This window comes from Camarhynchus parvulus, chromosome 4A, assembly GCF_901933205.1.
Source record: "Camarhynchus parvulus chromosome 4A, STF_HiC, whole genome shotgun sequence".
Lineage (NCBI taxonomy): Eukaryota > Metazoa > Chordata > Aves > Passeriformes > Thraupidae > Camarhynchus > Camarhynchus parvulus.
Genome location: NC_044600.1, coordinates 17,754,111 through 17,876,006, shown reverse-complemented (window position 1 = coordinate 17,876,006; position 121,896 = coordinate 17,754,111). Strand labels below are relative to the sequence as shown.

Genomic DNA, 121,896 nt, shown 5'->3' with positions numbered 1-121,896 from the left:
AGACCCAGGGAGCAGATCATTTGAACATTGCTATTTTAGTTATCTTATTCTCACTTTGGTGTTAAAAATCTGCAGTCCTGCTCAGCAATCTTATCCTGCTATGTAAATCTTTTTAAACAAAATGCCTTATTCAAAGCTTACTATTGTTAGCTGATATCAAATCAGTGTAGCAAATTGCCATCGGAGTATCTTGATCTAATTATCTTCTGGAAAGAATTGAAATAGAACTGAAGAAAATTCAGATAATGGAACAGGCAAAACAAGAAAGGGAAAGGAGGAGCATAAACAAAAGATAAAAGAAGAACAGAGAATAAAGGATAACGCTCTGAGATACAAAAAATATGATTAAGTGATACTGAAATTGTGGGGGTATGTGCAGAGACATCCCATAAAACCCCAGGGATTTAAAATGTTCCCATCACCTACTGCAGAATATGAGATTACATAATTCACAGGGATGTGAAAACGGTGTGTTTGGGGGAAGTCAAACAACGGGGCTGAGCTGAAATCTCTGAGCAGCCAATGCTCATGGATACCCTTGATGCAGATGGAGCCCATGGAACTGAAACCTTCCCCTCCTATGGATCTGCCTATGACTGACAGCCCTGCACAGCACTCAGCAATCCAGGGGAATTTAACTGGGGGATAATGCTCACAAACAGGATAAATATCCCAAGGATATAGGAAACATATTTTTAATTTGGATGGCATTCAGTACTAAAAGGTCTGTGGGCTTTCAAAAATTGTGTTGCAATTCCATGTCTTTCAAGATAAAGGGAATAAGAGCCTCCTTCCATTTATTTTTAATGTCTAGTTTTATAAAGGTACAACAACTACAGAAGATCTTATTTTTTCCATGCACTATCCCATGCAACTTGCCTCAACATTCTGAGGATCCCAATGTTTAATGTAGAATTCTGTGAATATACCAAAATTAATTAGAAAGATTATGCTACACTTCTCAGTACAAATTCTTTCCCTAAAAAGCCCAGTCCTAAAGAGAAGAGGAATATCTTTCCTGTCTGTAAGTACACACTTAGAATCCTTTAGTGCTGGAATTAGAAGGGATGTGTGAATACGAGCAGTGTCAAAATACAAAGGATACTGAATGAAAACCCACACCTCTGTAAAGGGAAACAACTCATTGTAATTTGCACCTCTTTTGCAAGCATAGCCCTTACAAATAGCTCATTGCAAAGAAACCCATCCAAAATAAAAATACAGCGAATTCACTCCACAAATTGCAGCTACACAAGCCAGAGAGGCAATTCTAAAAGTCCTAGGGTGTGGCTTAATTCTCCTGTTAATAACAAGCTGTTAGTAACAGGATATAAAGCCGCTTTCAGAATCATTTTTCTCAGAGGGACACGAACATTGACCCGGGGAGCATCCGCGTGTCACAGAGCAGCATCACGGTACTTCTGATTCACAAACTTAACAACCCAGATGTCTCTCCCTGCTGATTTCCCTGGCCCAAGCTGCCAAGGGAAGCAGACTACAGCCAGCAGCCTCAGAGGAAGGAACCAGCCTCCTTTCAGGCAGATAAAGGTTGGCTTGAAACAGAAGCCAACAATATTCCTGGGCCTAATCAAAGACTTTTTTCACTACTTTTTACAGTCATTTTCTTTGTACTTCTGGCACCATCTTTGTTAAGAAGATTTATTGTCTGCTTTTTAAAATTTATCAGTTTGCAACGGCCACCAGATGAAGGGATCTCTTAAATCACTCTGTATGGGGAGAGTGTGAACAGAGAGTCTTACAGTCAGAGCTTTAAACTCTCCCATTCTGGAAAACCAAGATCTTACAAACATCAACAATGTGAGGAGCATTTTTGAGACATTTATACTCCAGACATGCTGTTTATAAAGTGCTCTATATTTTGAAGTTTTTGAATTACAATTATTCAAATTGACTGCATCCATTAAAGACTAAAAAGGAGATTTTAAAAATTATATGAGAAATTAAGAGAGTAACAGATTTATTTGTTGATTGATAATACCTGACAAAATAAAGGTTTCAGACAAGAATGTTAAACATTGCTATAATAGTTACTACGCTAATTTCTTTTTAAAAGGTCGATTTACTTAACTATTTAAGTTACAAATCCAAGCAACTGTTGCATCATCTTACAGGACTGGGATCACTGTTGAATATCAGGGCAGGATAATAGGATAGATAAAAGTTCTCTGAAAGAGAAAGCACCAGAACCAGCAGCAAGGTGGGGTTGGTCAGCCCTTCATTTGAATGTAAATGCAATTATGAGGCAGGCAGTTGGGCTGACGTCAGACAAGATCTTGGTAAACCATTACCACCAGCACCTGGTAACACAGTTGATAATAAAAGAGGATGAAGTAGAAGATTCCAAGCAGAGTGGCATTATTAGAGAAAACCAAACACAAATATTTTTGAGCAGTAAAAGAAGACACTGAGGACCAAGATGTTGTGACGCCGTGTTTACAGTTGGGACAGCCATGTACGTGAGCTCGCTCTTGGAGAAGGAGCCCAGCATGTACCCAGGACCTGCCAGGGCCAACAACACCCTGCCCGTGCAGAACTTCGTGTCTGCCCCAGCCTACTCCGACTACATGGGATACCACCCCGTGGCAGCCCTGGACAGCCACGGGCAGCCGGCGCCCGCCTGGGGCTCCCACTACGGCCCCCAGCGCGAGGACTGGAGCGCCTACGGCCCAGGCCCTTCCAGCGCCGCGCCTGCTGCCCACATCAATGGCTCGTCCCCTGGCCAGGGCTCCTACAGCTCTGCTGACTACAGCTCCCTGCACCCCGCTGCTGCTGCTGCGCCCTTACCTCCTGTAGATACAATTCATGCCCAGCAAATCTCTCCCAACAGCCAAAGGCACAGCTCTTATGAGTGGATGAGGAAAACCGTGCAAACCAACACTGCTGGTGAGTGCAAATTCAACTTCCAACCTCAGAAAGCATCTTCTGCTATCACTGAGCTTAGAAATAATTAACTTTACTTGAAGCACATAGGTTGGTGGGTCATTTATGACATTTATTTAGCCTACTGCTGTTTAATGCAGTTTTAACTAAATTTGTGCTAGTTTCACTTTCTCCCATAAAGGCTTTCTGTGGTTGCTGTAGTGGAATGGCTGATGTGGTCTCAGCTCCAGGAATCCCTGCTGGAACACCCTGTAAAGCATTTTGTGTGATAAACATGATAATCATGTTAAAGTGATGATAATCATGGAAGTGTTATGGAGCAATGGAGCCACATTTAACAGTTACAGACAGAAATACTACATAGTTATTTTGTGCTGCAGGGAATATATCAATATAGAATCAGGTTGATCTTTTTAAACGTTATAGACCTCTCAATAATTATAAAGAAAACCATGTGCTCTGATCTAACTGCAGTGATTATGCAATTTTCTGCAATTTTTCTGCCCAGATTTATTAGGTGAGCACAAATATTCCTAGAGAAGCAATCCAACTCAAACAATCAGCATAGACTATTTTGTTTGCAGATCACATAATTCCTTGGTTAAGCTTCTTTTTAATTTAATTTCACATCAGTTTTCCTTTCCTTACATGCCAGAATTTTCAGCTTCCACAATTACACAATTAAAAATCTTTTTTCTGCAAGTGGCACTCACTGATGTGCCTGTTCTTGCCACAAGCTGCCTGCCAGATGAACGTTTCCATGTATATTCCCAAGGTGGAAACTGGGTGTAGCAAGGTTTGCTGAATCTGTGGTTCAGGTTAAAAGTAATAAGTGTGTGCTAGGGAGCATCAAAGAAATGCTTGGAAAAAAGCAGAGCAATTACAATTGGAGCAATCTTAGAAAACACAGAAAATCTGCACTGCTGCTTGAGACAGAATCCTCCTTCAAATGGTTATTACTCAGGAGCAAAATTAGCCTGGTAATTGTTTCTTAATTATAAAGCAGACACACATTGTTTTGCCTCCATTACTAAATATAAAATGCCTGGTGAACATTAGGATATCACAATGCTCTCCTGCCACTTGGAGCCTCTACAAAGGCCTTCAAAGCCAGGCAGATTCAGTTTGCTGTCCCCCCTTCTGTATACTCATGAAAATCCCAGTAACTTCGTTAACATCATTGGAGATTGCCAGGTGTAGAAGTGATGCAAGACTTGAGTGTAGATTAAATTCAGCTGAGACTACTGAATGTCAATGAGGCAGCCCTGGCTGTGTCATGTTGGCACTGAATTTTCAATGTGTGGCGTTCTTAAAGAATAACATTCTTAAAGTTTAACACACTTAAAAATCTAAATCCTTGCTTTGCACTTGTTGAACAGTCTTGGAAGACCCTGAAAGGTTTCTCATGCACTTGTCCAAAGTTATAAAATATATTTGCAATTCAGAGACACTGTTTTGGGCCTAAATTCATCTCTAGTCTCCAAAGTGCTTACACAGGATTTACTCACATTCTGAAATACTTTATGAACCATTCGGGACAGGTGGAACAGAGCCCATCAATAGCTGCATGTCCTCAGGCTGTGCATTCCTAGAACCCAATCCTTTGAAGTGTTAAAAACAGCCGAGGACTTCACAGAAGTGAGCTCAAGGCATCAACCCACCTTAAAAAAAGAGATAGTGAGAGTGAAGCACAAATGTGGTAATTGTGCAAAACATGAAAAGTACCAGAGAGATTTAGCTTTTGATTGGTGTTTAAAAAAACAAAAACTGGAAATTTTAATCTTCACACAGAAAAAATGTGATAAATGGAAGAGAATTCAAATAAAGTACAAGGCTAAAATTATGCATGTAACTGCTCTGTACCACCTTATCAGTGTTTTCTCTAGAAGAAAACTGACTCGATGCCATTATAACCCCTCTTTGAAACACACTTGCTGTTTTTCCTTATTGCCATAATGTTATTTGGGTTATCAAAGTAGCTACTGGTTCCTCTCCTTCAATGTTATCACTGCTTAATAAAGTTCATTGCTTTAAAATCCCAGAATGACAGCCCTAAACTCTACAAATACATTTCTATGCATAAACATGTGTATGTCCTTAACTCCACCAATGTGTACACACATCAGTGTGTGTGAGCAGAATGGAGTAACAGAAACCACAACACATCTAATTAGATGTGAGAGCTCTTGAAATACTGTCCTAAAGACAGTGGGAATTATTTTGAGTGAGGAGATGTCAGTGGGAATTTTTCCTCCCTGTTCAGACTCTATTAAATACACTACATTCTGATTCAATATTCTTATTTAGCATTTGATTTAAAAAAATGCAGTTGCAGGTAAAGTGAAATTAAAATTTACCTGATCAAGTCAATTTCAGGATAAAACAAGATCAAAGACAGAAGTACTCTGTCCTTTCAACAGATAAACTGTGATTTGAAATGAAACATCCTCTGGCTAAAGGACTGTAGCTGTATGTTCAGAACCAACCCTTGTTTTGCTTCAAACACACAAACATTGCAAATATACAAGGCAATAAGACATTTTTAAAAAATCAAACATGGAAAGTGGGCTTGGTGAAGAGACCTTCCCAGTCAGGCTCTCCAAGTGAGGAAAAGAACATCTAAAGAATTCCTGAGAGTCTGATCCTGCTTTTACTGGAAATCTATGATAAAATCTGCCATCCTCTTCAGTTATGTTGGAGCAGAACTTTCAATTATTTTCTAAACTCTGTGTAATCAACAGGGTAAGATGTGTATTTTCTGAGAGCAAGAGAACCTTCAAAATGTAAAACTCACCGAAAAGGTATCTAAAGGGCCTAGAAAAAGGTTTTAAAACTTCATATGACACTTCATCAGGGAGTGACCCTTCTCAGAAAGAAGGGTCTTTAACAGGACTAAACAAAAGATCAACATGATTTTCATATGTTACAAGCTCAGCCACAGGATTTTTTTCAAAGTATATCCAAGACATTTTATGTCTTTGTTTAAACAAGCTGTGATGTACAAGTAATTCAGATTACAGAACAGCAGAAACATGGCCAGAAAGCAAAACAGAATAGCAGGAAAAAAGGCCAGGCCCCTACTTTAATGCTAATTTATTTTTCTTTGTAAATTAGTTGTGACATCTATTTTCCACTGGCCTACATTGTCTGAGGTTTTGAGGCCTATCTGTCATATTGAGGCAACAGACCCTTTTAACACTTCTCTTTGCTTTGATATGCAGTCTTGTCTCTTCCTTCTCCCTCTTTTCTTCAGGAGTTATATTGCCGGAAAGGGTGATGATTTTCACAGCAAATAAAGAGGCCTTCTCCCAGCTTTATTGTCTTCAGAAGAAATACTCTGTGAATTTTATGACCAAGGGGAATGGGGAAAACTACTCCGTTTCTCCACCCCCTCAAATCATGGTTATATTTGCTGATTATAGTGAGGCCAGAATAACCTTGTTGAATTTTAACTTGTTTTCAAAGATTCCCTCTAAGCCCTCAGTTTACAAGGAACCTGAATATCTATACTATTGTTAGCATTAGAACTATCACTGAGGGCAAATATTTCAAAGCCAATGATTTGTACCATGAAAAAAGTAAACTTAGTTAAATTATTTAGTCCTGCAAATTTAGGCAGTAAAATCTTCTGTGCTGGAAGTTGAAGTGGCAGAGGATTTGGGAAAATATCCCTATTTATGCTTATTTCAGCTATGTCTACCTTCAGATAAAAATATCCCAATCTGTCCTCGGTGTCGGTCCAAAAGTAAAGAGAACTGAGGAAAAAATATTCCTTCATCTATTTCTGTTCCCTTTTTCTTCTGCTAAGATGAAAGCGTCTGACATTTGTTTAGGGCTTGTAAATTCCAAACCAATTGGCTTGTGTTTCTGAATGTGAAAGGGGTTCTTGATAAGATCTCCTTGTCGCTCCTTTGTGTGGCGTGTGCTTCATCTTAACACCTCAATGGATTTTAGGGAACCACTTTAAAGGAGTCTTTGTCCTACAGTTTGTCCCAGAAAACTCACATCAAAAAAAAATGGGAAGATCAGAAGAAAAAAGGAAAACTATCTAGTTGGTTGTTGAAAGTGCAAAGGAGAACAAATAAGTTGAAAACTGATCTCTCTGGATTATTATTACATGAAGAATTGCTTAAAAATTATATTAAATGAGAGATACAGTCTAAACATTTAGTAATGCTTCTATTAACAGTATTGATCCAATATATCTAAGAATATTTCTTTTATACATTAGAGAGAGGGTGATCCTGTAATCCTTTTACAAGATTTTATTGCCTCATCTTACAAATTGTCAAGTACCTCCAACTCTAAAGGGAAGCCCAGCACAGAGTACCCTCAGGAATATCCTACAGGCACTCAGCACCTTGCAAGACTGGACCTTTTTGAAAAAGTACATTAAATTATTATTCAACTTCTAAATTTATCCTATGGCCACAAGAAAGGAAAAACATTTCAACATTTCTAGTAGGACATACCTTTGTGCTACAGAAGCAATCTTTAGAAACTTAGATAAAGAAATAGGCCATGGTACAACTGCACAAATTGTGACTGAAGCTCAGTCTTGAAATCCTGGGTATTTATGCTCTCAGAGACACAGAAGTCACTTCACTGAGAACTGAAATGAAACCCCTTTGAGATTAATATAGCCAGCACCAATTATGGACTGCTGTGAATTATTTAAGATGCTTCAGGGTGTTTATCACTTAAGAGCTTCACATTTAAATATATGTTTACAGAGAGGGGAAATAAAGAGGGGAAGACAATTATGGTAACCAACAGTCTGTTACTTCACCCTGCACCTCTATTCCTCCTCTGTACCACAGCAAACAATCCCATACAAGTGTCCTGTATTTTAATTAATGTCTGGGAAATGCCCGAGATGTTTGCAAGCTGCTATGGAAAATCCAACTCAATATATGAATAATCTTTCTTTTCTAACCAGGTAAAACAAGAACAAAAGAAAAGTACCGGGTTGTTTACACAGATCACCAGAGACTGGAACTAGAGAAGGAATTTCACTGCAACAGATACATTACAATCAGGAGGAAGTCAGAACTCGCAGCAAACCTGGGACTCTCCGAAAGACAGGTACAGAGAGCACCCTCAGCTGTGCCCACAGTGCCCAGGCACTGCCACTGCCAGGGGACAGGGACAGAAAGAGAGCACCCCTCAGCTGTGCCCACAGTGCCCAGGCACTGCCACTGCCAGGGGACAGGGACAGAGAGCACCCCTCAGGAGTGCCCACAGTGCCCGGGCCCTGCCAGGGGACACAGCAGCCACCTCCTGCATTTAACACAGAGAATCCACTACACAGCCCCACAGTTAGTTTGACAGAACCCCCCAGTTATATGGAACTCAACATTAGGAGTTAACTCATACTTTAAAAAGTAGTTATTCTTACATTCTAGCTTGTTAACCAGCTGGAATTTAAACAGTTCAGCTTAACAGGTCTTAGCTATGGTCCCAAGAGTTACAACATTCATAGTTTTATTTCTTCTTGAAATCACACCAAGTAATGGCCAGCAAAAAATCCAAAGCATTTGATATATTTCAGCTGGAAGACAGGAAAGTTAAAACTCAATCCAGTGAGATATCTATGGGGTTTTTTGTTACAAATATATTGCCACAATTTCCACAGGCCACATTCTTCCTCTGTCAGATTTCAGCATATTCAGGGGGGTTTTACAGCTTGGATTTTCAAGTCAGGATCTCTTTTTTGCCACTCATATGTGTAGCCAAGACTATCCATCCAGGGAATGTTCAAGTGCATACTTGGATTGCTGCTCCCTTGGAGAGCAGCTCTGCCTTCACTCCTGTCTAGTACATATTTAATGTCTGTTCTGGATAAAGCCAGGCTCCTGTTGGCCATGTTCATACAGACACTAGAGGAACTCAGGACGAGAATTCCCTAAAATCCCTGTGTGGGAGAGCACTTCTCTCAAGCACAGCTCTGCAGTGTGTGGAAATAATAACTGCTGGATCCAAACCTCCAGAATTTCAATGGTTCTGCTACAGCTGGAGGAGAAGGGCAGATTTGGTGATACTGAATTAGTCATCTCATTTAAAAACCAGATTATTGCCCTGAAGTAAATATTAACTAGAGATCTTTCTTCTTAGAATTTTACAAGCTTTTGTTCTTTCTAAATATACACATTCAGGTCTCTTAAAATGTTCCTCTTTCAGTGGCCTCCTCTGATTCTGCACTCAGTCTGTGGAAGAGCAGGGAGCAGAGAGGGACCAACAGAGGCTGGAAGTGTAGGAATGCAGAGACAATCAGTGGTGTTTTAGGATCAAGCACTGGGATTTTACAAACATATTTTAGTGCCCAGACCCAAACAGTACAGAGTGCACTGCACAGACTGTGAGTGCTCCCAGGCAGGAACAACAAAAACCAACTTTATCATGGATGGACTAAGTTTGTCACACAGTGGGATAGAGCTGCACTGGAAGATTTTCAGAGAACTGCAATTATGAGAGATTTGCAACCTCCACCTTAAAGTTCTGCAAGCTGGCTGATTTAGAACACAGACATGGCTGGACTCCCCAGTGAGCCTGCAGAAAATCAGCAGTTTTCTTTTACAGAGCTGCTGCTCCTAATGCCACCCCTTTTTTACCTGTAAAGTTCCTTCAAGTATAATACAGACAAAATACATAACTGATCAGCATTTCCACAGGACAGACAAAGCTAAATGCCTCTTCATGCCAATACCAGCAAGGTAGTAAAAAATAAATATAAATCACTGAGATTTTTAATACAAAGCAAGGGTACAACTTTCTATATTGTATTGTATTCAACACACCTTAAAGGCTGTAACAAATACTGTGAATTAAGAACACACTTAGCAAGCAGGAAAACACAAACAGAAGTTCCTCCTCATTCACACTTTCACATAAGGAAAGAAAATAGAAATACTTAAAGTAGATTTTAAACAGACAAGTGTTTCACCTGCACAATGAGCCTGGGAAATGGACTGTCTTTTAAGTAATGCTGATATATCTATTTATACACATACCAGTATAAATGTATCTGTAAAATACATGTTTAAATATATATTCCAGTAATAAACACAGTCAAAGCTTTTAAATACATAAGAATATATATGCACACAAAAATCACTCACAACATAAATGAAAAAAATAACCCTCACTGCTTGGTTTTGAATTAATCTGTAACATAGATAATAAAGAAATCTTCACAATTAATCCATAATTGCATCTTCCTAAATTATGACAGTGGCAAAGCTGAAATGATGAACTCTGTGGCCTGAGTCTCAATGAGTTCATGGATTTCTGTGTTCCTAAACAGAACGCAATGTGTTCACTTTACACCAAAGGCCCAAGAAAAAAAAGAAATCAAGAAAAAAATCAATTTTCCATTGGTTATTATGCCAAAAATTAATACAGAATAATGCAAAAACTTTTCACTGCATAGATTCAGTATTTTGTTTGTGGAGGGTTTCTTGGTTTGGTTTTAACTTTGGCGCTTTTCTTCCTCATGGTTTTTTGTTTCTTTGCTTTGGGTTTTGGGTTTTTTAAATTGTGTTTTTGAACCTACCTACATTTCCATCGCTATGATTACTGTAAAAGGTTTAGCAGCAGTTTGAATTAATCAGGTATCATTTCTTATGCCCCAGGTGAAAATCTGGTTCCAGAATCGCCGAGCAAAAGAGAGAAAAATGATCAAGAAGAAAATCTCGCAGTTTGACGGCAGTGGGGGCTCAGCTCAGAGTGACTCTGGTTCACTCAGTCCAAATGAACTGTCAAATTCTCTGTTCCCACCACCACATGGAATAAATGGATTACAGCCTAATGACATTCATCAAGTCATAGTTTCAGAATGAACAGAGGGAAAAAAACAAAACAGGAAAAAAAGAAAAAAGCAAGAATGGATTTCTCCACCACTGCCACCCCTCACCTTGGAAACTCAACTTCCCAAGGGACCATTTTCATTTATCTGCCTTCAGAGTGCTGATTTCTAAGCAGGAAATCTGAGCCCATAACCAAAATATTTTAATTATTGCAAAAATCTCAGGGATTTTATGCTGCTAAGATTCACTTCTTGGTATCTTTGCTAGCAGGTAATTTGCTTCAGACACTGACACAAAGAATGATACAGCTGAAGATTCAGTACAGGTAGTTCTAGTCTGATGATCCATATACACAGAAAACCAAGAGAACTGATTATAAAATAGAGTCCTATTGCAGAAGATATAACTATCTGGGTGTGATTGGTTTGTTCCATTTATATAATTAGAGGAAACTGTAGATGTTAATAAATATTTACACTTAAATGGACTGAGAAAGATGCTACTTTTTGAAAACAGCAAAACCATTTAAAACACTTTTAAATGCTCAAGGAACATAATAATGTTGCTATACCAACATACTGCATTTAATTAAATAACACAGATCATCTCTGTCCTATGGAATTGTATTCAAGCAACAGTTACAGACAGAGAATATACCAAACCTGCCAAGATTTGTTCCACTGTAAGAAATGCAGCAATTTCTCATATACATTAGGAAATGCCAGAAAATTGGAAGACAAGTATTACCTCAATCTTCTAGGATTGCACATATTATTGCTCAAAAATCCAAGCACAAATGGAATGGAAACAGAACTGTTACTACAAGCAAACCACCAAAAAGCAAATAAAGAATTTGCTTGATGTCTTTAAAGATTGGAAGTGAAACAGGAACAGTCTCAGGCCACTGATTTTATCCCTGACACTTATTTGGGGCTGAAGACAACAACTCTCCCAAAGTAGCTGAGAGGGTATTTTGAAACTGTCACCTGCAGCTGAGCAATCACAAAAGAAATGTTCACTTCATGGGCACTCCTGAAAGAGCACAAATTAAGGACATGATCACAGTGGGGTTTGCTTTAATTACTGCTCCATGTTGGCAGGTGAGAAGGTAGCAATAGTATCTGAGAGACAAGTGATGAGTCTGGCAAAAGTAGAAAGAAAACCCAAAGCACTAAAAAAATCCCCAAGCCCTTCATAGTACTGTTCTTTGGAATTTCTTAAGATGACCTTTTTGCAAGTATAGAAGTAAACAGCTCTATTGGGAAGATTTATAATTCCTGAAAATGTCAAGGGAGGCAAAAGTAATAAGGGAAAAAAGCAGAACACAAACAGAAAACAGCATCATGAAAATCACGCATCACATATTTCAGCAACATCAAACTCTTGCTCTCAGAAACAGCAGAATAAATTCTGCTTTTCTTTGTGTCAATGAGTATCAATAATGCACTGAACACCATGGACAGGACTTGTCAAAGCTCTCAGCATCTGGATTCAAAACACTAGATAGCAAATTTGAGGATATGCCTCATGATTCCCTGTTTATTTTACAACAACTCTGGTAGAGTAACTCCATGAAAGCAATTCTGTTGGCAGTTACAAGAATAACACTCATCAGAACTAAATTCTGAATTTTATCTTTGTAGACATAAATGTCTCAAATTAAACTAGGAAGAAATGCTGTAACATAGATTAAGACCTTACTGTAAACATCTTGTGGGTGGTTCCCCAATATATTTTCTTGTCATCTCCTATCATATGGTTCAAAGAAATGGGTGTATTCTAATGCAAACAAACTGTAAACAGAAAATCTTGTGTACATAAATAATACTAAAACTCAGCCCGATGAGAAATTGAGCCTACATCTGCTTGGCTTTAACTGAGGATCTCCTAAATCTGCTCACTGATGTTCCATTGGGATCACAGGGACATTATAGGAGCAAGAGCACATTGTGGAACAGGCACACACAGAGCTGGTTCTGTTCACACTCACAGAAATGCACATGTGACACACACAAGCCTTTTTTCTCTATTCTTCAGTCAAATAAATCCGGATTTTTTTCCTTGGGAAAGGAAGTTTCCCCTGTTCCATCAGCCCCTCTACCTGGGTTGCCCTTCTATACATGAAGGATGTAGAGGATAAAATAATCTCTCAGGAAACTCAGATATACAAGAAAAAAGGGAAGTGAACCATTACCTCAAATCAGCAGACAGGCCATTTCTATGGAAACCAGGAGAGGGCTTTTGTGAGGCTTAGCAGTGGCACAGAAATGGAGAGAAAGAAAACTTCTGGTTTTCAGATTTTTTTCTCGAATCAGTTTTTATATCAACAAGGAGGAATGGCAAGCACAGCTATAACACACAACACACCATTCATTATATTTGTGTATTAGAAATGCATTGCTTCAGATTTCCCTCCTCATTTATGATAAAATTGAAATGAAACACAGATGTTGACCAGGGTCACATTCAACATATTCAAATCATCACCTTGCAGACTCTAACCAAGCTCCAGGCAGTCAGGAAAAACCACCCTGCCCTGACAAACTGCTCAGAGGAGCCACTGAAGGCACTGACTGCACTCAGAACAAGCACAGCTGATAGAGGAATCACTCTAAACGAGCCCATTTTAGATGTTTTTAGAGTTGGAATGGGATACAAAGCACCTCCTCTGGCATGTTTAATATCAGTCTTGTCAATAAAAACTGTTTCTCTTTTTCATTATCTTAATCCTGAATTTTATCCATCAGATGTGTTTTAAATGTATCCCAAGCATATCTTAATAAATATTTAGGAGAAATTCTCTTTCATCTACTAGAAAATTATCATCTCTAAGCCTACAGAGTGGATCAGATTATCTTCTCTGACTACAGTTATGTCAAGAAGTGATTCCCCTTATCTGTTGCTGTGCATAACTACCCCCAATATGGACCATAATGTCCCTTTCAACCTAAGTGCAGTGGCACAGCTGTTTCTCAAAATAATCTAAGGAAAAAAATGTTAAACTCTTTCAGACTAATCAGGATATTTTTTAGTAAACTCCATCAGAGAGTGATTAACTGCAGTCAGAGTATCAGCTCAGAAGGCTGAGAACCCAGTGTCCTGGTTTAGGGCAAATTTTGGAGAAACCTTTGAACTGGGATTTTTTTTAGAGAGCAAATCTAAGTGGTTCTTCTTTTAATTGGTTTGGGAAAAGGTTTCTTTGGATAAAAGTGGAAAAACCCTATTTATTTAATAGGTAAAGTATTTACTAGCATAAAAAATGAACAATACAAAACAACCAAACTTCTTGCTGTTTTGAAGACATGACAAATGTAGAAAGTCTTTGTTATGAGGTGTAGCTCAGCTCACTTAGTTTGTTATCAGTCCCTCTACTGCTGGAATGCAGCATCTTGGGCCTGGTGGCCTCCAGGTGTGAGCTTTTGGTGTTTTTCTGGGTTTTTAGCCTAGAGTAGGTTTGAATAGTTCTAAGAAAAAGAAAAACCACAGTTTGGGAAACTTCTCTGCCTTAGCTAGCAAAAAAAAACTCACTAAAAAGCAAAGGAGAGCTCTCTCCTGCTGTCTACTGCAGCCAACACAGTCTAGAAGCAGGCTGGGGAGCAAGTGCAGCTTCTTCTTTCTCCCTTTGCTCTCTGAACTAGTTTTAGAGGTGCAGAACTTAATATCTAGCATGAACAGACAGTTGGGGATACAAGCATCATAAAGTCACCTCAGGACAGCCAGAGAGAGGGGAAAATGGCAAGCAGCTCAAAGAAAATCCTTACCCTGCCTCTTGCAGGCTTTAGATACTTTATCAGACTGCAGCTATGCCATGAGCCAGAAAACATCATCCCAAACCAAAATATAAATTGAGCACTTCATGCTGGCACAGTTCAAAGGGCCATTAAGGACTCCAGGCCAGCCTGGCAGGAGCCCATGGGAACACGAGATCAGGATGTGCTCTTGGATGGAGGCACCACAGACAAAGTTCTTGCATTCCACCCCCATTTTCTAGGCAGCTGTGTTTGGCTCTTCAGCATTGCTTCTGTGAAGGAGAAACTTCAGCAGATGTGATCAGCCCCTGTATTTAAATTTGTATTTACATGGATGAAACACTAAAGGCTGTAAACAACATTTTTCAATATTTGTCTTTCTTCCTTTGAAGACTGCTCTAGGGATTTTAGTTATACTCTCCCTTAGCACTGTTAAGTAATTAAAATAATAATAAATCAAATGCCATCCTTTGCACCCAGTGGGTCTCTTCCCCAAGCTCTCCAAGTTTCCTGGTTTTCACTGTAAATAGAAAGCCATCAGTATTTGAATTCAGCTGATTGACAGGTGGTTCCAGGTTGCAAGGTAGTGGAGCCCCTTTAACACCATGCTGATATCAAAAGAAAACACTGCCATCACACAACTGTCTAATTCCAGCAGGCAGCAAATCCCTTCTGACATTTATCTGAATCATCTCAATTCTTATGAGAATCCTGAGAGGTGCCAAAGCCTCGGCAGAACTGCCCTCCTCAGTCCCACTGTCCAGAAGTGCTTCATCAAGAAGGGCCTCTGGCACAAACTGCTCCTGCTGACACTCACTGTAGCACCACAGTAAATTTGCTTTAGTAATTAGCTTCTAAATATTGATCAGTGGGAGAAAATAAAGAAAAATACAGATGTGCCCTTAGTTACAGATAGCTTAGACTAGAAATGGGAAAGTACCTCATTATAAGATATTTACAGTATCAGTTTACAAAGTCAGAATAATTTAAACCCCTAATTGGTTGTTTGAAGTAGTCATCCTGGCCAAAAAAAACCCCAAAAACCCTGGATCAGAAACTTGACAGCCTCTTGAAACTTAGATGATTTTTGAAGTTTGATACATCAGGCATTTTCAGTATAGGCAGCACAGAGCTGCAGACCCCTGCACAAAGCCAAAATCCTTCCAGACACTAGAATATATTTGTATCACAAAATCAGTTTCATTGAATCTCAACACACAACTCTTGGCTTGCCTTTCTTCAACAAAAGAATATACCAACATTTGCCTGATGAGATCCACATTTCTACTTCTGAACAAAATAATGGGAACTTGCAGTGAGATGCAAATCACCTTGGGAAAAAGAGTTTGCATTAGTTAATCAGGGTTAGTTTGCATTAGTTAATGAGGGTTTGTCCACCAGACTTATAATACATTCTCCAAGAGTATATTCCCATTATCCAACAACCTCTTCCTGTCTGAAATGAGGGAATGCTGAGAGCCAACCTGACATGACTTGTTCTATGTTTTTCCTCCTGAAGAATGCCTGTGTGGGGCTGATTTGTGTAGAACAAATAGGGGAAAAGGACATTGGAAGAAAACTCAGAATCTCTCAGGCCCACATTAACATTCCCTTTCCATGCTCTCCCAAGAGTGCCTTTATTTAATACTGTGCTTTGGTTTAACTCCTGGATTTCTGCTCTTTGTGTTTCATGCTCTATAAAAGAACACTTCTGATTCCAAGAAAGGAAGTGATTTGTGTGGATAAACATTGCCAGAGACCATCATCCTTCACAAATCTTTCTGGTTTTATGGCATAATAGTTTCATCAAATAAACAGCATCCTAAGGAAGTACTAAAAATGAAGCTTCTATTTCTTCCTTTGAAGCCATAAAGTTTGATAAGTCATGCTGAAAAAATTCCCTGTAGTATTCACTTCTCAAACCCAATACTAAAAGACATTCTTTAAATACAGACATGGGACACAAAAGGTGTTTTTTCTAAAATAGTCTATTTTCAACCAGATGGTCATTGTTCCTAGGGGAGAGAACACTTACACATAAAAAAAAAATCTACTGCAACTTCAGCTGAACTTTGACTTCAATCTATTATTTAAAAGCACAAGTTGTTAAATATGAAGCTGCTATAGCAAAGTACCTTTTCCAATTAAAAACACTTTTTTCTTGGTTTGTTAACACCTCAGACACTCATTATAAAGAGGTCACACAGTAAGTGATGCTTCATTTTACACTCAATTCAGCAAGTTATTGTACCACCTGCTCTGGAGCTTAATGCCATATCACCTTCTGGCACAATGTCCATTTAAATGTCTGTAACATTGGTTTGTTTATTAAATCCAAACCCACCTTGCATTAAATTAGGTTTTTCAATTAAACACGAGACTGAACTGAATGTGTTCCTGTTTGCCACACCTTGCCCTAACCCCTGAGTGTCACCACTGTCATATTGAATGTGACAGCTGAACATCCTTGCAGACAAGTCCATGGGATTTATTCCACTTTCCAGCACACATTCTGCTTGTCCCTTGCTCTTTCACCCTTGAGAAAATTTCAAGACATTTTAATTGGAAAAACACTGAACACATGAGAGCCCTGAAGTATCCAAGGCCAGGCCGGACAGGGCTTGGAGCAGCCTGGAGAGTGGAAGGTGTCCCTGCCCATGGCTTTAAGTCAGTCCCCTTTCAATCCAGACCATTCTGTGGTTGGATGGCCTTTCCCACAGACAGGTCACCAGAGCAGCCATCTACCAAGACAGCCTCAACTGAAAATTAAAGCCCACAATGTAAATGCACAGCACCAGAACTATCATTTCCTCCAGTACTCTCAGTTACAACACTCACCTTTTTGGTTTCCACACCAGTTAAGGCAAACATCCAGAATTTAACTGAGAGTAAAATAAAGACCAGTAGCTTATGAATACCCCTTATATAAAACTTTATTTTAGTTGTTTCAACACTTTCTTTCCATTGATTATGAATCTATATAAAGATGAAGATCAGTAGAAAAAATATCAGATCCTTAAGTATAAAATAATTTTCTCTTTTTTTGTCATGTTTCTAAACAGGATGTATTTTCAGTATTTGGTCAATTACTTACCTTCTCTGCAATTTACTGCAACGTTCAACACTAAATAAGAAAAAAGTATTTTGACCAAAATAGGATAACAAAATTTTGTTTTATAACAATTTGTCTCTTAATTTTTTTCTCTAGTTTAGAATATGATTTACCTGCAGCTCCACATAAGATGGATAATGTGCTGAAGTAAGAGCACGCAGCACTGATAAAACTGTAGCTCATAAAATGTTACTTTTGGAGGCAACAAAAATTTTCACTGTTGAGTCATCTGCGTTTTTCTGCAGTCTAGAAACTCCTGAAAAACAATAAAGATGATTCATGAGGGAAGTAGTTTCCTGGAAACAACAGACAAGGATAGAGACCCGTTTTTACCTGATGCAGGAGGACGTGAGCTCATTCCCTAGAGTACCTGCAAGTCAGGAATTCTGATTTGTACACACACCAGAGCCAACACTTTGTAGGAGCTATGCTAACACTAAGAAGAACCAACCCCCCCTCATAATATCGTTTTTCACTCTTCTATTGCAATTAGAAACACCAATAGTTTTTGGGTTATTTTCCATTTGCAGTAGGTGAGTAATTAAGTTTTTATTACCTCAATAATAGCTTACACCTGTATGCTGATGGGGGCATTCCCCTGAAGTATTCTGAGAATTATTTTCCCCAGTTTTGCTGTTCCTATGTGGATCTTCTTCCCCTCTCACCACCCCATCACGCTGCACATAACTCATTTTCCAAACCCACCGACAAACCCCAAAACTCTGGGAAAACTCCACAACCCCCACCCTCCCTCATCTTCACCTCAGGTACCCCGGGGAGCGATAAAGGGCAAAAACAGGAGGGGAAGGGCAGAAAGCGCTACCCGGCTGTTTTTATTAAAACCGTCACAGAAACACACCTGGAAAAGAGATTCAGATAAAGGAGGATCAGCAGCTGCCCCCGCCTTCCCTCAGGAGCCGCCCCTCGCGCACCTGAGGGAGGCGCGCGGACGAGTTATAAATGCGGTAACAAAAGAGTACAGATATTCAGGCCCCTTGTGCGCCGAAGGTTCAGGGGTGATTTGATTTTTTTTTTGGTGGGTTTTTTTTTTTGGAAAGTAAATGAAAATCCAGTGAGGTTTTTTGCCGGCTTTCCTGTAACCAGCAAATTAAAACTCCCCTGAGGAGCCGCTCGCGCTGCCCGTGACCCTCGCGCACCAGAGGGGCGGGAAGGGGCGCGAGCGCGCACCCGAGACGGGGGCGGAGGGAAGGGAGGTCGGGGCAGTTATAAACTCTACTAACGACAGTAGAGATATTCCGCTTCCGTGTGCACGGAATGTTTAGAGCGAGTCTCTGAAAACAAGTTAAAGAGTTCAACGAGGTTATTCCGGCTTCGCTGTAACCACCAATGCTAACTCCTCTCAGCAGCATCCCCCCGAGGCGGCGAGGGGCGCGCGGGCGCAGCTGAGCGGCCTCCTCCGGCCACCAACACCGGCCGCAAGCCGCTCCCCACCGCCTCCGGGGAGCTCGCGCAGGAGGTGACGCGGAGAGCCTGGCCCCGGCTACCGCACCGCGCGGCCCGGTACGCGGCCGGGCTCCCGCGGGGCCGCGCTGCGCCTGCGCGCCGCCCTCCCGCCGCCGTGGCCGAGGCGCGGCCCCGCCCCCGGCGCGCGCTGCGCAGGCGCGGCGGGAGGGCCGGCGATGAGCGTCCTGCTGCCCAATATGGCGGACTTCGACACGATCTACGAGCTGGAGGAGGAGGACGAGGAGGAGCAGGATGAGCCCGAGCCCGTGGTGCGGAGCCAGGAGCTGCCCCGGCCCCGCGACGCGCCCGATCCCGTAGCGGTACGGGGCGCCGGGCACATCACCGTGTAAGGAAGGAGCGGGGGCAGCGTGAGGGGCCGGTGTGGCGGGGCGGTGGAGCCGGGCGGGAGCGCCGGGAGGGGTGAGGGCAGCGGCAGCTCCGTGCCCCGGCCCTGTCGGCCCCAGGCTCCCGCCCCGCGGGGCCGAGAGCCGCAGCCCTGCGCCCCTCTCCCCTCTCTGTGAGGGGAACTTGGTGAACGTGGGCATTTTCCGGTAGCTCGAGGGAACCCCCAGCCGTGAATGAACAGCCGGAGTTGGCTGTCGGTGCAGAGGCTGCAGCGCAGCCCTGGCAGCTCTCCCTGGTTGCTCCTCTTTATCCAAACAATTTGTGAGATAAAAAGCAAAGTCCACGCGATGCGAGGACGAACAGCGTGTTCAAACCATCTCGCTGTGACCCTTGTGTGCCAGAGCTGAGCCAGGGAGCCCCCACACTGCACTGCAGAGGAGGCTCCTGCCCGTGCTCTACTTTATCTGCCCCGAACTTAGTTGAGAGTTTGGTTTAGATTGAGTGTTTTTATCACTGGAACACAGCGTGAGCCAGAATGTTTGCTGCTCATTTAAACAGTTGAACAGAAGACAAGCAAGCTGTGTTTCCTTATATGTAATGTTTACTCGTAGGGATTTTCTTAGTATTCCTGCTCCAGCAAGCTGAAGAATTAATAGAAGCAAGTGCATCCTTAACAAATTGTTGGTTGTCGTGTTAATTTTCACGGCAGGGAGGGAGGAATTGAAATTTATGTATTGCAGAGACCCACCAAGCTTGTGTTTGGATTGCATAAAATTCCCATTTCTCTCTGTAAATAGGTGCAGTGTGCTCTAAGTCCCTGCAGCAAAAGCTCTGGCTGGGGAAGGCTCTCCCATGCCACGGGAAGTGGGCTGGATCTGTGTCCTCATGGCAGCCTGGCTCAGGGTTGCATCGAGCTGGTGCCAGTGAGGAGTTGCTCTGCTGCACCGCAATGCATTTACTTGTGCAGATGGAATTTCTTTGTGTCCTCACCCCAAAGAGCTGCTGGCCTGACTAAAGCAGAGGTGGAACACAAGCAAAGATGCTCAGAATACCAAGTACCCATCTTAGGAGCTACCTGACTTGAAGTGCTCAACTGGAAAAAAACATTACACACTCATCTGCTTTGCTTTCTGTGATGCTTTTTGTGTGTTAGTGATGTTACTTACAGTTCCTTCTTGGCTCCAGCATTTTTTTGGGATGGGCAGGAGCATATCCAAGAACTAGGAATGTCTACATCAAAAATAGCACTCTTGTCAGTGAAGTGGAAATCCTTAGTTATGTGCCCTTGTAACCACCTGAGCTGAATCCCCATCCAACTTATTTTCCCTTTCTCCCACCCCTCTCAGTTTTCTTCTTGTAACAGGACCTACCTGCATGGTAGGAGGCAGCATTTATCAGCTCATGCTGTATTTTTAAATCTCCTTATACTGATTAAAAACATTTCTTGGATGCTACCAACAAAATGCAAGTAAACCCTGGGCACTGGAGTATATAATCCTAACATGTTAAATGGGAACTGGTTTGCTTCCCAAAGAGTTGTGTGTTGGAACTCTGTCACTTTTTGATCACACAGAGGCTGCTGCTTTTGAAATCAGTTGGCTGCAGAAGCAGCCTGCTCCAGTTACTGAAGGGAGAGACGTCATCCAGGAAAACCTGGGTTTGTTTGCTAATGAAAGTATCTGTCCTGGCAAGTCAGACATTATTAAAAAAAAGAAAACCAGTTATCTTTATAAAGCCATTGTTTTCCTTGGATTTTGGTTTCAGATGTCTCCTGTTCCTCAGCTGACACTGGCCTCCTTGAATGCTTTTGGTGTATAGAGGAGGGATAGCTCTCAAATTCCAGGGTCATCTGCTTCAGCTTTTCATGTCGAGTTCTCTTACAAAACTCCCAAGTTGGTAAATTCAAACGCTCTTAGTTTCCCGCAAGAGACTTTTTATTCTTATGACCTTGTCAGTGAGCTGCTTGCTCTGACAGAGTAACTATTCTGCTGTATCCAACAGTACTAAATATAAATCCCAAGAGTTTTCTGAGGATATTTGGCAGGATCTTGCTTTTCCCACTTTACTTTTGCTAGCCATTCTACCCCTGTGTGTGGTAAGAGTGACCATGTAAAAAGTATTTGTTTTATTTTAGTTAAAGAGGATGTGTGTAAAAATGGTTGGCAAAATTTATGTTCATCTTGTCCAGGATTCTTTGGAAAAATTCTGTCATATTTAGTGAAAGCTTTTTGAAAAGCTTTTGAATTTTAGCACAGATAAATTACTAGGTCCTGGTAAATGCCTTTTCTTCTGCAATTCCCTTTTGATGAGTTCTAAACACCTTGTCTGCTGTTTCTCCCATAGTCAGTGTGGCTGCTTGGTGTATCCAAGGATCTGCACACAGACATTTGTAGTGAAGACTGAGTCATGCCTAGCAAAGCAAAGGCAATAACTTCCAAAAACAGAGCAGTAAGCAAACTGTAACTTGGCTGTAGGGTTGTGTTTATCTGCTATAATTTTTCTGTATCATTAAGTCCATTTGGATGGATGGTAATGAGGTAATGAAATAGCAATTAAACATATTTTTGCCATTAGTATCCAGCTTCCTGCTGAAGTCTGCAGACCTCCTAGTCTGGCTAGAAGTTACCTGTTGGTGTTGTATCCTGTTTTCTGTAGGAGTGCCCCAGGGACCCACAGTCCAGGTGCTGATGAAAAGTTTATTTTCATCAGCTGGGGAAGAGAGGGAAGAGCCAGTTGAGATAACATTTGAATATTATCTGGTATTGTTCCACCTTCCACATATTTAAAACAGCAAATGACCTCAGCCTTCCACTCATTACCAAAAACTTCATTTTCCAAAACAACATCTGTGGGTAAGGATTCTTGGATAGTTCTGTTCGCTTCACAGGAAAATGTTCTGGACTGGGGAATATTAAATGTCCAAGGAGATTTCAGCTCAGGGCTCTTGAGGAGTGTCATCTTTACCCTCTAATGTTGTCCAAAGCTCAGCTGATACCTCATAAAGAGCAGTGTGGGATCTGAGCTCCACTCTGCAGAGGGGTTAAACATAACCTGGATTAGGTGTGGGGAAAGGAGCTCTGCTCAGAGGGGGTTGGAGAGCTTCACTAAACAGGTTTAACTTGTGCAGTCTAGTAAGGCTGATTACTATCTATAAATACAGGAGTGGGAGAACTGAGAATGAGGTGAGGTTTGAGTCAAAATTAAAAGGCAAAGCACGTTGAAATATTTCTCTTCTAAATGTAAGAAAGTGTTTCCAAACTCTTCCTGTTTCACTTCTGGGGACAGAAAACCTGAGCTCCTGCTTTGTAAACTAATAAACGTTATCTTGTGGTACCTGTTGCAGGTGAGGTTTGCAACTGGTGGTTCAAGATGTTCCTTTCAGCCTTTACTGAGGGATTGATGCATTTCTCTTATTATAGCTCCCTAGGACAAGTTGTGTTCTCACCACTCTGCAGATGGGGGGAAATGAGGTGATGGGATTTGCCTGGTGCCATCCATGAAAACAGGGAAAGAGGGCCAGAACTGGCAAGTGAGGTCATCCTGGTTCTGTTGCAGCCTCTAGGAAACAGTGCCTGGCTCTTGGAGGTACTTGTCATGCAGCGAGGAAAGTGCAACAAAGAACGTGGGTGACTGATCTGAATTTCTAAATGTTACACTTTGGGCAGCTTGCACTGAGGAGTCACAGAACTGGCCCAGAAATAAATCACCACCAACTGCTGCTCTAAATGACTTAAGGGACAGCTACTGGAATTGATGTATTGTGATTTTTAAATATACTGAATTTTAGAAGATTTTATAGACCTGCTCATGCTAGATCACTAGTCTATTGTAGGAAGTCTAATTAAGTTAATTACCTCTTGATCAGTACTTTAGATTTTAACTTCTTTACATGGAAGGTTCTAATAACACTTCAGTACTTTCACAAAGTTGCCTGTAAAGCTGTACAACTGTATAACATCCTGCTTCAATCTTTTTATTTTATTTGGTTGTTGAGTCACCCCTCTGCTCCATCTAACAGGAGTTTAATGTCTCTAAGCCCTCTAGTAAATAATCACAGAATAGTCTGTAAAACTTCCAGAGATATTTCAGTAAAACTGTGCTAAAGGCCATCAGTGATTCTGACTAAATATAGTGTTTAAAGTATAGTTAAAACATAAAGTTATATTCTTTAGCCACTCACAGGTGTCAGTGTGAGAGATGCCATTCTGTAACTCAGGTTTCCTGGACGTGCTGCAACTGAAGGCAGTGTTTTGGCAACTAATAAAAATTAGTTATTTATGGGTTTTAATATGTGTCACAACATCAGCTTTGAAATTTAACCCAAAACATATTGTGATCTTGCATTCCTAATCAGATTTATTAATCACAAAGCACTAATTTATCTTGTTCTTTATGGAAATTGGGGTGCAATGGGAATTTTCATGACTATATTTGATCAGTGAGATAAAAGAGACTACCTGTGGCTTAGGAAGTGTTTGAACTCTGAATTGTTGAAGGTCAGAGGAGGGTTCTGAGGAGCAGCTGGTACATCTCTGCTCTTTTTTTTCATTTCTTTTGCTGTTTCCTAAGCTGCTGCTCCTGGCCACTGTAAGAATCAGTGTTGAGGACAAGATGGACCTTTGGCGTGGTTTAGTGGAATTGGTCTGTTAGATGGGTAGAGTAAATAATTCTTGAATTTTTCAGTAGTTCTTTTATTGTGTTGTCTGATTGCTCCTGCTTTGTGATCATTCCAGGTTGTTCCATTGCTGATGCACAGAAAAGTCTGGGTTCCTCAAAGCAAGCTTGGGAATATGCTTTATAATTTTAGTCTTTTTTTTTAAGACTGGAAAGACTACTTCATTGCTCTCCAAACTTCCTTAAAACTAAATATATAACATTACAAAACCTGGAAGATTTCAGCTTGAAAAGGTACAAAATGTGGAGGCTGACTTCCCAGATTACAGAGAATGGAAATGTGCTCTGTTAGTAGCCTTTGTGCTTGCCTAAAATCTTACTGGTTTTACTGTTTGGGGGTTTTTGTAACATTTTACACAAACTATTGCTCTTTACAAGAGGTTCTAACTTAAATTATTCATCTAAGGACTGGATTGAACTTCACCAGTGTTGTTTCCAGACATTTCAGTTACTGGGTTTCTAGAGCCAGCACAAGTTCTTCTGTTCTGCCTCTCTCTTCTTTAAGGTTGATTTGAGTTTTTGTTACTCAGGTGCAATTTCCATTGTCAGTTTTGTGTATCTGGGGTATTACAGAGTGCACAGGAGTGTGTGTGTGATCTGATGATGGGCACTGATGTCCAGGGAAGTGTTGGGACCTTTAAGGTCCCTTCCAACCCAAACCATCCCACAGGTCTGTGATATTTCAGCTATACTGGTCTTGTTTGGGACCAGTTTGGAATATGGCAGGTGTCAGTTTGACTCAAAGCAAAGTTTGTTTCTTCAATAACTTCGAATGTATTTGTGCTCACCTTTTTGGCAGTGATTCTTTCAGGTATTTTGATTTTTTTGAACACGTATACTCAGGAGATAGTTTAGCAGAGCTGACTTGATGTACAATATATTTAACTTTCATCAAACATACAGATTGTAGCTGAGGGCCAGCTGCTGCTGTATTTTGTTAAATTACTGAATTTTAAAGGTTCAGGAGTTTTGGAATAAGTGGTAACAGGTTTACAAGCCAAATCCAGCTCCCTGGAGCTTTCACTGGTTATAATGAAAACCTTTTGCTCAAACCCCAAAACACTTCAGTGAAGAGTAGTCACAGTGGTACCCAAAACTTAATTTTCTTGAATTTCACAGTTGTTGTAAAAGTCTCCTTTGTGTAGGCTCTTATGAGGTACCTTAACTCAGCCCAAAGGAAGTTTTTAAAACCATGTAGTTATAAATTTTTAAGATGATGATGAATGGGGTCCTTAAAACAAACTTCATCTGTTGCATGTGGAACAACTGCATGTGTAAGAAAGTAAAAGAAAGGGTTGTTGAACCTGGGATTTCATAGCTGGAGGGTTTTTTCTTACAGAAATCAAAGATTGAAACTTGCTGCCATCCAGTTGGAAAAGGATTTTTGCATTCTGGAGGTACTGAAGTAAGGCACTGAGCTGTGTTTGTGTCTGAAATGGCTGAATGGTACACGAGACCTTGTATTAACCTAGATCAGAGCTCGTGAAATAATGCAACTGTAAGGGCAAAAGAAATTAATAGTGGCTTCTTTTTAAAGTAAAAACTCTTATTACATTTTTTTATTAAGGGAAACAAAGTAAGTTAGGTGGAATATATTTTGTTTGTCTCTTTTGTTTTCAAGGTTTGGCTTGAGCAACAAGTTTGATACAGAATTTCCTTCTGTTCTGACAGGGAAGGTAAGTGTGAGATTAAACTGTTCTTTTCAATGGGAGGAGCCAGTGCATCCAGTGGTTTCTGTGTTGGATACCTGAGCATGAACCCACTCAAAACTGTTACCTGTGGCCTGTGTGACCCAGCTGCTCGCTGCCCAGTCCCTCAGTGTAGCTGGAAACAAGAAGGATTTGCAGTGATTGTTATCATTATTGGCATTTCAAACACAGCAGAGCTCACCATGGATCCCACTGTTTCCATGCAGACATAGAAGCAGCACTCACTTAACCTTGCTTTTGAAATACCTGGAGTTTGTGCTCCCTCCTGGGTGAATTAAATCAGTACAAGTACTAGACCTCTCTTGAGTGTGCCTGACAAGCCTTGAGTTTGTTTAGACAAATCTCTGGAAGTGAATCTGTTTTATCTGAAGCTTTACAGAACAAAACAGAGTGTTAAATCTACAAATTAAGGAGGTTTTTAGTGCATTTTCACAATTACCATTTAGTTCTGAAAATTAGTGGTGACAAGTCTCTTGCTTTCTCTGGAGTCCTGTCATCTTACTTAATGCAAGTGTAAGAAACTCTAATTTGTAGCTATTAATTCAATCTTCACTAAATTCTTAGTTTTAAATAATTTTTGTAATTACATTTTTTTAATCTTTTAATTGCTTAATTCTTTTTTCTCCTGAATTTTTTTCTTCCTGCTGTTTCACTCTCTAATGCTTTGTTTTTGCTTTGATTTATATCCCCCTCGTGTATCTTTTCCAGAATTTGGGAAGAAAAAAGTTTATTTGGCTCTTTCTACTTTGTCTCATGTCATCCCATAGAGCTGCACTCCCTCTGCAGCCCCTTGCAGAGGTTGAGTCATCCCAACAATCCACCAAATGCAGCTGAGTGGTTGCTCCTGCTTCTGCCAGATCCATCTGGGCTTTCTCCTCCTGCATTTTCACACCACAGTACAGTGAATAAAACCCTTGTGTTGAGGCTGCCCAGCTGATCTGCCAGCAGTACCCCTGGAAAGCAGGTTCTGCTTGGGAGTTTTTGGATGCTGAAAATCACCCTGGGACTTTTAGGATCTCACTGAGCTCAGAAAGATAAATCCTACTGATTCCAGTGTGAGGGCTGCTGACAGCACTTTGCATTTCACCACCTTGTCTGAGGCTTATTCTTTTCTGATCACTGAACAGCTGCAATACATTTGGAAAAAACAATTTTGATGTTCTTTTGCTCAAGTTGTAGTTTATTATAAATAAGCCTGTGGAAAATCCCAGGCAAGAAACATTGAAACTAAATTTAATGATATAATTTCATCTCTTTCTGTCTCTTTAAAATATATTTGAGTTATTAAAAAATAAACCTACAACCAAGTCTACACTTTTTAATACCAGCATCAGTGGCTGTCACATTTTCCACTTGACTGTCCTCCTGTTGTTAAATAGACAGTGAACAAAAGCTTAATTTAAAGTTCACTTGAGTGCTTGGACTTAATTTAGCAAAGACAGAAAAGAGGAAATTCTTCTGTTGGCATTTCCCTTCTTGTCCTGGGTGTAATCAGTGCTACAGGAGTGGCATGGGCAGAAATTTGCTGTATGTAGGGATGCTCCTCTGCTGAGAATCTTGTTATTTTGTTGTCTTGTGGATTTGAGGGCCTTTCTGAGCAAGGAAATGAATTCCCTTTTGTCAGGGGAGAACACCAATCAAACAAGATAGTAAACACATTTCTCTTCCTGCCTGCCACCACTGCCATGAAAGACATTAAAAACCACAGTTGTGGGTCTTTCAGTTTTTAATACTTCAGTCAGTTGCAAGAAATAAAGAATCTGCTTCCTCCTCTGGTTGAGGCAGTCAATCATCTCAATCCCTATGTAGAATGAAAGTTCAGTCATTTTTTCAGTAAGTTTTTCTTCAAGTACCCTGTTAAATAATTCACGATAATCAGTATTGTAGTCAACTGAGACCCCACTTTAAGATCCTCTGTTGTTAAAATGTAATTTTTTTGCTTTTTATGAAATCAAAATTTATGAATAACAGTGACTGTTTATATTTACAAATTGGGATTAAAATGTTTACTCTGAACTTGCATTGGTCCTCAGCTCCTCTAAGACAATGTCATTGTTTATTCATATTGCCTGTGTAACATTAAGTTGAATGGCTTTGCTGTCCCCTGTGAATTGATATTAATAATAAATCCCATCTGCTAATGGAGTGTAAGGGATGAAGCCATTAGATGGGCTTGATGGAGTTCTCAGTGGTACTAGTTTTCTTTGGAATAAATACAGATGTAAAAGATGTAGGTTTTTAAAGCAGGAAAAATAATCCTAATTAGAGAAAACTCTGCAGCTACACCTTTCTCCCAGAAGCACAAACTTCTGGGATTTATGCCACATTCTTGGGTTAGTAATTTCCTTAAGCTTCCTGCCCTCAGCCCATCCACATCATGATGGCAGCAAACCTTCTGATTTTCTTTTTCTGAAACCTGCAATCTCCCTCCTCATTCACCCACTTTCCCAATCTCCCAGTTTTTACAGAGCCTGCATAGCTGTTGTAGGTTAGCCTAGAGCTACATGCCTGTAATTACATCTTCAGTGTTTAATTGAGCCTTCATTTGTTGCTTTCCTTGGGAGAGGTGAATGTGTACATTTGAGGGTAAAGCACAGACAATAAAATAATAAAGGAAAGGAGACCCAGGTACATCAGATGTTTGGCGTAGCTAATTCAGCTGGATTAATATTTGTCTTGCAGGATGAGACAGAAACTCACCTGGTTTGTAAATCCCAAGCCAGGCTTCTTTTCAGAGGAACATTATAAGAAGAGATTTGACTACATTTAATAGAGAGGAAATATTTAACTTTTAATAATGTAATTGGACCTTGGCCTAAATTGGAATGTTGGTTAAATTTAAATTCCATGTGCTACAGGTTTACAGGATTATTCATTCTCTTAAAAAGCTTTTAACAAAATATTCTCTGTGAAATGGAGCACAATAGCACCCACTGCTCCAGGTGACCAGAAAATGATGGAGGCAGTGATCCCGAAGGGGAAAAGTGGAATTTCCTGCTCTGATCTTGAAACAAAAGGGGTCCTGCCCAGAGAGGAGTGTGCAGTGCAGGGCAGGGGGAGCCATAAACTGAGGGCTGGGCATTGTGCTGTGTGATTGATAGTGCTGCTGCTGATGATGATTGAAGGAGGAAGATCAGGCCTGCTGGGCCTTGCTGCCTCCCTTCCTGTGTTTGGAGATCCTCTGCATCCTGTTGTAAAATATTATGACACCCCCTCCTTTCCTTTTATGTTTTTTTTTTGTTTTTTTTCCCTCCTAAAAGGAACTAATGTCCCTTCCCAAGGTGTACAGCACAGCCAGGAGCAAAGTGCTTATCTCATTCTTTTCAAGAGCCAGACACAAACTCTCCAAGAGATTTCCAGAATTCCTCAAAACTGAGCTTTCTTAGGGAGCTGTCTTTGTGCAGGAGGAGCTGTTAATTCTGTTTGTTTGAAATACATCAGCCCCTTCACAGACACCTTTCAGAAGCTGTACCTGCAAGAAGGCAAGAGTTAAAATTGTGCCAGAAAATCAACAGTTCTGTGCTGACTTTCATTTGGATTCCATTTCATTATTAGATTAGAACAGTTGTTTACAGGTATTTTGTTCTTAATCACTGTGTAACAATGCTTAACTGTCACTGAGCTGTAAACTGAGCAACAAAATTGTGATTTCTTCTGTTTATCACAACATGAGGCTTATCTTGCTGTCCAGCTCCTTTGGTTTCAGATGAAGATGTGTCATTAGTGACAGAAACATTTGTTGTGATTCCATTTCCTAAAGACAGAAACAATCCAATAGTTGGGGTTAGTCAAAGGCATCTTAAGTAATTTCATCTTATGTTATAGCCAAGTGATTCACCTTTACATGAAAATATTTGGTGAGTTAGCAGGTAGTGCTGCTTTCATAATGTTTTATTAAGGTAAACATCAGACCAAAACTCCTGAAATGGGAATTTTCTCTTGCTTAGTGGCATCCAAAGTTGGTTTCTGGTTTAGCCATTTGCTCTGTAGGAATGAGAGTACTTCAACTTTCATCTTAAAATGTAGGAACATGTTACCCTGATGTGAACAGTGAGTCCCTAAAAATTATCACAGGAAGAGGGAATTTCCCTGGGCTTTCTTCTTAAGTCCCAAATTTTTCTGCCAGCTGTGATCTGAGAATCTGGTTGAGTTCTCTTCATGTTGGATGTTATCACTGATTATTCTTGTTAAACTAAATTCTGGGCTGTGCCATTCCATTGTCTTTGGCAAGTTTGTTCAGCTGGATTTGGAGGTTGGGCTGTGTTGTTGTCAAGGTCCAGTAAACTTTATGTCTGAAGGAAAAGGAAACATTCTCTTTTCTTAGGAAGTCTCATTACAAAACTATGAATGGATTCTAGGAAAAAAAAAACCCTACTTATTTTTATATTTCACATAAACAGAATATAAAATTCTAAAAGATCTATCAAAGGAAGTGCCATTTGTAGATATCTAAATATGAGGCCCATGGAAACTTCCTTAGGAGTTGAGAATACCAATTAATGTAGGAATCTCAGTTTACTTTGAGGCAGTAACTGCAGCAGCTGCCTGAGGTTACTGCAAACCACCAGCCCAGATGTTCTTTCCTACAAAACACTCTCCCACGTTGAAGATGAAATGGTTTTGCTCATGTGCATCTGGTAGTTGTTATATCCCAGTACAAGATCTGGCACTGGCAAAGAAATCCATGAAACTTTGTTCCAGAGACATGCAAGTACAGGATAGTTTGCCACATTACAATGGGATTTTTTTCATTGCAGATGTCCCAGTACAAAGGATCTCAGGGGGTTTCTTTGACCATTTTCTTTTATTTTTCTCCCCCTAAACTGTCTGTTGTAAAACAGACAATTTTTTTAGTTACTCTGTTTGTAGTAACAAAACAGTCTAATTAATGTGGGAGGGGAACAAAATAATTACTTTCTATGTGTTTATTAATTCCTGCTGTAAAATAATCGCAAATTATGTTCTCATGTTTTTAACTGTAGGCCTGGCTGGTGTGCAAGGCCAGCTGCCCCTTGACTCTGTAGTGCCTGGTGACCTGAATGGCCAGGAAACAGATGTTGTATTTATTTACTCCCTTCCCTGCAATGCTTTAAAGAATTCAGCTCAAAAGGCAGAGCAGCAGCATCAGGTCCTCTCCATTTCCTGCCCCGTGGCTTTGCCCCTGCTGAAAAGGATCTTTGTCATTAAATGAACTTTTGTTGGTGTTGCTGCCCTTGTTTGCAGAGCCAGATGAGCAGAGCTGGGCTGCCTTGGGTGGGGGTTGTGGAGCCCAGCTTTGTGTACAGACTCCCACTGGGGATTTGCATGCACATGGCAGGGAGGTAGGAAAAGTGGGGTTTTAATTGTTCTGAGTTGTGCCTGCCTGGTCAAGTCTCTTGTTGGTCCTGATTTATTCTGTTTTGTGTATTTGAATGCTGGACTGCATTAGAGTCAAGGGTGTCATCTTGGAGTCACTGCCTCAAATCTATGTTTGACTTGTGAGATGGAGTGACTTGGATTCTGTAGGGAGATGAAGGATTTGGGGTATGTGAGTAGGTGAGAAATGCAGTTATTGGAGAAAAGAGCTTCTTTCTGGTACAAAACATGTGATTCCACTGTGACTCTGCAGTGGCAATACAGGTATAAAATACTTATTCCTGAATTTCAAAAAGCTAGTTTGCTTTATTCCTAACCCTGTACAAGGTGCCTTGCTCTGCCTTAAATACAATCCAGTGGATTCCTTCCTAGGCTTCCCTATTGTAGGAAGCAGCCACAAGGGAAGTTGTGGCTTCGTTATGGGCCACTTCAGGAAGTTATTTGTGGACAGAGCCTTCACCCAGGCACAGTGTAGACTTAGATTGGTGTGACACTAATCTGGACAATATTCTCCCTTTCTTTGGTACCTATTTTTACTCCAATGCTCCCACATTCCCTTGGAAAGCAGACATCTGTCATTCTTCTGTGGTTTTGCTCAGTGTAGCCAGTGCATGTATTGCCCAGCTGTGTCCCAATTCTGATTTTGTCTGGGCCCATTGTGTTTTCAGGCCCATTTATTAATTTCTGGTGCAGTAAATACGGATGAGCTGCTCATCCAAAAGATGTTTGGCTTTTGAGCTCAGATTTGTGCAGTGCACGCACCAGAAATGAATTTGTTGCAGGAAAATGACTTTTCGTGCTGACTGCGTGAAGATTGTATTGTTTCCTGTTTCATTTTAACCTGTAGAGGCAATTTGTGAGAAAATTCACCTGTGCTGGCTCTCCCTGAAGTTGAGCCTTCTGTTGCAGGTGGCCCCTGAGGAATTCAAGACCAGCATCAGCCGAGTGAACGCGTGCCTGAGGAAGAACCTCCCTGTCAATGTGAAGTGGCTGCTCTGTGGCTGCCTGTGCTGCTGCTGCACTCTGGGCTGCAGCCTCTGGCCTGTGGTCTGTCTTAACAAAAGAGTGAGTCCGTGTTTCATCACATTCTAGGGATTTTTAAATTATTGGTAGGATTATATAATTTTTCATAATATCTTCACCATTTTAAAACCTTGATTTGGTCTCACGTTCAAAAGGTTATTCTGGTTTCCATCTTAGAAAATAGAAAAAAATTGAAATTACACCAAATTACCAGATAATTCAATAGTTTTAAGAATAGCTGATCTCAGTTCGAATAGGATGGAGTATATGATACTCTAAATTTCCAGGATTTCTCAAGGTCTAAGAATTGAGTGCAGAACTGAACCTTCATGACCTTCAAAGAGTGGCAGAGTGAGACTGAAAAATCACTTCTCCTCTTCACACCCCCCATCCCCACTCCCTCCACTCCTCAAATAAATATTTTTAAAATTTAAAAATAACTTTTTTTGTATGCAATAGGCACCATAACATTTCAGAGCTGTGGTTTATTTGCTGTATTTTACTGTTCTGTTTCTGTTAGGAACAAGAACAAATTTATTTTCTAGAGTTTCCCCCAACACAGTTGACCTCTCCTGTAATCAGGCCCAAAGTAATAATTTTGGAAAGCACTTCAGTCAATTACCTCTGTGGTTTGTGTTTAGAATTGATTTATCACAGTAGTAAATATTGGAAATGCATTAATGTGTTAACTTGTTGAAGTGCTCATCACTGAAGCTGCATCACTAAAAAGTTACAGAACTTGTTTTAGTTCATTTTAACTGCTTTTATAAACTTAATTATTGCAGAGGTTTATGCCTGAGAGATACAAAAGGAATATTTGCAGTTTTAAAGCCATTTTTAATATCCCTGTGAAAATCTAAATAAATGCCCATTAATTATATTAAATTCTCAAGGCTGAAGGGAATATGCACCAAGTAGGGGAAATGATGGCACTTCCATAGGGGTGTGAGGGTGATAACAACCATTCAGTGATTAAAATTAAATGTATACTATGCAGGATCATCACAGTTGTCTTTGTGTGACCTTCAAAATCACTGAAACTTGAGAAATTATCTCTTCTCCACATCATGGAAAGAGCAGGACATGAAGGACACATTTGGTAGCCAAGAGTTGAAAATTATTTACTGTGAACTGGAGTTTGGTGGTGAGGGTTTTTTTCAAGATCCAGATCACAATTCCCTTAGCAAAAATCTGGAAATTAAACGTATGGAAATCTGTGTTTTCAGCAGAACACCTGCAGTGAGTGCAGGATTTGGCCAGGAGACCTTGTTCTGTTGGCTGCGGGAGGTAAAAACACCAAATTCAAAAGAATCTCTTACTAACTAAATGAACTCTGGAAAAGCCACAGGCCTAAGTTGCACTTGATCTTAGAAATTTTTCCAATGATTCCAAGTTAACAAAAAACCCATGAGTGTTTTCCTTTTTTGAAGAAAGGGGGAGTGGGTGTTGCAGTGATAAGATTTCCATGTATTTCTTCTCTGGTTCATTCTACTTTTATAAAATTTAACTTACTATAAATTCACCTCAGCCAGAAATGCAGCAGTGAGATCCTGCTGGATGAGAGCAGCTGCTGAACCATTTCTGATCCACTTCTGACTTCCTTTCTAGACTAGAAGATCAATCCAGAAGTTATTAGAATGGGAAAATAACAGACTATATCATAAGGTAAGAAAAAAGTGCTTTTTTTTCAGCTTTAAGAATATTGGCAATGGAGGATTTTACAGTCTTGTCATAATTCCATACTTTATACTGATCCAAAATAATAGACCCTAATAATTCAGTATTGCTAATGGTTGTTGCATTACCCATCCAAACAAGGCTGTGCTAATCCTTTGTTAATTATTTCTTTAGCTTGGTTTGCACTGGAAGCTGAGTAAAAGGAAATGTGAAACTAGCAATATGATGGAATATGTGAGTATTGCTTGTTACTTATTGCTGTTCAACAGAACTATGATTTAATAGAGAAAATCCTTCATTTGTGACCCTGTGCAAAAAGATTTCCCAGCCAAATGTGCAGTTTGGTTTGTAATTTGGAATGAGGGAGACCCACTGGGACTTTCTGCATTGGAGTGATTCCCACACCAGCACCAGTCCATAGTTCCTTAACACTTACCCTCCTTTTCCAGTGGTGTTCACAACCCCTTTGATTCAAATAATTTTGCAGAAATATTGCATCTTTACAGTAATGTGGTTTTTTGGTTGGACCTTTTCTTTTGTGTTTTTGGTTTTGGTTTGTTTTGGTGGGGGATTTTTTCTGCCAGCTCTAAATTTCACATGGTTTTAAACAAGACAGACCTTGTAGGAAAGCAGAATTTCAAATATTTCTGTGGTTCTACCACTGCCCTATCCCCTTTAACATGTGAAGATTGTGTAGGCTTTAGGGAAAGAGATCCACCCCAAAAAAAAGCCAAGCACCCAGAATCCCTCTATTTCAGAATGGCTGCAACCTCTGCTTTGTTACCCTGGGGAACATTCCCTCCTCACTGACTATCTCAGATATATTTAGTCTTATGAATTAGCTAATGTTCATGGAAATTGTGCTGAAGCTTTGAACTTTTTGGTTACTGTCTTCTGTTCTTGTCTTTTTCCCTTCTTCAACAGGTAATATTAATAGAGTTCTTACCAAAATACCCCATATTTCGACCTGACTGAGGAACAACATTGGTCTTTCATGTTACCTGTCATTTTCTACCCTTAGTGCCTTGTAGATGATTTTGGAAAGAAGATGGTCTACTTTGCTGTGACTTAAAAATGTTCTTCAGTAGAAATCTTCCTTGCTGTTACTTTCTTTTGTTAAGAAGAGAACAATTTGCACATTTTTTTATGTTAAATGAGGCTTCTATGTTGCACTCTGAATTTTTAACATTACCAATAACTGATAGAGTTGCCACTAGGGATCTTAACATCAGTGCTGCTTAAACTTGTTCTGAGCATGCTGCCTTATTAATTTCTCTCTTTGCTGTCCTCCAATGTGCATCCTAAAGCTGTGTCATCCTATATTTCATCCTAAGTGTTGCAATCCTAGAAACCCTCAGTAGGAATGTCCAGGTAAACTCCAGTAGTAATGATTTTAGTAGAACCTGCTTGCATAGGACTTGCAATCAACAGCACTGGTTTTGTCCTGCACTTTGCAAAATCATCATTTACATTTAGGGGGTTCTTTAGTTTACCCACTATGGATTTGTAAATATTGACTCTTTGCATAATGTAAAGTGTGGTATGCCAAGGTTTACAGAATGTATTATAGCTCTTATTCTATTGCCAACAGTCCCCAGCATCTGTTCCATGTGCTCGTTCCCCTGGGATTGTACAGCCCCACCCACACTGGTTTTATGGGAAAGCCATAAAGAGTTTGTACATATGTCAGATGTGTAGGGCTCAGTTGCACTTTGTTTAGTAAATGGATAAAAAATGCATAGCATTTCTGTCTTTATTTTGAAAAGTATTTCAGCTGGTGTTCGCAGCACCTGAAATACAAAGCTGAAATCTTCACCTCTGCAAAAGCTGCATTTGTGGGGTAGATGGCAGCTGTTATTAACAAAATACCCTAAAGTCTCTTTTGAAGTGAGGAATATATATGGATGTTAAGTTCTATTTTGTTTTGAAGTCAGGAAAAATTAGCCTCAAATTGGAGATCTTCGTTACAGAAGAGAAAAATCAGAAACAGCCAAATCCAAGCTGAAGCAGCACCTTTGTTACTGGTGTGATGTGGTTGCACTTCAGCATTTTCACAGTTAAGTGACATGAAGGCCCTTCCAGTGGAAAGAGGTTTTATCTCAGTCAAAGTGGAGTTTCCAAACATGCTGAGGGGAGGAAGTGCAGCAGTTGAAAGGGCTCCTGAATATGTTTTGGCAGTCAGGCACTGTCTGGAGAGCCAGGAAAGGCTTGTGGAATTCAGTATTATTTTGGATTCTTCCCTGTTTGCCTGATCTCAGGAAGGGAAGTCACTGTAGAAAAACTTCCTCTAATGGCTGATCTAAGCAAGAGCACTTGATAAAAGAAAGCAAATGGAAATTGTTGCAAGTTCCTTGCCTTTCCTAACTAGAAATAACAAAGCCCAGCAGATAACTGAGCATCTGCAAGTTGTGGTGGATTTCATTATCAGTGTCCAGGCATCTCTTTGCAGCATCTTGACTCCCTGCAACATCATCCCAAGTTGCTTTTTAGTTTCAGGGTGACTTGGGGTTTCCTCTGAATGTATTTGCATCTCTCCAGTTTGCAATATGCTATTAAAATACAGTATTTGTAAGACCATTGCATCCTAATACCTGTAGTAGGTCAGATTCCTTGTACACAGTGTTTACAGAAGGCCAGTTTTATGCAAGTTGTTACTCAAAGGGAAGTTTGTGCTGTTTCCTGTGCCAGACTGATGGTTCAGAGTTTGAAATCTGCACATTTCATGCAGAAACTTTGTTTGACTGGTAGATTGGTGACAACTAAATGTGTAATTGCATTTGTAACATGAATAAAAACCTCCTGTGTTGTTTGAAATTATCATTAGCTACACCTCGCAACTCGGATTTCCATTGCAGAACCAAGCAAAGCGTTGTCTCCAATTTATTTCTGTTTTTTGGGGATGAGTGTTAACTGGAAGCAGAGAAAATAATGGCAGAAAAGGCAGAGTAAACCAAAACTGAAATGGCACACTCAGTTCTTTCTTTGGGTTTCACTGACAAATGAGTTTCTGGAGTAATTAACAGAACAATGGAAGTTTCTTACTGTTCTGCCAGAACTTTGTTGTGCAAAATACTCAAAAAATCTCAGCAGGTTCTGATTTTCTTCTTCGTGCAACTGTATTTTCTCCCTGTACTTGCCCAAAGGGGAGAACAGGCACTTGCCATGGAACCACAGAATGGGTTGGGTGGAGGGGACCCCAAAGCTCCTCTCATTCCACCCCTCCTTCCACCAGCCCAGGTTGCTCAGAGCTCCATCCAAACTGGCCTTGAACACTTAAGCACATAATATTAATTTGTAAGGTTTACATTTTAAGTACATAAATCCTATACATTTTAATTTGTCCTTAATTATTACTTGTGCAGTCTTCAAACCATGAATGGGTCTTGTCTTTGTGTTTTAATTGACATTTAATTATGTGGCCATAACATAAAGAACCAGAGCCAAACCTGTCATTTACAGTAAGCTCCGTGTTTTAATAAGTAGATAAATTTGCATTAAAATGCAAAACCAGCAGCAGTATTACATTTGCATGTGAAAGACACAGGATTCATAGCTCACTGGAAGGTGAAGGCAGCTGTCAGTACTGCTGTGAACTCTACCCAGGTTCTTTTTGCTTGGCCTGTCCTTTAATACCAAAACATCACAGGTAATTCTGTCTCCCGAGACTGGAAATCTCATTTTTGACAGTAAATGATCAGCATGAGTTGGTGAAGTGTTCATGGAGGATATCTGTCAGAATTTGTAGCAATGTAACAGATTAATGTCAGCAGAGTGAGTGGAAGTGGTAAAGAAAGTGCCTTGGCTGGTTCCAACACCATTGTGCAGAGAAGGAGAAAAGGGAACTAACTGGTCCCTCTCAGGAGTGGGAGTTTGCAGCAGATTTTTAAAAGCAGCTACTGTCTACCAAATCAGTGTTTATTTCTTCACATCAACATGTTGACACTAATTTTGTTTCTAGATTTTATCCAGGCAATCTTTGGGTTTGTATCTAGAAAGTTTAGTATCTGGAGAGTACTGAAGGAGTGCAGAACTCTGGCAGAGCATCAAAGCTCCTCCTCAGTGATTCCCCACCTGCCCAAGGGTGTTTTCCCAGAGCTGGAATACAGAAGTGTTCAAACATGCACACCCAAGTCTAGGGAGTGTGGGTTTAGTTGTAAATGAGTGACTTTTAAACAGAGAAAAAAAATTATTAAATCTGGTGTGGTTTTGATAAATACAAAAAAAAAGTTGCTATGCTCTTCTTGATAGGTACAAAACTCCATATGCAAAACCATTAATTGATGTTTATTATTGTCCCACTGACAGTTTACTACAGTTTCTTGTCAACACACTACCATTGGAGCAATAAAAATGTCAAGCTAGTAACATTCACCATCAATTATTTATCACTTTAGTAAGCAATGTTATGTGATTCTTCTGCCATTCTTTTGTTTTCTGCTTTTGGTGTTCTTACAGTGTTGTAACATACTTGTATTGCTTCTGAAAAGTGGTTTTGTTTAAGCTGTATGAAACTGTGTTCTTAACACTTTTATTCTGTTTACAAGTGAACAGCCACTTTTTTAACAGGACCTCACGTCTGGAGAGTTTTCTCTCTATTTTTTATTTTAAATGAAAATAAAATTCTAACTGAGCTTGCTTTCTATAATTTACTGCACTGGCTTGTGCCATTGAAAGAAGCTGGAAGTCAGACATGCTTCATCACTTTGAGACATTTTTCTTTAATTAAATTCAAAGATGAAAACCTTGAGTAGTGCAATGTGTTTATGGAAAAAAAACTCTGAAATTTTCTGTGTCTTTCCCTGTAGAGGTGTTTTAGTGGGATGGCAGCAGTGGTGGGGTGTGTCTAAATGAGGCACACCTGAAACAGCCAGGCCAGGGCCTTGGATCATTCAAACAAGGCTTGGAAAGCACAGGAGGGATTTCCAAAGATGAGAACTGCAGGAATGATCATCAATCTGATTTTCCTGGTGATGCACCTTCCTGCCAGGCCAGTGGTGGAGTCCCCATCCCTGGAAGTGTTGGGAAACCTGTGGATGTGGCCCTGGAGGACTGTGGTTTAGTGGTGACCAGGGTGGTGCTTCTGGTTGATGGTTGCACTTGGTGATCTCCAAAGTCTTTGCCAGCCTTAACAATTCCATTATTTTTTGGTGGGCTCACAGACCCTCCCTGGTAGGGGAGGAAGGAATCTCTCCCTGCAGCATTCCTCTCCAAAACCAGAGAGGTTTTCTCACACCTCCCAAGGAGCCAGCCTGAGCAGGGACAGCGTGCGAGGGTGAACAAATCCTGGCTCCCAGAGGGGTTTGTGCCCAGCACAGCGCAGCCCTTTGTGTGTGTGACCAGCCTGCCTTTGGAGCTGTGAAAGCAGGACTTCAAACTAAAGTCTTTGGCTCATCCCTGAGGGAAAAGCCTGCATTCCTGAAAGGGGCACGTGCAGTTTTTGTTGGGAGTTGTTCTGGGCAAACCCGGGCTGCTGGAGCATGGAGCTGATCCTGGATGTTGGCTGAGAAAGCAGGGAATGTTTCTGGGGTGTTCAGCCAAAAGGAGGATGAGGAGGCTGAGTCAGGAGTTAATCCCTTAGGGGCTTTAGGGGATGTAATTGCCCAGACTTAGCAGCAAAGGCCTGTGTTAAGGATATTTGGGATTTGGCCCTGACTCTGTTGGAAGGCAGTCTCAGACCTGTTGGTAGAGCAGCTTGCTGTGCTGTCTGTGCCAGTGCATTCATAATGCTGTGTCTGCCATCACTTGAACTGTTCTAGCTGAGTTTATTTTTTCCTAGTGAAGCTTGGAGAGACTTCAGCCCTTCATTTCTTAGACCAAATTAAATGTTAGCCTCCTCTCAAAAGCAAAGTTCTGTTTCTGTTCATCCTGCTTGCATTTATTTGAATTAATTTTCCTTGAATAGGAGTGACCAGGAACTATTCCAAAGTGGCTCATGGCCAAGAAGGCACCAGGTATTTATTTCAGTGTTGATAGTTCCCTCTCTTGTGTGAAAAGAATGTGATCCATTAAATTTAAAGGGTCACATTTGTCTCCTTAGTGGCTGTATTGCATTTCTGATCCATAGCTGTTCTGTGATAAATCTGGGGCTATTTCTCCTCAGCCACTTGTAGTTTATACAGGTTCCCTGCAGACACTCATCAGTCCAGACTCAGCATCTGACACTTTGTACTGGTGAATCTCTCAATATTTCCATTACTGTGTCCTCCCAGTCCTCCAATTCTTGTATTTGTGCTCCCAGTCTTCCTGTGAAAAGTGTTTGTCACAGGCTAATTCAGTGCAAAATTAACACAAATGAGTTTACTAAAAAGATTAGTTTCCAGATAGATGCCTGAATTTTGCTTATGATTTTCTAAATGCCCTTTTACTTACTTAGTCCCTGACCTGCTTTAAATATTTCTACATCTGACTGAATCAGTAATTTCCTTGTTGTGGTTTATCTGGGAGATGGAATCTACCTGGACTTGGTTGATTTACATCTGGTTATTTTATAAACATGCAAACAGCAGATTTGGGTCTGGGCTAACCTGCTGAATTCTACATATTCCTTAATCATTGAATATGTTTAGGTAATGATCCTTTCAATATACTCACATTTTATTTCACATTCTTTATGTAAACCTTATTACCTATAGTAGCCTTTCTTGAGCAGTAAATAAAAATTTCTACAGAAAATAGGTTTGTATATCTGTATTCAGTGATAAATATAATCTGAGATTTTGGCTAGAGAAGAAACACTTCTTCACAACAGTGCTGGTCCCATGGGATAGGTAATAAAATTGGAAAGAGGAATTACAGTAGCTCTCAGACTAATAAGAATTTAAAATTAAAAAGCAAATATTAATCAAAAGGTGATGACTGATCTGTATTTACTGTAAATTATACGGTGTGCAAGCCCGGAGGGGTAACTGAAAACTACTGGTTCGACAGTTTCTATAACGATCTCCTTGGACATTTTTGACAGTGAAGCGTCTGAACAGAGCAGCAAAAGGAATTCTGGGTTTTGCTGTAAATGGAAAAGAGTGGAAAATGGAAAGGCACTGCTGAGGCCTGTTGGTGAGCAGCACTTTCCCACCCCTGCAGAGTTAACCTGGGTTCATCAGTATAACCAGGGATCTCACTGGTATAACCTGGGATCTCACTGGTATAACCTGGGTCCATCAGTGCAACCGGGGATCTCACTGATATAACCAGGGATCTCATCGGTATAACCTGAGTCCATCAGTATAACCTGAGTCCATCAGTATAACCAGCGGTCTCACTGGTATAATCACAGATCTCACTGGTATAACCAGGGACCTCATCAACTCCCGGTGACTTTTGGATGTCCCATTCCAGTTCCCACGGTGAGTATTCATTCAGCATTCCCAGTGTAGGGTCCAGCAGGGCACAAGGAGCAGGAATGCACCTCAGCCCCACCGGAACTGTAGGGATTTAATCCGGGATTTTTCTGGAACTGTTTAGTGCATGGAAAAGGTAACTTGCTTCAGGATTCTCTATCGTTTTTGTGAGAATCAGTGCTGAAAATCAGCTTGCTCTAAGTTTCCCTGTGATACTGATGGAGGTAAGGGCTCCGGGAGAGGAGAGGGTGATGCTCAGACAGGAGCTCCCCGGCGGCGCTGCAGAAGGAGCCTCAGGCGCTGCATCTCCAGGCCCTGAAGTTTAGCATTCACCGAGGACCTGCACAGCCGGACCTGGGAGATGCAAACCCCACCCAGACAGACCCGAATGCGTCCCCAGCCGTTCGGGAGCAGCACTGACAGCCGTGACACGGAGCGGCGTTCTGTGCTTCCCGGCGCCTCCTCGGCAATCCTGCGGGACTCCTCACGTCCTTCCCGGGCAGTTCCGAGCGGGAGGCGCCACAGCGGCCGTTCGGGCCCTTCTCCGCATGCCGCGCTCCTTTCCGCGCCACCTCAGCGCGGCGGGACCCGCGGCGACGGCCGAGAGCCCCAAATCGCCCTCAGCGGAGCGCTCCGCGAGCGGGGCCGCGCTCCCCTACCGCGCATGCGCGCGCAGGCTTGGCGGGGGGCGGGGCGAGCGGCGCCGGGGCCCGGCGGGGCTCTGAGGGCGGCGGTAGGGCCCGGCGGGGCCGTCAGCGCGGCTCCGTGCGGCCGGCGGCACTAGGGCCCTGCGGGGCGCTCGGGCGGCTCTAGGGCCCGGCGGAGCACCGCGGGCGGCTCTAGGGCCCGGCAGCGCGGGGCGGGCGGCTCAGGGGCCCTGCGCGCCCACGCCGGGGGTCTCGCCTCCCCTCCCGCCATAGAAGGAGCAATGGCGGCGCCGTAGCGCGGCCGCCGAACCCCCGCCCGAGCGCCGCGCCCGGGCCCGGCGGGAGCCGAGCGGGGCCGCCGCTCCTCCTCCCTCCTCCCTCCCGCCGCCGCTCCCCGCAGCCCCGCGGCCGCCATGGCCACCGAGCTGGAGCCGCCGGCCACCGGCGCCGTGTCGGGCGCGGCGCCGCTGGAGGCGGAGGAGGACGAGGAGCACTGGCTGTACGGGGGTAGGTACCGCCGGCCGCGGGGGCAGCGCGGGGCCCGGCCGGCAGCGGGCCCGGCCCTGCCTCAGGGCCGCCCCCGGCTGCGGGGCCGTGCGGGACCGGGGGCGGCCCCGCGGGAGGGAGGGAAGGAGGGACGAGCATCTCTCCCTGGGCCTCCTCAAAGGGACCGGCCTCTGCCCGCGGGCCTGGAGAGGGATCCGCGTCCGCCCCCGGCCCCCCTCAGGAGCGCTTGAGCGGCTCTTCTGGGCGGGTGGCGGCGTGGTATTGTCCTTTTATCAATAACACTGGTGCAGAGAGGTTAACGAGATGCTTTGTTAAGAGTTTGAGTTCGCTAATCACCCAAACCTTGTGAACCGTTGGGCTAACGGGGCTGGGATGTGGCCGTTATAAACCACAGGACTTTATTGAAACGTCTTTGTCCTCCCCATAGGCTTTCCACATGAATGCTTTTATGTTTCTTCTTCCCTGGCACGTTAAAATTCTATATAAAGACCTTGATAGGTGACTTCAGTTCCTACCTGATAGTTGTCTCTGTTCTCTGAGACTTAGGATACACATTTTGAATTTGGTTTGGTATGAGACATCACCTCTGCAGATGGATGGTGTTTGTTGGGTTGGGTTGATTTTTAGTAGTTCTATTTCTAGTTGAGCTTAGTTGAAAAGAGAGTGTTGAGGTTACAGTGCCTTGGTACTGCTGGGTATTTCTGTACCTGTGATGCCTTTTGTGCTTGAATTTAGCTTTTTTCCTTTCACTTGAATAATTCCTTTGTTCTTACTGTTGTTTTTGCAGATGACACCACTGGTAAGCAAGAAGATGGACCAATTTCTGGGTGAGTCCTGAGGCTGTTTATTCACCATAACAATACATAGTGTAAGGATTGAGCCTTGTTGAGCAGAGCTTGGTGAGTGCTTTGGAGCAGTGCTGTTGCCAGGAACAGCAGCCTGTCCTTTCCCCATCCCATGGGATCATCCCCAGCTGCCCCCATGGGGGTGGCAGGCATTTATGGATGTGGAAGCCGAACTGGAGGAGTGGACTGGTTTGATTTAGAGCTAACTTTTGGCCCTTTTTTTCTCTCAGCAATTAGTTTCAAACCAGATCTCTTTTTCCAGTTTAATTTCCTGGGAAGAATGATGCCCTGAGGACTGGCTTTTTGCTAGGCTGGCACTGGTAAAACTGGCCTGAGCTTTAGTCTGGGAAAGGTCAAAACCTTGAGCTTGGGTTAAAATCTTGAGCTGCTCACACCAGCACATTCTGTGAGATCTGTCAAGTGGTGTGGGTAAGACTCGGAGATAAAACCAATGATCAGTTTGGCTTTCTGTGTGTGGAAGGGATTGTCTGTCCTGGGTTATATTCCCTCTCCATTTGTAGCTGTGTGTTTTGCACCAGCAAAGCTTGGTCTCAGCACAGGATTACCTGTTTGCCATTTTAAATGTAACATTTTTCAGAAGGCTTGGTTTTCACTGGGCTTGTGTGTGTTCAGCCCCTTCCAAAGTTCAGTTTAGGGTTTGTTGTCATTGTAGGTTCAGTGTCTGGAATGCTGAGGTTGTTACAGATACTGTCCTACTTCTGTGCTTAAGGAATATGAAAGCTTGTTCAAATAAGCAAGTGGTGAAAGACATGGTAGATTGTTACCTAAAAACATCAAATGAGTTTTGTGAGGAGGAACAACTTTTAGACAGAAATTTACAGCTGCTTTACATAAATCTGCTGTTCCTTGTCACATTCATCTGAATTTAATTTTACTTTACAAGCAGGACTAAAAATCTGAACTTCTAGCAACTGTCTCCAATAACTGCAAAATGTCGGGAGAAGGAATATTAGTGGCCATGCTGGCTGTCCTTTTTTCCCCCCTCTTTTTACTTTTTTCCCCATATTTCTTTGTTGCACAATGAGAATCTGCCTAAATGAAGAGCTGTGGGGTGTTTTAAGAAAAATGACTCTGTTAGCTCTGCTGTCAGCAGCTGCAGCTCCAGGGATGCACTGCTGGCTTGTCTGGAGTGTTTGTCCCAGCCAGGGAGCAGAAATCTGCAGAGTTTGGGATGCAGCATCACTGACACTCCCAAGCCTAAGGGATGTGTTAGAGGCCAGCAGGATGCTGTGCTGCCAGCAGTGCCCAGGATTCTGTTGGCATTCTGGGCAGGTGAAATCTCTGCCACGTTTTTCTGTGCCCAAACAATGCTGGGGACCTGTCAGCTGCTTGATTCCTGGGAAGCAGGGAGGTTAGGGAAAGGCTCCTGGTTCCCAGGTGTCTCTCTGAACTCCAGCTCATACATTTTAATGCACACCCACAGATGCTTCATGTGACTTGAAGCTGAAGGTAACACCTGTCACTCCTCCTGAACACAGAATCTCAGAGTTTGAAGGAGATTCAGGCTGGAGGTCAATCCTGAGTTCCTTGGTTTGGGCAAAAAGTGTTTGAATCCATCAAAGAGATTTTCTCCAGTGGACCCTGCTTTGGTCCTCATGTCACAGCCTGTGTCTGCAGCATGGAAATACCTGGAGGCTGATTTTCCCTCTGACATCTTGGCTGCCTTTTATACCTGACAGTGTGTGCAGGTGTCGCATCAGGAACTTGGCTCCCCTGGCACCTGTGCTTGATCAGCTGCCCAACCTTCAGCCCTCTTTTTGATCTTGGCCTGATGAATTTCTTTGTGTATGGGACTTCCCCAAAATGGGGCTTCAGTTATACTCAGATTGTTTGTTCTTTGTTTTACACTCAGTAACAGTTGAGTTGTGTTATTTTGCCTTTCTTGTATGGTGTCTTCTGTCATTCTGAAGTGGCTTTAATGTGACCAGTGCTTGGATTCCTGTGAGATGTTGCCTGTTCGTTTTTGAAAACAATCCTGTGGATGTTTGTTTTCCAACGTGGGATTTTAAATTAATAGCAACAACTCCACAAAGCACTGGTGGAGAATTGGGTTTCTTTGGCTTGGGCTGTTCTGATTGTCTCTCTTGAAAAAACTCAGAATCATTTGGAAGTTCTACTAAGCTTTACCTATGACATTAGAGACAGATGAGCTCTCTGTATTTCATTTCTGTAACACTTGGCACATTCTTTTCATGTATGTGTACATCAATTCCACTTTTCTTGCTTGGCCAGTGCAATGAACAATGTTAACATTTGTACAAACTCTTGAACTGGAGTTAAATCCAAACCTGACCATTGTTTCATCGGGTCTAATTTGTAATGAGTGAGAAGAACAGGTGCATAATTTTTCCCATAACTTTTCCTTTTGGAATTTTAACTACTTACTGTAAACTATTTGTTTGAAACACTAAAATCACTCTTTCTTTAATTTCTCTGGGACAGATGCCTTTGCTGCTGACTAAATGCATGTGTAATTATTAGCATCCTTAAGGAGGAGGTGAAATTTTGCTTATTATGGTCTTATTCTTATCAGTTGTGGTTGTGCCAAATCCGAGCTGAGCCAGCTGCCACTGAGCTGTTGAGTGCTGTCAGGTTCTCTCTGGATGTGTGAAACTGATTCTTCCCAGCAAAAGCAAAGCCAAGCCAGGAGATGGATTTTTTTTTGTCACGTAGTTGAGCAAATGCCAGCAGAACAAACACACAAGAAGAATAGAGCACTGTGTGAAAGTCACCTGTGCAAAGGCTTTAGAAGTGGTTGGGGTGACTCTCTAGGCTGCGCTTGTTCACTTTCTCTTCTGTGTCATGGTCACTTTGTTTTCTCTGTCCCCTCCTCCAGGCACACAGAGTCTGCTCACCCTCTGCAGGACGCTCCCCAGGAGAGCCGGCCCGTCAACAACGAGGACAGAGAGATGGCCCAGCACGTATGTGTCCCACTGCCCACGGTGCCTGGGGGTTTCTGTGCTTCTCAGCACTCCTGGGGACAAGCAGGGAGTGTAAAGATCCTCCTACTGCCCAATACCTGATATCTGCAGTGTTGGGATGTACTGCCAGCCATGCCCAAAGCTAGGTCCAGAAACAACCTTGTCTTGTCATCCTGCCTTGAGTGGCGGGGAGGGAACCCTGGTGCAGGTTCTGCTCATACCCTCTCAGGAGGCAGATCAGGGTCTCTGATGCTGCAGTCTGGCAGGAAGAGCAGAACATGATGTGTTCCAGCTCAGTATTCAGTGTGACTTCTCAGACAGGACGTGTAAAAATATGGGAAACACTGGGATAGAAAGCCCAAGATGCTGGGAATCAGTTTTGGTTCAGGCTCAGGCCTCTGAGAAAGCAATTTGGTTGGCTCAGTGCTAAAAGAGGAGGAGGAGGAAGGTTGCTTCTCCCCACCCTCCTCTCCTGGATTCTTTGATGGGTTTGTTTTCTGCCACATCAAGAGGGTTCATTCAGGGTTCTGACAGACCCACGTGCTGTGGAAAAGGAGGGAGGGTGAGGGATGCCTTCCTCATGTGGAGTGAGGTGCTAATTCAGCTCGTGCTTCTCACAAAACTGCACTTGTTGGATAGCTGGAAGATTTCTTTTTCTATTCCTTTACTTTTGTGCCTAGCACTGGGGTTGCACTTGAGTCACATCTCTAAAGTGAAGTGACTTGGGGGCTGATTGTGCTAAATCAGACAAACCGAACTCCTTAGCAGCTCCCTACCACAGAATTTGTGGTGAGAGAATATTTGCCTTGAGGTTCTTAGGTGAAACCTGGTGAATGTATTTTGGTGATTTTCATTTGTGGTTGTGTACTTTGACCATGGCCCTTGTGAAGGAGGTGTGTGAGAAAAGCCCCAGCTCTCAAAAAGAGTGGGGCAGAGGAACTGAGGGACGTGGTGAAATTTTTAGAACGGAGCTAAACCTTCCCCAGGTTCACAAATATTACTCCAAATTTCATGTAGGGCCAAATCTTCAAAGGATGGGGCAGTTTCTCTGTGGGAGCTGCCCATTGTTGTTGAAGGCTGTTCAGGAAGCTTCCTGAGATTTGGCTGTGCTGGAGAATTCTCAAGTTGTGTGTATTGATGAGCTGCTGTGTGTCTGTGCTGTTGCAGGCCCTTCCCAGTGGTGAGGATGATGAGGATGACAGTGACAGTGACAGCGATGACGATGATGTGAAGGTCACAATTGGCAACATCAAAACAGGAGCACCGTCCTACATGTGGGTACTGCTGGGGGTTTGGGGCTGAGGGATCCAGCATGTGGGCATGGAAAGGGATGGGCTGAGAGCTGCTCTGGCTCCTGGGAACAGTGGCCAGAACACCACAAAGGGCTCAGGAGCTGATGGGCAGCTCTGCTGCAATTGCTTGTTGGAGAATCCATCTGTAAAAAGGGAATGATCATCCATGGGGCTGCTGCTGGAAAATTAACTTACTAATTCCTGGGCTCCCTGGGGCAGAATCAAAGGTGGGAAGTTCTGTTTAACTCATCTGTGAAATCTTCCAGAACCAAATCTGTACTGCTAAGAATTTGCATAAGCTGTGAATTTACTAATTTCCAGCTATCTTGATTTTTTTGTGGCTCAGAAATGGCAAGGCTGTATTTGAGAAGCAGGAAATTATACTTTCTACAATTCTACCTAATATGCATTGAATAAAAATAATGAGAGAGCATTTTGCTTGCTGCTAGCAGCCTTCCTCTTACACAAATGACTTACCTGTGCTTTGCTGCATATTCTAATTTTTCCACTTTATGGATAATTTCCTTCTCTTGTTGTAGAGGTGGTTTCACTCTGATGGATGACTCTGAATAGCAAACCCAGGTGAACTAAAGCATCTCCTGAAGGGTGTCAGGGCTTGAATATATTTTGCATGAGAATCTTTAGCCGAGTAATTTGTTCAAATGCCAACGTAGTGATTCTTTTCCAATAGGGGAACTCCTATGAATCTAAACTTAAAAACGGGTAGAGGCTATGGAGCATCAGCTTCAGGTACTGCTGTTATTTTTATCCTTCACCTTTCCAGTATTTCACCTACCCAGTACTGACAGCTGCAGCAGCTGCAAATTTTGCTCTGTTTAAAAGAATATAGAATTAGTGTAAACCAGCAATAGGAAAGGCATTTCCTAAAAATCGGTGCTCCTAGCATAGTCTGAGGGGGCAGGATGCAATGGAGTGATTTAATTACCCATCACTGAGCAAGGTGATTATAATTCTATTTAAACTAGGAAAAAATGAATTGATTGATACTTTTATAGTAAAACCCCAGAATATTTCCAAAATATATTGTTGCACTGGGGCTGAGCATTGCAGCTCTGGAGAAGGACGGAAACTCAGTGTCTTGAGCCACTTGCAGTGTGAGATTCTAAAAGAAACAAACTCTGGCCTTGAGTAACAGCTGTGCTTATTTGGCTGCTGAAATTTTCCACACCAGTTTAGTTTAGTTTCCACCACCAATTCAGTTTAGTTTCTGCTGTAAATTGAGTCTGGGATTCTGTCCTTCCACATATATGAGACTGTCCTTTCATGGGCTTCATCTGCTCCCTTCCACTAATTGCTTTATCCAAATGAATTTCTTCTGATTGAGAAAATAAGAACAAATTCCCCTTGTAGGTTTTGTACCTGAAAGATTTTTGCAAATTCCTGTTAGTCTGCTAAAGAGTGATCCTGAAAAAGTCTCTTGTTATGAGAAAATGGGTCTGTCTTGGGAGGGGAAAATAGTTACTTTGCCTGGGGAGAAAAATGATTTCATTTTATTTTCATTTGGGGTAAATTTCGTGCATGTCCTAATGATTTACTCTGTCTCTAGTACCAATCTGGGTTGAATTTGCTTCTCTGCTGTTCAGCTGCAGGTGCTGCACACCCTGTTTGTTTATGGAGTGACTGGAGTCCTTTTTATTAAAAAGCTGATTGTGGTTACCTGCGTGCTGTAAACCCGGTGATTAATTCACTGCAGTGCTTTGTTTTTGCTGGAATAATTTGCTGAGCAAATGAGTGGATTAAAGGCATTGCATTAAAAGTTGTAACAGTCCCTCTCTCCCCAAAGCCAAGTTGCAGCCCAAAGGTATTGACTTGGATGCCGCAGGGAATATAAATGGATTGCCTGTGATAGAAGTGGATTTGGATTCATTTGAAGACAAACCGTGGAGGAAACCAGGTGAGGCCTCACAGTTCCTTGTGGTAAATATTTTCTGCAGCTCTAGTTGTGTCTCTTGATTTCCACATGTAATTTCTGTCCATTTATTGTTGCCAGGGAACAGGGAAGCTGGGACAATGTGTGTTGCTCAGTCTCCGCTGCCTGGCTAGACAGTCAATGGCATTTACTGATTGAACAAGCCATGGTCTATGTTAAATTGGGTTCCATTTATTGTAGTAATTGAACTTCCCTAAAGGGAACAGCTATTTTTTTTTAATGGTCTATTTTATTAATTCCCTGCTTCCTGAGAACATTGCACTGATACCAATCCAATAATGTTTGGCCTTAAAGGCAGGTGAACGGGGTCAGGATTTGGCTGTTGATATTTGTTTTCCTTTTCCTGTGCAGGAGCTTGTTCTGTGTCCCCAGGCCAAGCCCAGTTGTCCCTATGGTCCCTCCTCATTTGGGTTCTGGGGCTGCCCACACTTATTTGTATGAGGGAGATTTCTCCTCTTAACAGCTGTAGGATGCTACAAATCAGCTGCTGTTTTTCTTCTGTTACAGAAGTAATTGAAGGAACTAGACATCCAGATTTTTGCTGTACTACTCATAAAATGTGCTCTGATGAAATATCAACTGAAACAAAAAGTCCACTTGCCTTTTCTCAGCCATCATTATTCTCCCTGCCAGCCCCTGTATTTTATTTACCTTTCAGCAATATTGCTGTGCTGAGTAAGTAGAGCTTTCCTGAGGTTGCCTGTGCTGTGGTCTGGGTACCTCCTGCCCACATGAAGGGCACTCCAGTGCTGAAAGCTCCATGGGCATGTCCAGGTATCAAACCAGCACTGAAACACCCTGCAGATAGTGCAGGCAGAATGGAACAGAAGCTTTTCTTCTGCAGGGATTTCTCCTTGATTGCGAAGTGAGACAGAGGGGAATGGGAAGAAAATGAGTTAGAAAGAATGCAGTGAAGTTCAAAGCTAAAGCGTGGACATGGTTGTGGCCATGCTGACATCCCTGGACCAGAGTAGAGCCAGCTGGCCCTAAAACAGTGTTGGAATGCAATAGAGGGAAGATTTCTGCAGAGCTGTGTGGTCTGTAAGTTTATTTTAGATAGCAAGTATCTCATTACTCAACAGCCTTTCAAGTTTATATCATTTACAGTTAATTGTTCAGCAGCTTGGTATGTCTTTGAGTGAGGGAGTGGAAGGAGAAATCCTGTGTGGAAGAACTGATAGAGGTCTGAAATAGAAGCTGATAAAATCGACAAGTAAATGTTGTGTTGCTGAGTCGGTGTGGATGCAGTTTGCGTGTTTGGGTGGTACAGCAGGAAGAGTGGCCAGCCCAGGAGATAAGCCTCACTGCTTAGACCTCACAGTTAAACCAAGCTCAGCTTGGGCAGAGTTTTGCCTCGCTCTTGTAGCAGCTCTTTGTTTTGGAGTTGGTCTGTGTAGGAATATCTTTACCTGGGGGATGTTTGAGGGACACCTCAGCGGGGCAGGAGGTGCTTTGTAGTGCTGGGAGGTGGGAGGGGTGCTCCTGTAATTCCTGCAGCTGGGATTGCCCCCCTGCATCTCTGGTTTCTTGGCAAGCAGTTTGTGGTCACCTCTGTTATTCAGAAGTGCTCGTGCTGAATTAGCACATTGCACAGGAGGCTGGCAGTGGGAGATAACACTCTGGGATGGCTAATTAGGCTTGTGACTGAACTGTAATTACTTGTGTAGTCTGGGATGCATCAGTAAAAACCTTCCACTTTAGCTGCCTTTCACGAAACGGGTGAGCCCCAGAATCTCCTCTCAAAATAGCAAAGGCAGTGATGGTCAGGAGGGGAATGTGTGGGCTTAGTTCTGCCAGGAAAAAGGTTCTGTGGCTCCACCCCATTTTTGTGGTGGGGGCTGGAACTGTCACTCCTGTGCTGTGCCCAGCACTCAGCTCATGTGGACAATTGGAAGAAATGGTGAATAAATGATTGCAGGGAGCTCCCAATGGCCTGTGGAGGTGCTGTCCTGTGTGTCCCAGGGGGTCCCACAGCTGTCCTGTGTGTCCCTAGAGGCTCCCACAGCTGTCCTGTGTGTCCCAGGGGGCTCCCACAGCTGTCCTGTGTGTCCTGGGGGCTCCCACAGCTGTCCCGTGTGTCCCAGGTGGTCCCACAGCTGTCCTGTGTGTCCCAGGGGCTCCCACAGCTGCTCAGGCCGTGTTCCCCTCCCACCCAAGGTGCAGCCAGTTTCTCCTCTGGGGCACCGCAGCTTTCTGACAGGGAAAGGCACAGGCTGGGCTCTCTGGAAAACTTTTGTTGCCTTAACCCTTTATATAAGCAGTTAAAGGACAGCTTGAGAGTGCAAGTGTGCAGAACCTGTGTGTTAACTCCTGCTCCCTCTGCCAGGTGCTGACCTTTCTGATTACTTTAATTATGGATTCAATGAAGAAACATGGAAAGCTTATTGTGAAAAGCAGCGGCGGCTTCAGCTGGGGCTGGACCCTGCTCCTCCCATCAGCACAGAGAACAAGATCACGGTGGGTGACATGGGACTCCTGCTCCTGGCTCCAGGAAAACCGAGATTGTGTTTGTAGTCACAGAGATGAGGGTGTAAGAGCAGGAGATACCTCAGTTCTGAGCTGTTCTGTGTGCTTTCAACAAGCTGAAATCCAAAAACGAATCTTTAAAGATTAAATCTCTGTTGAAAATCTTTTCTGTGTTGAAGGAATAGCTCCATCAGGCTGACAAGTTTGAACCACTACAGCAGCAAGACTGGAGTGAATTTCCAGTTGGCTTGGAAAACCCTCTGGATGAGAGAAGTGCAGGAAGGGGAGCTGAGCCCCCAGGGTTGTTTTGCTTACTGCTGGAGCCTGCTGCAGTGGTGTGGCTGCCTTTTGTGTTTGCAGACTGCTTTGGCCATCAACCTTGCAGGAGTCCATGGTGGCCATCAGAACTTCAGCCAAATTGTCAATACAAGTATTGCTCATTCCAGTTTTGACTTAGTGATTCCATGGAAAATGATATGAGTTTAATAAACTCATAACAGAGCTTCTGATGGGAGACAGTGGACAGCAGGCTGAGGCTGGAATGGCCATTAACTGACAGAAATGGCTGTGCCTTGACTGAAGAATAGGTTGCTGTGATTGTTCCTTTTCTTTTGCTGAGGGTTAATCTCTGGTGCTCCATTCAGTTGAAAGAAGAGCACAGCACCCATGTGTTCTTTCCTTCCATAGGTTCAGCAGGGAAGAACAGGAAATGCTGAAAAAGAAGTGGAAAGCAACATCATCAAAACAGAGTTCAAAACAGACTTCTTGGCTCTGGTGGGAGGACGAATGAAGGCTGGGCCTCCTCCCAACAGGTAAGAGAGGAGCATGTGTTTAGTGGGGGCACCTGAGAACCACCTGGGCCACATCTGAGTCTCCTCAAGCCTCAAAGAGAAGCTTTTAAGCTTGGCAGGAAGCTGCTGTGGTCACTCAGTCAGTGTCACCTCCAGCAGTGCAACCCCTGCCTGTCCATTCCCCCCTCCTTGGTGCAGGGAGGGAATCCTGGATCCCAGCTGATGGGACACATCTCTGGGAGTGGAAGGAGCCAGGCAAACACCTCAGCTTTGAGGGCTCACACTGCTGACATTGCTTGTGCTTGCTTGGCTTATTCCTCCTCCCACGATGTTAATCTTTGCCTCCTCAAGTGGAAGTGGATTACGAGTTTGGCAGAGGATAAGAGGAGCTGTTGGTTCCTGAGCCTGTGTGCGACGCTGCTGGATGTGTGGTAAAACAACTGAGTCATTCTGAGGGGCAGCCTCTGCTGGGGAAACCACTTGGCCCTTAGGAGATCAATGGGGTTTTATCAAAAGGTTCAGAAGAACACACCAGACGAGCCAGAGCTTTGGGCTCAGGATGTTTCTTTTGCTTCATTCACAAAACAGCTTTTGCACACCTGCCTTGCAGAAAGCAGCCCTGCATCCCAACTTTACCCCTTGTCTGGGAGCCAGCTCTGTGCTTCAAAGATGAGCATTAAAGCTCTGCTCAGTCTGTTGGATTTGAGGATTTTGGGAGCATTTCTGTCCCGGTGTGTAATCCCTGTTTTTACATCTATTTGTGGTGGTTCTTTGGGTAACATTTCTGGGTGCTCAGAGAGCCCAAACCCACCCCTGCTCAGGAATGCAAATGGGCTTCTCCTTGGCTCCTCATCCCCATTTGAGAGGTGTTTCCCTGGTGGGAAAGAAAGCATGAAAGAAATCTGCTGACAGCAGGGAAAATTGCTCTCCTTGTGGTGCTTCTGAGCCTAAAAAGGTGCCTGTGCTTTGTCCCAGGAAGCTGGGTGGGACCATTGATGTGATCGGGGGCCAGGCAGGCACAATCCGCAGGGTGGAAGGGAGACGCCGGGACAAGCACGCCTCGGAGGAAAACCCCATCCAGGTAAAGCCTCTGCAGGGGCTGCCTCACAAATTGCTGATTGTATTGCACTTCTGGTGAACCCTGGGCAAATGTCTGTGTGCTCCTGACCTCCCAGTTCATACCTGCAGAGCAGCAGGTACTGCATTGACCCTGTTCGAGTGTGTGCATGGATTGTTCCCTTCTGCAGGCTCAGTTAATTTCTGGGTTAAAAACTTGGTCTTGCTAGGAGCCAGATTTGTCCTTTAAGGACCAGTCTTCCCTTTGGAATGGTAAGGCCTGAGTTCTTTCATCATCAGCCCTCCCAAGGTATTCCTAGGAGTGTGTAGCTGGGAGTCTTCTGTGGGTTATTCCCTTCCCTTCCAGTGTGGGGTTGGAATCTTCAAATCTGCAGTGGGTTTGTACCTGGGCCTGGTGTTTCTCTGTACTTTAAAGTAACATTTAGTCTCAAATCAGTTGGTGCAGCCCACATCTCAGACTGAGCCTGGGCTGTGTTATTGGATCTTGTCCCTTCTAAGAAATGAAAACCTGGGTTTAAAGCTGGTCTCAGTTCTGGGCTCGCCTGCCCAGTGTGTGACCACAATGTTCTGGTTGGTTCCTAGGCAGGAAGCTGCAGGGTCTGAGGACCATCTGCTAAACCCCCTTCTCTTAACCACCTTCCTCCTGCCAACTCTGCTAACTTGCCAGAAAAACCTAAACATGGAACCTTTCCCTTCCTAGGCCCAATTCCTTGGGTTTTTCTCTATGGTTATGTGGTCCATTTATTTTTTTAGCAGTCAGTTTTCCAGATTTTGTCAACAAGAAGAGTGTGAATTTGCTGGGAAAGGGTTGTTTGTTGTTCCTCCCCCTCACAAGCACTGCCAGCTGCACTTCAGGTCACTGTGGTGCCTCTGCATTTTGGTCACTCTTCAGGCACAGCCACAGTCCTGTTGTGGTGATGCTGCCAGCACTGTGAGGGCCCTGCTGCAGGAGCAGAGGAATTAAAACACTCTCTTCTCATTCCTGTGCCCCCCAAGGTGCTGGGAGACCATGGCAGTAAGCCCCAGCCCCCCCAGCAGCCCCAGCAGCCCTCCCAGCCCCAGCAGCCACCTCAGCAGCAGCCGTTTGCTCCACCAGCAGGGCCTCCGCCTCCCCCGCTGGCCGGGCCTCCTCCTCCACACTTCCTGCACCCTCCTCCTCCAGTGACTTCTGTTCCACCTCCCCTGCATCCTCCAGGTATGTGGTCACTCCTGGAACCTCCGTTGGGATGTCCCAGGCTTGGAGCAAAGCAGAGCTTTAATGGTTCAGTGCCATGGGATGGGTGAGCACTCAGGGAACAGATCCCTACCCCTGGCCAGCCTTCGTTTAGTCTCCATCAGCCTATTCAATATTCGCCCTGAATACCTAAAAATGGCAGCTGGTCCTTAAAGAAAAACCTCTGGGCTTTGTTTCCCTGAGGGAACCTTCCAGTGCTACTGATCCATTTGCTCTATTGATAAATGTCAAGAAGCAGGTTCCTGTTTCTCTGTATTCTGGCTTAAATACACCAGGCTGAAGTGAGGGGGCCACACTCTGGGCTTCTGCTGCTCCTGGAGCAGCACCAGGAGCCCTTCATGCAGTGACTCCTGCCTGAGGAGGATTTGCTGCAGCACTCAAGGGTTCTTTTCCCTAGTAACTTTTCCATGGTAGCTTTTCCTGCTGCCTTAGATTAAAATGCTTGTTAAAATCAAGTTGGACACACTGGAGTGGAGACTGCAGCAGGGTCTCCTCTCCAGCTCTTTCAGTTATTCTGAAAACCAAATCAATTGTTTGTGTGTTTACACTGGGGAACTGTGTTCCCAGTGTAAAAGAGCAGCAACATTTTAAATTGTAAAGAGATTGTTTGGGAAAATTGATATAATTTATAGACTAATTTCTGCTTAGTAGCACCAATTTTTCTCCTGCTCTGTTTGCTCCAGTATGTGAGATTTATTCAAAATTGTGATTTGAGGTTTAGCTTGAGGTACAGAGAGTCCATGCAGTACAGAGAGACCATGCTTTCCTTGTTGTCCTCACTTGTTTTCCCTGCTTATTTCCACAGGCCTGCCACCTCCAGGTCCAATTCCAGGTAGGTGTTACCTTGTTCTTAGTAACAGCAGCAATTTTGATCACACAGGTTCAGAGCATTTGGACTAAGTAACATGAAATAGGATGGCACCAGTTTAGAGCACAGCTAATTTAAGATTAATAAACTCCAAATGAGCATTGAACCTGAGCTGCTTATCTTCTACTCTGACCTACAGACACAAATCTGTAGGTCAGAATAACTTGATTGTTATATTCTGATAAGAATGCAACATGTCTGCATCCCAAGAACCACTTTTCCTCCCTAGGGCTATGAGAGTTAGTTGCTACTCCTTGATGTATCTCATGTCCAGTATTTATAAGCCAAAATAGAAGGTAGTTTTTGCTTTGTTTTTCTTCCTATATCCCTACAAAACTAACAGAGCTTTAGGGTGTGAATTTGGGGAGGAGATCCTATCCTGAAGGAAAATCACTCTATTTTAAACAGGGCCTTGTTTAGCATAAAAAAGATGCTTTAATGGTTTTTAACTGTGAACAGCAGTCATGAAGCTGCAAGATCTTGGTGCTGATTTACCCTTCTGTGTCTAGGGCTGTTCCCACCACCTCTGGCACCACCACCAGCTCTCCTCATCCCAACCTTGGATGGGTAAGACCACACCTGGGTAAGATCACACCATGGGAGCAGCTGCCCTGGAGGGAAGAGAGGAGGAGAACAGGTCCAAAAATCAGTGCTGGAGATGCATGGTCTGGTGTTGGGTTGGGGTGGGGGAGAGCAGAGTCTGTCAGGAATCCTCTGTGCATTCACCTGGATTTGTCATATTCAAGGCACGGGAAGGAGCCAGTAAAATCTGGGTAAAGCCTAGAGTAGTTCATGGCATGATTTATTGCTGCAGATGCTTTCTCTGAAGGTGCTCCAGGTAGTTTGTGAGCAGTGGTGCTTTCCCAGGGCAAGCAGTGGGATTATGGCAGGTTTGGAAGCTGTGGCAAAACCCATGAGCATTTCTGGTAGTGGGAGTCCCATAAGAATGCTCCACAGGCCTCCAGGAAAAACAGGGTGAAGCTGCAGCACAGCCAGAGCTGTGGGGTCCCTGATGTCAGTAACTCACCCCCTTTTCTCTCCCAAAGGCAGCCAGCCAGCTACAACAACAGGCAGCCACCTCCCTTTGGCTACAACTCTGCAGGTGAGCACCGGGCAGGACACATCCCACTGCTTCTCCTCTCTCCCCTGGCTCTTGGCAGCCCAGGCTTTTCTGAGGCTGACACTCACCATGCCTGCTCCAGCTCCAGGCTCCTGCTGGGCCCCAGAGGGTCCCAGTCAGGAGCACAGGCTGAGTGTGCTGCTCTGAGTGCTGTGCAGGTGTGGGGATGCAGTTTTGTGGCCCAGTGCTGAGGCCCAGGTCACTGTTCAGGGCAGATCCCCAGCACAGAGAAGCTCCCCAGTGCCTCAGCAGTGTGTTCTCCTGCCTGTTTGCACACACATGTGCTCACCCTCACTCATAATCTCCCTTTTCCCCACCCTCAGGGATTAGCACAACCATCTACAACTACTGAGTTTGGCGTCTCCTCCCCAAGCTTTTGAATCCCTCCCCCAGTTCACCCTCTCCCTTGCTGCAGGCACCATCTCCTGTGGTTTAACAATGGGAGAGGCAGTACCAGGATTTCAGCAGATTCCCTTCCCTGGTGCAGCCCCAGTTCTCTCCCAGTCCTGTAGTGACCAGGAGTGGCTCCTGGCTGTGCTGAGCAGTGGGAGCACAGGCAGCCCTGCAGAGCCTCCCTGCAGGACAGACTGGAGGAGTGGCAGTGCCACCCTTCCCAAGGACAGGAGCCTGCAGTGCTGCCAGATGTGGCGCTGCTTTGGGATATGACCTCACCAGTGCAGCTGGCCACCTCTGCCTGGGAAATGCTGGTGGCTCTGGGCTCCCCAGGTGACATCCTTCACTGGCAGCTGCTGTCCCTGGCCCTCCCAGGTGCCACCCTAGAGCAGGGAAGTACCTGGTGGGAGGCGGGACCTTGTACAGGTGACCAGGGCCCAGGGCTGACAGAGGCTGTGCAGTGCTGCCTGCAAATGCCTTGTGCCTTCCCCAGGGAGGAGTTCCCTGTTCTTAGCAACCTGCTGGGAAAGAAGGGGAAGGACAGCAGGGAGCTGGGCCATGATCTCCTTGGATCCAGCTTTGCTGCCAGAGGGGATCTTTGGGAAGGGAGGGACAGAGGGGGTGCTGGCCATGCTCTGGATGATGGAAGGTTCTGCTCTCTGGCTGCAGATTCAGGTTTCATCAGCTACCCCCCCATCTCCACGTCCCACACGCCCTGGGTGACCACGGTGGACAAGGGCACGGGCAGCTCCAGCAGCAGCCACTGGGAGTACTCGGGCTCCAGGCGGGACCGGGAGCGGGAGCGAGACCGGGAGCGGGACAGGGAGCGAGACCGGGACCGGGACCGCACCCCCACCACCAGTGAATACAACAAGTGAGTGCTGCCCCACCACAGTGAATACAGCAAGTGAGTGCTGCCCCACCACAGTAAATACAACAAGTGAGTGCTGCCCCCACCACCAGTGAATACAACGAGTGAGTGCTGCCCTCCTGTGCTCCTGGGCCACCTCAGGGCTGGGTATAGAGGACACCAGCTGAATTCTCTGGAATGTCTGGGGAAGAGCTCCTTTGGATCAATAACTACAGCACAGACAGGGAGCTGTGCCACTGGCTGATTTCCTGTCTCTGGGTCTGGGGTTTTTTGTTTAAATCCAGCAGAACCAGTTCCTCTTGCTCTCCCACGAGGCCAGTCAATGAAATAGCCCCTCTGTGTTTACTCAGTGTTTCACAGCTCAGTGTGAAGCACTGGCTGCAGGAGCTGCTGCTTCTTGTCTTCTAAATGTCACTGTCAGATCAAAGGACAAACAGCCTGCTCTGCTCCGCTCTCCTGTGGGGCTGGGAGTGCCATTCCCTGGGAGTCAGCCAGGAAATGGGAGCAGGACTGGAGAGACCACCTTGGTGGGAGCTGCTGTGGCCTCAGCTGACAGCAGTGCTGGGAGCACTTGGGAAAGAGCAGGAGCCTTGGAGCCTCCCTGTGTTCATCTAAGGTGGAGGCTGGGCTCCAGATACTCCCCAAACCCATCCCTTTGGTGTTCAGTCAGCAGCAGCGTCGGTGTTTTGCAGGCTCCAGGCTCAGAAATGCCAATAGTCATTCAAAACATGATCAGAATGTGCATTCCTGGCACAGGGTACTTCCTGCTGGGGAGCTTCCCAGCCCAGGGAGAGAGCAAACAGGGCAGTGTACTCCTAATATTTTTTTTTCTTTATAAGCTTTTGGGCACTGTGGATGGGAGGGGGGAGGAAGAGAACAGAAGACAAGCTTGCTAAAATTGGAAGAGCTCAGACTCCCCCACTTCCTGGTCCATGCTGGAGCCAAGGTCTGGGATCAGCACTCCTGAGCACATTGCTGGCATTTCTGGCTGGTGTGGAGCACCCTGGTGCAGGTCAAAGCAGGGCAAGTGGCCCTGCAGTCCTTTGGAGCACTCCCAGCTGATTGATCCTGGACATTTATTTGTCCAGCTTGTTTCCAGGAGTGTCAGAACAATGTCTGTGACATCCTTTCTCCCAGGTCTTGAGTATTGTTCCCACAGGGGCACTGTTAACCCTTTGGGTTTTGGCTTTCAGAAGTTGACCAGGAGGATGTAGAGGGGAGTGTGGGATGTGTCTCAGTTTGGGGTACACCCTGCCCACTCCTGGCGATTGAATGAGGTGCTTTGAGCAGGTAGAGGGGTGCAGACAGAAAGCTGCACTCACAGTTTGATGTTTTGAGCTTGTGGGGAAGAAAAGAACCCCTTACACCAAAGGGTGGGAGGTTATCGGGGTGTCTGTGCTGAGGGACCCCAGCAGCAGGGAGGGAGCGATGGAGGAGCACTGTGCGCTCCTGTGTGCTCCTGGTGCAGGCGGTTCAGGAGCACCCTCGGTCAGTAGGAGGTGCCAGACGTTGCCGGTGAGGGCGGTCGCAGCCCTGCCTGGTGTCCCTGTGCCCATGTGTCCCTTGTCCCCCCAGTGACGACGAGCGGTACCGCTACTACAGCCGCGAGCGCAGCTACGACTTCGAGCGCGATTACCGGCGCAGCCGCGACCGCAGCCGCGAGCGGGAGGAGCGGCACCGCGAGCGCCGCCACCGCGACAAGGACGACGGCAGCAAACACAAATCCTCCCGCAGGTCAGTGAGGAATGCGTGTTCTGGGGTGGAATGGCAGCTTGGCTCATCCCAGCTCCCTGTGTCCGAGAACCAAGAGCAGGAGGAACCTCTGGGACGCGGAAAGGAGAGCTTGGGGTTGAGTTCCTGCTCAGTGGTGAAGGAGGGATTGAGCTCAGCCTCCCAGCAGAGCTCCCATGTTAATGATAGCACACACAAAGGAGGTGCAAGGCCATGACAGCAGCGTCAGCTTTTGGTCCTGCTGCTCCTGTGCACCAGGGCAAAGCTCACAGAATCAATCAGGTTGGAAAAGACAGATCGAGTCCAGTCTGTGACCCAACACCGCCTTGTCACCCAGACCATGGCACTGAGTGCCACATCCAGCCTTTCCTTAAACATCTCCAGTGACTCCACCACCTTCCTGGGCAGCCTGTTCCAATGCCCAGCCACTCCTTCTGTGAAGAGCTTCCTTCTGCCTGCACTCAGAAATTGCTTCTGGAGCAGGAGGAGCAGAGCTCTTGCCCAGAGCCTGATAGTGAGGGGGTGATGGTCTGCACCAAGGTGAAAGTTCTGGGGCACAGCAGCATGTCCTGAAATCACAGCTTTTCTGCAGAAAATGGATTTGCCACAGATGATCTTCCTGGAAGAGCAGTCCCCAGCAGAGCAACAGCCCTGCTCTCTGGGCTGGGGCAGGTGCTGTGCTCAGGTCCTGTGTCACTTCACGTCCCATTAATGACTTGTTCTTGCTCTATTTTCTTGATGTGTCAACTCCCTGCTTTTAGGGGAAATTCCTGTCAGCTCTGGAGGTAATTACCCTTATTTTGAAGCTGGTATCAGAAAAACTCCTATGTAGTGACTGGAGGAAAAAGGCTGTTTTTATCCTTAAGGAGATGAGTAAGTTTTCAAGGAAGGACCAATTGCTAAAGGGTTGGAAGCAAAATGATAGGAAGAAAGACTAAGACCATAATAAAAACTTAATACAGAGCAACTAGAAGCTGAGTTGGTATCAGACAAACAAGCCATTGGCTTTAGGGTTATTTCTCAGCTTCCTCTCCTCAGAATTGAAACCTTGGAGTAGATACCTCACTGCAGGAATCCCAGCCCATGGTCCCCTCCAACCCAAACCTTCTGGTATTCCCTGCTTGAGGCACACTGAGGTTTGAGCCTGTTTGAGGCACTGCAGATGAAAGGGTTTCATTTCCAGCTTCCTGCAAACTGAGCAGTCTGCAGGAAATCACTGACGCTGGTTTCAAAGGACAGTCCCAGTGTCCCAGCATAAACCACTGACACATCGGCCACGAGGTGGCTGAAGGTGTTTTGTGGAGAGGCAGCAGCCTTTTATTTTTCCCTATTTTTCTTGCCTTTAATGGCTGTGAAACCATTTATTAAACCAGCCAGAAAATTACTTGAAGCCAGGAGCTTTTCAGCCAGGTTCAGCCAGTTCAGTGTCTGCTGCTAAACTGGAATTCCAGCTGTGCTAACAATTGGTCTGTACACCTGGTGCTGTCCCTGCTCATGGAGCTGTGCCTGCACAGTCACAGTTTATCCTGGGATAAATTTATCTGCTTGTTCCTGTACTCTGGGCTGTGCCTTAACTCTGCCACCTTCACACCACAGTCAGCTCCTGAGAGCTCCTGTGGTTTGAACCTGTGAGAGAAGCAGCAGAAAATCTCCTCCTATTGGGGGCCAAAGCAGCACTCTGCCCTTTTCCTGGTGGGAGCAGAGCTGCTCCTGGGGCTGTGTTGGCTGCATGGAGCAGCTGGCAGGGCACAGGCTCAGGGCATGCACAGCCTGCTCAGGCCTCTTGTGCCTGGGATTGCTCCCACATCACAGAAATCCTGGGGAAACATCCCCAGCTATCCCCCACATCTGGAAAACTGGGGGAGATAAAGGAGTTCCAAAGCATGAAGCCAGTGAAGAGCCAGGTCAGGTGTGAGTCAGCAGAAGTAGAAACAGAATCTGCCTCCCATGGGGAACCCACATTTCTCTCACTCCACTGATCCCTTTGCTGCCTCTTCTGCAGGGATTTCCCACACACCTACAGAGGAGTGAAAGTTTCAAACACATCTCAGGTTTGGGACTCCTCCTCCTCTCAGCCCCTGTGCTGTGTCAGAATTGCTGGAGCTCGCTCAGGAGGGGAAGAACAGCAAGGTGCTGCCTGTGGACACTGCCAGGAGTGGCTGTGCAGTGTCTGAGTGTGACAGTGGCAGTGAGTGTGACAGTGGCAGTGTGTGTGGCAGTGGCAGTGTGACAGTGGCAGTGAGTGTGACAGTGGCAGTGTGACAGTGGCAGTGTGACAGTGGCAGTGTGTGTGGCAGTGGCAGTGTGACAGTGGCAGTGAGTGTGACAGTGGCAGTGAGTGTGACAGTGGCAGTGTGTGTGACAGTGGCAGTGTGTGAGTGTGGCAGTGTGACAGTGGCAGTGAGTGTGACAGTGGCAGTGTGGCAGTGGCAGAGAGTGTGGCAGTGGCAGAGAGTGTGGCAGTGGCAGTGTGGCAGTGGCAGTGTGGCAGTGGCAGTGTGACAGTGGCAGTGTGTGTGACAGTGGCAGTGTGGCAGTGAGTGTGTGGCAGTGGCAGTGTGACAGTGGCAGTGTGACAGTGGCAGTGTGTGTGACAGTGGCAGTGTGGCAGTGAGTGTGACAGTGGCAGTGTATGTGACAGTGGCAGTGTATGTGACAGTGGCAGTGTGGCAGTGGCAGTGAGTGTGACAGTGTGTGTGACAGTGGCAGTGTGACAGTGGCAGTGTGACAGTGGCAGTGTCTGAGTGTGACAGTGGCAGTGTGTGTGACAGTGGCAGTGTGACAGTGGCAGTGTGGCAGTGGCAGTGAGTGTGACAGTGGCAGTGTGTGTGGCAGTGGCAGTGTGACAGTGGCAGTGTGACAGTGGCAGTGTGTGTGACAGTGGCAGTGTGACAGTGGCAGTGTGGCAGTGGCAGTGTGGCAGTGGCAGTGTGACAGTGGCAGTGTGTGTGACAGTGGCAGTGTGACAGTGGCAGTGTGGCAGTGGCAGTGTGACAGTGGCAGTGTGACAGTGGCAGTGAGTGTGACAGTGAGTGTGACAGTGGCAGTGTGTGTGGCAGTGGCAGTGTGACAGTGGCAGTGTGTGTGGCAGTGGCAGTGTGACAGTGGCAGTGTGACAGTGGCAGTGAGTGTGACAGTGGCAGTGTGACAGTGGCAGTGTGGCAGTGCTGATGCATCCCAAAAATCCCCGCTATGCCCTCAGCACTGCTGAGGTGGCTCTCACTGGTGGCGATCAAAGCCCCTGTGCCCATCGCTGGTCCCTGCTGTGGCAGGGCTGTGTCTGATGTCACTTTGTCCCCTGTTTCCCACTCAGGAAGCAGCACGAGAGCGAGGAGGGCGAGAGCCACCGGCGCCACAAGCACAAAAAGAACAAGCGGAGCAAGGAGGAGAAGGAGGCCAGCGAGGACGGGGCTCAGGAGGGTGAGGAGCAGGACACCAAGGAGTGAGCCAGGCCCCCAGCAGCCCTCGGCAGGAACTCTCTCCTGTGGAACCAGCATGGAATTGGTGATGTTTTGTTTGGGGGGTGATTTTTTTTATTATTATTTTTTACTTTTTTCCAAGGGAAGAGGCTGACTGGGCGAGCCGTGGCACAGCCGGCAGTGCTTCAGGAGCTGAGGCTGCACGTGCCCTTAAACTTCCTTTTTTTGTTTGTTTTTGATACAATACAGCAGTACTAGTTACAAAGCACTGAGCTACTCTACTCATCCACATCCCTAGGGAGAACTTTGGTGTATCAGATCCTATGGTTTCTGATGGAAGATGGCTTCAGCTGAAACTAACGCAATTAGGTCATAGTTCTTGGTTCTTTTTGGCATCATCATTCCTTTTTGAGAACTAGGACAGTAAGTGCAACTTGAATTTATTGTCCAAAGAACAGCGTGACTTAGATCCCGGGAGCCAGCTTAGAGTCTGGTGTCCAGTAGTGAAAAGTCTCATCCCTGAATAAATTTCTTTATAGCTACAAAATCAGCTTCTGATTTCTCTGTGGCCAGCTGGGCGTGTCAGGAGGAGCTGCAGGATCTGCTCCAGGTGGGCACAGAGGCCTGCCTGGATGTGGCAGCTTCCAGAAGCTGCTGAGGGCGTTCACACAGCGTGTGCAGAGACTCCAAAACTGGTTTTTTATCCATTGCAAAGGTAGTTTGTCATGTTACACCCCTACGTGGGGAATCAATGAAGATCCACAGCAAGAGCATGAATTTCTCTTCAATTCCTTTTGACTTAACTATTTTATTTCATTTTTTTACTAAGAGTTGACTGAATAACCTAGAGTACAGTAGAGGACACTAAGTCCCAGTTAGCAGTTTGCCCTCGTGGGACTGGTGTTTCTATTTGGGTATCACCAACACTCCTGTCCAATGCATTCCTTTCCCTTAGATCCCAAAATAAATTTAGTAAAATTCCAAAGTTTCTTTGGATTTAGTATTGGTTGGGGAAGGGGCAACAGAAATGTTTCTGGGTGGGAAGAACAGGGGAAGTAATTTTCAGGGGTTTTTGTCTGTCTGGTCATTAGGTTCCTGCCCTTCTGTTCATGTGAGTCCACAAATGTCTCATTTTCCTTTGACTTGTTATTTAAAACTGTCTGAAATATTTGTCCTAAAATAATATGGTTCTGAAATGTTCTGTATTTTTTGGTATTGTAATCTTGGAAGTCTTGAGTGTGCTGGGAAGTGCCCAACGTGTGCCAGGAGAGCCCTTTGGTTTGGGTTCAGCATTGTGACAGTGCAGTGATGGGTTTGTAACTGCAGAGCCCAGGGGAGGAGGAGGAGGAGAACTGGGCCTTCTGCTGGGTTTGGTTTTCATGGAGTTTTTTTTAATGTGCTTGAGCTCCTGGGAAATGTGTGTGCACTGAGCCAGGGTTAGCTGGGATCAGGCTGCAGGCCCTTCCTGCCTCTGCAGCCTCGGTGGAGCCCAGATTTAGGAATCTCTCTCACTGCCCCCTGGGCAGCTCTGGCAGCTGCAGCACTCCCAGCTCCTGGCACTGGCTGTGCAAGGAACAAGGGAAATCCTCCTGGCAGCTCCTGCTCAGGGCTGAGCTTCAGCTGGGAGTGCCCCAAAGCTTTTAGGAGATGAACTTGAGGAGAAATGCAGACCAGAGTGGTGAGGAGGATTCAGGAGTGCTGGTTCTGTGCCCCCACAGAGGGGCCCCCTTCCCTTGCAGAGCCCGGGCTTGGTCAGGGCAGTGCCAGGGAAGAGGGGCCCAGAGCCCTGCCCAGCCTCCCTCGGGAGCCTGCCTGGGGTGAGGATGGGACCTGCTGGATTTTCCAGCCCAGGAGCTCTGACCCCTGGGCAGTGCCAGGGGGGCCTGGCAGTGCCCCCAGCCCCTGTGAGCTGCCTTTCCCTGCATCAGGAACGGTGCTCCCCTGGAATGCTGCACCCAGGGGAGGGGGCTGGCCCCAAACAAGGACATTTCTCCCCCCTTTGCACGCTCAGGTGTCCCTGGTGCCTCTCCAGGGCTGTTGCACACCCACTGCCTGAGCTCCTGCAGAGTTATTGGTGATCACACCCAGTCTGCATCCCTGTACCCCGGGTAGGGCTGGGGGACTGGGATGGGGAATCCTGCATGGATTCAGTCAGGGCTGCCCCTCCTCCTGTGTTATTTGAATGAGCTGGACCCAGGTCACAGAATATTCACAAATAGGGTAGGCTTTTGGGGCCAAGAGCAGCTGTGAATTTGAGGTAAGTAGTTTTAAATTGATTTCTTTTCACTGAGCCTTTACTATCAGGGAAATGTAAAGGTGGGGTGTTGGAAATAATCTGTACTTGGCAGCAGGAAGCTGCTGCAGGTTTAGTGGTGTTGGGATGTGGGGTTTTCTGTTGTTGAGGGATTTTTCCCAGCCACAGTGTATTTCAGGACAGTCCAGCTCCCTTCCTGGGAGAAGCAAAGACAATTACACCTGCCACAGGGTCACTTTTTGCAGCAGTCCTGCTGAGGTGACCTGTTCTGGGGGCATTAGTCACTACATGGAAAGAAAGGGTAAAAAACCACACCTAATGCATATTTTTCAACAATATTACAATAATTTATAAAGGCATCAAAACAAACTCAACATCTATTAACAAGCTGATTTTTGGAAACAAAATTTAAATTATGAGGACATTTTGGTGAAGTTGAAGGCACCTAGAAAGGAGATGGAGTAAAAATGGTTCTGCAGCCTCCTCCTCCCTCCACTGCCAGCCCAGCAGCTGCACAGCTCTTCCCTGCTGCCCTTTCCCCATGTTTGGGGCAGGCAGTGGGAACCACCCTCTCTCTGTCCACATCAGTATTTACTGTTCCAGGCACAGATTCTGCACGTTGATTGGAAAGAGATAAAAAATTGCTTCATGTTTTTGTGTCCCAGCGAGGTCAGTGATGAGTTTTCTTTGTGGATTATTTTGCTCTCAGCATTGCCCAGTAGAACAACAGGAAAGCAGCCCTGGAGGCCAGGTAGCCCCAGCTGTGCTGCCAGAGTCCCCAGAGGTGTTCCTCAGCCTAGCCAGGGCTGCTGGGAGATGGAGCTGAGGCTCCTGCAGTGCCCTGGGCTGCTGGCAGGATGGAGCTGAGGCTCCTGCAGTGCCCTGGGCTGCTGGCAGGATGGAGTTGTGCCCTGGGCTGCTGGAGATGGAGTGAGGTCCTGCAGTCCTGCAGTGCCCTGGGCTGCTGGCAGGATGAGCTGAGGCTCCTGCAGTGCCCTGGGCTCTGGGACAGGCCCTGCTGTCCCTGTCTGCAGCTCCCAGCACAGGAGGTGAAGTCACTGTGTGTGAACAAGGCCCAGGGACAGCAAATGACAGGAGCCCAGGAGAAGCTTCAGCCAGGCCTGGGCTCTTCCTTGCATGGCTGCTACAAGGAATTAAACATTCATTCAAATGAATTAAACATTCGTTCCAGGCAGCATTTGGACAGGGGACAGACTCCTTGGATTCTTACAAAGCTGCTCCTGCAAAAGGTGCAGCAGAGACAGCACAGGAGCAAAGATCTCTCAGTGCAACCTGGTTTGAGAAGAACCCATCATCTCTGGTGCTCATTAAACTGCTAGAAAAGGGAATTGCTTCAGGTGGAGTTTGCAAGTAGGAACTTTCACAGTGTCAGAGGTCAAAGCACCCTGCCTGGGCTTCAGTTCTTTAATTGTAAATTTTAACTGCACAGTGGGTTTGAACTGAAGCCAGGCTGGGCACAGTCTCCTTCTGGAGGTGACTCTTCCTGCAGCCAAGGATCCTTTGAGCTTCCCCCAATCCCATAAATTGGTATTTTGCTCCAGCTGTAAGAGGGACATGAAGGGAACTGCAGGAGAAATCTCACCTGCCAGTACAGGTGCTTCTGCCCCTGCCTGAACTCTGCCCCTCATCACTGGAAACAGAAAAATAAGACAGGCATCAGGCTGGGCCAGGGCTGTCTGACACCAGCCCACTCCCTTCTGGGGAAAAGCTGCTTTTATCAATCCTAAAACCAGGGAAACCTGTGTGCAATAAGTGAATCTTACCCTTGACCTTTGATAAAGTCACATTTTGCAACATCATATTTCAATGAAACCCCTCTTGCTGATACTTCTGAGAGTGGTTCTTTAAGCTGTTGAAATTGTCCCTTTGCAATAAATCAGTGGAGTTGGCAGGATCCTAACCTGGGATTTGTGCCAGGACCCTCATGCAGGTAACACAGCTCCACCAGCTCTGAGTTACTGTGGGCTTCTCATGTGTTAAATCATCCCTTGGGTTACTGACACCAAAAAATCAGGACTGGGAATCCTGATAGACAGAAATGCCTAAATTGGGTCCACATCCTTACAGATCCAGCAGCTGCTTTTAAAGCCTCTGTTTTAACCTGTTCAAATACTCAATGGAAAGCAGAGCCCTAAAATCAAGGCAAGCCTCAGCAGCCTCTAGGGCAGGTTGTGGAGAAACACTGGGAAGAGCTTTCTGTGCTCCACCAATCCTGAGGAGCTTTAATGAGCCTGGGAAGCTCAACAACTGTTGGATTAACCCTTACTTGGAATTCAGCATCCAGATTTGTTGGTAAAATGTTTTCCATAAAAAGGAAGCAAGGAGTCTTCCATGGCAATGCACCAGGAGGAGTGGAGCAGTCCCTGGTTCCTGGCAGGTGTGGCCTGGGTGGTGCCCAGCTGCTGTTGGATACCTGCAAGTGTTGGGGGTTTGTGGAGCCGTCACACCAGGCTCCCTGGCCAGGACACCACGGTCAGGGTGACTTTGTTCCTCTGCTCCTTCAGCATTGGGATTAATTCTGAGTTGCTCATTCCTATTGCTGGCACTCCGTTCACTGCCACGATTTCATCTCCACACCTGCCCAAAGACAGCATCCAGTCAGGACTGGGGTCATTATTAACCCTGAGCCAAACCATCAACTCCTCCTTGAAAGAACTTCTTCCCTTGAACCAGGGGGCAGGGAAAAGAACACTGCTGGTGCTTGGGTGACAGCAGCGAGGCTCAGGCTGTGCTGGTCAAACCCTGCTGGCCCAGGTCAGTCCTGCAGCTGCAGGCCCTGAGCTGCACTGCCACCACCAGAGCTGGGAGAGGGCCCTGCCCCTCTCTGGCACACCCAGCCCCTTCTGAGCCCCCACAGCCTGTCCCTCAGTGCAGCAGGAGCCCAGGGCTCCCCCCTCAGCTCTGGAGCAAAGCCCAGCTCCCTGCACCCAGCTGTGTCCCCTGCCTCTGTGCCTGGCAGCCCATGGTGCCCCGGAGCCAGCTCAGCGCCCCGGAGGTGCCTGTGGGGTCCTGCAGCCCCACCCTGATCCTCCCACTGGGATCTCACCACAAACCATCTCAGCAAAGCTCGAGTTAAGGCTCCTGCACAGGAGAGCTTTTGCTGCTTCTGTTGGGATACTTCTCCTAATCCATCAAGTTTTATAGTCTGCAACCTCCAAGATTCATCTCAAACATCCCCTTTTTACTTTCACCTAATTTCTCAATTAAACCATTCACAGTTAGGTTTTAAACGGCTGTCAATTCCTTTTCCTTGCACCTTTATGGAAAAACCAGAACACTGCTTAACGCAGGCCTTAGTTTGTTACAAGCTTGGCAACAATATTAACTTCCAAACTGTGCAAGAGTCATTAACCTGGAGCTGAGCTCCTTCCAAGGCTGGAAGTCTGGAACCCCCAGCCCTGGGGTGGGGATGGTTCCCGGGTACCTCACACCTACTTGAGTTTCCTGTCCCGGAACGCGGGAGTGCCGGGCACGATGGTTTTGATGAAGAAGGGTTGGTTGCCTTTGCTTTCCTCAAAGCCTCCCACGATGCTGAAGCCCCAACTTTCCAGGTTTCCTTTACTAAGGACAATATCTTGACAGAAGTGAAGGTAGCTGTGTCAAAAACAGAGAAGTTATGAGGAAAATTGCTTGAGCAGGAATTTATGTTTTCCCTCATGGAAAGCACAGCTATGAACAGCCTCATTTTCCTGAGTTTTAGGATTTGGGACACTCCTTTGCAAGGCGTGTCTGAGGGTTAATTCTCAAATGGGGCGATGCCAGGCCTTTAGAAATCTTTGCAGAGTATTGGTTTAAGTGCTAAGAGGAAATCACCCAGCTCTAAAGGGGTTTGGGATCTGCAAGACTCCTGAATAACTTCATGAATTCTGCTAATGAACACCCACAGCACCAGAGACAAACCCAAATGAACAGTGAGCAGCAGCTACACCCATGCAAGTGATGAGAGTGGAGGGATTTTATCCCCTCTGTGCACTGCAGTGGCACAAGGGAGGCTTTCAGCATCACTGGCAGCAAATGTGAGGTGCAGCAGCTGCCAGGTGAGAGCAGGGAGGATCCAGGATGTCCATTCTGCTATTGGGCTCCTTGTGAGAGCTCCTGGTTCTGGGTGCCAGCCAGTGAGGTCTGTGTCCTCGGGGAGCCCGGGCACTGTGAGATGGCAGTGCCAGCAGCACGGCCCGGGCTGGTGGCACAGAGCCCCCGAGGTGACACGGAGGGTGTGGCAGGAGCTCTCCTGGGCCCTGGCTCCAGCTCGGGCTGAGTCCTGGCACCGGAGCTGTGAAACTCCTGCTCATCATCACCCGCTGAGCTATTCCAGCAGCTAAACTTTTCCTAATAAACGCTTTTGCCTCAAGGGCTTTGCTTGAGCAGTTTGCTGAGGAGTTTCAGATTTCAAAAGCCTTCCCCCAGTTAACTTCTCACCAGGAGAAAGATCCAATTACCTACTTTCAAACTGTAATTTACTTTTGCAGGAGTTTTTCACACATAAACACCAGGAGCCCCAGCTGGAGCTTACTGAATCCTCCATGCTTTCCTTCCACCGGTACCACACAAGTGCAAAAACACAGCTCTGAGCCATGGCTGTGGCAGCTTCTGCAAATGAATAGCCCCGGGAGCAGCAGTGGCTACGTCAGCACAGAACATAAATAAAAACATCAGGCACGTTTCTCCAGGAGCTGGAAAGGGCTGTTTGCTAGGAATCCATTTTCCATATTAAAAAGGGGTTCTAGGAAGAAAAACTTTAATTTACCACAATCAAAAATGACTGTGGGAAAAGAATGGGAGAGTTTAGGGAAGGTCGAGGTGCAGGGTTTATGGTGCCAAGCACGCTGCTGAGCTGGCAGTTCCTGGTCCCTGCTGAGCTGCAGGGGTGGGACTGGGAGCTCCACATGGTTCTTGTGGGAAGAGGCAGACTGGAGTCAGATAAACCCCAGGGAAGAGAGAGGCAGGAAAATTGCCTTTCCACCCCCAATACTACTCCATGACCCACACAGTGCACTGTGCTTTCAAGAAACAAAGGCTTAGAGAGAAAAGATAATCAATCTAAACTTTTGTTTTCTGGTACCTTTGGGATCCAGGTTGTGCTGGATTAGAACATGGGCCCAGTCCAAACCAGCTTTTGAGATGGTATTATCTACTGTCAGTGGCTGGTGTGGATTTAACACAATGCTAGGAAGAAACCAAGGTTTCTGTTTGACAGAAACAGAAATCACAGGTACAAGAATCAAGGCCTGAATGAAACACACTGGGGGCTCAAGTGTTGCAAGGATCAAATTCACTTCCCTAGCCCTGAGCACTCGTTTCAACTCACACTTTTCAGCAGCAAGTCTGGATTCAAACTAGAAAGAAATACATTCCTCTAAAAGGAAAGGGATATTTCTGCTGGAGCAGAGGAGTAACTGAGGGGAAAAAAAGCTGAACAAACCCAAAATTACACATGCAATTAGCTTTGAGCTTTCACCCTGCAGGACACACCAACACTGGGGCCAGGGCAGCCAAAAGGAGCCGGTGCTGGCTCCAGTCTGGGCACATTTCTGGGGGTTTCTGTGCCAGTGTGGTGCACACAGGGTCTGTCAGGGCCACAGGGCAATGGACATTCCCCTGCAGCACTGGGGGCTTGGTCCTGTGCAAAGGAAACCAGTTTCGGTGGGTCAGGAGCTCTCTGCAATGGAACCACCCCACAGCAGTGATGGCACTGGGGTCTCACTGCAGCTGCACCTCCCTGAGGTGCCAGAGCACCCTGAACATGCCCAGGTGACAAACACCATGTGGGTGACCAGCCAGAGGCCACCAGGTCTCCCTGGGAGCAGGTGAGAGAAGCAGGGAGGAAGCACAGGAATTCCAGCCCCTCTTTAGTGCTGGAAACAGGAGATGGTTCTGTCAGATCCCGAAGTGGGATCCTTGCTGGGTGCCTCCTACCAACCCTCACAGCCAGAACTGCAGACACATTCCAAGGCCAGAATGCAGGCTGGAGTAAAAGGAATCTGGAATCACTTCTTGCTTCAGGAGTCAAAAGAAGGGGGAACATCAATCCCAGCAGCAAAGGAGTTCCCAGCAGTGCATTAAATGCAGGTGATGTCAGGACACTCCTGAAGTGAAGGCAGGAGACCCAGGAGCAGAGAAGACTCCAGTCCCTGCACAGAGCATGGGGAGGCTGCAAGTCACCTGACAGCCAGAGAAATTGGGAAAGGAAGAAAAGAAGCCCAGGCAGGCTCTGCCTTGCTGTAGTTCACTGCAGCAGCAGCCCAGGGAACAAACACCAGGCAGCAGCTGAGGGTTCGTGCCCTGCTTTGGGCTCTCCAGGTGCAGCTCAGGGCCAGCTCACACCAGACCTGCCTGGAGCAGCCAGGCCAATGCCTGGGGAGCAGAGGGAGATGGGAGGAGCTGCTGAGCACAGGTCAGGTACAGGAGACACAAAAGCTGCCTTTCCTTGGGCTGGTTTTTTCCTTGAGCATTTCTTTACAGGCTGCTAAGTAACACAACAGAGGCTTTGTGAGTGGTTCTTCTTTAGGTGTCTCAAAGAACAAGGCTGTAAATGATCCAAGCTTCCCACAGCAGGCTTGGCTTTCTGTTCCACCTGCAGATGCTCCTGCAGTCAGCTGGGATGACAACTGACTCTGCTTTTCACAGTGTTTTGATGTAACTGCTAAAGGGAGGGAGCCAGAGGTTCACCCCTCCAGGAAGGAGAGGGAAATTCAAGCTTCCCTTGGAACTTACCAGGTTAAAACCTGTCCTGAAAAGCTTGGCAGCAGGAAAACTCAACTGTGCAGAATAATTTTTGCTTCATGCTGAAGATGACACAGTTACAACAGCCAAGAAGAGTTAGACTGAAAGAATGTCTGCCCCTAAGTGAGATGATCAGATTAGAAACTCCCAGACAGCCCAGGTGTCTCTTGGCTTGTGTTAGGGGATGCAGACAGAGACACAAAGGGATTTCAGGCAGTACTTTAGCAAGGACTGTATCTAACATTGACTATCACTCTTGAAAAAAGGGGGTTTCAGGGCCTCTAAAGCATGGTTACTGTCCAACAGGAGTGTGGGAATGATGGGTCACTCCAGAAAAGCAGTGGAATTTCCTTATGTACTCATTGTTCTATGATCTCATTGGCAAAGGAGGCTTTCCACTGCCTTTCAGCTAAACGGGAATACCAGGAATACTTCCAAGTTCATCAACAAAGTAATTAATTTATAGTGTTTGAGTGAAAGTCAACCCTGTAATTAACAGCTCTCCATCCAGTCCCTGACAAACATACCTGGGCAATCCCAGCCACGTGATCCAGAGAGGGGACCAGCTGAACCCCTGCTCCCTGATGTCCAGGGCTGGCTCTGGGGAGTTCAGGGAGAGGATTTCCAAGGCTTTCAGTGTGACTGAGTGGGAAGCTGCATTGGATTTCAGAGCTGAGACAGCTTCATAGTAGTTCAGATGAGTCAAATCGATGCCATTTATGCTCAGAAGGACATCCCCTGTTGATGAAATAAAATGGGATTATTACAGACCTGGGCTATGGAGCCCATTTCAGCCTCCAGGGGTCATGGGAGCCCTTTTCCAGCCTCTCTCAGTGTCCAAATCCAGCTTCCATTGAAAATACCCCACAGGATAAAAGGTCTGAGAGCCTCCCTTACCTCTCTTGATTCTGCCATCCCTGAAGAGGCATCCAATGGGCTGCACACTTGTCACATAGATAGGGAGCTTGTTTTTGTTATCCCTTCCACCTCCAATTGTGATTCCCAAAGATTCCTTTGGCTCCTTTTTTATTGCAACTGTCTTCTCGTGACTTACATATCCCTGAGGCAAATCCTACAAAGCAATGACAGCACAAAATGCACTTCATTAATGCATTTAACAGGAGAAGCCCAGCTCTGGAAGACAGCAACATTTGTCTCCTTCATCCAGAGCATTCCAGCAATGTTGCTGGAGGGCAAAGTCAGCTTCCCAGGTCCTTGCTGGGTGGGAATACAGAGCAGCATTTCTAAAGTGAACCCTCAGTGCTGTCCTAATGATCCCAAATCCATTTGCTGCAGGGAGATGCTCCCTCTGAGGAGGGGAATTTTGCACTGAGGAAGAAGCCATGAGCTCATCTCAGGGCTGCTCATGCCAAGCAGTGAAGCTCTCCCTGATTGAATGTTTAGGTTGCAGTGAAGGCACACATTAGAGCACAGGCTGTACAACAGGGTGTAAATGCTACTCAGGGATTTAAATGCAGGAACAACACTCCAGCCACACAGGACAGGAACTCCCTGAGCTCCAGGGCCACTGAAACACAGCACTCTGAGCAGCTGCAGCAGGTTTGTCACTCAGCTGGAAGTTCTGCACACAGATTACGTCTCTGGGGTCAGCACACTGGGGATTGCCCTCTTGCTCCTGCTGTTTGCTGTGCCCCACAGAGGGGTGGCAGAGCCACTCTGCAGTCACAGCAGCTCCATGGGGCCACCTGGGGATTCTTCTCCTGACCATAAAGGGCTCTGGCCCCACACCAGCTCAGCTGGGTGTCACTGCAGCACCCTCAGTGTGCAGGCTTGATGGATGTCAAGAAGCAAATCCCAACAAATCTCACAGATGGCAAATTCCCTATTGCCCTTTCCCTTTTAAATGATTAAACACCAGCTCTGCACCAACACTGAAGAAATTTTATCACCTTTTCCCCTTAATATGATGTTTCCCTATAGATGACAAAGTGGTTTTTCAAAAGCCCCAAACCTGCCCAAGCAGAAATGGAGCTGCTGATCAGCCTTCTGTGATAAAACACCATCCCAGAACAACACAATGCATTTGCTAAACCGAGAACAAGCAGCACCTTGGCCTCATTTCCCAGCCCCACCTTCTGGTAGGTGGATTTTCTCCTGTAGTGGCTCTGGTCTGGTCGCCTCCGGTGGTGCACGGGGCTGCCCCCATTGCTGCTGCTGCTGCTGCTGCTGCTGTTGGAGGTGCTGCCATCCTCCCCTGGCTCCCCCAGCTGCAGCCCAGACTGCCTCAGGATCACAAAGTTCACTCTGGATTCCGTGGTCTGCCCAGAGAAACAAGGAGTGGAAATTAAAAAGACAGAGAATTGGGTTAGAAAGGAGGGACAGCCCTCGTTGCCTTGGGGAGAGAGAAGGGCTGGCATCAGTTCCTACAGAGGTTCTCCAACAGGTCCTCAATGTGATGCAAAGTCTTTTGTGCTGAGCCAGGGAATGTGATTGGAAAAAGAAAAAGGGAATTAGCAAACATGAGTCAGAAGGAACAGTAGAGGCAGGCTTCACTCGTGCCTCCCTCCCCCACAAATGCCAAACAAGAGAAGGTGGAAAGGGATGATTAATTCCTGCACTTTGCTACAAACAACCAAAATAGCATCTTGTGTTGTGCCACAGAGTGACCAGAGCTGGAACACTGGCTGCCCCACACACAGTGACCACGACAAGCACTGGATGCTTTCATTGCACAGGAAGTTGTTAAAGCTCTTTCCCTCCCAGCTTTGTTCATCTATTGTTCACCATCTCCCATCCATTTTTTCCCCAGGGTACCTCTGGTTAAACACTTCACCAGCTGCTTGTCTGGCCTTGGCAGGGCTGCAGGGGAAGTGCTCCCATTGTTCCTGCTGCCCTCGCTGGGTTTGTTCCTTTAGATCACCTGACAGAACCTCATTGTGGGGGACTCACTGGGGGAGGGCCCAGTGCTCACTCGGGTGTTTCCTGCCCTGCATGGCAGAAATGCAGCTGCCACTCTCACTCCTTGCCACAGGACCCTGCTTCTCTGGTGCCAGAGTGACTTCCCTGGCCTTGGAAGAGGGATTTTTAAAGTTACATTCATGCAAGGATTTCAATTAGCCCTCAGAGGAACAGATCATGCTTGGAAAACTGACACAGTTTTACACAAATGTCACTTCCAAAGAGATTCAACCCCAAACCTCACAAAGCCAGTTCTGGTTGCTGGTTCCAGTGGGATCAAAAGAGGTCCTCATATGGGAGTTGTGTGTGCACACTGCAACAGGAATGCAGCACCACTTGTGGGATGCAAACAAATTCCAAGAGGCCACAGAACAGAAGCACAACATGAAAAAGGAGCTCAGTGCTGGAACTGCTCTTTCTCCCATGGCACTGCACTCCTCTGATAACTGTGAGGAGAGCTGCCTCTCCCTCCTGCTGACCTCACATCCTTTCTGGGACATAAACAGAATGGGATGAGGAGCATTGTGTCAGGATCTCTAGATAAAAACACAAACTGGAGGCACTCGCCTGGGGAGATAAAGAATTTAAACTGATCTGTGTGATATCTGCTGCTGCACATGCAGCAGTCCTTAATCCTTTAACTAGAATTCCTTGCTCATTCCTTCCACCAAAACCTCTGGCATGCTGCAACAGGAGCACATTCCACAGGGAAAGACCACCCCTCTTCTACCCATTCAGTACCTTGGAATGCTTTTACCCTGAGGTGCCCCACATTTTCCAGTCTCTCTTCACAAATACAGGTAAAATGGGGAGAAAGGGCTTCAAATCAGTCCAAAGTCTGTGCTGCCAGCCCATCTCATCTCCCAGCCAGCACCTTCAGTGTGACTGTTGGAAGCACAAGAGGCTGCCCTGATCCCTCCCTGTCTGCTGCACGAATCCACCCAGTGCATCCCAACAGAGGCTGCAAACAGCAGCAATCTCCTCAGGTGAACTGCTGTGCCATGAGCCACTGCTTCCCCTCAGACCTGTCAGGGCTGACTCACCACGGATTCCCACTCCTGGTGTTTATCTTCATTTGGAAGTGGTGCCTCCCACACATCCAGAGGGGAGTCACTTTCCATGACAGAGATTTGGGGGAATGCAGCTTGTCCTGGTGTGTTCTGCTAGCCGTGGCTCAGAACAGGAGCCCTGCCAGCAGCCACTCAGAGCCATTTCCATGTCTGAACTCACCTGGATGATCTGGGCAGCAGCCTCAGGAGTTCCTTGCCTCAAATCCTGACCATTTATTGAAAGGACTCTGTCATTCCGACTCAGCTTCCCATTCTTGGCTGCCAAGCCCCCCTCTAAGAGATCCAGAATAAAAATCCCTGCCTCGTCAGTCTTCCTGATCAGTTTGATTCCCAAGGGCTCGGTTCGGTCTCTCTTCACCAAGGTGACGTGGATCACTTCCCTGCTCGTGGAAGTGGGATCCTGCTGTGCAGTCCTGTTGGAAAAGCCCTTCTCCTGCAGGACCATGAGGTGCAGAACAGGCCCTGGGTGGCGCAGGAAGGAGACAGCCTGGCAGTGAGTCACGCTGCTGATGTTGACGCCATTCACCTACAAAGACAAACAAAGCACTCACTAATCAGAGCCCACATTAATTAGGCACTGTCCACAGTGTGGGGCACGGCCAGGCTGGGGTAGGATGGAAAACTCCCTGTGCAATCTCTGACTCTGATGCACATTAGGGAGCAAAGTTTTCTAAAAAAGAATGAAGAAAGCTGATGGAATTAGACTGTAATTGGTGAATAACTGAGGACAGGAACAAGACAGGACAACCCACACAGCTAACAAACCTAAAAATGTTCAGTCATTCCTTCCATGCCATGTAAATCCAGATCTGCTTTTCCTTAATTTCCAGCATTCAGTACAGTGTTGGAGCAGACCCAAATCTCCACTTTTGAGTGGCTCATAGCCTACAAGCTTCTGGAATCATCCACTTAATTATGCAATTACCAGAGTGACTCTGAGAAGGCAACATTTTGCTTTGCCTGTTGTCACACAAGATTCTGTGCAGTCTTTTAGGATGTGAATAGGGCTCCTAAGTGTGGGACCTGCCCTATTTGCTGAGACTGAGACATGGACAATCCAAATGGATAAAACAGGAGTCATTCCATTGGTCTGCCTGAGAAACCAACCCAGAGATCTCATCAGCCACTTGTGTGGGGGCTGCCAGCCCTTCCTGATGCCCAGTCCCATGGGACAAGGAGGATTTATGGCTTGGCAGATGATTGGGCAGCCATGGCTGCAGGTGCTAACAGTTGTCACCATGTGTACAAGGTGTCACCTTGGTCACCCAGGGCCACACAGCCCTGCCAGTGTGGGCAGTGCCCTGGCTGTGGGTCAGGTGGGGCTGGAGCTCTGCATTTACTCATTTTGGAGCTGACACTCACTGCCAGTCAGCAGCTCTCACCCTGGACCTGCCCACAGAGAATATGCAGCTTAAGCAACACAGTGGAGCAGGCAATTATGAGACTTCCTAACTAGAGCAGAGAAATGGGGCTGCTGTGTGAAATTTATCAGGTAGGAATCTTTTACTTTGTCCAAAACGGCCTACATTTCAAAAAGCTGTCAAATATGCAAGAGAAATATGAGTCTGACTGGAAGGAATGCCAGCAGTGCTCCTGAGCCCCAGCAGACACACAATGCTGCTGACACAGAGGTCTGAGCAGTGCTCTAAAACCCACAGCTGCAGAGATTTCCCAGTTTTTCCAGGCTCTCTCCTCCCCCAGTCAAGGAAGCAATGGGGGTTTCCCTACCTCAAGGATGTGGTCTCCAGGAGCAATTCTTCCATCAGCAGCAATCACAGAGTCCCTCAGCACTTCCTGAACAACGATGTTCCCCAGGGGGGTGTCCTTACCCCCAACTATCCTCATCCCCAGCTCTTCCTCCGGATCTTCCCGGTGGATTTCGATGGTGGTAGTTTCAGCCACAAGACTGGTTCTCTGAGGAAGGTCTGGTTGTGGAAATTGAAGAGAAAAAACAACACATTAACAGAATTTTCCTTTTCACAGCACCCCAAGATTCAAACCCCTGGCAGGTTGTGTTCAATGTAGCATCTGAGGGAAAGCAGCCATTAGGAGACCTAAGGTCACATAAAAAGCTTAAAACCCTTTTGTTTCTTTAGAGTTTCTCCAGATTTTTTCCCATTTTCTCCTAGCTTTTGGTGAAGTCAAACTCTTTATTGTTGTTGCTGGGGATTTATTAAAAGGCATTCAGTATGGTTTGGCTATATTTAGAGATTTGTTTTTCTCCTGTGATAGCTGGCCTGCTAGAAGCACACACATAACAAATTCCAGTTTCCATGATGCCCATGAGGGAAAGGGACTACCCAGCTGTAATTACTGCTCTGCAACTTCCTTCCTCTAATTTCCTTTGCTCCCCTTTTCCCATCCTCCCTGTAGAACAGGAGGAATGTTTGGTGTTTCACAGCACAGTGGAGATGAAGCAATGCTGCACTTTGAAGATGAAAGTTGCTGTTAGCAAGAGCTGAGATCTCCCAGCACGGGGACACTCAGGCAGGCCCAGCACAGGGTGAAGGGCAGGTGTCACACCAAGGATGCAAAACCTGCTCCAGGTGTGCTTTGGGAGAAAGCCAACAGGGAACTGAACTGACCTGTGAGTTACCTCTGTCCCAGGCACAGGGGCTGAAGGTGAGCCTAACTCTGAGACAAGGCACTGAGGTGTCCATGCTGCTGCCTCCTACCAAGCTGAGACAAGGCTGCTACACTGGAGATGCTGATTTGATCTGCAAGGCTTCCAGAGCTGCCTGTTAATCAAAACCTAACTTATGCTACAAAAACACCAGGAGGGAGGTACTGACCACTCCAGGAAACTGACTGTATATTTAACTTTCCTAACAAGATTAACAAGAACCTGGAACACTTCCTAGTTACTAATTATCTGGCTTCTGCAAGGGCTTTAAGTGCTCCACGTTCACATTGACAGGGACTGCCTTTGTTTCTCCCCAGAATAGGCTGCAAATACTCACTGCAATCTCACAGAGTTTCTCCAAATGGTTTTGTACAGTTCTGTGCCTGTGAGCAGACTCTGCCACCCCTGATGCACGTGAATGCATCTCCCTTCTGCTGAAGAAAGAGATGCCTCTGATGACTGCTAATGGCTGAGTAGCATTAAGGATGTCTGACAGTGCTGGGGGCATGAAAAATTGAATTTTCTGAGATAATTGCCTCATTTGTATATCATGAAAGGTAAATACATAGTTCCACTCTGTACCAAACTCTCACCTTCTTCAGTCTCCTCAAAAGCTGGATTAACCAGTCCAGGCTCTGCAGTCCCCAGTGACACCACAGCAGCTCCAGAGCTTTCTGCCACAAGTGAGGAGCCTCCACTTGGGAGCTCTGGATCCTTGGGTGTGTTTGTGTCCCCCTTGGCAGGAGGCTCTTCCTTCCCTTTGGAAATGGGGTTCCTTTTCCGCTGGAGCTCAGATTTGTATTTCGTAAACCCAGGACACCTGCAGAGAGATTGGCAGGGACTGTCAGTGACTGTCTCTGCCTGGGCAGATGACCCAGCACATGAAAGCTCTGACAAACCTGTGGGAAGAAGCTGGTTCCAGATCTCACCAGTGCCATCCTGGTTTCTCAGATGATAAAACTGATTCTCATTTCACCTTCAGTTTCTACTTATACAAGTATCAGCTAAAGTGCAGTGGGTTTGTTATTTCACTTTTGAAATTATTAAGCAAATTATTTGAAAAATAAGAATGTAATAGAAACAGGAGTCTCCTTTGCTAAATATTTACCTGGCAAACAATCCATAAAGAAAACAATCCCTCTTAAATATAAGCAAATACTGAGCTCTGATGTTGTAGAGATCACCATGAACTGTACCTTGATACAAAGAAGGTGGCTCAAGTTTCAAGCTCAGCTTTGAATTAGGCTTTGTTTTAACACACCAGCTACACACAAGAGCAGCAAGGGAGGACTGGGCATTTTCTGTTGTGGAATGAGACCTGACCCTGGACCTGGTGCACTCCCAGGCCATGCAGGTGATGGCTCTACCTGAATGGAGTAGTTGAGTTCCTAATCCCACTGACTGCTCCCCAGAGGGCAGAGGTCCCAGAACTGGGATGTAATTGGATGCAGATACATCACCAGCCTGTCTCAGCACTAATGGGTGAGGAAGAACAGCTCTTTTATCACAAGTATTTATAAAAAAGGTGAGGAGGTGACAAATGCAAAAACATCACTTTCAGAGACACGAGTAGTACTGGGTGTTTACCAGAGTCACTTTTCAAATGAAACTGAACTTTTTACACTCTGGCTAAAGAAGTCTCATCCCAGTATTACTTCCTCTGGTTTATGCCTACTCATTTATTCTCCAAGCAGAAAAATAACCCTGAACTTAATGACAGACACTGAATGATCCTCTTGTGCACATGTCCCTCTTAAGATACCAAAACACAAATTCAATCTGCAAAAGGCAGGGAAATCCCCCAAGAAAATAAGTTACTATGTGCTTCTTATTTCCTTAAATCTTCTCCTGTCAGTTAATCTCACTTAAAGAACACCCAAGTCCCAGTGCAATTTTCTTATCTGTTTTTTTTTTTCCCTATTTTTCAGTCTGATGATCCACTTGCACCCACAGCCCAGGTGAAATAGCCTGGAATCTTGGAATACTCTGTCCCCAAGAAAGATACAAACAACTGCGGAATATAGAGGAGAATGATACAGTTTCCAGGCAGGTCTCTAATGTAAACATTTGAGGTGCCTCTCTCCCTCCCCTGTGTGCAACTGCTGTGCCAGAGGGATTACAGAGCGACAGGAGTTTACTGATAGCAGGGCAGATTAGCAGAGCAGAGGGAGGCCCAGCCCTGGTGTCAGCCATGGCCCCAGCCTGAGCAACCAGGACAAAGGGCTGCTCAAGAAAAAGGAGATTATAAACTTTCACTGAAGGGAAAGGGGCACCCAAGCACCTTCCATCCCTTCCCCTGGCTCTAACACGAGCTCTCAGCTTGTGGGGACTGAAGACAATGAAAATCACAAGGGTTCATCCTTGACTGGAGCTGCAAAGGTGTCCTAAGTGTACCTGTTCCCTGGTTGGCTTATTTTTAAACTATGTCATTGCCACAACAAACTACAACACAGCTGAATGAAACAAGCCTGTGGCATTTCCCATTGCTGGCAAATGCACCCTGCCAAGGAAGGTCTGTTCCACCTGCAGCAGGGCTTGCCCTTAGCTCCCCTCCCTGCAAATCATTAACCAGGTAGGAACAAGGGTTCTCCACGCACCATGGCAAGAGCTCTGTCACCTGCACTCCTTTTAAAGTGACAATGTCCTGCCTGCCACCAGCTCAGCCAGCAGGGAAGCACCAAAAAGTCTCCCTTCCTCTACACAAGAGGAACAGAAACAAAAACATAGTAATTTTATTTGCTTCTCCTTCTCAGCAAAAGAATGAGAGAAGAGAATGGAATTATAAGTAGGTGTTTCAGCAAGTGCATAATGTGCAGCTTGGAGGGACTTGCACTATTTGAATCAAAGACTTACGTATTGCACATCTTAATTGGACCAATTAAACTGGCAGCACTGCACAATCCTTGCTTTCAGAGCCTTGACTTTGTGCCTTTCTGCTCTGCACAAGGGAAACAAGAATAAGCTTGTTTGCAACAACTCCAGAGCTGATGGCCCAGTTCAGGACCCACAGATGTCTGGGTGTTTGACAGGTTTAGCATCTGCAGACAGGCTGAAGGTGAGCAGCTCAGAGCACACACACAATTACACTGTCCTCACCCACCCACCTCTGCAGCCTCACCCTGCCTTTCTGGTGTCCCACCTTGCCCCAGTTTAGGGAGCTGCTCTGAGAACAGAGGGCTCTGATAAGCAGCACAGCACCCTGGCAATAACAGGATGGAAAGGGGAATGCACCTGTTCTGCAGGTGAGCTTCCAGCTCACAGCGCTGCATGGTCTGCTGGCACTCAGCCTTGAAAGGACACAGCACAAGCAGCTTATCCAGCAGGTTCCTCACCAGCAGGCTGGACTTGTGGCACTGCTGGAAGGAGAGCTTCTTGCGGTCCATGGGACAGAAGCTGTACTCCTGCATGAAGTTCTCGAGGCACTTGAAGCAGTAGGTGTGCCCACAGGGCGTGTCCATGGGCTGCAGCAGGGGCTGCAGGCAGATGTGGCAGATGAGCTCATCGTCCACCTCGTCCTGGAAGTTGTACAGGTGATTGTCCAGCAAGGGGTGGGCCTGGCCACACTCACAGCACAGCTCGGGGACCTGGGACACGCTTTCCTCAGGGACGGGGTCAGCCATGGCAGCAGCACCAGGAGGAGATTGTCACACAGCAGCTCTGCCACAGACCTTTGGGAAAGGGAGAGAGAGACATTTCAAACCAACTGTCTGCTTTAAATGCAGCCCATTAAAAATTAAACTGTATTCCTGCCTTGAGCTTCCTCCCCCAGAACCTGCAACCCCCAACTGACCCCCAGAGGGCTCTTCCTTCCAGAACCACCCTGTGAATGAACAGCCCAGGGAGCAGAGGATGCAAGGACCTCACTCAGCACAAGGTTTAAGCACGTGGATAAACTGTACTCTGAGGCTTAAACTTTACACACACACACACACCAGAGGCAGACTAAATAAACACAAGCACTAGGAAAGCTGAGACAAAAACTGCATTTTCCCGATGGAGAACAACCCAGAGAGGGAAGGGAAAGGAAGGATACACAAGACTGTGATTTTTAAACTTCCTCTGCCTTTCCAGATTATACCAAATCTTTTAAAGACATGTGTGATAAAAAGCCAGTTTGGGGATGTCCTGGTTTGAAAAGGAAGTGAGTTTTTTTGGGATGCTGTGGTCAAACCAATAGGTGCTCAGATTTGAATATTGGCACCTGGTGTGGCCACTGAGGACATGGATACGCCTCTGAGAACACAGGGGGTTAAAAGCAGTTCTGGTTGTTAGGATTTTTGTTTTGTATTTTGGGGGGTGGGGAGGATGAGGCAAAAGAAGAGGAATAAATTTCAAAAGAAACTTAAATCTAAACCACATTTCCTTCCTTTCAAGCCCACTCCCTTCAAAAAAAATTGTTTTAACAAACAATGCATTGTTCCCCACTCATCCATGCCTAAGTTCCCCCATGGAAAATAATTTCCTATAAAAAGACTAAAGCTTCCTAAGTGGAAAAAACGTAAAGAATAGTCCACACCATTTGTTGCAAGGTTAGAGAGAGGATTGAGCCTCAGCTCCTTTCAGCCAGGGAGAGCAGGATAAGGAACAAACTGAGTCCTTGTAGCTGCTGCTCTGATTTTAACAGAAATGTCTTCAGTCATATCCATTTTGAATCTTGCCTGTTGTAATTAAATATAAAATTCACTTGAGTTTCCTAGCAGATTACAGGCACAGGGATGACTGCAGGGAGGATTTTTTTTAACCTGGCAGTTATTTTAATGAAGTAGGAAATGTGGTATTAAAGGAAGCAAACTACATTACACGGTGGGGGGTGTTGTGGTGATGTTTTGAGGAGTTTGTGATTGGTGGGGTTTTTTTAAGTAAAGAATCCCAGACTTTGAAAATAAACAAAAAAAAATTGCAAAACTGTGATGAAATGGAAAATTTCTGAAAGATGATGTGGAAAATACCTGAAAACAATGACTTTATCTAGAACAGGTAAGCAAGAGGGAACACTGGTCTGCACCAGTGCCTGGAGGACACAGCTGGCACAAAGCAGAACTTGGGAGGAGGGGAGACAAGAACAATAAGATAGCAGGAAGGGCAAGAAAAAATTAGTCATGGGTTTCTAATAAAAATCATACATCACTCCAATTAATTGTCAAGGTAAGTCAGCTACTTAATTAAAGGAAGAATGTATCAACAACAGAATCAGCCATTTCACAGGAGAATTCTTACCCAGCCACAGGAACATGTTCACTTCAAAAGATTAAAACATCACTGTCACAGTTCCAGGTGGGTACAACAGGAGTTATTTGCTCCTCTCTCCCCTGCTGCAGTGCCAAGAAAGCATCTTCCCCTGGGGGGAAGCACTCAGGCTGGGTGAACATCCCTGACTCCTCTGTTTGCATTCCCTCCTTAACCCCTGCATGGCTGACTCCCAAAACAAGGCACAGCTCTCAGATAGACAGCACCCATGGAAATGAAAGCTGCTGTGTCCATGGGCTCCTCTCTCAAACAGCACCCATGGAAATGAAAGCTGCTGTGTCCATGGCCTCCTCTCTCAAACAGCACCCATGGAAATGAAAGCTGCTGTGTCCATGGGCTCCTCTCTCAAACAGCACCCATGGAAATGAAAGCTGCTGTGTCCATGGGCTCCTCTCTCAAACAGCACCCATGGAATTGAAAGCTGCTGTGTCCATGGCCTCCTCTCTCAGACAGCACCCATGGAATTGAAAGCTGCTGTGTGCATGGGCTCCTCTCTCAGAAATCAGCCTGCTCTTGGTGCTTGCCCCCACCTGAAACAGGCAGCCCTTCTGTTTGCCTTACTGGCCTTTTTGCCAGCCTTCAGCTGATCTTGAATGACCTTACAGGTGCAAAAGGAACATTTCAACATCAAACCATCACTTAACATCTCCTCAATTCTAATCAATCAGCTCAGCACCACCAGGTAATGAAACAAGGAGCTTCCAAGGCAAACAGTACCAATCAGAAATACTTGTGCTTCGAGTTGGACTATTTGCATAAAACTTTGGCAGGTGATGAAACAAATCCACTTTCTTAGCAAAAACAAACCTCACAGTAATTTTGCCAATAAATTACTTTTATTGGGGGGGGTTTCAGATTATTTATCAAATTAATTCTCTGCTCTGTGTTTAAAGGTTACCCAAGATGAATCCCATTGATGAGTAATTTCTGAGTAATAGTTTGTGGAAGATAAAATTGTCACCAAAATTTTGCTGCTCCAAGCTGATCTGCTGTCTCGCTTCCAGATCCTTGAAAACAAGGGGTGAAGATTTCATTTAAAGGTGCCCAGGTGAATTTTACTTTTCCACCACTGTCCCTTCAACAAGGAGGACACTCCTGCAGACAGCAGGGAACCCAAGGCTGACACCTCTGTGATGAAACCCAGCCCAGAGCCTTGGGCAAGGCAGGGCTGAGTGAGCAGCACGGGGAGGGCAGCAGGCTCAAACAAGTCTCCCTTGCTCAGGGACTCAGGCACTAAGCAGAGCTTCTGCAGGGGAAGAATTGCTAAAATCTCATCCAGCACAGATGTTGCTGCAGCCCAACAAGGCAGAGCTGAAGTGTGGAGAAAATCAGTGTTTCATCATAACAGGCCTGGCTCCCCTCAGCTTCAATGAGGCACTCTCAGAAGTCAGTGCAGAGAGCCCACAGGATCCAGCTTTGGAGGGGAGTCTGATACAAATTCAGTCCTTTGTAATCCAATCTCAGCTCCTCGTTCTAACCTCCAAAGGCCAGACCAACCCAATCAACCACTCCATCCTTGTGCTGCATTTTTTGTTCCATCATTCCCACTCTCCAGCGAAGGGTGGCACCTTCCCTGCTGCTGCCTTTCTCCAAAGTTCTGGAATCTCTCCTTGGCTTTTCACTCACATCATGAGGGAGTCACAACATCAGGATCCAGCTTGGTCCCCAGTTACTCCACACTGACTGCATGGAATTGTTAAAGCCTGACACAGACATGTGCTGCTCTAAGGGACTCTGCTGCTCTAAAAGGGTAACACAAGAAATGCCTCTGGAGTCAGAATTATTTGGAGAGTAACACACCCCACCCCTATGTCTAACAAAGAATTGAAGGAAATAGACCAGCAGAAATCTCTTTATATTTCTTAATTTCTTATCCCATAAAGATTTCTTTGGGATCACCTTTATCTTTACTGTATTTAAAAAAAAAAAAAAAGGAATTGTTTTTCAAGCCAACCAGTGTTGGCTTTTTTTTTTAAAGTAGGATTCCTGGTACTGTAACACTGACACAAAGACTAGACTTTTTTTTTTAAAGATGACTTATCAGGTAGTCTAATCTGTATTCCTGCCAAAGCAAGACTATTCCTGACAATATTAGCACATTGCCTATTCTTGTTTTAGCTCTGCCAGGGCTCAGAGCCTCAGCTGTGCCCTCCCTGCACATCTACAACACTGTTAATAGCTCTGGGAGGGGTCTGCCAAGAACCACACCGGCACCATTTCTGGTGGGCAAACTGCTCATTCCCTGCCCAGCAGCCCAGACTTGGAAATAGAACTGATGACTCACAGCTTGGAAAAAAAAATTAAAAGCCTTTAAAAAAAAAACGTGATTATCTAAGAAATCTTCCCAACCCCGTGCCTCCACTTGTGCTGTGACTGACTGAGCAGGAGCTGTGCCTGTGGTACCTGGCTCCACAAGAACAACATTCCAGCTCCCAGTTTATCACCAGCATTCCCAAACACTGCTCTGGCTCCTGCTTTCAAAGCCATTTCACTGTGCCACTCTTGGTGTGGAGCACAAATTAAAGTTCTTCTCAAGCCAAGCCTGTCTACACACATAATTCCAGCATTTGGTACAAGTGAATTTTGGTCACTATGTATGCACCTGAATTTCATTTCTTTCAGGGGTAACAGTGCTGCTATTCCCATTTAAAAAGTGAGAAATTACATCACCAGAGGCTAAGACAGACCCACAGAGGCAGCAGCCCCTGGGAATTTAATTCTTTGTTATGGCTCTGAAGAGGATCTCGAGGGACCTACCTAAGGCCACACAGGAAACTCCCAGGGAAAAAGAACAACCCAAACAAAAACGAATAAAGTCAAGTCTGTTTCTATTAACTAACTGATTTCTAAAACCACAAATATGGTGAGTAAGCAGATCACATTCCATATTGCAAAACACAGAAACACGCAACCAGTCTGCAGCAAGGACACAAAACAGATATGTAAAATTCTTCCTGAAGGTTATGGATGACTAGAGAATGTCTCAAACAGCTGAAGTTAATAAATAATTTTTAAAAAATCATCAAATAGCTGGTTCTCAATATTAAAAAGAGAGGTGTGTCATGGATACTTTAGAAATGCCATGGTTTATGCTTTGGGGCAGCTGGAGGTTAGCACTGTCATGGTGATAAAGAAATATTGGGCTGAAAACCCAAAAAAAAGCTGGTTTGGGGACTGTGGGGCACGTGCCCCACATCTCCTGCTGTGTAACACTTCACTGCAATAATTATGTCAGTTATTATATTTATAACAACATTTCCCTGGGAGACTGGAATTGCAACATTCCAGCTAAAGGCTAAACAATTAATTAATTTTTTTGGGGCTGGACAAAACAAGCCAGCACAATCTGGATGAAGATGGCTGCGGGCACACACCAGCAGGGCACTGACCAAACCTAAAAGCAAGTTCCAGATGGACTCTGATGGAGCAAACCCAATCCTCTCGAAATAAACCTGAGAAACAGGGGCAGAGCTTTTCTTCAACTTTATTTGAACAGTTTTCACTCAGTTAAGAAGTTTTGTGTTTCACAGAATGGCATTTTTTCCATTCCAGAGACAGAAAAGTGCATTGAAAATGTGTTCTGTAACAGGGGGGCTTTTGCTGAATTTCATCACTGCTGTGAAGAAGGGTTCATGAAATGAGAGATTTTACAGGGCTGGCACTCCAGTCCTGACTGAACACTTCCAGTGGGTTACCACAGCATTTCACAACCCCTTAGTTTACAACAGTGGCACAGAAAAGTGTTGAAATACCAGAGGATTTTTATAAACAACATTGAAGGAGGTCAATTTTACAAAAAAACACAACACCAAACACAAGAATGGTTTCAGGTGTTGGTACAATTTCCTACTATCTTTATTATTTTCTGATATGGCTGAAGATCAGACATTGAATGTAAAAATCTTCTGGAAATGCTGCATTTATGCAGCTAAATAAGAAGCAATCCTTTCAGTGATTGAGCTTGCCTTGAAGCCACAGGATTTCTAATGAGTGAGGATTTCACTCCCCCAAGAGTGACTGCTCAGCACTTGTGTGAACGTTTTGACTCAGAAACTCTAAATCAAAGCTGCTTTACTGTAATTAATATCAAGAAAAATGGAAATTTAAATTTCCATTGTCCCCATCATTTTTATACCCATTCTCTAATCATAAATGTGAAAATAAGTTGTATTTAACTCACTGGTGTTTCTGTGCTCATTAAACAATTTGGTATTTTATCTGCCTCAACTTGTGGGCAAGTATCTGTTTTCTCCACCAGAAAACAGAAAGCCAATTGTATTTCCATTAATTATAATCAGAATCCTTATCCTGTTAGACCAGGATAACAGCCCATCCCAGGAAACCCTATCCTGAGAGATGAGCTGAAAGGCTTGAGTAGAGCAGGACAATCCCAAGGAGTTTTCTGCTGAGCAACTTGTGCAGGATCAGCTCTGCAGCATTGATGGATTTCCATCTTTAACACAACTCACTTCCAGACAGATTTTAAAAAATTCTAAATTTTGTAAAAATCTTTCAGACTTTTATAAAAAAACCTGTCTGGTTAGTGTCTCTGAAAGTTCAACACAAGGAAAGATTTGTAATACTCAGTTTAAAAATCTTGCTAGCAGTCAACAGTTTAAATTGTGAGCACTTTTAATTTGAGCAGAATGAAAAGCTGACATGAAAACTTTAAAAGTTGGTATTTATAATTTATTTCTCTCACTACCAGATGCTCAGAACATTTGCTTCTCTGTCAGTTAATGATTGCACAGAACAGTAACTGTCTCACAGCACCCAGAGTGGTAAAGCAGCAGAGCTAAACAAATGTAATCTCAAAAATTAATCCCAGTTCTTTCTGCAGAGCAGGAGGTTCTGGTGTTATGATTCTGTTAATATTATCTGGGTAACAAGAGCCAATAAATTTCCTCTCTCCTCCCTTCTTTAGGAATTAAGCTTTCCACCTACACTCTTCTTCCAAAGGGGATCCAACAGTGACTATTTTAACATAGTGCTCAGAAAAAATGGATACATTAAATGCCATCAAATTGAAGACAAGTGCTGCAGAAAAAGCTGGTTTATTGATGTATTTCTTCCTGCTCTCTCACCCTTGCAAGATGTTTCCACTATATCCACCCTCCTTTCTACAGCATATTCCACACAAACATGCATGTTGCTCATTTTGTGCTCACAGGAATCCTTCAGTCACTTAAATCAATTTGCTTCTCTGCAGAATTTGACTCAAATATTCCTATGGAAGTTTTATCACCCCAGGGGTGGATTGTCTTTATTTTTTTCTATTGTATCTGTAATCTTCTCTCTCCAGGAAATTAAATACTCCTACCTCCACCCTCACCTACATTTTCAATTTGGCAGTTATCTGCAGCTCTATCCCTAAAAATCAGTTTGATGTTTGTGGGAGAAGCTTTCTACAAAGAAAGAAGGAACCCAGTGCTATTATTTAAGAATGTAATCAGTAATTAATAATCAAAGCTTCTCCTGCAACTCAAACAAACAGCCCAAAACCAAACAAAGAGGGATTAGGAGATGTTAAATCTGAATATCTGGGAGCACACTCACTTTCCAAAGAGCTGTGTTTGCTCCCGGGAACATGAGGTAAAAATCCAGTGTCCAATGGCTACAAATGAGTATCAGATGCTGTTAGCTCATCCCTGTCTACCTCTAAATTCCCTCTTTATAGAGAGAGATGAAAGCAAACTGCACACCACTGTCCATCTGTGATCTCTATTTCAGCACAGCACTTCCAAAGCATACGGGGGAAGAAGCAGACTGTGCACTGTATTTTATTTAACTGGATGTTTTTAAAGCCCCTGTTTGAATAATCTCACCAGGGTGGTCACATCAGAGATATTTAAATGTAATGTGAGAAGGGAGGAGGTGGGAAGAGAGAGACTCTTGCTTTTGGGAGGCAAAAGGTATTTCTGTAGCTCTAAACCTTGCTGTCTTGTGAGAAACTCCTACAGAGCTTTAATCTTTATCACATTCTATCAAAGTGCTACTTTAAAATTAATTTCAGTTAAAAGAAATTAATCTTGGCTACTCTCAGCCTTAAGCACAAAATAACTCATTTTCTAAGTTCGTTAAAACACAAACAAGGAACTCTTGTTTTCTACAAAACTTTACCACAAGCAATCCAGCAGCATGAAAGCAGTTTTGCACCTGGAGATGAAATATTTCCTATCAACAGTCACAGTTTTTAACATCACAAGCACCAGATTAGGGCTTTGCTGCAGGATAAAGAAGCACAGAACTCCTCATTACCTGGTCCAAGTCCCAGTTTCAGTAGCACTATTTTTAAAATTATGTTCTGTTTAAAGAGTTTGGCACTTTGCATCTCAGGTCCACAAAATAAACCCAAGGCAGGATGGCTGAGAGTCATTCCAGAGGGTCCAGCACATTTCCCCTGGCTGGCTCTTCTTTCCCAACAGCTTCTGTGCCCGATGCCGTGGGTGACAGCAGGGTGACAGCAGGACACATTACCCTGCTCAGACTTCCTTTCACGGGCTAAGAGGGCTTTTTATGCAAAGTACTTTCCAGCCCAAGCTTGTTCACACTAACTAAAAAAGCTGAATTAAGAGGTAATTAAGTCTGTAATTCCCCTTTACATTCCACCTCACCCTCAGATCGTGGTAAAGGGGAAAGAAAGAAAGAAAACAAGTTACCTTCATTTAAACAAAAAGAAACCTTCTCAAACTGTGGCTCCCCAGGGCAGCTGCAGCTGAGTTTGAAGTGAACTTAAACTCTGCCAGTGCCTCTGGGTAGGCAGAGCTGCTGCAACCAGTAGTGTAATGCCCTTCACCACAGGTGACAGCTCCTAAGTAAATAATGAAACAGCAGAAGTCAAAAAAGTAAAAAATAAAGGTCTCTGGATTACGATTACCTTCCCCTAGAGACAGACAGAACAGTATTAGATCTCATTTTTAGATTTCTTGAGACATATTCTGCTGTTTAAGACCTCTGTGTTAATGGTTAATGAGCTTACACAGTTGCACATGGAATTGAAGGTGCCTTTTCATCCAATTTCATGCAGTTTCTCTGGGTGTATCTTACTGACTTCAAACAACCCTCACAGCTGGGGGAAGCAGAACTGCAAGAGGCATTTTAGGATGTGTTTCTTTCTGTTCAAATCTTATCCTGGTACCAGCAGCAGGACTTTAAAACCCATTGTTATCTTGCCATATGGGGCACATATTTGCAATATGCGTGAATTGATAATAATATTTTCCCTTGTTCTAAAAATAAATTTTAAATGGGAGTGGCCGCCTCATCAGCTAAGGGAGCTGAAGCAACAGAGCAAAGTCCTTGAGCTGTTCCCAAATCAGTGCAGCAGCCACATTCCTCCTGGGCCGGCCGTGAAGGACCCGCGCTGTGGGGAGGGAAAGGGGGGGAATCTCCTTTCTCTGCTCGCTTTTCACCCCCCGGAGACTGGGCTAAAGCAGCCCCAGGTGTTGCTCTCACAGGGAATTGGGTTTTAGCCTAAGGACTAAAAGGCCCAGGAGAGCCATTATGTTTATTTTTATGTATCCTCCTCGAAATAATCACGCGGCAATTTTTGTTCCCGCTCAGTTGTGACCACGTTCAAGAGGAAATCCTCAGCTCTCAGTTCCCAGGGCAGGGACCGCTGCCCTTATTTATTTGCTGTGTAGGGATCTGCAAGAGCATTTATTAGGTGAGAAGAATTTCTCTGTTATCAACCCCCCAGCCCTAGATAAGTCTGGGAACTTTACAAATAGGGCTGCTTATGATTTACTGGGCTTTCAGCAAAGGCCACACGGATGTCACAGGTGAGTCCCTTGAACCCTCAAGGGAACAGGGCAAGTTTTTTCTCAACTCCTTTTTAACTGTCAGAAAATCAGCTTTTAAAGAGACTCTGCTGTAGCTGTTTACAAAACTTGCATGATTTAAGGTACAGGTAAGGAATAGGCAAAGTGAGATAACACTTTTAAAAAACATATAATCCCTTCTAGTGCTACCCTTGGAGAATATTCCAAATAAAGAACACTGCAGTCTCCAAACAAAATTTGCGCAGGGAACCTCTAGACTTAGAGGAATCGCTATATAAATATATATATTAAAAATTTTTAAAAGTCTTTGCCTATAAGCTGCTGATTATCTCTCCAAATTAACCCAGCTTTACTCAATTTCCCTCCTTCCAGCCTTAAGTGCTTTTTCCTGGACCAGCACAGTAACTCTTACTGCTCATTCATCTAAATCCCCTCTAACCCTTTAGATGGCCTGTGAGATACTGACTCATGGGCAATTTCTTATCTGAAATATCAGAAAAACTGCCAGATATTTTCATATTTTCAAACTCTATTGGTGTCAAGAAATTTCTAAGCCAAGAGCAACGTTTTATGTGCTATAAATCAGGGACCATAAACTGATGAGGGACTGTCAAATGCAATTCCTAACAACTGTACCAGCAGCACCACTAAAGTAAACTGAGAAGGAAAAGCCAAACAAGAGGGTTTTGTATCAAACCAGCAAAACATATTCAGGCCTGTGAGTAAGTCAACAGCTGCAGCTCCTCTGGGGAGATCCACACGAGCAGAATGAAATGATGCAGCTTCATTTTCAAAGTGAAATCAATAGAGCTGTTGCAGCAGGAAGTTTTTATTTTAATGCAGAAAATAAGAGATATATGGCAGTGCAAGGAGAAGAGAAAATACAGCAGGGGCGTTTCGTGAGCTACAGGTACTTTATTAGGCAGTGATATTTCTTTTTGTAGGTATGAAAGTCTAAGACTCTACAATCCCATAAATTATTAAATTCTTTCATTAACCACATTTGGGGAAGTACTGCACTACTGTAGTTTACAAACCCATTAATTAAAATTTCTAGGAGTTACTGGAATTGCCATTTAGGGAGCACTAAAGTTTATCCAGAATCAATCTCAACCTGTTTCATCAGCTATCTTCAAACCTCAGGGGATTTTTTAGAGGTCACATAGCTGCCAGGTCCCTTCTGGAGCTGCTCCTTCCACCTCTTTGAGCCCTCATTCCCCAGGCCATATGGTTGGTTTTTTTAACTCTTGCTCACCTCCCTCAGTAATGATTTGGTTAAAAATTTGAAATTTGTCATTCAACAGATGGTGCTTTTTGCTGCACACCCAGGTCCTCCTCTGCCGTTCATCCCATGGGGTTTATGCCAGTGAATCCCCGTTATTCAAATGAATCCCATCTGCACCCAGCATGCATGCTAACACTTAGGGAGAGTGAAGGTGTGGATTTCCAGCAGGGCTGACTTTTCCAGCTGGGGAGTCCCCAGAGAAGGTTGGCCTCCTGTTTATCATTTCCCTGCTCCATCCCCAGCCATATGACCCCTTTGTTTTGTCCTGCACAAGCACTGGTGCTGTTCTGACTTCATAAGCTGGTCCAGGGAGCAAATCCCTTTGGGGAAGGGAATAAATATTCCCACTGCCTTAGGCCCTTACAGCAGCAGCAGACACACTACATCTGCTCGGGGAAATTGTGAAAGACGACTTGGAGCGTGCAACTTCAGAGAAAGAAGTTTTGTTTTGAAGGAGCCATGTGTGCAATCTGCTCTCCCTTGGCTGGAGAGCTGCCAAAAGAGCTCCGGCATCAAGGACAAACGTCAGCGCCGTCCCTCAAAGGCACAGCACACAACTGGCGCGGCTGCAGGAGAGCTCCAGCTCTCCACACCACCCAAACCTTGGGCTGCCTGAGCCCCCCAGGGCCTTAAGGAATACATAGGACAACTCTGGGCTTCTGTGACAGTGACAGAAACTTCTCTGGGCTGCCAATTATCGCCACTGTGTCCCCGCTGTGACACACTGTGCACAGCAGAGACCTCCCCTACGACTTACATCTGCACTTGAGCTGGAATCGTTTTTCCTACGGAAACTTTATGTTCTGGTCCTTTCGCCTTGGCTAAAAAACTGGAGCAGAAGTTTAAATGTGACACTTTTTCGGCTTGGTAAGCAGCAGGGAAGCACTCATTCTGCATTTCTTACTTTCCGGAGGTAAAGTAGGTCCCAAAAACCTCTCAAGGAGTTGAAAGCGCCGTTTCAAGCGGGGCTTAAAGCAAACTAAGCCTGCAGTGCCACCGAAAGGGGCAGTCCCGCTGTCCCTGCCACCTCCTGCGCTGGCATCAGCTGGCTGCTGCCTGGTCTGCTCCTTCTCCATCAGATCTCTCTCCTTCTGACATTACCCTCGAGATAACAAGTGCACCCAGCCGAGCAGAGCAGAACCAGCCCTTCAGCAGCACACAGCCTCATCCTGCTTTACACCCCTCATAAAAAAAAAAAACAAAAAACAAACCTTCTTAAATAAAAATCTTTACAGATAGATGGTTAGTCTTTGGGTTAAAGTAAGCCTTATCATCACCTATACTTCTCACCTTTAAGGTATTTCCAAAAGGTCCACATCTCACCTTGCTGTGCTTTGCTTTGCTTGTTTATCTCAACTCCTATTTATAGGCTTTTTTCCCCCTGCATTAATTACCAGCAAACTCGCAGACTTTGCCGCTCTCCGTCTCCTAGCAAAGACATTTTTGCCCCGCTGCCTCCCTGCGAGCCCCACGAGCAGAAAATCGCGGGGTTTGGTGGCTCCTGCCCAGGCACCAGCTGTGAGGAGTTAACCCTGGGGCCGGCAGCCTTCACCTGCGGGCCCGTGTCACTGATAAGGGACATTGGCCGCGGTCACGGCCGAGCCCTCCGCTGGGAGAACGGGAGCTTCGGGGATCCGCGACCTCCAACCTCAGCCCGGCGGGACCCTCGGGACCCCCGCATCCCCTCAGGGACCCCCCCCGAGCCCCTTAAGGGACTCCGCATCCCTTCAGCCCCGGTGGGATCCCCCCAAACCCCTCAAGGCAGTCCCGCGCTCAGCCGGCCGGGACCCCCCGAGTCCCTCAGGGAAGCTCAGCCCGGGGGGAGCCCCGCGCCTCCTCAGGGACTCCCGCGTCCCTCAGTCCCGGCGGGACCCCCTCACGGCCCCCACACCGTCCCCGCTCACCTGGGGCCGCCGGGGCAGGAAAGGGCTCGCTCACCCCCGGGATGGGGAGGGAAGAGGCGCTGCAAGCCCAGCGCCGAGCCGGCCTGCGACGGCGGCGAGCGCGGCGCCTCCACCAAGTTTCCGGGCGGGGAAGAAAGTCGAAACCTACGTGAGAGGAGGAGGAGGAGGAGGCAGCGCAGCCGCCCAGGTGTCACTCGCCCGCCCGGCACGGCTCAGCCCAGCCCTGCCCTCCCCTCACCGCCTCCGCCTCCTCCGCCGCCGCCGCCTCCCCGGGCCGCGCACACCCGGCGGCCTCGGCCCGCCCCGCCAGAGCAGCCGCGGCGGCTGGGGCGCGTCCGGGCCTCGACCGCCCGCTGCCCTCAGGGCATCCCCGCTCCCCTCAGGCCATCCCCGCTGCCTTCGGGGCACGTCCCGGGCCTCGACCGCCCGCTGCCCTCAGGGCATCCCCGCTCCCCTCAGGGCATCCCCGCTGCCTTCGGGGCCCGGCCCGGGCCTCGACCGCCTGCTTTCCCCCTCAGGGCATCTCCGCCTCCTTCAGCGCAATTCCCCCTCGAGGTATTCCCGCTCCCCTCAGAGCATTCCTTCTTCCCTCAGGGCATCCCTTCTGTCCTCAGGGCAGTCCCCATCCCCTGGGGGCATCCCTGCTTCCCTCAAGTCAATTTACCTTCCCTTCCAGCAATTCCCACGGCCCTCGGGACAATTCCAGCTCCTCTCAGGGCATTCCTGCTCCCCTTAGAGGAAAAGATGGCACTGGAAACCAGGGGGTGCTGATTTACCTGTCATTTCTATAAACTCCAAGTAGTTCCAGGTTCCAGTGTTCCTATTAAGGCAACTCCCTGCTTCAAACCAGCAAAATGACAAACCATACACATGGGGTTTAAACATTTCCAGGCTGTGTTAGCACTATGTCCAAGCTTGGAATTCCTCCCAAAGGGACCAACCCCACAAGACCCAACACATCACAGTCTCTGGGTTATAATTTCTTTCTCTTGTTCATCACACAGCCTTGGAATTGCTCTTTCTGCAGACAAGAGAGTCATGAAGTAATAAAGTAGATTACGTTTGTGACAATAAAGAGAAGAAAATAGAACTTTGAACCAGTGGTTTAGAGGAGGATTTATTAGGAAGAGAACTTTTGTACACTGAGGTAACGTAGTCTAGATGGAGCTAGCACACGCCTGTCTGCATTTGATCATTTAGGATGTCACAGACTTGCTGATACAGACCTAAACAGAGGGAGGAGGAAGTCCTTTCCATGTCCAGAAAACACCTTTTCTGCTTTAATAGGGCCGGGGATCCATGGTATTCATTCATGTTCAATAAGTGAGAGACTATCTTTTATTTGGTGACTGGAACTAAATGATATTTAAGGTCCTTTCCAGTCCAAGGCATTCTATAATTTTATATCAGTTTTTGAATTCAATTTGTCTCGTTTGTATCAAATTTTCTATGGAGTGTTTCTGGTTCATTGGTACCTCATTAATTCATTCTGTTCCCTGTTTTTGTCTGTTGAAGTCTGACAATGAGGGACTGTGAGTTGTGCTTGGGCGTGAGTGAGGGATCTTTGTGTTGCACAGGTGAGGCTGCAGGAGGTACACCATGTACTGAAAAAGCAGCAAGGTGCTTTCATTATTTTATTTACATTATTCTTGGAAATCTAATGGAATTGAGGCACACCAACAATCCATCTTTGCCCACATGAGACCCATGTTTCCACAGGACATGAAGTGTAAGGTGATTTTGTAGGGCTCAGCTGAGAATCACGATCCAGCTTTGCAAACCCATCGATGTTGGTTAGGATAAATTAAATGTCAGATAGGATTTCCTCTGGAGCACCAAAGCTTAGGAGGCTGGGTAGCATCCATCAGATAATGGTGTACAAAAAATATTTTAGGGATAAACCTGGAAGTGCATTGCCAGCTCAGACATGAGCACCAGAACTGGGTGCAGAGACATCAGGCTGGTTGTGCACCTCATACCTGAGCCTGAACTCATTAATCCAGAGCTCATTTCTACTGAACAGCCTAGGCTGTAAACAGGCAAAGCTTAAGCTGAGCTCTGTAGGGCTGGAGAACTCCCAAGGGAAACCTTAGCACAGAACCATTCCCTCTTCTGTGCAGCTCCGGGGTGAGGACAGGAAATGTGTGAGTGAACCTGGGGTACTGGGGCGACAAACCCCAGGGAAATCTCAAATGGATGCAAATCTTCAGTCTCAAGCTGTGCCAAGGGCGATACAGGCTAGAATTAAGGAGGAAGTTTTTCACAAAAAGAGTGGTCAAATACTGGAATCATCTACCCAGGGAGGTGGTGGAGTCACCATCCCTCGATGTGCTTAAAAAAAGACTGGATCTGGCACTTGGTGCCATGATCTAGTTGAGGTGTTAGAACATTGGTTGGACTCGATGATCTTAAAGGTCTCTTCCAACCTAGAAATTCTGTGATTCTGTGAATTCTGTCAAGTTAGCACTCGCTGGAGATTTTTATCAGGTGTTTCTGGGTGGACAGTGTGACCATACATAATTAAGATCTGGTGAAAGTTTATTGTATAAGTGTGCTGGAATTCTGGTTTGGTTTTGTAATAAAAGGAATCCCACTGAGTCATGGCTACTAAATGGACTCACAGAGGACACAGGTCTCTTCTGCAGAGCTAACACAAATGTAAGGAACTGAAATTAATTTGTTTTTTAGTCCAGGCAAAAGCAGCCACATCTTAAATAAGGCTTTTCTTGATGACACAAAGACTTTGCTGTATTACTGGTTCCTACCTGCTCCTGTTCCTGCCCTTAGCTCTGCACTGTGAACTGATCCAGCTGAAAAACAAACCAGGTGAAAATCTCTATAAATATATTTTATGTTAAATATATAAACACATTTAAAATAGATGGATATATTTCTAAAGCCAGATGGAGTTCCCCAATCTAGTTTATAATTCAGAGGTGGAATGAGTGGATGGATGAGATTCTTCCCTAGAAATGCTAAAGAAGCAGTCAGAAGGGCAAAGTGGCTAAATATGAAACTGATCCTGGTGAAGAAGGATCCCAAACCACAGCTGAGTATTCAGCAAAGTGTAAATTAATTGCTCCACGGGATTGTTGTGCTGGCAGTTAATGTGTTGTGTAAACCTGAAGAGGAGGCTCAGATGTGTTTTGCATGGAAAGCATCTCAATATTTGGGAGAGAAATAGTTTCTGGGATAACACTCAAATGTTGACTTTGGTTAAATTGGTGTCGGTGAGAATCTCAGTCAGCTGTGCCTTCTCTGGCACCTCTCACAAACCCCACACTCTGGCCTATTGATTTTGAAATGCCACAGTTCTGCACAACTCAAGGAGTTTTTATTTACTAGCACTTCTGCTGAATTACTTGTGTAGCTTTTGAGAGCTGCAAAGACTCTCTATCACAAAATCCAGCAATCTCAGGTTGAGTTTTATCTGCTTTCACTGCTGATAATTTCCTGTGTGTGATTTGTACAGTAACCTCTGTGTGGGAAAGATTAATGTCCACACTCCTGTGCAGTGCAAGTGTCAGGATTAAAATGCAGCTTTCTAGCGAAGAGAATTTAAATATCAACTGAATAAATTTGTGTGTTTGCAGATTATGAATTCTTTTATTTCAGAAGATTCAGACAGCTTTTTTTTTTAATCTGAAAAATGGTGTTCAATAAGCAAAATAATTGGAAAAATAACAGCAGGAAAATTGGATGAGAAAGAAAAACACATCACACAAAGATTTACAGATTAGTTTAATCCCATAAAATTTGCATAAAACTTGGTAGCTGTGTGTGTGGCTGTCCTCTTGTGGGAAGGTGCAAGAAATGTACAACTGCACGGCATTAATGTGGGACTCAACTTTGATGTTTCATCACAAACAAAACAAAATTCCCAACCCACACACAAGAATGTAAACACAATTAAAAAACAAATCCCACAAACAAGGAGAGAGAGTCATCCCAGGAATTTATGATCAAATGCCCTGGAATCTCCCTTTTGTGGAAGGCAGAGTGATGGAAGCACGTGTGCATGAGAAGCAAGGGCATTCTGGTGAACCCAAGGTCCCAAACACTTTGTTTGGATTCATTCTGCCAGATTCCAGAACTTTCTTTGTTGCTTTCACAGTATTTTTTTATGTTTGCTGTAAATTAGTGCTACCTGTGCATTGCACACTGTGTTTTATAGGGAGCAGCTGAAGTCACAGTGTTTGGAATTTATAAATGGGAGCAAACAGACTATTAAGAAATAAAACACAAGAATCTTGGATGCGTTAGTAATGATTTAGGACTATTTTATATTATCTATCCTCGTGGTGTTTTATTAACAGTGGCAGTTATTAACAAGGTTGGAGTAGTTTATTTGATGGATCTGTAGGATGTTTTCATTAGATGTAAACAGACTCATTCCCTGCTTCCAGAAAAGTGCCTGTTGGCAGATATAAAGAGGGCATCTGGCTTTTCTTAGGAGGGGAAAAACCCATCTGGCTTTTTGCAGTGGAACAGGTATGATAATATAAGGATAAAAAAGAAATCCATTAAAATAATCACTTCCTGGGTTTGCTGTTGTGAATAATATTGACACTTGTCCCTTAATTTTTAAACTTTACTGTTGAAATGCTGCAGCTTCTTTGTAACCAACTCAGAATTCTTGTTGCCATAATGCTTCTGTTGCAGTATTTTCAATAAGAGTTCAGAAATACATCACCTACCAAAAAATGATACTGTAGCAGTAAATAAAATCATATTTCATTAGGCCAATTTCAGGTCCCACTGAATTCTCCTTTATTATTTTACAGGAGTGAACTTATTTTTGTGGTGCTTAGCCCAAAAGCCTGACTCCCCTTCCTTATTAATTTCTTGAAGAAAAGAGATAAGGTACTGAGTTTCCAGCAATTATTTCTATATAGCAAGTATGGTGCTCAATTTACTTTATAGCCTGTAATTACAACACTATTCTCTTAGTTAAAACAGATAACAGATATTGAGGAGACTTGATCCAATTCAGGAATATTATCTATACAGTTTTGTGCCTGGGAGGTACTGCTGCTCTCTGATACAGAGTGTGTAGTAAATAATGTGTTCCTGCAAGGTTTAGAATTTGACCTCCAGCCACTTTTGTTCTACTAACTGGTTAAAAACAAACTTGATTTTCTGTGTTTATGAGCTTCTTGGGCAGCTGGGCCAGAGGAAAGGGCTGTGTGTGTCCAGGGGTGTTATCCTGTCCCTGACAGGAAACACTTCCCCTCGGGCTCCCAAGTGGGGCTGTGCAGCTCTGATCTTCCTGCAGAGGCAGGAGCCAGGGAAGTCTGCAGCACTGCTCCTGGGGGGGCAAACTCCCTGCCATGAGTGTGGGAGCAGCAGCAGTGACTGTGGAACACTGAGCACATGGGGCATTCCTGCAGCCTCTTCAGGGCTGGCTCTGTCACTGCTGCAAGGTAATAGAGCACGTTTAGTTCTCTAGCATGAATGCAAAATGCTCAGTATGTGTGAGTTTGGGGATTTGATCACCTTTCATCTGGACTTGTCTGCCAGAGGATAATGCTTGGCCCAGGCTTCTCCCACTTCTCTGCTACAGCAAGGGCTGCTTGGCCATACAATGTGTTGAAGACACCTCCATTTGGAAAATTAAACTAGAGATCACCTTGGTTCATGCCACAACATCTTTCAAACCATTTTCAAAAGCAGAATCTCTCAAGGTGTCTCCTTTTTGTGGTATTTCACCCAACCATACATTTACAGCTCAAGAAATGACTGCAGCAAGTCCTGAGTGTCAAACCAGCCACCAGCAGTGGGACCAGGAGCTGTGACAGCTGTGCAAAGAATGGTAAAGGATAATGATCCTAAAACTCATAAAAACTGACAGATTCCTCTCATCACTTCTTCATCCACAGCTTGCTCCAAGCCCTGCAGCCCAGCAGGTGCCAGAGGAATTTAAATGTGCATATAGAAAATATCTCCATAGGGATTTCTCCTTTGGTGTCTCATTTTCACTTTCTTCTGGAACAGAAGAGAGGCTCAGTGTCCATTTATTTCACTGTGTTTAACACCATCCTCCAATAGAGTGAAGAAGCATCTCAACATCAAGAAATGTTTAGATGTTTGTTAGAGGGTGAAAATGTACTGAAATAATTTGACATTTCTTTTCTCCCTGGAGTTTCCAGTTACTAACGCTGCCTTGAAATACCTTAGGTATTTTCAAATCAATTTTTAATAACAGTAATATACATCCCAAAGGAATGTGGGATGGCTGCAAGTCTCATCAAGCTGTAACACAGATCTGGAGCCATACTAGTTAAACACACTTTTCTTCAAAACTCTGCTCAGGCAAAGTGACATATTTCCAGCAAGACTGTTCAGTCTACACCAAAAAAAAATAGACATATCCTGAGGAAAAACAAGATCCATCCAAATAATTGCTATGTGCTGCAGCTGGAGCTCTGTTTCCAGAAAATAGCTAAATATAAGCATTCTAGACTGGATGGGTGGGAAGCCAAGGCTGCCTTGCAGCACAGATACCCACTAAATAGAATTGTCTATTAACAAGCTAATCCACAAGAATTCATTCTGCACTGAGAGGAGATCAGAGAAAGAAGCAATACAGCTGCTTCAAGTACAGTTATATAATTAATAGAACTTCTCTGAAAATGCCACTGTGGCCTCTGCTAGGAGTTATTTCTCACATTCCTGGACCAAGCTGCTTCATTTCCAAATCCAGAGGTTACATTCTGTTAGCTGTCAGGAGCTCTGCACCATCCCATCCCTGCAGCTCTGGTTTTCCTCTGCTTGCTGCAGTGCCGCTGGAGATGATGTGAGAAGGAGCCACCACTTTGGTGCTGCTGTCCCAGATTCCTTGGTTCAGACACTGCAACTCCAGCTGTAGGGCTTTACATAATCTTTGTACTTGTACATCACTTCTGCTTTTCTAGGTGACCTCTAAAATAGAAATCTGAAGAGTCACAACAATAATACAGCTGTAAAAATAGAACAAACCTTTGATAGGAATACTTCAATACAGTTCTGTCACAGCTTGGAGCTGGGTTCTGGCAGACCCAGTCATTAAACCCTATTGCTTCTGTAACCTGTACTTTGGGCTCTTTTCTGGAGAAGTGTAATTCTGCAGAGCTGCCACCTGAAATTCTGGACCAGCTGCCGCAGGTTTTTTGATGGTTTTCAAGGATGTATTACACGAGTTTGCTGGCCATAATTATGGATCGTTGCAGTAATGAAAGTCTTCTGTGCTTCCCCATTAAGCTGAATTCAGATGCAAGGGACGGTGTTAAGTCCAGTCACAAACAAAGGTGCTGCGTGTGACACAGGACATTCCAGCAGTGATTCTCTTCCTGCCCCTTCTCCCCCGAACCCTCAACCAAGTGTTTGTGCTTTTGTCCACAAGACTGTTTGAGGGTATTTTATAGGTGCATCTTGTCAAACGCTGAGAGCAGCCCTCAGAGACTGTTCTGACCAGTTTTAGCGGCCTGCCCTGAATTCAAGCTATGCATGACTTAGGAAGAACGAGCTCGTTAAATACATTCCAGAGGTGACTTAGCATAAGAAAAAAACACACCTCTTCCGTGCAGCGCTAGCAAATGTGCTGCTAAGTCAGGTGGGGTTTGCCTGTGAATAATTTGCTTGGCTTAAGTTAAGATTCTGCTGTCTGAACATAATAAAAGAGTTTGGGATGAGGCACATCTGCCTCCAGCCCAGTCATCCACACTTGTAAGATCTTCAAAATACTGAAAGAAGTAAAAATAGTTTTACAGGAAAAATGAAGGGATCTGATATGAAAGACTATTACTTTCAGAAATGGAACGTGTCTGTGACTGCAGATATTTTAAATAGATCTTCACCAGAAGAGCCTTCATTTGTGTTTTGACCAAGGTGTTCCTATGATGGACCCGGAAAGAGCCTGCTCCACACCAATTCTCTCCTCATTTTTGCACAGTAAAACAAGAAATGTACTCAAGAAATTAATAATAGTTTTAATAAAAACTCAATTTATATCAGGTGAAGTGGAGCACAGATCTGTCATATCATAGTCACTGAAACATAAATTAAATCTGCTCTTTTGGTCATAACCCCCTTTAACTTCCCCTTTTGGTTGAAATGTGGAGCCCAGCTCTGAATTCAGAAGAAATGCAACAGCTACACGGTTTGTCCTCCTCAGAGAAGGGGTGTTTAGGAACCAGCTGCTCTGGGAATATCATCTGCTATATCCCAGTGTGTTTGCTGACAGGAAGTGATTTGACAGTAAATCTATTCAAGATCAGAAATCACTGCTCACTTCTAGTGTTATCCTTTCTACACTTTTCAGAAGATTCAATAGTCAAAGTAATGATCATTATATATTAAAAACTGAAAAAAAAACCAAATAAAAAACAACCAACCAAGCAAAAAGGCCAAACCCACAAATTCTACCTCCGTGCTTAAGTGAGAGATATCCAAACTATTAATCTCCATACAAAGGTTTAGCTGGTTAAGAATTTCTTCAGCTGTGGGACTGAATTATATCCCCAAAAATGAATCACCCAAACAATATTCAATATTATCAACTGCCTACTCCATCTCATAGATCCAGCAATTCCCTCCTGTGGCAGAAGATGCTGGTTTTTGGTTGTGCAGCTCACAGGACATCTTTTCTCACAGGACATCTTTTGATTTCTGGCCCAGCTGCATTCCTCACCAGCCGTGGCAGCTGCTCTCTGCTGAGGAGTCCACTGGCAAATTTGTCTTCTTTACCCATAACCCTTGGTCTTTCTTAATCTCCTTTTCCCAATCACCAAAAAGCACTTTGCAGATATTAATGTGCAGATTTGCCTGCTGGCAGACTCCAAATTTCCAGTTCAGGTTACTGATTTAGAAACTCTACTTTAGACACTACAGGACAACAAAGAATGTGTTTGATAGAACTCAAGGAGCTGCTTTTATTCCTATTTACATCTGCTTCTATTTGCCTTTATTCTTTTGCTAATTGTGGAAATTAGCTCAGCACTTCTCTTGCTTTCTAGAAGAAGGAAGCTTCCTGAGTGGCTTCATTTGCTGCGGGGGAGAGGAAAGCTCGTGTGTGGAATTTTGGGAAGAATTTGCCAGATAAGGCCCCAAGTCCAAGCCAGGCATGCTATTTTTATCCCTGATATGACTGAGTTGCAGTAGTGATGTTACAGTAGCAGTTAATTTAGGGTTCAAAGCAAGGTAAAAGGCAACTTGATACTCCGTAATTTTGTGTTATTAAACGTTGGTTATGAAATGTTACTTCTGAAAAGGCTATTTTGTAAGTACATCACAAGAAAATTCCTTTTTCTTGGCATGGAGATGTTGCTTCCATGGATCTTGGCACAGAACAGTGTGAATCTATCACATTGTTGCAATCCAAAACAAAGTTTGGTTCAAATAAGATAATAATAAAATGAAATAAAGGGAATAATCTGTGTTAATTAGAGTTAGTTGTCTGTGCACAAACAGAACTGCTGACACCAACACAGACTTTTCAGTTCAGCAGAACCTCTGCAAACAGGGGTGTTCTCTGCCTGGCTACAACAACGCTGCAGGTGTGGGTGTGAGTGAAGGAGCAGGTCAAAAACCTGTCCCTGGATGACACCGAGCTCAGATGGAAAAAGAGTCCTGGAGCCCTTGCCAGTGTGTGGTCACAGGACAGCAATCAGAACTTACTCTGAGCACTGCAGCGAAACTTTAAGCTGCTCTTAAAGGAATAGATCATGTGGTAGCTGAGGCATGAACTTGCTGCTCTCTGCTCTCAGGCTGCCTTTATAATCAAAAAATCTCACAGCCTACTTTCCCTTTTTACCTGAGGAATGGTTGGGTTTGGGCTTTCTGCTGGATATCCTGGCTACTCCCAGCTCAGCCCTGTGGTTGGAAGCAGGATCTGATGGACAATGAGCCCTGCTCAAACCCCAGGTTTTGTAGTGGTTTCACTGCTTCAGCAAAGAGATTTGTGGATTTATTTTTCAAACCAATTAATGGCTACATTATTTTTATATTTATTTCATATCAATTAATGCCTACAAGCATAGGAGGTAAAGTGCTTATATTCAATTTTTTTCCAATCTGCATTGCTATGAGCACATACACTGATAATATTACTTACATTTGGACTTTTATTCCTTTGCCTGTAACACTTCAGCTACAAAGCACAAAAATTCTGTGAGGATAATTCCATCAATCCAGCTGTTTTGTAACAGTTGTGACCTTCTGCTTGTCCTGGAAGCCTGCGGGTTAAAGAGCAGCTTTTTGGAAACAGCCATTGTGTTTGGCAACAATTTCAAAGTTTGATTTATGTTCTTTCCCTTGCTGCATTACTAACGAAGCTCCTTAGCGACAGGAGAGCCGTGAGCATCCCTTCAGTCACTTCCCTTGTCCCTGAAGGTCCCCTGCTGTCCCCGGGGCTGTCTCTCCCTTGGGAGCACTGCAGAGGTAAAGTAGGAGTACCCTCTGCTGGCACGTTTTGTGCTGGGCTCTGTCCCACAGCTCTCCAGCCTGCTTCTGTCAGTCCAGAGCACATTTCCCAGTTATCCTTACCTCCATATGTTCATGGACAGATTTCCCTTCGGAGGCATTTTTATACTTTAGTAACTTTTACTATTCTACCTAAATTTTATATTTTTTCATCGTAGTGTGATGTTGTCATTGTAAATAATTTCTTTCCCTGCTTGGCTTTCAGGTTCTTGAGTTAAATATTTTTCCAACAATCAGCACTTGGACAAAACATACTATAATTTGTTTTTAAGTGCTGATATACTTGATACCATACATTAAACATGGTTTGCTGATGGGATTCCAGATCACACTCCAGGGATCACAGATAAACAGTAAGAGTCTTGAGGAAATTTCTACAACAGAAATCTAAGGGGAAGAAGTGTTTTGGTTTCTTTTCAATCACAAAAGTAAATAGCAGAGAAGAATCACTCTTCTGGGACTGGGAAATAAAAATTGTCTTGGGCTAGAGGTGAATCCAGGTCCCATTTAGCCACTCTTAGCTGGAATTCAGAGAGGAAACGCTGGGATCTGAGCCCTTTGCTGAGTGTAAATACAATGGACATGGAGCATAACTGGGAGAGAGGAGTAGCTGCAAACCAAGATTAGAAATCCCCTTGGGGTGAGGAAGAGGGAACAGATTGTGCTGCCTGTGGTTTGCCCCAGGGCTGGTTCTGAGCATTCCCTCTCCCAAAGCCTCAGCAGATTTTTAGGAAAGAAAAGCCTCAGTTCCCTCGGGCCCCTCATTGTCTAGCCGTGTTTAACCCTGCTGTCTGCCCATCTCTGGCACAGAGGAGCCACCTGCCTGCTCTGGGGCCCCTCACAGATGTTTGTAGGCTGCTTTATAATGGGGCAGCTGCCGTGCATTGATGGAAACCAACAGAAAACCACAGCAGTTGTTCTGTCAGCTTCTTCAGGGACAAGTGTCTAAAGCAAAACCTAGTGTCTCTGGCTCTGTAACAGCATCAGACCCATCCAGAACATCAAAGCTGTCACCGAGCAAGCAACACAGAAGACATGACAAAATCACAGAGTAGGCTGCACAGAAAATAGTAAATGATTGTATTTATTTTCTATGTTTACCTCAAATAATCCTTTGGATGTCTGAAAGAAAACCGAGGCAGCGCTCGGTAGGTGTCAGTTCCTTTGAGACTGATTCCACAGCTCCAGCACGGCACCCATCAATTGGGTAACAGCTGAGCTGGGGAGGAAAACAACACAGCTGGGTTTCCTTTCCTGCCCCTGACACCTGGGGATCTCTGGGGACTGGCACGGCCCTGCTTGGATGTGTCACCTTGTGAGACAGCACTTCTTGGGACAGCACCTTCCAGAGGTGTTGCATCAAAGAGGAATTCACTTCGGAATGTCTGTGTTTCTACTGGTTGGTATTGGCTACGAATTATTAATCATGGCTTTGCAGTTCACACTGCAGCCCAAAATCCCATTGTATTCCCAAAATTCCATTGTATTCTGACAAAAATAACCATTTCAAAATGCTTTGACATCTGCTTTTCTGGAGAAATGGGATCTGCTTTCTTTCCCTGATAGCTCTGTCACACTGTGCAAGGTAGCTGGGAAATACCTGGTGATTTACGAATCCCGCACAGCTGTAAGAGTTTGCAAGTCTGAAGCTGTGATTACCACAGACTGAGAAGACTGTTAAATGAATAGATTTGGATTTTCTCTTTCCAGGAAGGAAGTTGAGCAGTTGGCTTTGCTTTGCTGCTCTGGTTCATATTTAAAGTTAGACATAAGTAGAGCTCACCTCAGCCCCTTCTTTCTTGGATTCAAAATCTTAGCGAGGTTGCAGATTTTTGACTTGAGATCACTTGGCTTCTTTTCTAGGGTCTTCTGATTTGAATGATTTGTTTTCAGGAGGCTTATCTATCTTTAACAGTGCTTTGTAAACTGAGGGGCCAGATCCAGCTGAGATCAAAAGGTTCCCACCAGATTAAGGGAGGGGGGTAAATGCGACCCCTTTCAGAGTTCAGAGACACAGACAGAGCTGTCATTAGCAAAGCAGACAGTGAGATTTCTCTTCTCCAGCCATAACTATTGGCCCTCTCATGCTCCTATTAGGTTATCAAACCTTGTACCATATTAGGATATTAATAGCTCATCCAGTATCCCACTCTGAGTTGTGTTGGATAACTGTGTTCATCTGAAGGACAGAAAACTGAAATGGGAAATACCTGTTAAGGTATTGCCCAATAATACATTCATTAGGGGCTTGTCAGATGAGGGTGGAAAAAGGTTTAGTGTTTCTTGGCTTGACACTTTCTAAATACTTCTTTAATCTCCCTTTTCCTCCTCATCCTCTAAAAACAACCCTCACATCAAAGTGCTTTGGCTTCAAAATTTCAATCTTGAAAAACAGTTCCATGATTTTCACATCTCCAACCCCAGAAGTCTCACCCAGATCACCTAAGCTATTTCCTGAGTATATGTGTTGAAAATGATACAACTTTTTAAATTTTCTAAAGTAACTTCAGTCATGGGTTTGTTTTCAGTTTCTGTGACATCTGAAGACCCCTTTAAAGTAAATGAATATGGCAAACTTCCAGCAAATTTAGAGATTTGGTTCCTGTCCTTGCCCACAATGTAGTGTCAACAGCACACTCAATATTTATCATCTTCAGCTATCAAAAAGCAGTCACGATATTTGCCAAACTTCTTGAAATGACCAGAAATCCTTCAACGAATTAAGTCTACGTATTAGATACCTCCTGTGGCTGGGTAAGTGATAATTGAAATAGGTGTAAGTGCCCGGCACGGTGTCCAAGAGCCCGCCACGACCGCCCTGCCATTCCCGAGTATTCAGCCGGGAGACAGCGAGCGTGTGTGCGTCTGCGAGAGGGTGGGGTGGAATATTCATGCCATTGAAAAGACTCACGTTGTTACTTAACAACTACATTAACCTCTTGTCACAAGTCATGACCTTGTGCTGACCCTGGCCAGCAGAACAGCCCAGCTCTGAAATACAAAACATGAAAGCGGGAGAAGGAAGGAGCAGAGGAGGAGGAAAGCTCAGCTCTCCATGGAAGAGGCTCCCAAAGGCGTTCAGACAAACGCGGAACAAAAGCCGCTGTGCGCGGCCATCCCCACCCAGGCTGGGCAGGGTTTTCCTGGGGAGCCTTTCAGAGCCAGCTGCAGCCTCACACGACCTTTCAAAGAGCACACAGACAGCACCTTTCGATCTCTTGTTTCTGTCCTGCTTTGCTTTGCAGCACAGCCCTGTTTGCACAAGCGCCGCTGGAAGCTCATCCCACCTGAATTTCAATGATTCGGGGAAGGGAAAAACTTCACTATCCAAAGATGCTTCTTCTGTAGCTTTTTGGTTGCTGGAGTAGTTTTGATAGCAGTGGTGGGAATTAAAAGCCCAAGTCTGCAATGTCAGTATCAGGAAATGGGCACAGTGACCTCAGTTTTAAGCAAGAAGGAAGAAGGTGAGCTCTGATGGGCAAAGGTAGAAGGGCAGCAGGAATTTGTTTTGCAAAGAACAGTTGGAAAAGTTCTGTGGAGCTGTAAAATGGTACTTTGAAGGCAGGCTGGGAATCTCAGTGAGAGCTGTGGAGAGAGATGATGAGAAATTCCTCTTGATGAAGGGCTCTGAGGGGAAATATCGACTCACAGAAGCTCAGGCAAAGTGGGGTTTTTCCCTCTTATTTTCTAACAGAGTAGTAACAAAAGCGGTGACATCTTGAGGAGGCTTCAATGAGCCTTGAGGAATTATTCACATGTTTTGCTGAGCACAGCTTTTGGTCAGCAGGCACCTCACTGCTTGGGGAAGTGCTGACCCATCTGACCAGTGGCTCATTTATGCATTTGCCCTCCCCAGCAAACGTCAGGACAGGATGTTTTAGAGGAATTTCCATAAAGAGCTTTTCTAAAATAACCTGCTTCAAAAAGAGGCTCTTGGTGCAAGCAGAGATTGGCTTCTGTTCTGAAGCTTGAGGTTTATGAAAATCGCTGTTTCTCTTTGATTTTCCAGTAGTAAATAATTATAGGTTTGACATCCTCAAGCTTTTAAGTATCATGAGTCAGACATCCAGCTATGAGATGGTTCATAAAATTCTCAGCAACCTAAAAATAATAAACACTGGGTTATTTTTGCTTTCTTCCTGGATTTGCATCCTTTAGGGTTACAGGTTTTTGGTTTTCTCCTGTGGCTGTTTAAAGTGTCCTCCTTGTTCCAAAGGCTGAGGACTCCATGTGCACAGCAAGTTCCAGGAGTGAGGTCGTCCAGAGAAGCTGGACAGCTCTCAGGAATTGCAACAAAACCCTGACAGCAAGCAAAGGAGACCTGGCACAAAATCCTCCAGGGTAAGCACGTGCCAGGCCAGGAAGTTCCCAGATGTATAAAGCCATATATTCCCCTGGGCTGTATCTGCTGTTTGATCTCCAGGAGGCAGCAGCAGAGAGCCCTTCCCATCTGACAACAGCCAGGCCAGGCCAGCTGGGCCCTGCTCCCCTCCCACTTCCCTCTGCAGCTCCTGCCTTCAGCTCAAAGCTGCTGGCCCAGCTCTCCCTGTTTACTTGTTTCCAAATTCAGGGAGGAAAAGGGAATATCAAACAGACCTGGGCTCTTTTGAAGTGGCTGAAGGATGCTATCAGGTCCAGGGGGTGTGTTGTGCCTTTGAGGCTTGTTTGTCTTTCCCTGCCCCTTGTGTGCAGGCCTTTAACCATTCCAGTCTCTAAACCATCCCAATCCCAAAGGAGCTTTAACCATTCCAATTTCCAAAGCCATCCCAATCCCTGTGGGAGTGCAGCAGCCCTGGCTCCATGGCTGGGGTGGGCTGCGTTGAAACATTTCTCTGTGTGGTTTTCAGACATGGAAGTTTCTTTATTCTTTTAAAATAAATGCTTGGACTGAAATAAATTATTTTCTGCCAGGAAGAAGATCAGGGATTAGATTTGTTTTTAAGGAGGAGGTTTTGTCCCTTGGCAGAGAACTTCCTCCTTTAATGTCAGCTGCAATGTTTGCCATTTGGAGACCTTCAATCATACACACACACCATTAAATAATGGCCTTAAAATCGTCCTACTCCTTTTCTCAGCTTTAGCATTTAAACCAGGAGCTCGCTGCATCCTCAAACCCTTGTCTGTGCCTGCTCTCTCCTGGTCGGTGGCTGGAATTGCTGCTTGAGCACTCAAATCGTGTTGAAAGGTGAAACTCAAAGCACCTGGGATTTGCTGGGGTTTATTTCAGGACCGCCCCACCTTGCCAAATCTCCTTTCATGTGAGAAATCTTTTAGAGGTGAAAAAGGTGCTTTTATCAATTAGAAAGTAGCGAGGCAGATAAAATTTTGAAACTCCGAATTCTTGAAGCGAGTTGCTGTTTTGAATATCAATACTAGGAAAAAAAAAACCCAAACAATAAAAATATTTTCAATTCATTACTAAGACCTTTTTTAAATGCAGGCTCTGATTTATCGAGTCTTTTTATAGATTTTTCCAGGAACTGGACTAAAAGCAGCTGAGATGTAGAATTTCAGAATCATTGAGGTTGGAAAAGACCCTTAAGACCATCAAGTCCAGCAATGCCAAGGCCACCACTAACCTGTGTCCCCAAGTGCCACATTTATACATCTTTTAAATTCCTCCAGGGATGGGGACTTCCCTACCCAGCCTGTTCCCTCTTTCTGGCACAAATTTGTGCTCTGGCTGCAGGTTGAAATATCCTTCCTTTGATTCCATGTACTCCTGTGTTGTGCTACTTGCATAAAAAAAAAGTTTAAATCCATTGTAGAAATTTTTTTAAAACCAAAATTATCAACAATGTCTCTGGAAAAAAGCCAAAAATATGAAAATATTTCTTGTCTTTTTTTCAAGTTTAATTTTTCCATTTGTTTTCACTTTAAAAATATGAAAAGTATCAGTTCTATTTATGTGAATAATTTTAGGTATTCTGGGTTTTAGGCAGCTGCTTAACTGCTATTTCTGTTTGTAGATAATTAGTTATGCCCTAAATGGAAAGCAGCAGGAATTTTTTATTCTTTAGTGCTCTAGCCAGTGAGTCCAGGTAACCAGGAAAGGGAGCAAGGTTGAAGTTTTAGCACAAGCTGGATTCTTTATTAACTGGGGCTTTATCCTTCTGTGATCAGCCTTTTTTCCTCCCCTCTCTAGGCCTGGTGAAGGCAAAGTTGGGTTCTACAGGATCCTCCTTCTTTGCTTCCCAGATTCCTGGGACACCTTTGCAGAGCTTAGAGTGCAGCAACAGGGGGAAAGTATCTTTTCTCTTCAGCTAAAACTGTTTTTCACATCCCTTTCCGTACCTGGGAGGAGTTTCCTCTGCTGTTGAAAATCGCTGTTGGGTGATTTTTATGTAGGAGCAATTTGCAAAGGTTTGGAGACCTGGTGATTGCACAGGGTGTCTATACCAGAAAAAGTCTGCAAGATTCAGATTAAAATGATCAGAAATCTTCCTGAGAACCTTGTGTTCTGGTGTGGTTTGTTCTTAGATTTTGGGGTGTGATGCTTAGGAAAAAAAGGTTGGAAGCAGCCTGGGATGTCCTGGCCAATCTTCTCTGGATGATACAGAGGAATTGCATTGAATCCTGCAAAAAATACCTCCTGCAGATGGGTAGACTTTGTACTTGAGTGGTTATAAAGCATGGGCAGAGATTAAAGAGTCATCTTTAATTGGATGCCTTTTTAGGGTCCAAAAACATTGTGTGATTTCTTTTCCTTCTAAGTATTGTCTTATGCCAAAAAATCTTCTCTTTCTCTATCTCCTGTAATTTGTCATAAAATTGCTATCCTAGTCTTAGGGACGTGGTGATAATTTCCATGACAACACAGAAAGCTTCCAGAAACAGAGATTTCTGACTAAATATATGAAGGTTGTTGAAAAGCACAACTGTGAGAGTTCTGCCTACCCACTGTAAATAACAGACAGAAAAGTTAAGGTTACATGATCTCATCTTTTGAAACTGAAATGTTCTTCACATCATGTTGATTTACTGAACGTCAGATTTTTTTTAATTGGGTGAACAAGCATCTCTCCAAACAATAGCAGTAAGCCCTTAATATGCTGATCCACAAAGCCTTGCTCTGTGTCATGGTTTTAAATAAAAATACACAGAACAAATACCCAGAACTGAGGCTGTCTGACAAGATGGCTGGAAACCATTGAAACACTTCTAATCCAGCATTTGGTCTGAATGTAAAACTCTGTGAAAGTGCAAATGTAATTGAAAAATGTGCTCAGATCTCAGCCTGCAGTTTAAACCCATGATAAACTAAATCCTAAAGCCTCATGTTTGGAAATGTTCAAAAACAGACTCCAACCCTGAGCTGTGATTTCCCTTGTTGACTGATCTACCTGTGATGGAGTATCCAGTTGTCTGGGTGTCAAATGGGTTTTTATGGCAGTTTTCCAGGATTTTAACCACCATTCCCTGTTACTTGAGCAGCACCCCTGTGTTTGATGCTTCCTATGGCAGGATCAAGGCAATCCTTCAGCAACTTAAAAAGAGAAGAAGCCACTGGGCCTTGCCCAGGGGTGCAGCAGGATCAGTTCCATGGAGTTCCATGTTGGGGAAGGATTAAACCTTTTAATAAATGTATTTATGGGGTTAGAAAAGCTCTCCCTGAAAGTGATTTTCATCATTGCCTGTGTGCTGCACCCACACTCTGCAGTGACTAAAGGTTCCTAATTCATGGAAAATGGGAATACTTGGCCTTTCACCCTGCCTTGCTCTTTTATTCTGGTTCCTCTTTACACATCTGAAGCCTGGTGAGAGAACTGGCCATTCCCACCTTTCTTGATAAATGCTCCATTTGCATGGAAAATCATGCAAATCAGCTGTTGAATTATTGTCTTACTTAATTGCAAAGCTCTGTGTAAACAAGCTGATGGTGTTCTGTTTGCTGACAGGAAAAAAAAACAGAATTGGGACAGTTTATATTTGGCAATGCTTGGTTTTTGTGGGTGGCTTATGGCCTAATCCTGATGGAGACATTTGGTTTCTATTGTATGCTAGAAAATAACAACATTTTAGAAAAGAAATTCTGACTCTTCTTGGTGTGAAACGTTGGATTCAGCCCTGATCCATTCTTTTCCCTTCTGTAATATTAATAAAATCTGAAGTAGCAAATGAAAAGGGATTAATTGCATACTGGCATCCAGCAGATTTGATTTTGTTTTTCCAAATTTTCTGTTGCTACTTTCATTGCTAGAAGGCTGTAAAATGTTACAATGCTCTGTGGGTGAAATTTCATTTGCAGAGGTAGAAATAATTCCAAAGGGGGAGGAAAAGAGACTTTTGCATGTTAGCTTTTCTGTGTCAAGCCTTGCACCCTGGGAGAGTCCAGGAGCTATATCCCTGTATATGGCAGCATGCAGGGACATAGCAGGGATACCCTCTGCCCACAGCACGAGGATAATGCTCAGGATTGGGGCTTGAGGGGGAAAAAATCCCTCACTATGTGAGGCAGTGGCCTTTGCCAAGCAGCCTCAGGTTCTCCAGAACCCATTCCCACCTTTCCTGGTGTGCTGTCACAGTGTGGCTCAGGATGCTCTGAGTGTTGCCTCTGAGCAGACTTCTCAGAGAGCTCCTTTGGAGGTGTCTGCCACATTCCAGGGAATTATGCAATGAAAAGCACCCTCATTTCCTGTGCAGACTTTGTGACAGGCTCATGAGATAAATTCAGGAGATTCCCATCTCCTGGTTATCCCAGACATCCACAAAATGGGAGCTGGGCACCTCCACTCGTGTGCTCCAGGAGCTGATCCACAGAGAAACACCTGGCTGGCCAAGTATTAATGATGATGTGGTTTGGGGGGAAAAGGAAATCCATCTTTTCATACAACACAATCTTAAATTGGATCAGCCTCTTGGATTTCCAATGATCCAAAGGACATTGGCTTAGCCCCATGATTCCTTTTCATTCCACAACAGCCTGTGGTATTTTAGTGATAGGGAACTGTGGGGAGCTACATAAGCCTTGTTGTTCTGGGCCAAAAATAGTTTCACAAGAAGTGATTCCTGCCAAAGAATTGGTTCTCTTAAGTCGCAGACTTTGGCCCCAAAGTGTTGTGGAATGCCATGAGCTCTAAATGCAGGAGGAAAAACATATTTGAAGGCAGAGTTTGCATTTGATTCTATCAGTGGGGACGCCGAGTAGTATAAATAAATGAATTTCAGGAACAGACTGTATCTAGCTCTAATTAAAGGAAGATTTCAAAAATTGCCAGATTAAGTAAATACTGTATTAGCTCTGTCTGTTACAGCCATGGCAAACCAGCCCATTTGGAAGCTGAATTGTTTCCTGGAGGCACATAAGAAAGAGAGTGTGTCCTACATGTTATTTTAGCACAGAAAGTCTGGGATGAGCAAAACACTCCTTATGCCCAAATTAAGAGCCCAAATACTGCTCTGCAGGCTGTGGTGGTTTTCTGTGCTGGCCAGGAATTGCCCCTCAGTTACTGTAGTAGCACAGCTCCCAGAAACATTCAATGTGAGGGAAAACTCCTGGGAACTGCTCTAGGAAATTTCACTGCAGGCTCATTTTGCTTCTGGTGTCTCAAACTAGAGAGACTCTGAACCATGGGGAGATTTGATAGAAAAACAAGAGAAATATGATGCAGTTGTACCCCTCATCTGTGACAGCTCCTTGGTACAGCCTTGGCTCAGAGGTTTTGTGCCACAGGATGAGCCATTGGAGCTCTGGGTGCCCAGTCCTTGTGGGTGTCATTTGTCCCACTTGAATTTTTCAAAGAGGTAATGGTCAGCATTAAAATATGTGGGCTAATGAAAATATATCAAACCTATTTCTGCTGAAAATTTAATTTAAAAATTATAATCTCTTCATAAAAGGAACTGGCAGAATTCCCCTTTAGGTCTTTGCAGTAGAAGTTCATGCAATGTACAGCAAAGGCTGAGGCAAGAAAATCTCTCTTGCACCATGAGGGCAGAGCTCATCTCTCCACACTAAATATTTGCCACACCAGAGACTTGTCCAGACTCTCCTTATAGGATCTTTTAGACAAGGTTTTACATCTATTGTGTAAGGTTGATATATATGATGTGTCCTAATAAGGGAAAAATAGGTTCCTCTCTGAGGCACAATTCATCTCACCCTGGCAGAGATATTTCCAGATGTCCAGGATAAGACAAAGTGTGTCCTTCAAGTGCTTACTTCTCCCAGTTGTAGAGAGAAGTTGGAAAACTGGCCCTCAGCTATATTTATGTGTGCTCTGGAGAGATCCAGAGGTACTGCCATTAATCTGGGCTGCGTGCTCTCCAGGGGTGCCAGCAGATAATCCCTCTGTCCAGCTCTTTACCTAGTAACAAATACAGAACATTCTCACCCTGGATTTTCCTTAATGCAAATGACTAATTTCAAGTGTTACAGTCTTAGAAATAATTTAGGGAACCTTCATTATTTGTGATGGTTGTAGTGTCACCCAGAAACATGTTAGAAAAAGACAAGGAGATAATTTTAAATTTGGGACAAATCTGAGGAATTCAGTAAGGAACTCTCAACAGCGATTCCTGAGTCTAATTACTCTGCTTGGATTTCTCCTGTAATTTATGGCAGCCTGTCCAAGCAGAAACCATTCTGGCAGTGTTCCAGCAGACTGACAGGATACAGGTTAAAACCCATCCAGCTTCCAAAGAGATGGTTCCTCCCTCCCCACTCGCTTTCTTTCCACATTATGTCTTCAAAATGAGCAAGCCCAGTGCAAATCTTTGCACAGTCTGGCCCCATCTCCTGCCTTCCCCTGCCTGCTGAAGTGCTCAGTGCACCACCAGTCCTCCATAGATTTGGTCAGTCTTCATCTTAAGGTGGGGAAAAAAAGAGAGTTTTGAGGGAAATAGTATCACTGGCTCTGAGACTTTCCAGTGTAAGATCAGCACCCTTGTTTCCCACTGCTCTCTGCATTAGGACTGTTTTATTGGAAGTGCTGCTTGCTTCACCCCAGCAGTTCAGGGGTGACCTGGGTGTTATCTGTGGCAGCTGCAGATAAAGAGAGTCACCTTCCAAGGCTTTCAGGGAGCAGGTGTGCTGAGGAGGAAGTTTATGAGTAACTCCCATAACAGAACCATTGGTGTGGAGACTCAGGAGCGGTCCAGGACATGTCCATGCATCCACACCTGGCTGGGCTGATGGGGAGGAGCACTGGGCTCCCAGTGCCCACACTGGGCACACACTGATGATGCCAACATGGATTTTTCAGCTCAGACCAGGAGACAGAAATTGAAAATGTGTGGTTTGAAAATGTGGCTTAGCAGAGTGCAACTTCCTGTGCCAGGACGTACAACAGCACTGTGGGGAACCTCAGGGATGTGAAATCAGTCCCTTGGGCTTGGAAGGAAGGCTCGGGCTGCACGCAGGAACATCTTTGGTTACCAGTAGGTGTCATTGCAGGTTTGCAGTCACTGGGGCCCCAGCACTTGTGACAAGCACCCAAACCACGGCCCTGCTTCTTGGAACTTCACCTGCTGCCATGGATGGAGCCAGCTTCTAATTCCCACACCGCTGGGAATCCATGGCCACTTTCCTCAGGAATTCCTGCTCAGTCTTGTTTCTTAGCTAACAAATCTGTCCCCAGCACTCCAAGGGGTGTGGAGCAAGCAGCTTTGTTTCTCCTGGGCATACATTCCACAAAGAGGGCACCTCTGGGACCCTCTCTCTGCAATGGAAATATGTCTTGGCCAAGATTCCCAAATCACCGTCTCAGATTTCAAAGAAGCCCAGGCTGCTTGACCGTCTGGAGACTGGATCTAGAAAAACAACCTTCATATTACTGCAGTATTGCTCTGTGGATGGATCAATTTTCTGCCTCCCTTGCCAGGTGGCTGCAGCATGTTTGTGTCAGCAGGAGGGAGGTGAGCAGCCTGTGAGGCAGAACAAGCAGGTGGAGATCCCTAAATCCCACCTGAGCTCCTATTTCCGTGTGCTATCTCACATGGACATAAACCCACATTTGTACCCACTCCAGGCTCTTTGGATGTCACAGATAAAAAATACAATCACAGCTCCAGCCTCCTGTGGTGGGGCAGCTTTCCTGCCCCCAGTTACTCCTGTCCTACACCGAGTATGGGTGCCAAGGGCTGGGGCAGGAGCAGGGAAGGTCTCTGGCACTCTGTAAGTGCCACTCCCAGCCCCAGCTCTGCTGGAATGATTTCACCCTCAGATTCCATTTCCTTTTTCAGAGCTGTAGCACAATGACATCTATACATGTGTGTAATATACTCTGCCCTTTTCTTCCTGTGTTGCTCCTGACTGATTAGAGGAGAAATTCTCGTTCTCAGTCCCAAGGCATTTGTTCTTTCTTCCCATTACCACGATCCAGCTCTCCACAGGAATGCCATTCTTCCTGTAGGGCACTGCATGGTAATGGTGCCTCCCAGCTTTACAGCATCAGCAAGTTTCACTCACCTCTTCTGACAATCCCTGCCAGGGTCCTGCAGAAAAATATTTTACAAGTCTGATCCTTCAGCAATTTGAGTAACTGGCCAACACCAGTCCAGTCCTTTTTGCTCCATTCTGTTACCATTAATTTTTAATAGTTTTCTATCTATAGCAAAATTCTTACAGCAAACCTTGCTTTCTGTGGTTTAACTCTGATGTCCCAGCTGATATTTTGCCAAATTCTGCCCTGATGTCCCCATGGATCAATTACACACCCGTGGACATCTGATGAACTGCCATTCCCTTCCATCCCATCCCCAGATGCTTGTGTGGATGCCTGAGTAGGAACAGTCAAAGCACATCCTTTGGGACTTTGGTAGTGGAAAAAGTTAGCCCTGCAGTCTGGTATAAAGAACCCCCTCCACATATCCCTTCTGTCCCTCACAAGTGGCACAACAAAAACCTGAAAAGTGACACAGAAAAGCCTCCATGGAAAATGTAAGGAGGATGTTACAGAAATGAGGGACAAATGAAGAACCAATAATAATAACTTATAACTGACTTAATAGAATGCAAAACTAACTTGCTGTTATCCTTCCTTTAAAGCCTAATCTAGCCTAGACTCACAGTTCTCAGATTTGTGGGGGTTATAAAGTGCTTTTAGCCAGAAAGAAAGGCCTGCCATGCATCTGCCCAGCATTTTCAGCTGAAAGATTGAAAAAGAGTGTGTGGTTCTGCAGGGCAGCTGCAAGTCTTTTCTCGTGGCCTTGTAAAATATCAGTGATCTGGGAGCCACAGCTGTAGCACCAGACAATGTTCTAGCTCCTTTTTTCTACGTTTTAGAATTCAGGTTAAATTATTTTTATTAAAAGAGGGTGGAATTTCAAGGCAAACATTTATTCAAGAAATCTCATGCACACAGAAGTACTAATAGAAAAACAGGTTGACAATGGCATTTTTTTATTTTCTTTTTTTTTCTTTTTTCTGTATTATTGCTTGAAAAATGATGGTACTAAACTTATGTTTTAAAATTTTTTGGCTGCCATGAAACTCACATAATGAACTGGGCCAAGTGGCTCCTTATAGTTCATTTTATTTCCTGCTCTTTTCTTCACAGGTAGTGATGATTTCTTTTTGGAGTACCTGGACTCACTACCACATTGAGAGGTAAATTTGGTGTGAAGAGTCAGCAGAGCACTCAGAGATCCTGGTGCTTATGTAGCTGCCTTCAGCATCAGAAACAGCAGAGGGAGGGAGACACACCAAAGAAGGAACATAACCAGAAAACTGAATTTAAATAGTATGACCCAAATTTTCCATGACCATTTTAATCAGTATCTCCTCAGTTGCTTTTATGCCCTGCTAAGTAACGGCCCAAGAGAGCCCTGTTTATTTTTATGTGAGAGCTCTTTCTGAGACCTGGATTTCTGGGCAGGCACAGCTCCTGCCATCCCTGATGTTGTAATAAATGAAGATGTTTGGTGAGCTGGGATGCTCCCAGGGCACTGTCACATCTCCAGCTCGTGGTACAGCAAGTGTGCAGCACTTGGAAAGCTGCTCATAACAGAGAGCATATTTTAAACACTGCTCAAGCTTTAAAGGCAGGGAGATGCTGCTGCTGCTGCTGGGTTCAGGCTTTGTTTTGCTCCCTGAATTCTTGTGGTCAGATTATTTACTTTATTGAGCCATTCAAAAGCAGTGGGGAGGTAATTCTTTGTCTGTGTATTTTTCCATTGATGTTGAGCAGGGCTGGATGATTACATGGGTTGTGCTTTGTTAATTAGGAGCACTTAGAGAAAAATCCCCTTGCATTGTTGCTGCTGGGCGGGTGAGTGTGCAGCCTCTCCAGCACCTATTCCCAGCTGTGCAGCTCCAAGGGCATGGCCACACCACACAATGGAGTGTGGGGCAGCCAGTCCCAGGGAATTCTGACCAAACCAGCTCCCAAAGTGGGAGCAGCAGGGCTGTGTTAGCACAGGGCTGCATTTTGCTGCCAGAATTGTTAATTAGAATGCAGCTTTCTGCTAAGGGAGCTCTGCAGCTTGCAGGGCTGGGCCTGGTGTGGCTGCACTCCCTGGATGTACCAGCAGGACCCCACGACCTCCTGTACCATATAGAACCTATATGCATCTATAAATAATCCATTTGGCTATTGCTGCAGTATCAGATTTATTATGTGATAGTCCCACGGCCCACAGGTGGATCAGGGCTCCCACAGCCCTTGGAGCCATCTGGCACTGCACAAAAGGGAATTGGATATCCCAAAGACACCAATCCAGGAATTCTTGGGCCAGGGTGAATCTCACTGGGCTATTCCTGGAAAGTGAATGCAAAATATGCACGAGGAGTTTAAAGCAAATCAGCAAGGCCACTGAACAGGCAGAATTTTGTTTATACAGCTCTGAAACTTTTTCCATGTGATTTCATGGAGACACAGAGGATCCCAAGGCTGCCCTGCACAGCTCTCCCTGCAATTGCAGCTGTACCCTGGCCTTGGGGAGATGGGTGCCCTGCTTCACCTGCAGGGTGGAACTGCCTCCTCAGCCTCAGAGATGGCTTTTGCTAGGGATGATTTTCAGTCTGGGTTAAACCCTCAGCTAGCAAAAGCCAGGATTTCTTTTGATCCCCAAAACTCTTGTGGCGCTATGGCAATTTACACCACTCAAAAATGTGACCCAGGCACATATTAACAAAAATCCCAGCCTGCAGAGAGCATTTGCAACAGGAAACCCTCCATCAGAGCAGTTATATTCCAGATCCCTCCCTTGGAGAATATGCACAAGGTGAAGAGGAGGCAGCCTGCCAACCCGACCTTGTTTTAATTCAGCTCCCTGTGAGACATCAATCTGGGTTTCCACTTCTGGGATTCACTTGCCTTAGAAACAGTTGCTCATTCTTAGGTTTATCCAGAAGCTACAGAGCTCTTATAGCTTTTGTTTGTAATTAGAGAGCAAAGTTTAATCCCCGCTTCCTGCCCTATTAATAACAAACCACCAGCTCTTCTCCTGCACAAGGGAGCAGCAATTGAATATTAAAAACACTCTTGACACCTGGCTTGCACACGGGGGTTTTGATCAATAGATTTCAAAACACTTTGCAAAGGAAGGAAAAAATCGTTTTAATTTCACTGGAACTGAAGCACAGGGCTGGGACAACCACTCTGCAGGGCTCCTGGCCCCTTGGATTACACTGTACCAGCAGGAAAACATGCCCAACACACAGGGAATGTGAAGACATGGGATCAGAGAAACTGCTAGTGTCCCATAAAGGACATTCCAAAATACACAGAGAAGCTCTAAAAAAGAGATTTAAATTAGGATCTTCCAGTTCTGTTTGAAGGCTGAAGCTGGATGCTGAAAACTGGCAGGTCTGGCATAAGGAATTTTTATGTGGCCCATTTTAGAAATAGAATGTTTAGAGCTGTGGGCAGGAGTTTGACCTTTTCCTAAATCACTCCTAAAAAGAGTTCTAGAATCCTACTGCATCTTTATCCTGAAAGCATTAGAACCTATGTCTATCTTAAAAATAGGATTTGTACCTCTCAGCCCACAGAAATGCTTGCTGTCCAGCTTTTCTGGCTGTATCATTCAGCACTCAAAATCCACTGTTAGCAGGTCTGTTATTTAAATCTGTCTGAATCCTGGTGACAAACTGGCCTGAGGATTTCCTGCCATGAAAGGAGTTTGTTTTTTTCATGCAGCTTAGGGACGAGTGGTGTTGAGCAAGAGGATTTGTCAGCTGATTCCCTTCAGACATTTGTTATCATTTGGTGGGAAGATGCAGAATTCACTATTCTCAGCAGCAGGCTGATCTACTGAATGTCCCTGTGTTCCTGCCATGGGCTGGGGAGGGAGGGGATGTCCTTACCTTTGCTCCTTGGGGGGACTGAATTGGGCATCAGCTGTGGGGTCACTGCACTGATGT

At 44.9% G+C, this 121,896-nt stretch overlaps 4 protein-coding genes across 5 annotated transcripts; 3 read left to right on the top strand and 1 right to left on the bottom strand.

Annotated features, from left to right (window-relative positions):
• The first annotated feature begins 2,471 nt into the window (after positions 1 to 2,471).
• LOC115914859 (homeobox protein CDX-4-like) lies at positions 2,472 to 10,739 on the top strand. The gene is made up of 3 exons (XM_030967671.1): positions 2,472 to 2,904; positions 7,841 to 7,986; positions 10,533 to 10,739. The coding sequence occupies exons 1-3, from the start codon at positions 2,472 to 2,474 to the stop codon at positions 10,737 to 10,739; spliced, it is 786 nt and encodes a 261-aa protein (XP_030823531.1).
• An 8,419-nt stretch (positions 10,740 to 19,158) lies between these two features.
• CHIC1 (cysteine rich hydrophobic domain 1) lies at positions 19,159 to 38,555 on the top strand. Its single transcript, XM_030967753.1, has 6 exons — positions 19,159 to 19,377; positions 25,672 to 25,726; positions 32,024 to 32,179; positions 33,746 to 33,802; positions 33,989 to 34,048; positions 34,739 to 38,555. The coding sequence occupies exons 1-6, from the start codon at positions 19,208 to 19,210 to the stop codon at positions 34,787 to 34,789; spliced, it is 549 nt and encodes a 182-aa protein (XP_030823613.1). The 5' UTR covers positions 19,159 to 19,207; the 3' UTR covers positions 34,790 to 38,555.
• Positions 38,556 to 41,823: 3,268 nt separating this feature from the next.
• On the top strand, positions 41,824 to 64,526 carry LOC115914831 (pre-mRNA 3'-end-processing factor FIP1-like). Of its 2 annotated transcripts, none has more exons than XM_030967616.1 (16): positions 41,824 to 42,305; positions 43,093 to 43,132; positions 46,008 to 46,092; positions 47,260 to 47,366; positions 48,076 to 48,134; positions 49,189 to 49,299; positions 51,662 to 51,792; positions 52,489 to 52,613; positions 53,568 to 53,673; positions 54,666 to 54,864; positions 55,709 to 55,735; positions 56,281 to 56,338; positions 56,818 to 56,873; positions 57,954 to 58,158; positions 59,731 to 59,889; positions 63,200 to 64,526. In XM_030967616.1, exons 1-16 carry the CDS (start codon positions 42,212 to 42,214, stop codon positions 63,330 to 63,332), a joined length of 1,695 nt encoding a protein of 564 aa, XP_030823476.1. In that variant the 5' UTR covers positions 41,824 to 42,211; the 3' UTR covers positions 63,333 to 64,526. The 2 variants fall into 2 exon arrangements, with proteins under 2 accessions (XP_030823476.1, XP_030823478.1); XM_030967618.1 differs by lacking the exon at positions 41,824 to 42,305 and adding an exon at positions 42,453 to 42,563.
• Positions 64,527 to 66,509: 1,983 nt separating this feature from the next.
• Positions 66,510 to 95,314, bottom strand: LOC115914990 (ligand of Numb protein X 2-like). Its single transcript, XM_030967900.1, has 10 exons — positions 95,133 to 95,314; positions 82,147 to 82,583; positions 79,509 to 79,735; positions 78,021 to 78,217; positions 76,453 to 76,818; positions 74,397 to 74,582; positions 73,201 to 73,375; positions 72,831 to 73,041; positions 69,016 to 69,174; positions 66,510 to 68,157 (listed from the first exon to the last, which is right to left on the bottom strand). The coding sequence occupies exons 2-10, from the start codon at positions 82,533 to 82,535 to the stop codon at positions 68,022 to 68,024; spliced, it is 2,046 nt and encodes a 681-aa protein (XP_030823760.1). The 5' UTR covers positions 82,536 to 82,583; positions 95,133 to 95,314; the 3' UTR covers positions 66,510 to 68,021.
• Between the last annotated feature and the right edge of the window lie 26,582 nt (positions 95,315 to 121,896).

What these genes read in the sequence shown, in the direction of transcription:
- LOC115914831 (XM_030967616.1), top strand. Translation starts at nt 42,212, where the DNA reads ATGGCCACCGAGCTGGAGCCGCCGGCCACCGGCGCCGTGTCGGGCGCG. An exon ending in CTTTGGCTACAACTCTGCAG is followed by an intron (nt 56,874 to 57,953) that starts GTGAGCACCGGG and finishes CTCTGGCTGCAG; the next exon opens with ATTCAGGTTTCATCAGCTAC. An exon ending in AAACACAAATCCTCCCGCAG is followed by an intron (nt 59,890 to 63,199) that starts GTCAGTGAGGAA and finishes TTTCCCACTCAG; the next exon opens with GAAGCAGCACGAGAGCGAGG.
- LOC115914990 (XM_030967900.1), bottom strand. Translation starts at nt 82,535, where the DNA reads ATGGCTGACCCCGTCCCTGAGGAAAGCGTGTCCCAGGTCCCCGAGCTG. An exon ending in GAAGCTCACCTGCAGAACAG is followed by an intron (nt 79,736 to 82,146) that starts GTGCATTCCCCT and finishes ATCTCTCTGCAG; the next exon opens with GTGTCCTGGGTTTACGAAAT. An exon ending in TTTTGAGGAGACTGAAGAAG is followed by an intron (nt 78,218 to 79,508) that starts GTGAGAGTTTGG and finishes TTCCACAACCAG; the next exon opens with ACCTTCCTCAGAGAACCAGT.
- CHIC1 (XM_030967753.1), top strand. Translation starts at nt 19,208, where the DNA reads ATGAGCGTCCTGCTGCCCAATATGGCGGACTTCGACACGATCTACGAG. An exon ending in GGCGCCGGGCACATCACCGT is followed by an intron (nt 19,378 to 25,671) that starts GTAAGGAAGGAG and finishes TTTGTTTTCAAG; the next exon opens with GTTTGGCTTGAGCAACAAGT. An exon ending in ATAACAGACTATATCATAAG is followed by an intron (nt 33,803 to 33,988) that starts GTAAGAAAAAAG and finishes TTATTTCTTTAG; the next exon opens with CTTGGTTTGCACTGGAAGCT.
- LOC115914859 (XM_030967671.1), top strand. Translation starts at nt 2,472, where the DNA reads ATGTACGTGAGCTCGCTCTTGGAGAAGGAGCCCAGCATGTACCCAGGA. An exon ending in CGTGCAAACCAACACTGCTG is followed by an intron (nt 2,905 to 7,840) that starts GTGAGTGCAAAT and finishes TTTTCTAACCAG; the next exon opens with GTAAAACAAGAACAAAAGAA. An exon ending in TGGGACTCTCCGAAAGACAG is followed by an intron (nt 7,987 to 10,532) that starts GTACAGAGAGCA and finishes CTTATGCCCCAG; the next exon opens with GTGAAAATCTGGTTCCAGAA.